At 45.7% G+C, this 144,179-nt stretch overlaps 1 long non-coding RNA gene and 2 pseudogenes across 1 annotated transcript; 2 read left to right on the plus strand and 1 right to left on the minus strand.

The window, feature by feature from the left end:
- Positions 1-28,498: 28,498 nt before the first annotated feature.
- LOC135050720 (uncharacterized) lies at positions 28,499-112,063 on the plus strand. The gene is made up of 7 exons (XR_010241764.1): positions 28,499-28,624; positions 32,621-32,762; positions 106,879-106,934; positions 110,801-110,986; positions 111,117-111,256; positions 111,516-111,651; positions 111,910-112,063. It is a non-coding gene; the product is annotated as an uncharacterized LOC135050720 (long non-coding RNA).
- LOC135051729 (5S ribosomal RNA) lies at positions 50,579-50,696 on the minus strand (annotated as a pseudogene).
- Positions 55,011-55,128, plus strand: LOC135051985 (5S ribosomal RNA; annotated as a pseudogene).
- Positions 112,064-144,179: the final 32,116 nt, after the last annotated feature.

The following is a 144,179-nucleotide window of genomic DNA, read 5'->3' on the forward strand; positions in this document are numbered from 1 at the left end:
GGCTTCTGCTCAGATATACCATAGGGTCTGGAATGCTTACTTTACTTGGTGTGCGTCTCACAATCATGACGTTTTCAAGTTTAGTATGGCCAAACTTTTGGCTTTTCTACAACAAGGCCTGGATTTAGGCCTGCGTCTGGCCTCCCTCAAGGTTCACATTTCGGCCTTGTCGGTTTGGTTTCAGAGAAAGATCGCTACCCTACCTGATGTTCATACATTCACTCAGGGTGTGCTGAGGTTTCAGCCTCCTTTTGTGCCACCTGTGGCTCCTTGGGATCTGTCGGTGGTTTTGGAGGCTCTGCAAGAGTCTCCGTTTGAGCCTCTTACCTCGGCTGACCTTAAGTGGCTTTGCCTTAAGGTGTTGTTTTTGCTGGCTATTGCTTCAGCCAGAAGGGTCTCGGACTTAGGTGCCTTATCCTATAAGTCCCCCTATTTGATTTTTCACCATGACCAGGCGGTTCTTCGGACACGCCCAGGTTATTTACCCAAGGTGGTGTCTTCTTTCCACCTTAACCAGCAGATTGTGGTTACGGCCTTTAATTCTCCTGAGTTGTCTTCCAAAGAGCGGTCTTTGGATGTGGTACGGGCTCTCCGTATCTATGTGAAGAGAACTTCTTCCGATAGGAAATCCGATTCTCTTTTTGTGTTGTTTGGTTTTCACAAACGTGGCTGGCCTGCTTCCAAGCAGCAATTGGCCAGATGGATTAGAATGGTGATTGCACATGCTTATGTACAGGCCGGTCGTCCGGTTCCTGCTACCATCAAATCCCATTCTACTTGGTTGGTTGGACCTTATTGGGCGGCCCACCGTGGTGCGACCCTTGAACAATTGTGCAAGGCGGCTACGAGGAGCTTGAGGAACACGTTTATTATGCTTTTGATACTGCCGCTTCCCAGGATGCTTTCTTTGGACGTCGGGTTCTTGTGCCCGCTGCAGTGCTTCCCCTCCCATAAGGAACTGCTTTAGGACATCCCTGATGTTATTTCCTTGTGGAGCCCAGTGTACCCCGCAGCAGAAAACGAGATTTATGGTAAGAACTTACCGTTGTTAAATCTCTTTCTGCGAGGTACACTGGGCTCCACAAGGCGCCCACCCTGACACACTTAGCTTTTTTGGATTGGTATTGGCATAGCCACTGACACCCTCTCCTGCGGTGAGTGTGTGGTGTAATTGGCTACGAGCGGTTGTCGTCTCTGGTACCTTCTACTGCTCTGGTACGTCTCTGGTACCTTCTAACTAAACTGAGCTCACTGGCATGGAGGCGGGGTTATAGAGGAGGAGGCGCTGTGCATCTTGGGAACAGTCTAAAGCAGGCATGTCCAAACTGCGGCCCTCCAGATGTTGAGAAACTACACATCCCAGCATGCCCTGACACAGCTTTAGCATTCACTGACAGCATAACTGTGTCAGGGCATGCTGGGATATGTAGTTTTACAACAGCTGGAGGGCCGCAGTTTGGACATGCCTGGTCTAAAGCTTTCAGCCTGTTGGTGCCTCGGATCAAGATCCTACTCTACACCCCGATGTTATTTCCTTGTGGAGCCCAGTGTACCTCGCAGAAAGAGATTTAACAACGGTAAGTTCTTACCATAAATCTCGTTTTTTACCAAGGGTCAGTCATTTGTATTGCAGTTGATTTATGATTTGGATACATAGGTGAAACCATATCATTATAGTGGCAACATACCACAGAGAATGTGGTTGAGATTTATATGCTGTTATTTGTGAAGTTCATATAAGATGCTTGTGGTTTGACATCTATTTGTGCTTAGAGACTTTCATATATACAATATCTTGAAGAGACATCAATCAATTTGTTTACACTAAGGCATAATAATTTTTGATGATTCTAATTATACTGTTCTGTTCACCAATTAATAGTGGAACAAGTGTTTTTGAGACCCACAAATGCAATAACATTAGTGTTATTTATTTTGTATTTAAAGGTTGTATAAATTCTAATGCCCTAATGTTTTAGGTAAAATTTCTTTTTTTGGTATTTTATATATGTTACATGTGTGTTTGTGTTCAAGTGAGTCCATATACAAAAGTTAAGTTTTAGCAATATTTAATAAGAGTGCCCTAAAAAGAGAGTTTTCTTTGTGTCTCAACTGTCCTAGCATTTGGATAGGGTAAGAGAGCTTAGGAAAAATCACACTTTTTATCAATGCTATGCGTCCAAACAGAGAAAGCGGCCGGAGTTTCCAGGTCGTCAATAAATGGGAAATCTGGGAGATGACCTGGGTAAAGTTTAATTTATATAACAGGGAAAGGGAAGAAGGAATTTGGATACCTAGATATTTAAACTGCTGAGAGGAAATACGGAACTGAATACACGGCATGTTGTAAAAGGGAGGAATCGGGAAAACCTAGAGGTATAAGTTCAAATTTGTGAACATTTATTTTGTACCCAGCAAAAGAGCCAAAATTAGCTAGTAATTGTAAGATTGTTGGGAGTGAAGTGCAAGGATCGGAGACAAACAGCAACATGTCGTCCGCAAACAATGAAAGTTTGAGTTCAACCGTCCGTACCAATATGAATCCCCCTGAAGTTCAGCAAATTTCTCAGGCCAGAGGTTCCAGAGCCAGCGCAAACAAAAGAGGTGACCTGGGGTAACCCTGTCTTGTACTGTGTTGTACTGTAAAGGGAGATGAGAGGTAACCATTACTGCATATTTGGGTCAGCGGAGAGGAATACAGAGCCTGCAAGGTAGACACAAACTGGAAGGGGAAGCCAAATTTATCCAAGGCATGGTAAAGGTGATCCCAAGTGACCAAGCCGAACGCCTTCTCGGCATCCAGTAAAACAATGGCTTTAGGACAGGAGCCAGAACGAGAGGCGGACGACTGGATCACTGAGACAACCTTGCGAAGATTAATCACAGAGTGACGACCCCATATAAAGCCATTCTGGTCAGGGTCTATAAGGGAAGACAGGATAACTTTTAATCTATCTGACATAATTTTCATAAAAAGTTTATAGTCAACATCTAATAGAGAGATTGGCCTATAAGAGACTGGATCCTCGGGGTCACGACCGGGTTTAATGCAGAACCTTAATAATAGCTGAGTTAAAATAACTAGGAACAGTATTATTTAATAAAAGAACATTGAAAACAGAGCAATGAGGGGCCAATTTCAGTCTCAAGGAGCCTTTAAAATTCACAGTAGAAGCCGTCGGGACAAGGGGATTTCAGGGTTTTCAATTTCTTAATAGCCTGACGGAGTTCCTCAGCAGAGATTGGAGATATAAGCTGGGCTTGCTGGTCAAGGGGATAGGGAAGGGAGGGCAGTGGTGGACCAAAATTCCTCTTTGAGGGAGGGGTCAATAGTTGGGTGAGAATAAAGCGCACCATAATAAGAGCCTAGCAGATCCACAATATCTTTACCCTTCTGAAGACAGACACCATCTTTGTTTTTCAAGAAAGGAATAGAAGAGGGAGAATCATAAGTGCGGAGTAGTTTAGACAAAAGTCTCCCTGATTTATTCCCATGCCTATAGAACAAAGACCTTTTCCTAAAGTCATGCCTGGACGCCAACTGGTCCAGAACCCCCTCAAAATGGCACTTAGCTTTTTGATAAATTCCTCTAGTGAGGACAGAAGGGTGGGATTTGAAAGTTTGAAAGGCCAGGGTGTGGTCAGACTGAGCCTGTTGATATAACTGTGCAGAATCTTTTCTATGTTTGGAAACATATGCTATGATATTCCCATGCATTACTGATTTAGCCGCCTGCCAAAAGAGCTGAGGCGAGTCAGCGTGTTCTACTGCTATCAACATATTACGAAAGGAGACAGAATTGGTCAGGTAGGACGGAAAACGGCATGGTCTATAAGAGCCACACTGAATCGGAGAGGCAATCGAGACCTAAATCAGGGCGTGGTCGAACAAGCCAATGGGTTCTATAGCCGAGTCAACTACCTTAGATAAAGCGTCACAAGATAATAAAAAATAGTCAATACGTGACAGGGTGGCGTGAGCCGCAGACAAACACGTGAATTCCTTATCAATAGGGTGGAAAGTTCTCCAAATGTCCACCAAACGGAGCGAGGAAGCCAACTGCAGAACCCCTAGGGGAGGAAGTGGGTATGGGGGGTGCTACCGGTCCATAGTTAGGGAAGCCACCAAATTGAAATTGCCACCAATTAAAATAGTAGAGTCACTAAAAGGGGTACGTTTAGCCACGATACATTGCAAAAAAACATTTAGAATAAGTATTCGAGGCGTAAAGGTTGCAAAGTACATATTTGGTATGGGCCAGCGTAACCTCAGATATCCTCATATATCACAGATATCACATATCGGCCTAAGGGGTCACTAATAGAGGAATGGAGGGTAGGAGATAGTTGCTTCCTAACTAAGGTAACCACTCCACGTTTTTTAGATGTAAAGGAGGCTGCCGTTAATACGGAATAACCCATAACATTCAATTTCAAAACTTCTGACGGCATCAAATGTGTTTCCTGAAACATAATTACATCAATACCTTGTTTACGGATATAAGCAAAAAGCTTGGTCCTCTTAGCAGGTGAGTGCATCCCACCCACATTCCACAAACCAAATATTAAGGGGGCCATCCTACAACATTAAAAAGGGTAAAAAATAAAAAAATACAAAGGGAAGAGATTCTGCACAAACAAACGCACCAGCATGACCCAGGAGGGTGGGGAAGGGAGCAGGTATCAATCATAAAATATGAACAGGAATCCTCGCAGATGAGGAAGAAGAGAAGAAAAGAGTAAGAAAGAACCGCAGAGAAATCAGAAAGAAATAGGAAAGAAGAATAGAGAGAAACCATTGGATAGGAGGGATGAGAGGCCTCCCAAAAGGTCTCAGAAACAAGAGACCAGACTTCCTAGGCATAACAATAACTTGAGTACAATAACAAGAAAACATATAACAGAACTAAGGGGGTAATTCCAAGTTGATCGCAGCAGGAATATTTTTAGCAGTTGGGCAAAACCATGTGCACTGCAGGGGAGGCAGATATAACATTTGCAGAGAGAGTTAGATGTAGGTGGGTTATTTTGTTTCTGTGCAGAGTAAATAATGGCTGCTTTATTTTTACACTGCAATTTAGATTGCAGATTGAACTCACCACACCCAAATCTAACTCTCTCTGCAAATGTTATATCTGCCTCCCCTGCAGTGCACATGGTTTTGCCCAACTGATAAAAATATTCCTGCTGCGATCAACTTGGAATTACCCCCTAAAGCCCCATAGGGCCGCAGCTAATAATGAAGCAGCATCTTCTAATCAGTGATGTAGAATATACCAAAATAAGAAATAAGTGATGAAGACGTCTGGTGGTAAACTGAAATCAGCGAACTGCCACACACCGCCGGCGAGGGGAGAGAGGTTAACGTGAGAAAACGTAATTCAGTAATATACCCAGAATTACATTGTAATAACCAGCGAGAAAATTAGAGAAGACCAGAACAACATTAATAAGGCATCAGCATTTATAAGCAAGGGAAGAATTCCCTGCATCACCGCAAGAATATCAAAATATATATTGCAATAAACATCTAAAGGTCACCAAAATATATGGATCAATCACAAGAGTCCGGCCGGAACTGGGCAGGAGAAACAGAATGATCACACGTGGAAGCCTCCTCCCGTAGGAACTGCACGGCATCATCAGGAGTAGAGAAATCCACAGTAGAATCTCCAACGAAGAGCCGCAACTGGGCAAAAAAACAGAAGGGCAAAGCAACGGCCAGATTTTACCAGATCCGCACAGACCGTAGAGAACGCCTTGTGAGCCCTCGTGACCTCAGCCGAGTAGTCCTGGAATATCAGGAGCTTGTGACTGTCCCACATCAAAGTACGTTGCTTCCTGGAGGCCTGCCAGTTGGCCTTGCGGTGCAGTAAATTGAGGCAGCGAAAAATTGTGATCCGTGGCCGGGAGTCCGCATTGTAACGGGCCAGGCTTATACGGTGCGCCCGTTCCACAACCAGGTCTGAGCAGGAGTCATTCACATCAAGCAGGTCCAGCAGAGTGGTCTTTAAGAACTGAGTGAGCGCTTCCCCTTTAAGAGATTCAGGCAGTACCACAATACGGAGATTATTTCTCATAGACCTGTTTTCCAAACTATCCAGTTTATCCACGACTTGGAGATGCAGTTTATGCAGGGCCTCATATTGTTGCTTAAGGCTGAAAACATCCTGAAAAGTCTCTCCCAGTGTGACCTCAGTAGTATGCACTCTGTGAGTGACCTGCTGGATATTAGCATTAGTTTCCTGTAAGGTTTGCTTGAATGATGCAGCCTGTTCCTGCATAAGGGGGGCCATAGTGGACTTAATAGCCCGCACAATGTCCATATAGCTGGCCAGAGCGGAGCAAGGAAAGTCAGGAGGAGCCCCAGCATCAGCAGCCAGGGGAGAGGGAGGATTGGAGGCAGCGCTGGAAGCTGAGGGAGAAGCCGCAACCGCCATTTTGGACCCGCAGCTCTGCTGATCTCGGCGGCGGCGCTGTTGGTTACGGGGCATGGAGAATGGAAGAAACCTCTCCATGCACTGCAGGAGGCTTCCCCTCATCAGCGGCGGCTCAGCTGGCGGCACACAATGCCTGGCAGTAGCAGGAGGAGAAGCTGCGGGCACAGAGGAGCAGCACTAGCTAGCTGCCATCCCCGCCAGAGCCGGAACCGGAAGTCACTTAATTAGAATTTTAATAAACCTCCACTAAATGGATGAAAGGGGGGTTGACATAATTACTGATGCGTGGCTTGCGTTGCGTTTACGATAACACCCAGATGGACAATCGGATCAAAACTTGGATTGCACCTCCAGTGTGTAGAATTTAATAAACTACAAAAAAGGTCCTGTCACTTTTTACTGTATCTGCTACAGGTGCTCCTCAGGTAATGCCAAGAACCATGGATTAATATTTATTTACATTAAGACGTCTCAAGTTTACATCTCTATAGATTGACCAAATTTTTAACACTCAATTATATTTACAGTCGTGAAAATCAGAAACTCCCGTGTGAAGAATGGGTAGAACAGCTAGTACTGTATATATCAGATCTGAAAATAGACAATTACAAAGGACAGATGGGAGGAAATAATAAATGAGTATAGAAAATAATCTGTGCCCCAAAATTGGTAATTGTATTTTATGAACCATTATATCTTATATATAGTCTTATATCTGCATATTTTTAGTTTAATATTTCCTTCTATACCAAAAAAATTACAGTCTAGCCTTTTGTTAGCATTTGTGAATTGTTGGGCGGACTTATTGTGCTGTTGTCTGTTCCTCTCTGGCATATTTTTCCTCTTGTCTTATACTTAACAATTGAAAACACTTCAAATATAAAGCATTGTATAAAAGAATAGCATTATGGGCACATCTTTAATTCATGCAATCTACACTAAACTAATACACTGTCAGACAGAAACATACCTGTGGATTACTATGACAGCTGTAATCCATCCAGATTCAAGAGTGTATTAACAGTGCTCTGGAGAGAGAGGGACACAGAATGTATAATAGCAGTGACTGACAGAGGAATCATTGTGAACAACCCCTTCTGCTCATGCTTTTCACAGCTGTTATGCCCCTCGCTCCTGGCACAGTGGGAATCAGTAGAAATGCCAGGAACCTTTACACCATACCCACCGCACGTCACTGATAGGCAGTGTCTGTACAGTTTGTAAAGCAATTTGACCACAGAGCAACAAAGTTGTTATACTGCAGACACCATTTAAATAAAGAGAGGACAAATGTATTCATATTTCTTAAGGTAGTTGGAATAATACAGCAACCAGCCATCTTTGTAAGGATGTAGAGAAGATGTGTACTCAATAACTAGGTCCCTTAACTAAACTGGCACCTGGGGCTCAACCAACCTAGTTTCCATAATACTTATGTGGTAAACATATGTGGTATAGGTCACAGATTTCTATTATTACAACTTAATATATTTTAATATTGCCATTGTAGTGTACTGCATTTGGTGTATTTGTCATGTTTACACTTGTACAAATAACCGTAGCATCTTCAGATAATAATATGATTAATAATCATAATGTTGCCCCCATTCATCCTATACATGCAATGCTAGTGTAAGATAGTTTTTAATTAAGCATTGTAAAAGCTGTTAAAGTAATTTTTTAATTATCATAAGAGTAAAACTAGCTAAATCTGATGAACAGTAAGATTGTGTTGAAAAGGGTTTGCAGTTACACAGTTGATTTTCAGAATGTCAACACTGTAAGGTCAAATGGTTGCAAATGTCGGGATTGACAAAATGCAAACGTGCAAAATTTCAACATTATGTATGTCTACTTTATGAACATACACCTGTTCACCATGACATTAAAAACACTGACAGGAGAAGTGAGTAACATTGATTATCACGTTACAGTGTCACTTGTCAAGAGGTGAACAGTCAGTTCTTAAAGTTGATGTGTTAGAAGCAGAAACAAAATGTGCAAGTGTAAGGATTTGGGTGACTTTGACAAGGGCCAAATAGTGATGGGTAGACGACTGTTCAGAGCATCTCCAAAATGGCACGTCTTGTGGGGTACAGTGTAGTACCTGCAATACAGAAAGAGGACTACTCCTGATTGGCGCTTGTCAGATAACACCCACATAAAACATTATGATTGAGCCATGATTGGTAGGAAATAAAGCATGTGTCTAGTGTTATGTAAAAACAATCTCTGTTTTAATTTAAACAAACACTTAAAATCAAAACACATATAAAATGGAAGTAGATAACACAGAGAATCCTACCAAGATGGTGGCCGGAGCCGCAGGTGTTATATGCAAGGTATACCCGGGAAAGTTCCCTGCATAAGGCTCCGGAAGGCGAGATTTTCCCTGTGGTATAAACTGAGTCCAAAAACGTCCTTGGAAGTCCAGAGCACTGGTAGGCAGACACCAACGCGTTTCGGGACATCAAAGTCCCTTTTTCAAGGCAGTATGACCTTGAAAAAGGGACTTTGATGTCCCGAAACGCGTTGGTGTCTGCCTACCAGTGCTCTGGACTTCCAAGGACGTTTTTGGACTCAGTTTATACCACAGGGAAAATCTCGCCTTCCGGAGCCTTATGCAGGGTATCTTTCCCGGGTATACCTTGCATATAACACCTGCGGCTCCGGCCACCATCTTGGTAGGATTCTCTGTGTTATCTACTTCCATTTTATATGTGTTTTGATTTTAAGTGTTTGTTTAAATTAAAACAGAGATTGTTTTTACATAACACTAGACACATGCTTTATTTCCTACCAATCATGGCTCAATCATAATGTTTTATGTGGGTGTTATCTGACAAGCGCCAATCAGGAGTAGTCCTCTTTCTGTATTGCATATATCCATTTCTATTTTTGGGCTCAACAGGGGAGCCCTGTGACCACCCCTAGGTCAGCTAAAGTCTATACAGCGCAGTTTTTCTACCTCAACCCCATTTTGACAATTTACAGTGTAGTACCTACCCATAGTGGTCCAAGGAAGGACAGCTGTAGACCCGGTGACAGGTTTATGGGCATCTAAGGCTCAGTGATGCATGTGGGGAGTGAAGGCTAGCCCACCTGGTCAGATACCGCAAAAATGTTACTGTAGCACAAATTGCTGAAAAAGTTAATGCTGACTCTGATAGACAGGTGTCAGAACACATAGTGAATCTCTGCTTGCTGCATATGGGGCTGCGTAGCTGCAGCCTAGTCAGAGTGCCCATGCTGACCCCTGTCCATCACCAAAAGTGCCTACAATGGGCACATGAGCATCAGATCTGGACCATAAAGCAATGGAAGAAGGTGGCTTGATCTGATGAATCATGTTTTCTTTTACATCATGTGGACAGCAAGGTGTAGTTGCATTATTTGTCTAGGGAAGAGATGGCACAAGGATACACTATGGGAAAAAGGCAAGCCGGCACAGTCAGAGTAATGCCCTGGGCAATGTACTGCTCTAAAACCTTGGGTCCTGGCATTCATTTGAATGTTTCATTGACACATACAACCTACCTAAACATTGTTGCACACCAAGTACACCCCTTCATGGCAACGGTATTCCATACCTCCCAACTTTAAATAAGTAGCAGGCGGGACTCCTGTTGCTTCCATACCAAAAGGGGTGTGGCCTTGCAAAAGGGGGAATAGCTAAGCAGCACTGCCACAAATGCGAGCCATGCCCCGAATTTTTGTCACTGTGAGGGCATAGCCAGTGTTCTGTTAGCTGCTGGCATGCCCCCAGTCCCTCTTGCCTCTGTGAATAGATGCTATCAGCACAGCGTCTATTCACCACTGCTCCAGGCAGAGCAGTGACTGACAGGAGCCTTAACAACTTGAACATGTGGACATTGGTATCCGTTCACATGGTCGACCATGTTATGGTCGACAGTCATTAGGTCGACCACTATTGGTCGACATTGACATGGTCGACACATGAAAATGGTCGACACATAAAAGGTCGACATATGAAAAGGTCGACATGAGTTTAACTTTTTTTCTTTTGGGGAACTTTTCCATACTTTACGATCCACATGGACTATTCGCTCGCCATGCGAGGGGACGCAGTGCACTAATTGGGGTTCCCAGTCACCTTACGCAAAAAACGGCACCAAAAAAAGTAAAAAAACTCATGTCGACCTTTTCATATGTCGACATTTCATGTGTCGACCATTTTCATGTGTCGACCATGTGTCCATGTCGACCATGTCAATGTCGACCAATAGTGGTCGACCTAATGACTGTCGACCATAACATGGTCGACCATTCATACCGGAACAGTGGACATTATGTCAATGTTCACACTAAATGTCGACATGTCAACAATGAAACCATGTCCGCATTCACAATATTGACATTCTTGTGTCAACATTCAGAATGTCAGCATAGTGAATGTTGAACTTTTATAACGCATCTGAAAAGAGATCACTTAATTATGATAAATCAGTCTAAACTCTGATGCATGGCATTTATTAACATCTACAGTAAGCAGTAGCGGATTTACCGCTAGGCAACATAGGCTACTGCTTAGGGCCCGACAGATGTCAGGGGGCCCGGCCGACAGGGCTGTATTATAGAGTTTATACACATAGATTGTGCTGGCCAGGCTGCCTGAGTACTTCCAAGCTCGGACTGCCATATGGAGAGGATACTGCAGGTATCTGAGCATGTGGTGCTTCCACTGGTAGGCTGCTGCAGTGATCGGATATCTGGCTATGGACACTGGGCACACAGCCCGAAGAAAAGGTGGAGAATAATGGCACTATTTACAAAATTTGGATTAGAAATGTACTTAAAATTCCTTGCACTGTGACAGCCGCCACTGCGATCGGGTGGTCGGGAGCCGGCACTGTGACAGTGATGGCAGGGGGGGAGAGAGACAGCCCCAGCACTCTGGTAGCTGGGGGTGGGGAGAGAGAAACAGCTGACACATTGATGGGGGTGGGGGTACCGACAGCCGGAACCGTAATCCGGGTGGCAAGGGGGGAGAGAGCCAGCACGTCAAAGGGGAGTGGAGGAGAGAGAGACAGCCGGCACTGTGATCTGGGTGGGGAAGGGGGAGGAAAAACAGCCGCCACTGTGATTGCGAGAGGTGGGGGGGGGGGGGGGGGGGGAGGGTTTGAGAAATAGGCTAGCTGCCACTGTAATCGGGTACTGCCACTGAAATTGGGGATGGGGGGAGGGTAAAGGGGGGTTAGATGCTGCTGTACTGTGGGGAAATATTTTTATGTACTGGGCTGCTGCTGTGTGAGATGCTGGGAGGGGGTAACAGCCTCCCAAACATGTGTATGAGTGATTTTATATACAGTATATATACACTGCTCAAAAAAATAAAGGGAACACTAAAATAACACATCCTAGATCTGAATGAATGAAATATTCTTATTAAATACTTTGTTCTTTACATAGTTGAATGTGCTGACAACAAAATCACACAAAAATTATCAATGGAAATCACATTTATTAACCCATGGAGGTCTGGATTTGGAGTCACCCTCAAAGTTAAAGTGGAAAAACACACTACAGGCTGATCCAACTTTGATGTAATGTCTTTAAAAAAAGTCAAAATGAGGCTCAGTAGTGTGTGTTGCCTGCACGTGCCTGTATGACCTCCCTACAATGCCTGGGCATGCTCCTGATGAGGTGGCGGATGGATCTCCTCCCAGGCTTGGACTAAAGCATCCGCCAACTCCTGGACAGTCTGTGGTGCAACGTGGCATTGGTGGATGGAGCGAGACATGATGTCCCAGATGTGCTCAATTGGATTCAGGTCTGGGGAACGGGCGGGCCAGTCCACAGCATCAATGCCTTCGTCTTGCAGGAACTGCTGACACACTCCAGCCACATGAGGTCTAGCATTGTCTTGCATTCGCAGGAATCCAGGGCCAACCGCACCAGCATATGGTCTCACAAGGGGTCTGAGGATCTCATCTCGGTATCTAATGGCAGCCAGGCTACCTCTGGCGAGCACATGGAGGGCTGTACGGCCCCCCAAAGAAATGCCACCCCACACCATTACTGACCCACAGCCAAACCGGTCATGCTGAAGGATGTTGCAGGCAGCAGAACATTCTCCTTGGTGTCTCCAGACTCTGTCACGTCTGTCACATGTGCTCAGTGAGAACCTGCTTTCATCTGTGAAGAGCACAGGGCGCCAGTGGCGAATTTGCCAATCTTGGTGTTCTCTGGCAAATGCCAAACGTCCTGCACGGTGTTGGGCTGTAAGCACAACCCCCACCTGTGGACATCGGGCCCTCATACCACCCTCATGGAGTCTGTTTCTGATCGTTTGAGTAGACACATGCACATTTGTGGCTTGCTGGAGGTCATTTTGCAGGGCTCTGGCAGTGCTCCTCCTGTTCCTCTTTGCACAAAGGCGGAGGTAGCGGTCCTGCTGCTGGGTTGTTGCCCTCCTACGGCCTCCTCCACATCTCCTGATGTACTGGCCTGTCTCCTGGTAGGGCCTCCATGCTCTGGACACTACGCTGACCGACACAGCAAACCTTCTTGCCACAGCTCGCATTGATGTGCCATCCTGGATGAGCTGCACTACCTGAGCCACTTGTGTAGGTTGTAGGGAGGTCATACAGGCACGTGGAGGCCACACACACTACTGAGCCTCATTATGACTTGTTTCTCCTTCATCCACTAGGGGCCACTGGAGCGTAGTTACAATGGGAAATAGTAGGCAGTAATTGGGAGCTGGCACTTTAAAATTCTCACACTGTGGCTAGCTCCTCCCCTACTATCTCCCCTCCAAGCCAGTCTTAGTTTAGTGCCCGAGGTAGCTGGTTCACTTGGGTTTAGCTGAAGAATTTTTTCTTTATTATTTTATTTTTCTTTCACACACTCACAGACTGGCAGCTCTGCCACTGCCAGTCTGCACCGCGGGAGCTGCCGGCGGGGTCCCATCGCAGCTGCGTGCGACTCGGGATGGGCCCCGGCTGAGGGAGACACTGAGCTCTCCTGAGTTGGCCGGACACCGCTGCGTGCGGCGCGTGTCGGGGCCACTCCATCCAGCAGAAGATTCCGGCAGCGTGGCAGCGGTGAGTATCAAAAATGGCCGGACACCGCTGCGTGCGGCGCGTGTCGGGGCCGCTGGGTCGAAACGCCTGACGGAAGGAAGCGGTGAGTACAATCTCCCCCCCTCCCCCTCCAGACTGATGTATGTTTTTACATTTTTCAGTTTCAGTGTTTTAATACATGGATGGACAGGCTCCCCTATACTCTCCAGTCAGACAGGCTGGAGTGCATAAAAGGCTTACTAATTTGAAATTGGCGCCATTATGTGGGGGGCGGAGCTTCAGCCCGCTCTGTAAGCGGGCTCAGCGCTCTTCACTCCCCGGCTGCAGCATACAGGCAGCCGGGTGATACATTTACATATATCATATATCTGTGTAATAATTAGCATAGCTCTCATGGCAGAGTGGTAACACCTATGGTTACGATGCCCACGAGCTAGGGTTCGATTCCAGCAAAGGACACACTCTCCCCGGCCGCAGCATACACACTTACAGGCCGCCGGATGATAGTGCGGTTTTAATTTGAAAGTGACCGGAGCAGGGGGGCGGAGCTAACTCCCGCTCCGTTCGGCGGGCTCAGGCTTTCCGCTCCCCGGCCGCAGCATACAGGCGGCCGGGGGATGCATGGGCGCTTTCCGCTTACTATACAGCGGATTTGAATTTGGCGCCGAAGCGGAGGGGGCGGAGCTAACTCCCGCTCTGTACGGCGGGCTTTCTCCGCTCCCCAGCCGCTGCAGCATGACGAGACGCCGCTCCACAGTCCCCCGCTCCCCGGGCCACTGAAAGCTCCTTTCCTCTCCTGGCTGTGCAGGGAGGATTCTTTACATGTATAAGGTATGAGGGGGGAAGGGGGGTGAAGCTTATTCCCCCCGGTGGAGGCTCCCAGCTCTCATTGTCTCTAGGCAACACACCTGTCTCTGGAGTTTGTAGCTTTTCTGTGCAGTGTGCTGCAGAAATATTGTTACATCTTGCTTTGGCTACATTCCTCCTGCAGGGGAGTCCTCTGCCCCATTTCAGACATTTAGATCAGGGAATCTGCTCTATTACAGGAGCTGGGACTCAGCTCATTGATAATTAAAAATCTACTGTGCAGTATTTCTTTACCCTACAAATACACAGTATTTATCTACCCTATTAGGTGCACAGTAATTATCTACCCTATTAGGTGCACAGTATTTATCTGCCCTATTAGGTGCATGGGTTCACTGTGGTGTGTGTATATAGATATATATAGATATGTTTGTATATATATATTTAAGTGTGTGGGTATGTATATAGATATATCCATACAATACCATATATAGGGGATAAAACAAACACTTCCGCAATGTTTTCTAGAAACAGAATACCCCACCTTGCCACATAACATTTTCACCCATCTTTTCTCACAGGCTGGTCACCATTTTGAAAAGCCAGCGGAACCTCCGAGAAACATCGGGTGCACCTTAATTAGCGGTACACTACATACAGGGCGGGGTGTTGCCTTCCCTTTATTATTCCTTGGTGTCACTAGTTACTAATGCTATTTGTAATTGGGGAATGTGTGTAAGGCATCAGACAAATAGCGCTGTGGCTCAGTACGCTAGTAGCGGGTATCTGAACAGGGGTTTGAATCCAAACAAAACTTTAAGGAGAGCTCCTATAGCCTAGGGCTATGACTCCTGTCCCACAGCGCAGCGTTACTGGTTCAGGTCTCCGCTGCTCCAGAAAGTTTATTTGAATCGTGTCGGTCACTACACATTATAGTGCAGACCTTACATAGGGCTGTGTTTATTTAACCCACCTTTTCTCCTTTCGTTTGTCTCACCTGGGATAGTCAAAGAATTCCCTCTTAGGTGTGAAGTATGCGGTGGAGCCATCTGCAGAGCCCTCCATGCACCTGCAGGACACTCCTGTTTGAACAGCTCAGATTATACAGGTAATGTCACTGGTAACCAGAGACCTTGTACGTCATTTCACCTCTCCAGGTTTCTAAAGGAACCTTGCTAACCTTCCATGTTACAATACTGATGGTGTCTGTTTTCTGTGGAGTCTGAACCTGTGTCTCAGAATATCCAGGTGCATTATACAGCAGTTCGTCTGAGACTGCAGGTAAAGGAGGCGGACACGTCAAGTCCATCAGGGTTCGACGCCGATGACGAAATGACAGCGACTGGTCCAGTTTCGGATGAGCTGGGCAGGCTCCGGTAGACGGCCGGCAGACACCCGAATACACAATTTCAGGTATCAAACAATGTTTGTTTTCCTATCCTTTCCCCGCAGACGGCAGGAAAGGGTATCAGAACCTCTCCAGGGTATACCCCTCGATGTATCGCCGGTCCAACAAGCTGCCGTTTTCCTGAGGCAACCTTGCTCAGGGATCCATCAAAGACATATACGGCAGCAGGGTTCTACCTTGTCCGGAGCAGGTAGGTTGTGGAACAATTGTCCTCTAGGTTACAGGATGTTTCGCATCCGGATCAATTGATACTTTGGTACGGGTCAGAATCACGATTCTGCTTTATGTTCTTTGGAGGTCTCCACGTCTGCAGTCTCGGAACCTGCATTTTCGCTTTGGGCTGTCTTAACCCGACGACCTCTGGGGCTGCGACAGTGACAGGTGAACATGAAATCCTACGGGGCAGATGGTTCAGGGGAAGGAACTTTCTGCAGGATTTCTTGAACCATTGGAGGTAAGTCCACTTTGCTTTCTCCTACTTCTGCCCCAGCTCCAAGACAGACCTTTACCGGTCTTTCCTTTAGATTTTTACCGTGCCCTTTCAGGCTTCCGATTCCACACGGGCGATATCTCTGTCGCCAGGGGATCTCAGAAGAAAAAAAAAAAAAAAGCTGAAGCAGAGGTTCAGCATCCTCGGTCCAGTCTGATTTTACATCATCCTATACACACACTAAAGGTCAGACTTTCCTACCACCTGGAGGGTCCCAGGGTAGGCGCAGGTCGGTGGAAGAAGGCTTGGGCGGTTACAGACTAGATTTGGGAGTACAACCGTCTCGGGAGTCCCTCGGCAGGGGTCGACCGATTTACGATGACAAGAGAGTCATAATGCAGGCGGCGCTCCATATGCTTCTAACCGCAAAGGGTGTTGATCCCTGTTTTTTACATATCATTTGAATCGGGACAGTTCTCAGGCCTTTGTTTTCTTTTCACGTTCCGAAGCCAGTTGGCTCGGCCAGGCCTATTCTGGCCTTAGAATCCTTTCAGTCTGTGATTGCTAGTTGAACAAGAAAGGGAGTTTTACGCGTCCCTTGTCTTCAGGGATGCCTGTTTACTGATTTCCGTTGGGTTTCCTCATCGGGCTTTACTCAGTCGCATTACAGGATTCTCATTTTCACTGTAAGTCCTTTTCTTTCGGTCTCTCTTCCGCTCCCACAGGGTTCAGGAAGATCACAGAATAACTCTTTTTCAAGGGGTTGACGTTGGTTCCCTAATGGGACAATCTACTGCTACTATCCCACTCTGTACATTACGTGGCTTCTGAAGATCCGATTTATGCTCCTCATAAACGTTTTCTCAACAGGGTCCGTCGGAGGATTTTTCCTTCCTCGGTACCAGGTACTCTATTTCTTCAGTCAAGCTGCGACGCAATGAGTGGTCGCCTACATTCCCCTCTGAGCGGGGGACAACAATCTTCTTTCCAGATCAGGCCACCAGGTCAGACTCCTGGGTGAGGGAACATTCCCCGGAGTTTTGTCAGCTGGTCTGCTGTGGGCGGAGATTTCGAATCGACCTCAGGGCGTTCTGACTGACTCTTTAACCCTTTACTACTCACCGACGTGAGCTCTGGTGGCAGTAGCCGAGGATGCCCTCAGGGCTCCTGGGAGTTTCTGGTTATTCTATCCTGCCTCCTTTTCTATTTCTACCTCACTTTCGGTAACACAGGAGGAGAATATGCGTGCTAGTCCTCTCGGTGGCTCTGGTTGGGCCACCCATGACTTGAAGATACGGCTACAACTGTTGTCGGTAGAGGAGCCTTGGCTCCTACCTCGACTGGACTGTCTACTTCAACAGGGTCCTTTTCTTTGTTCAATCTTACACTGGTTTCATTTAACCGTGTGACTGTTCACGAGCCCTCAGAAGGGAGGGGTTCCCTAGTTCGGTTAGGCCTACTAGGCCCCGATTTCAGAAGTCTGTTACCTCTTCTCGCTTTTGCCACTTTTGGAAAGCTGTATGGGACATAATAAGGATAAAAGGGGGTTTTCCCCTTCTTTCAGTTACCATTCAGCCGTAATCTTTGGTTTCTCTGGGAGGTTTTGCTCCGCTGCGCTTCAAACCACATTGACCTGAATTTTCGGTCCCTACCTTTTTCGGTTTTCTTCCAAAAGAAATTAGCCTGGCGCCCGTAAGTTCGGGCTCTCTTTCAGGGAGTACTCTATTAGCAACTCCCCCGGCTGAGCTTCGGCCTCAGCGGTCGTTTCTCCCAAAGGGCATGTCCGTTTTTCATATAAATCTGACACTAGTGTTTTTCAGTCCTCTTTGACTGTTGTCAGGGCTCGTTGACTTTCTCTACAGAGGTCTTAGGCTATTCGACGAAGGGTTTTTTCTTCTTTATTCTGTACGATGCTCCCGTACTAAATAGCCAGGGTCCCAGCATATGCTGGGCTGTTGGATACAGTCTTCTTGGCGGTTGCTCGGGAGCCTCCGTTTTCCATTTCAGCGCACTTTACGTGCGTGGTGGGACCTTCGTGGGCAGCTGCCCGTGGGGTCTCCATGAATACTTTATGTCGCGCGGCTACTTGGTCAGACCGACATTCGTTTTGTCAAATTCTACAAGTTTGACACTTTTGCGGCCTCTGCATCTCACTTTGGCCGAGCGGTTTTACAGGACTCTCAGCGCTCTCCCACCCGTTTTGGGAGCTCTGGGACGTCCCCATTGTAACTACGCTCCAGTGGCCCCTAGTGGATGAAGGAGAAATCAGGATTTTGGTACTTACCGATAAATCCCTTTCTCCGATTCCATAGGGGCCACTGGACGCCCGCCCAGCGCTGTTCCTCCTTGTTTTTTGCTTAACGGTTTGCAGATCACCATATGACTGCTTGTTGAGTTCGGGCTAGCCGGTTGTTTGTTAGGTTCTGTTCCAGGTTGGGTTTGTGTTATCCTGGGTTACAGGGCGTCATTAACCTCCTCTACAATACGGTTTGTTTATTACAGCTCTCCTCGGGCACAGTTTTACGTAGACTGGCTTGGAGGGGAGATAGTAGGGGAGGAGCTAGCCACAGTGTGAGAATTTTAAAGTGCCAGCTCCCAATTACTGCCTACTATTTCCCATTGTAACTACGCTCCAGTGGCCCCTATGGAATCGGAGAAAGGGATTTATCGGTAAGTACCAAAATCCTGATTTTAAGGACATTACATCAAAGTTGGATCAGCCTGTAGTATGTTTTTCCACTTTAATTTTGAGGGCGATTCCAATCCAGACCTCCATGGGTTAATAAATTTGATTTCCATTGATAATTTTTGTGTGATTTTGTGGTCAGCACATTCAACTATGTAAAGAACAAAGTATTTAATAAGAATATTTCATTCATTCAGATCTAGGATGTGTTATTTTAGTGTTCCCTTTATTTTTTTGAGCAGGTGTATGTATATATATATATATATATATATATATATATATATATATATATATATACACACATACATACACACATATACACTGTGCCCTCCCATGTATTTTATATATATATATATATATATATATACACTGTATGTGTGTGTGGGCCATATATATATAATATATTTTTGTGTGTGTGTATAGAGAGAGATTGTATTCATATATTATATTAAAATATGGTTGACAACCAACTATGCGTGTATTTTGCGTAATATAATTATTCCTTTTTCATATCTTTGGAGTGCTGCCTGTTCCTAGCACTAATGGGTTCTCTATACTCCTAACTTCTGGAAACACATTACTCTCTGTGTCTACCTAGCTAAATATATTGGGCCTGATACAGAGGTGAGCGCAGATGTAGCCACCACTATCTTTTGCAGCAACATTATAAAAATAAACCCAGTCATCTGGTCAGACCACCACGCCCTTTGGTTCTCAGTTGCAACCCCTCAAATAAAATCTCTGCCCGTGGAGTTGACCAGGTATCGTCCAAGGAGGGGTATGACTCCCCAGGCTCTAACAGTAAATCTGGATCTCTCTGCTATACTGGGTGCCTGTGAAGATCCCTGTTCCCTAGTCCGTTATTATAATAGGGATGTTATGGCTGCAATTGATATTATCGCCCCTGTGCGTATAAGACCTCGTAAACCACAACATCAAGCTCCCTGGTTCGACAACAGTGTTAGTGAGCTCAAGAAAAGGGGGCATAGACTGGAAAGATGATGGCGGAAGACTTACCTAGTGGATGACAAAATAAAGCTAATAAAGCATAATGAAGAATATCAATCGACAATCACCCGCAAGAAATCACAGTTTCTGTCAAATGAGATCACGGCAGCAAACAATAGGCCAGCTCAACTTTTCCGCACAGTGGAGATGCTTTGCAAGCCAGCATGCCTGCAGACTGATTAAACCCTCTCCCAGACAAGATGTAACGAGTTTGCAAACTTCTTTGCAGATAAAATATCCACCATTCGGGCTGGAATCTCCACAGTGCCATCAAAGGAGTGTCAAACTACAAAACCTGCCAATATAAGCCACCTGCCTTCATGGACCAGCTTTCACCCAGTGGATGTAAAGGACATTGCTAAAATTGCTCGGATTTTGCGTCCCACCACCTGTGATCTGGATCCTGCCTCAACCAAGCTTCTAATAGGTTGTATGGATATAATTGGTCCTGTCTTTGCAAAAATTGTTCAATGCTCTTTGCAGACAGGCATATTTCCTGGACCCCTAAAGGTAGCAATTGTTAGACCTCTTCTTAAAAAACCTAATTTAGATCCCGACTGCATTACCAACTATAGACCGGTATCAAACCTTCCTTTTCTAGGAAAGGTTATTGAGAAAGTGGTTGCAAATCAACTGGAAACCCGCCTGACAACCCATGATATCTATGATACATTCCAATCAGGATTCAGGAGAAGACATAGCACTGAAACAGCCCTGGTGTGTCTGTGTTAAATGATCTTCTGACGGCAAGAGACAGAGGTGACTGTTCAATATTAATCCTTCTGGATTTCTCTGCAGCATTTGATACCGTAGACCATGGGCTTCTGATTGAGCGACTGATACATTTTTGTGGACTGGATGGCACAGTCCTAAATTGGTTCAAATCATTTCTCACAGGCAGGTCACAGAGAGTATCGTCTGGATTATACTCATCACCACCAGTGCCATTGCCATATGGTGTCCCACAAGGTTCTATACTATCTCCCATGCTTTTTGCAATATACATGCTCCCGCTGGGTGAAATAATCAGGCGCCATGGGCTAGTCTACCACTGCTATGCAGATGATACACAACTGTACTTGTCCTATTCGCTTCGGGCACTGATAACCCAATAGCAACCCTAAATGGCTGTCTAGCTGAACTCCAGGAGTGAATGAGTGCTAGTTGGCTGCGACTGAACCCGGATAAAACAGAGGTCCTTATGATAGGACTGCAACATCAAAGGACAAGACTGCAGCATAGCCAACCAACTGGACTTACACTCGGGGATTCAGAATTACAAACCACTGATCGTGTGCGGAATCTTTGCGTTGTCCTGGATGGTGGCTTGACACTTAAACATCAGATATCAGCCACAATCAAATCCTCATTCTTTCACCTGAGGAACATAGCCAGAATCAAGCACTTAATTCCCTCAGATGATCTGCCAAAAGTCATCCACGCATTTGTATCATCTCGATTAGACTACTGTAATGCCCTCTACCTTGGTCTCCCAGCAAAAGAATTGCACCGCTTACAGCTGGTGCAAAACACAGCTGACAGGCTGTTAACCGACCAGCCCCGTTCTAGTCACATAACACCCATACTCTACTCCCTTCACTGGCTGCCTGTAAGATGGCGAATAATCTTCAAGATTGGCTTACTAAGTTTCGAAGCACTACATGACCAGGGCCCAAGTTACCTGAAGCAGCTACTGACCTCATACTGCCCCACTCGATTACTGCGATCTGTAGATGAAGGACTTTTAGCAGTACCTAGAATCTACCGTAATTCATCTGGGGGTCGAGCTTTTAGTCATGCGGCTCCGACTCTATGGAACTCACTTCCCCGCACAGTGCGAGAAGCCCCAACTATAGAATCCTTCAAAAGTAGACTCAAGACTTTCCTTTTTACTCAAGCATTCCCATAATTGTCCCTTTAGTATCTCCATGCTTCTGTATTTTATGAAAATCTGTTCTGTACTTCATTATTTTCTGTACTATATTATGCTATGTATCTGTTAAGCGCCTTGAGTCCTATTGGAGAAAGAGCGCTATATAAATAAAATTATTATTATTATTATTATGCTAATACCACATCTGATGAGCTTCCTACTGAGACACCCACAGCTGTATCGCAAATTCCCGCACTGACATACCATTGGACACTAGAGCAGCCTTATGGAGGTGGAATGTCCTTGGGAACATGAGTGTGCAACTGTGTCTTTGGACGCAGTCGCTGGCTGACTAACTACCTGCCTGTTACCTACCACAAACACCCCCAAAATTGCCTCTCTCTGTGTCCAAATTCATTTTACCTTGGCGGTAACAATTGGGATGCATGCAAAGTACAACTCAGACTATGATTCATTGGTGGACGAAAAATATCAGCTGCGACTTTATGCTATGGTTGATGGGCATACTACAATCAGTTTGAGGAAGGGGGGCCCCAATGGTGTCTTGCTTAGGGTCCCATGAGGTTTAAATTCGCCTCTATCAGTAAGCCACAGTATAAATGTATATTGATATTTTAGTATTCGGCATATTATTATCTAATCTCTATTATAATACAATGCATATACCTACATGTCTTTTAGGGCCTCATTTATAGTTCACAGTTTTTCTGGCCGGCCATACATGTACAGCAAAGTATGACATTGCCCAGGGGTGTATCTAGGGGTCCAAACACCCCTGGCAAAGTAAGGGACCGGCGACCCCCCATATCTGAAATAAGGAAGGTTCGTGTAAGTGTAAGTGTGTATATATATATATATATACATCAATCCAGTATTCTGTCAATCTGTATTAGTACTATATATACAGGGGTAACGGTCACACACGGGTAGAGCAGAAGTACAGCATGGCACATGTACACACAGGTAGGATGGGGGTACAAGACTTCTCACACACACGGGTAGGGTGGTACAGGGTGTCATACTCTGGGGAAGGGGAAGTGTGGGGGGGTACAAGTTGAAACGCATGCACATAGGGGTAAGGGGTGTACACTGTGTCATACATGGTGGAAGGAGGAACAGGGTGTCACACACACACGGGGCAGAGATTGTACAGTGTATCATACACGGGATGGTATAGGGGGGTACAGAGTGTCATACAAACGGGTAGGGGGGTTCAGGGTGTCATATACACAGAGGTAGGGAAGTACAGGGTGTCAAACATGGTGTCACATACACAGAGGAAGGGGGTAGAGGGGTTCACACAGACAGTGGAATGGGGTACTGTGGGTCACACACAGCGGGGTGTGGGATAGGTGGGTACAGGGCTCATCTGGTACTCACCGCTCTCTGCTCTGATCCACCTTGGTGTGAGCTGCAGGGTGTCATTGAGGAAGGCATGTGGGACCCAGGTACAGCTCAAAAGGTAGGCCAGCGGTAGGGGATCTAGGCTGGACACAAAGCTCTGCAAGTGCTATGCAGCCCCATGAAGCCACCCGGCTGGTAATGTCTGCTGTGAGGCCAGCGGATTCATACCTGTGGAGGCCGAGCTCTGCCAACCCATTTGTGCTACTGCTGGGGGTGCAATGCCGGGGCTGTTGTGGGAAAGGGTGACCCCCAGGCCAAATGTGTGTTGGATTAATGTGACCCCTGGCTTGTTGCTGCAGGGGCCCTTCACTATATGTAGTGCAGTGTGACTGGGTACAACGGGAGCTGCGGGCCCTGGAGGTGCCACCAGACCGGGCCTCATAGTAGCTGCATCCCCTGCACCCACTTTATATATATATATATATATATAGCGAAACAGACGGGCGGCACTCAGAGCATGTAATCAGGTGAAAGCGTGCAGTGAATTTATTATCATAAAGACATCAACGTTTCGGGGTCGCAGCCCCGTCGTCAGGATTAGTGTACATAAGCAAATAAAGTGTTTAAATACCTTAACTTCAGGAGGCACTCCTCCCACTCGTGGAGTCCACGCCGCCCGGATCCCGGTCGAGACGTCCCTCACTTCCGGAAGTGACGTAATGCCGGTCCGTCCAGCTGACGTGTTGCCAGTGAGGGGGAGATCGCCATGGTTACTGAGCACACAAATGAGAAAACAGCGTGAACTGAATTTACAAAAGTCAAAAAAAGTAAAAAAAGTGATTACTTATACATTGCTTTTGGTAGTACTAATAATCGTGTAGTGTGTAGGTAAAAAATCATAAGAATACAAACAGCGTGTTACAAAACAGTGATCACAAACAAATATATACACATAGCAATGTATCGTGTGTAAATATGAATAAATAAAGCATATCAGTAGATCTGTGACATTACTATGAGAACATGTTGAAAAGTTAATCTATAAAAATTCGTTAAAAAATAAGAGAGCACATATAAACTCTCTTCGTAATTAACCATGGTGCTATAATCATGCAAACTTGCTGTCTGGAACTTATGAATCAATCTGATCCATAGAGATGCTTATCAACAGTAAAAAATGTGAACAATGCGACTAAACAGAAACCTACTGTCTAGTGGAAATACATAAATAGAACAGAGTGTAAAAAACTCTGTATTAATTAATCTACAGGAAACATCTCAAGTTCATATATTCATTTAAACCTTTCGGATAGATGGTGTTTAATCTGTGTATCCATCTGGATTCTAGTTGCAGTAGTTTCTTAGAACGATCACCTCCTCGTAGTGATTGGGGTACATGATCTATTATTTTGTACCTCAGCGTAGCCATGCCATGTTTGGCTTGGGCAAAGTGCCTGGCTACAGGTTGTTCACTGTCGCCTGTTTTAATGGCCTCCCGGATTGCATACCTATGTTGCGCCATACGTGTTTTAAACGTGCAATCCGTTTTGCCCACGTATGCTAGTCCACATGGGCAAATAATGAGGTATATGACAAATTTAGACTCGCAGGTAAGTGGATATTGTATGGTGAATGTCTTACCTGTATGTGGATGTCTAAATTTGTCACCCGGAGTAAGATAGCTGCAGGTTGTGCAGCCACTACAACGGAAACAACCCGATTTCCTACTGAGAAAGTGTCGTTTGTGCGTTTCAAAGTTAGATATGTCGGTTTTGACCACATAATCCCTAATACTTTTGTTTCTGGTATGACTGACAAGGAGTTTAGAGTCAAAGACTTCACCAAGCTCCTTGTCCGATGCCACTATAGGCCACAGTTGTTTCATTTTTTTAGTGAGATGTGTACTACTGGTGTTATACTGTGTGACCCATGGAAATCTCCCAGACAGCGTTTTTTTCTCTTTAGGGGCTAACAGTTGTTCCCGTGTGTATTCAAGAGCTTGTGTCCTGGCCCGTTGCAGCTCATTGAGTGGATAACCTCGCTCTTGAAATTTTTTTAACATCATATCAAGATCAAGATCTCTTTTTTCTGGTGTGTTATCAATGCGACACACCCTAAGAAACTGGGAAAAAGGTAAGCTACCTGTGGTTGATCTAGGGTGAAAACTATCGTGTTTGAGAAGGTTGTTTCTGTCTGTGGGTTTAACATAGAGTGACGTATTGATTCTGCCATTCTGTAGGGTAATCTGTACATCCAAAAAAGTAATTGTGTTTGGATGGGAGACAATGGTAAATTTAACCGGACTTGATGTCAAATTGTGTGTCCGTATCAATGTGTGTAATTGTTCCAATGGCCCTGTCCAGAAAATTAACACGTCATCAATGTACCTAGTGTATAGCTTAAGATGACAATTGATGTATTGGTCTTGTAGAAATAAATCTTTTTCTACTTCCCACATGTAAATGTTTGCAAAGGCTGGGGCTACCGCTGACCCCATCGCACAACCTGTGCGCTGGATGTAATATTTTTTATCATGTAAGAAGTAGTTATGTGTCAGAGTGTACCTGAGAAGTTGTAAGAAAAACTCAGTCTCTGGGCCTTTATACAGAGGATTATTGGTAATTAGGCGTCGTACCGCTAGTAATCCTGCTTCATGCGGTATGCATGTATATAGACTCGTGACGTCAATTGATGCTAGTATCGTATCTGGGGGAAGTGTATCAATCGTCTGTAACATCCTTAGTAACGAGGATGTATCTTTTAAGTGAGTACTGGTTTGTTGGATGCAGGGTTGTAGAAAGGTATCACAGTAAACAGCCAACGGTTCACACAATGATCCCCTTGCCGAGATAATCGGCCGGCCGGGGGGCTTAATGGGGTCCTTGTGTATCTTTGGAATGCAATAGAAAATAGGTACAATGGGATTTTCTCTACTTAAGGCTTTAGATGTAGATGTAGAGATAATCCCCACAGAAACAGCTTCAGATAAAATGGTGTCTAATTCACGTTTAAAAATCTTAGTAGGATCATTCTGTAGACTTCCATATGTGTTAAGATCAGACAATAAACGTGTGCATTCAGTTTTATATACATCAGTATCAAGAACCACAATACCACCCCCTTTATCCGCACCCCTGATTATAATGTCCTGCCTTTTACTTAGTCCCTTCAGGGCAGTAAACTCGTCCTTGGACATATTAGGGTGTGGACAGAAATGGGGTTCTTCATCCAAATGTTCCATCATCCTGCTAAAAGTCCTGATGGAAGGATTAAGTGAGGTAGGTTCAAATGTAGATTTATTGAGTTTACTCACCTGAGAGGGGATTTCACAGGAAGCCGTGTTGTTATATCCCGGTGGTTGTTTGTGAAAAAATTCCTTTAGTTTGAGGGATCTGGATAGTTTATAAGTCTCTATTTTCCATTGAAAAGGATCAATGGACTTGGTGGGGACAAATCCAAGTCCTTTGCTTAACACCTTAGTTTCCACAGGAGTTAGCAATTTTGTGGATAAATTGAATATCAATTGCGTCCCCTCCTCGGTGGCTTTGAGTTGTTCTTGGGTCCTCTTCTTCCTCCTCGTTTGTCCCCCTCTCCTCGTGAACGTGCTCCTCTGCCTGCGATGATGGCCCTGGTACGAACCCCTAAAGGGGCCTCTCCTGTCTGTTGTGTATTTGTGGGGGTCTCATCAATTTCGCTGGCTGATGTACTGGAATATGGTTGGCGTAGTTCACGGCGTCTGGCATATTGCTGTCTTGCTGGAGTAAATCTGGTGTTGCTGTTATAGAGCCATGAGTATACTCTATGTTGAGCATAATCTTGTTGCACTTTGATCAGTTTCTGTTTTTTAAACTTGATCAGATTGATCTTATATTGCTCAACTTCTCCTTCCAGTTTTGTCATCCAGTCTGGCGGTGGGGAGAGTGGTATGGCATGCTCTGTGTTGAATGCTCCAATTTTTTGTTTGGTGATATTCATCTCCCGTGTAGCTTCTTCAATCACAAGGAGTAGTAGATCCATGGAGCATTTATTCAACACAGAGATCCATTTTCTGCAAAATGTCACATCATATCTCCCAATTGTGGGCATATTATGGATGCGAAATCCTCGTGGGATTTGCTTAGCCCTGAAGTAGTCTGACAGCGTCATGCCATGATAGAGATAATCGATTTCTCGTTTGCGTAATTTAAGTAAATCTCTATATAGATCATCACTTGAGGTTCCTGCCTCCGTTTCAAAAGCCGAGGTTTTAAAAAGAATATTCTCTGCTTCAGCCTCAGAGAAACTGAGTGTATCAGAGTTGTCACATTGCAAAAAGTGTGTAGCGCCATCAGCTACTTGCTCATCCAGTGCAGCCATGTTACACTAATAGAATGTCCAGATAAAGTGCTGAGTGCTGTGCAAAATAGAATAAAGTGCAAATCCGCAACCTGTGCGTGTGTTGCGGGTGAAAAGAGTCCTCCTGAGCAAATGAAATATAGGATGTACGTGGTGCCCTGGTCGACAAATGGTTAACCCCTGCCAGGAACCAATTTGTAATGTAAACAGACAATGTGACCCGGCACTCACAGCTCCTTGATAAGGCTTCCTTGGCTCACGGTGCCCTCCCTCGGGTGACGACCCGACAATACAGCGAAACAGACGGGCGGCACTCAGAGCATGTAATCAGGTGAAAGCGTGCAGTGAATTTATTATCATAAAGACATCAACGTTTCGGGGTCGCAGCCCCGTCGTCAGGATTAGTGTACATAAGCAAATAAAGTGTTTAAATACCTTAACTTCAGGAGGCACTCCTCCCACTCGTGGAGTCCACGCCGCCCGGATCCCGGTCGAGACGTCCCTCACTTCCGGAAGTGACGTAATGCCGGTCCGTCCAGCTGACGTGTTGCCAGTGAGGGGGAGATCGCCATGGTTACTGAGCACACAAATGAGAAAACAGCGTGAACTGAATTTACAAAAGTCAAAAAAAGTAAAAAAAAGTGATTACTTATACATTGCTTTTGGTAGTACTAATAATCGTGTAGTGTGTAGGTAAAAAATCATAAGAATACAAACAGCGTGTTACAAAACAGTGATCACAAACAAATATATACACATAGCAATGTATCGTGTGTAAATATGAATAAATAAAGCATATCAGTAGATCTGTGACATTACTATGAGTAGTAGTAATAGTACATAGTAATGTCACAGATCTACTGATATGCTTTATTTATTCATATTTACACACGATACATTGCTATGTGTATATATTTGTTTGTGATCACTGTTTTGTAACACGCTGTTTGTATTCTTATGATTTTTTACCTACACACTACACGATTATTAGTACTACCAAAAGCAATGTATAAGTAATCACTTTTTTTACTTTTTTTGACTTTTGTAAATTCAGTTCACGCTGTTTTCTCATTTGTGTGCTCAGTAACCATGGCGATCTCCCCCTCACTGGCAACACGTCAGCTGGACGGACCGGCATTACGTCACTTCCGGAAGTGAGGGACGTCTCGACCGGGATCCGGGCGGCGTGGACTCCACGAGTGGGAGGAGTGCCTCCTGAAGTTAAGGTATTTAAACACTTTATTTGCTTATGTACACTAATCCTGACGACGGGGCTGCGACCCCGAAACGTTGATGTCTTTATGATAATAAATTCACTGCACGCTTTCACCTGATTACATGCTCTGAGTGCCGCCCGTCTGTTTCGCTGTATTGTCGGGTCGTCACCCGAGGGAGGGCACCGTGAGCCAAGGAAGCCTTATCAAGGAGCTGTGAGTGCCGGGTCACATTGTCTGTTTACATTACAAATTGGTTCCTGGCAGGGGTTAACCATTTGTCGACCAGGGCACCACGTACATCCTATATTTCATTTGCTCAGGAGGACTCTTTTCACCCGCAACACACGCACAGGTTGCGGATTTGCACTTTATTCTATTTTGCACAGCACTCAGCACTTTATCTGGACATTCTATTAGTGTAACATGGCTGCACTGGATGAGCAAGTAGCTGATGGCGCTACACACTTTTTGCAATGTGACAACTCTGATACACTCAGTTTCTCTGAGGCTGAAGCAGAGAATATTCTTTTTAAAACCTCAGCTTTTGAAACGGAGGCAGGAACCTCAAGTGATGATCTATATAGAGATTTACTTAAATTACGCAAACGAGAAATCGATTATCTCTATCATGGCATGACGCTGTCAGACTACTTCAGGGCTAAGCAAATCCCACGAGGATTTCGCATCCATAATATGCCCACAATTGGGAGATATGATGTGACATTTTGCAGAAAATGGATCTCTGTGTTGAATAAATGCTCCATGGATCTACTACTCCTTGTGATTGAAGAAGCTACACGGGAGATGAATATCACCAAACAAAAAATTGGAGCATTCAACACAGAGCATGCCATACCACTCTCCCCACCGCCAGACTGGATGACAAAACTGGAAGGAGAAGTTGAGCAATATAAGATCAATCTGATCAAGTTTAAAAAACAGAAACTGATCAAAGTGCAACAAGATTATGCTCAACATAGAGTATACTTATGGCTCTATAACAGCAACACCAGATTTACTCCAGCAAGACAGCAATATGCCAGACGCCGTGAACTACGCCAACCATATTCCAGTACATCAGCCAGCGAAATTGATGAGACCCCCACAAATACACAACAGACAGGAGAGGCCCCTTTAGGGGTTCGTACCAGGGCCATCATCGCAGGCAGAGGAGCACGTTCACGAGGAGAGGGGGACAAACGAGGAGGAAGAAGAGGACCCAAGAACAACTCAAAGCCACCGAGGAGGGGACGCAATTGATATTCAATTTATTCACAAAATTGCTAACTCCTGTGGAAACTAAGGTGTTAAGCAAAGGACTTGGATTTGTCCCCACCAAGTCCATTGATCCTTTTCAATGGAAAATAGAGACTTATAAACTATCCAGATCCCTCAAACTAAAGGAATTTTTTCACAAACAACCACCGGGATATAACAACACGGCTTCCTGTGAAATCCCCTCTCAGGTGAGTAAACTCAATAAATCTACATTTGAACCTACCTCACTTAATCCTTCCATCAGGACTTTTAGCAGGATGATGGAACATTTGGATGAAGAACCCCATTTCTGTCCACACCCTAATATGTCCAAGGACGAGTTTACTGCCCTGAAGGGACTAAGTAAAAGGCAGGACATTATAATCAGGGGTGCGGATAAAGGGGGTGGTATTGTGGTTCTTGATACTGATGTATATAAAACTGAATGCACACGTTTATTGTCTGATCTTAACACATATGGAAGTCTACAGAATGATCCTACTAAGATTTTTAAACGTGAATTAGACACCATTTTATCTGAAGCTGTTTCTGTGGGGATTATCTCTACATCTACATCTAAAGCCTTAAGTAGAGAAAATCCCATTGTACCTATTTTCTATTGCATTCCAAAGATACACAAGGACCCCATTAAGCCCCCCGGCCGGCCGATTATCTCGGCAAGGGGATCATTGTGTGAACCGTTGGCTGTTTACTGTGATACCTTTCTACAACCCTGCATCCAACAAACCAGTACTCACTTAAAAGATACATCCTCGTTACTAAGGATGTTACAGACGATTGATACACTTCCCCCAGATACGATACTAGCATCAATTGACGTCACGAGTCTATATACATGCATACCGCATGAAGCAGGATTACTAGCGGTACGACGCCTAATTACCAATAATCCTCTGTATAAAGGCCCAGAGACTGAGTTTTTCTTACAACTTCTCAGGTACACTCTGACACATAACTACTTCTTACATGATAAAAAATATTACATCCAGCGCACAGGTTGTGCGATGGGGTCAGCGGTAGCCCCAGCCTTTGCAAACATTTACATGTGGGAAGTAGAAAAAGATTTATTTCTACAAGACCAATACATCAATTGTCATCTTAAGCTATACACTAGGTACATTGATGACGTGTTAATTTTCTGGACAGGGCCATTGGAACAATTACACACATTGATACGGACACACAATTTGACATCAAGTCCGGTTAAATTTACCATTGTCTCCCATCCAAACACAATTACTTTTTTGGATGTACAGATTACCCTCAGAATGGCAGAATCAATACGTCACTCTATGTTAAACCCACAGACAGAAACAACCTTCTCAAACACGATAGTTTTCACCCTAGATCAACCACAGGTAGCTTACCTTTTTCCCAGTTTCTTAGGGTGTGTCGCATTGATAACACACCAGAAAAAAGAGATCTTGATCTTGATATGATGTTAAAAAAATTTCAAGAGCGAGGTTATCCACTCAATGAGCTGCAACGGGCCAGGACACAAGCTCTTGAATACACACGGGAACAACTGTTAGCCCCTAAAGAGAAAAAAACGCTGTCTGGGAGATTTCCATGGGTCACACAGTATAACACCAGTAGTACACATCTCACTAAAAAAATGAAACAACTGTGGCCTATAGTGGCATCGGACAAGGAGCTTGGTGAAGTCTTTGACTCTAAACTCCTTGTCAGTCATACCAGAAACAAAAGTATTAGGGATTATGTGGTCAAAACCGACATATCTAACTTTGAAACGCACAAACGACACTTTCTCAGTAGGAAATCGGGTTGTTTCCGTTGTAGTGGCTGCACAACCTGCAGCTATCTTACTCCGGGTGACAAATTTAGACATCCACATACAGGTAAGACATTCACCATACAATATCCACTTACCTGCGAGTCTAAATTTGTCATATACCTCATTATTTGCCCATGTGGACTAGCATACGTGGGCAAAACGGATTGCACGTTTAAAACACGTATGGCGCAACATAGGTATGCAATCCGGGAGGCCATTAAAACAGGCGACAGTGAACAACCTGTAGCCAGGCACTTTGCCCAAGCCAAACATGGCATGGCTACGCTGAGGTACAAAATAATAGATCATGTACCCCAATCACTACGAGGAGGTGATCGTTCTAAGAAACTACTGCAACTAGAATCCAGATGGATACACAGATTAAACACCATCTATCCGAAAGGTTTAAATGAATATATGAACTTGAGATGTTTCCTGTAGATTAATTAATACAGAGTTTTTTACACTCTGTTCTATTTATGTATTTCCACTAGACAGTAGGTTTCTGTTTAGTCGCATTGTTCACATTTTTTACTGTTGATAAGCATCTCTATGGATCAGATTGATTCATAAGTTCCAGACAGCAAGTTTGCATGATTATAGCACCATGGTTAATTACGAAGAGAGTTTATATGTGCTCTCTTATTTTTTAACGAATTTTTATAGATTAACTTTTCAACATGTTCTCATAGTAATGTCACAGATCTACTGATATGCTTTATTTATTCATATTTACACACGATACATTGCTATGTGTATATATTTGTTTGTGATCACTGTTTTGTAACACGCTGTTTGTATTCTTATGATTTTTTACCTACACACTACACGATTATTAGTACTACCAAAAGCAATGTATAAGTAATCACTTTTTTTACTTTTTTTGACTTTTGTAAATTCAGTTCACGCTGTTTTCTCATTTGTGTGCTCAGTAACCATGGCGATCTCCCCCTCACTGGCAACACGTCAGCTGGACGGACCGGCATTACGTCACTTCCGGAAGTGAGGGACGTCTCGACCGGGATCCGGGCGGCGTGGACTCCACGAGTGGGAGGAGTGCCTCCTGAAGTTAAGGTATTTAAACACTTTATTTGCTTATGTACACTAATCCTGACGACGGGGCTGCGACCCCGAAACGTTGATGTCTTTATGATAATAAATTCACTGCACGCTTTCACCTGATTACATGCTCTGAGTGCCGCCCGTCTGTTTCGCTGTATTGTCGGGTCGTCACCCGAGGGAGGGCACCGTGAGCCAAGGAAGCCTTATCAAGGAGCTGTGAGTGCCGGGTCACATTGTCTGTTTATATATATATATATATATATATATATATATATATATATATATATATATGTATGTATGTATATATATATATATATAGACAAATGGCTGGCACTCCTGTGGAAATAATAGACAGCAGAACACGTACCTACCCTGGAAAGGGAGGGTGAGGCACCTGGACCTGTTGCCATAGCTGTATTTGTGATTGCCAGAGACCAGCTATTATTATACTATTATATATATATATACATATATAAATGCCGGGCATTGGAGAGACATGTGTATATCAATTTGAAGAAGCAACACCTGTGTAAACACACATAACCCCCCCCCCCCCCTCTTCCCCTCCTGGCAGGTTCCTCAAACCGCCCTCACCCAGAACAACCATGGCAGGCAGCAGCGGAAGCCACTGTAGTTGGCACCGCCTTACAATTACATTAAAGACAACTCTGCATAAACTACAGCTCTCAGAAGCCATTACTTCTGTGAGCTCTGCCAGCAAGGGCTGCTGGGAGCTGTAGTTTATGCAGTTTTCTTTATTGTAATGAGGTGCGGTGACGGACCCCAGCACCAGTTACCAGCTGCCTGCCATCGTTGTTCCCGGGAGGGTGAGGAACTGCCAGGGGAAGGGGGACAAAGAAGGTGCCTCTACAAAGGGGTATATTCAATTGCAGTCGAATTCCGGCGTGAATTCGACAGTTTTTGGATTCGACACAATTTGACAGGCGAAACCCTCCACCCGGGACCAGAATTTGTCATATTCAATAAATAACGTATTCGACAGTCCCGCTGACGAAAATGGACCAATTGACGAATAGTGGGCGGCCTGGATTCGACTTCATGGACAGCACAAAAGTGTTACATAAATCCTGAAAAAAATTGCGCGGGGTCCCCCCTCCTAAGCATAACCAGCCTCGGGCTCTTTGAGCCGGTCCTGGTTGTAAAAATACGGGGAAAAAATTGACAGGGGTTCCCCCATATTTTAACAACCAGCACCGGGCTCAAAGAGAACCACAAGTACCAGCATGCGGGGGGGAAACGGGCCCGCTGGTACCTGTTGTTCTACTACAAAAAAAATACCCAAATAAAAACAATACACAGACACCTTGATAGTACAACTTTATTACATACATGCACACCAACATACATACATACTTACCTATGTTGACACGAAGCAGTCGGTCCTCTTCTCCAGTAGAATCCAGGGGTACCTGTAAATAAAATTATACTCACAACAATCCTGTGTAGATCGGTCCTCTTCTGTTTGTAATCCACGTACTTGGCAAAATAAAAAAATGAAAAACATGAACCACGCACTGAAAGGGGTCCCATGTTTACACATGGGACCCCTTTCCCCGACTGGCAGGACCCCCCGTGACTTCAGCCCTTCCAACTGAAAAACATGCACTGATCTCTCCATATTATTGTAGTCAGTAAAAAAAAAATATTCTTTTAAAGAATCTATTAAATAATACTTGTGACTCATAAATAGACAAACCAAGTAGATAATCCCTTCAAATATAAATAGATATGCTATTAGCAATCAAAAAAGCACCAAAAAATACATGTTTTAAAAGAATTTTATTAGCTCACGACAGAAAAATGAGGCGGAATGAAATTGACGAAATGACTGTCGAAAAGCACTGTTGTCGAATCGACATTCTTCAATTGAATATACTTTTGTTGAAAAGCCGCATTTTTGACATTGCAGACATGTCGAACTGAAAAAAGTCGAAAATAAAACGGGAGTTTTTTTGTCGAAAAGTACTGTATTGAATTGTCGAATCCAATTCGACAGGGTTTTTGTGTCAAAAATGCCCTGTTTTTCGACAATTTCGGCAATTCGACCGCAATTGAATATACCCCAAAGTGTATCTACCCCCTAGTCGTGGGTGGCACCGTCGGGTGGTGCCCCTGGTGAGTGCCATCCTGGCCAATGGGTAGATACACCTCTGACATTGCCTATAGATTGTAAGCTTGTAAGCAGGACCCTCCTACCTCTATTACTGTCTTTTATTACACAATTTTGTTTTACCACTTATCCCATTTGTAAAGCGCAACTGAATTTGCTGTGATATATAAGAAACTGTTAAGCAAATCATAAATAATACACATTTGCAAGATCTTAAGATTCATTTAACTTGAAATACTGTGCAAGTAAGCATACTAGCCATATCATCATTATCTACAAATAGATGATGATTGACAAGCAAAATAAATATAAAAATAAAATAAAGGTTAAAAAAGGATGATGTTGTCCCCCATCCCAACCCCCCCTCTCTCTCCCCCCCAATAAAAAGAAAAAAGAAAAAAAATAAGACATTAGCAGCAGCTTCGCTCATTGGGGGTCATTCCGAGTTGTTATATTTTTCTCGCAACGGAGCGATTAGTCGCTAATGCGCATGCGCAATGTCCGCAGTGCGACTGCGTCAAGTAAATTTGCTATGCAGTTAGGTATTTTACTCACGGCATTACGAGGTTTTTTCTTCGTTCTGGTGATCGTAATGTGATTGACAGGAAGTGGGTGTTTCTGGGCGGAAACTGTCCGTTTTATGGGTGTGTGCGAAAAAACGCTACAGTTTCTGGGAAAAACGCAGGAGTGGCTGGAGAAACGGAGGAGTGTCTGGCCGAACGCTGGGAGTGTTTGTGACGTCAAACCAGGAACGAAACTGACTGAACTGATCGCAGTTGCCGAGTAAGTGTGGAGCTACTCAGAAACTGCTAAGAAGTGTCTATTCGCAATTTTGCTAATCTTTCGTTCGCAATTTTGATAAGCTAAGATTCACTCCCAGTAGGCGGCGGCTTAGTGTGTGCAAAGCTGCTAAAAGCAGCTTGCGAGCGAACAACTCGGAATGAGGGCCATTGGGGGTAATTCTGAGTTGATCGCAGCAGCAAGTTTGTTAGCAATTGGGCAAAACCATGTGCACTGCAGGGGGGGCAGATATAACATTTGCAGAGAGAGTTAAATTTGGGTGGGTTATTTTGTTTCTGTGCAGGGTAAATACTGGCTGCTTTATTTTTACACTGAATTTAGATTTCAGTTTGAAAACACCCCACCCAGATCTAACTCTCTCTGCACATGTTATATCTGCCCCCCCCCCCCTGCAGTGCAGATGGTTTTGCCCAACTGCTAAAAAATTTCCTGCTGCGATCGACTTGGAATTACCCCCATAGCCTGCTCAGCAGGAAAAGGTAGAATATGACTGGCTATCTGTTGTTTCCTCACCATTACATGCCATCTGCTCCTGAGACCTCATGCTCCCTCTCCCTTAAATTTAACACACAGAACACTATATTTTATGTTTTGGGAGTGTGTTGAAATACATTAATGTTAAAAGAAGTGAAGGGCTTTGAGTTTGGTGCAGAGGAAGAGAGCTTTGAGTAGCTGTCAGTTAAACTTTTGTGTGAGAGTTCAGAGAAATGTTGAAAGATGAAGAGAAGTGGAATAAAACAGTCTAATGCTTGGCATAGAGTCAGCAAATATCATCCCATCTTGCCAAATAAACAGTGAGTTGGAATGATAATTGCTCAGTGTATGGTAACAAATGATAATCAGCTGTTTAAGTTGAATAAATAATAAAAAAAATAATCTTAGTGAAAAATCAATATGGAGTCCTCCTAATTTCAGGGTAACCAGCACTGGGCTTTTCTGGCTGTTCTAAAGTAGTCCAATAGAACAATCGCAATCTCACTGTTTCCAGTACATAAAATAATGAAAAGTCTGGTCGAGAGCATCTGGAACTACTTCCATATACTTAACGTTAGCCCTATCCTATATGGGCAGTTCTTACAGTTTGACTTCAGGCAACCTCCCACGTTAAAGTATTAGCTGAATTGCAAGAATAGGGCTTTAAAGGCAAGTTCAGTTGACTGGTTGGATAAAAAAAGTTGGTCAGAGTATAGCCAGCTTAAGCCAGAGATACAGAAAGGTTAGGTGATTATGGCAGGGTCTTAGTTGCCTACCTGCCTGCATCCTGCGGGAGACTCCTGTTTCAATGTGGAGTCTCCTGCCACCCTAGATTGTAAATTAAAAACACTGGATTCTTTACTATAGCTCAACTCAGCTTGCCGAGGAGGTCACCAAGGAGTTTTTGGGCAAGGACAGTGATTTGCAGCAGTGACTGACTGCTGTTGATGCTCCGCAGTCCCTGCTGATGACTCTCATCCCCTTGTTGGTCCTCTAGCAGGAGAGAACACAGCTTGATGACCCATGTGTGACAGCAGTAAGTCTGTAATTTCTTATCATATGTGGTAAGCCAATGGTATTTAAGCAAAATATAAAAGTTAAAAAAGCTGAACAATATATACCAAAAACATATTTCACAATGCATTCTCAGTCCACCCAGCAAGAAATATATGCTTGGGGATGAATTCACATTAGGGCAAATTGCATTAAGAATTTAATGCATAGACCACACATTTATCATGTATACTAGCTAAAGTGCCCCACATTGCCCAGGTTTAAATTTTCCAGTTAAGTTATCAATGAGTTGGATGTAACTGTCAACATATTAAATATAATTAGTCGCTGAATAGCTCTTCCAACACACTCATCAGGTGGCTGGCTGCCCAATGTCAATTTGTTTTTGAGGTGTCGCCAGTAGCCCTAATCCCCAGCTTTCTTTCTGCTCTGTTTTATAATCACTTCTCCGACAGGGACTCCAACCCCCTAGTATGTCTTGTGGAATCCAATGTTACCTCTCTGTGAAGTTTTCTTCCAATCCATCCAGTGGAACGCCAGAACAGGCTCCCTGTGTCAAAGTTCTGCCCGACGCATTCTGACTCTAACCCCCTTAAAACCTGGCCAGGATCCAACTGGACCACCTAGCGTTGGTTTTATCTCAATTGGTGTAGGAGTGTCCAAATGCATAACCGGACAGACAAACAAACAGAGCAATGAATTTTATATATAAAATGTAGATATATAATCCTGGCCCCGAAAAAGGTGGATTTATTTAGTTGAAACCCTGCCAGTATTTTAAGTTGGGTAATGAAAATAGAGATGAGCGGGTTCGGTTCCTCGGAATCCGAACCCGCCCGAACTTCAGCTTTTTTTACACGGATCCGAGCGACTCGGATCTTCCCGCCTTGCTCGGTTAACCCGAGCGCGCCCGAACGTCATCATGACGCTGTCGGATTCTCGCGAGGCTCGGATTCTATCGCGAGACTCGGATTCTATATAAGGAGCCGCGCGTCGCCGCCATTTTACACGTGCATTGAGATTGATAGTGAGAGGACATGGCTGGCGTCCTCTCCGTTTAGAGAAGAAATAGATAGGAGAGTGAGAGTGAGACAGTGACACTTCATTTACTGGAGCTTAGGAGGAGTACTCAGACAGAGAGTGCAGAATTTTGCTGATAGTATTAGTTAGTTATACTAGTGACAGAGTGAGACAGTGACACTTCATTTACTGGAGCTTAGGAGGAGTACTCAGACAGAGAGTGCAGAATTTTGCTGATAGTATTAGTTAGTTATACTAGTGACTGACCAGTGACCACCAGTGCAGTTTTATATTATTTAATATAATCCGTTCTCTGCCTGAAAAAACGATACACAGTGACTCAGTCACATACCATATCTGTGCTCAGCCCAGTGTGCTGCTGCATCATCTATGTATAATATCTGACTGTGCTCACACAGCTTAATTGTGGGGGAGACTGGGGAGCAGTTAGGTTATAGCAGGAGCCAGGAGTACATATTAAAAAATTAAACAGTGCACACTTTTTTTCTGCAGGAGTGCCACTGCCAGTGTGACTGACCAGTGACCTGACCACCAGTATATAGTATACTATATTGTATTGTGAATGTCTGCCTGTAAAAGTTAAACACACGTCGTGTGACTTGTGTGGTGTTTTTTTATTCTATAAAATAAAAAACTCATTCTGCTGATAGACAGTGTCCAGCAGGTCCGTCATTATATAATATATACCTGTCCGGCTGCAGTAGTGATATATATATATTTTTTATATCATTATTTATCATCCAGTCGCAGCAGACACAGTACGGTAGTTCACGGCTGTAGCTACCTCTGTGTCGGCACTCGGCAGTCCATCCATAATTGTATACCACCTACCCGTGGTTTTTTTTTCTTTCTTCTTTATACATACTACATCTCATTATCATCCAGTCTATATTAGCAGCAGACACAGTACAGTACGGTAGTCCACGGCTGTAGCTACCTCTGTGTCGGCACTCGGCAGTCCATCCATAATTGTATACCACCTACCCGTGGTTTTTTTTTTCTTTCTTCTTTATACATACTACATCTCATTATCAACCAGTCTATATTAGCAGCAGACACAGTACGGTAGTCCACGGCTGTAGCTACCTCTGTGTCGGCACTCGGCAGTCCATCCATAATTGTATACCACCTACCCGTGGTTTTTTTTTCTTTCTTCTTTATACATACTACATCTCATTATCATCCAGTCTATATTAGCAGCAGACACAGTACAGTACGGTAGTCCACGGCTGTAGCTACCTCTGTGTCGGCACTCGGCAGTCCATCCATAATTGTATACCACCTACCCGTGGTTTTTTTTTCTTTCTTCTTTATACATACTACATCTCATTATCATCCAGTCTATATTAGCAGCAGACACAGTACAGTACGGTAGTCCACGGCTGTAGCTACCTCTGTGTCGGCACTCGGCAGTCCATCCATAATTGTATACCACCTACCCGTGGTTTTTTTTTCTTTCTTCTTTATACATACATACTACATCTCATTATCAACCAGTCTATATTAGCAGCAGACACAGTACGGTAGTCCACGGCTGTAGCTACCTCTGTGTCGGCACTCGGCAGTCCGTCCATAATTGTATACCACCTACCCATGGTTTTTTTTTCTTTCTTCTTTATACATACATACTACATCTCATTATCATCCAGTCTATATTAGCAGCAGACACAGTACAGTACAATAGTCCACGGCTGTAGCTACCTCTGTGTCGGCACTCGGCAGTCCATTCATAATTGTATACTAGTATCCATCCATCTCCATTGTTTACCTGAGGTGCCTTTTAGTTGTGCCTATTAAAATATGGAGAACAAAAATGTTGAGGTTCCAAAATTAGGGAAAGATCAAGATCCACTTCCACCTCGTGCTGAAGCTGCTGCCACTAGTCATGGCCGAGACGATGAAATGCCAGCAACGTCGTCTGCCAAGGCCGATGCCCAATGTCATAGTACAGAGCATGTCAAATCCAAAACACCAAATATCAGTAAAAAAAGGACTCCAAAACCTAAAATAAAATTGTCGGAGGAGAAGCGTAAACTTGCCAATATGCCATTTACCACACGGAGTGGTAAGGAACGGCTGAGGCCCTGGCCTATGTTCATGGCTAGTGGTTCAGCTTCACATGAGGATGGAGGCACTCAGCCTCTCGCTAGAAAAATGAAAAGACTCAAGCTGGCAAAAGCAGTAGCACCGCAAAGAACTGTGCGTTCTTCGAAATCCCAAATCCACAAGGAGAGTCCAATTGTGTCGGTTGCGATGCCTGACCTTCCCAACACTGGACGTGAAGAGCATGCGCCTTCCACCATTTGCACGCCCCCTGCAAGTGCTGGAAGGAGCACCCGCAGTCCAGTTCCTGATAGTCAGATTGAAGATGTCAGTGTTGAAGTACACCAGGATGAGGAGGATATGGGTGTTGCTGGCGCTGGGGAGGAAATTGACCAGGAGGATTCTGATGGTGAGGTGGTTTGTTTAAGTCAGGCACCCGGGGAGACACCTGTTGTCCGTGGGAGGAATATGGCCGTTGACATGCCTGGTGAAAATACCAAAAAAATCAGCTCTTCGGTGTGGAACTATTTCAACAGAAATGCGGACAACAGGTGTCAAGCCGTGTGTTCCCTTTGTCAAGCTGTAATAAGTAGGGGTAAGGACGTTAACCACCTCGGAACATCCTCCCTTATACGTCACCTGCAGCGCATTCATAATAAGTCAGTGACAAGTTCAAAAACTTTGGGTGACAGCGGAAGCAGTCCACTGACCAGTAAATCCCTTCCTCTTGTAACCAAGCTCACGCAAACCACCCCACCAACTCCCTCAGTGTCAATTTCCTCCTTCCCCAGGAATGCCAATAGTCCTGCAGGCCATGTCACTGGCAATTCTGACGAGTCCTCTCCTGCCTGGGATTCCTCCAATGCATCCTTGCGTGTAACGCCTACTGCTGCTGGCGCTGCTGTTGTTGCTGCTGGGAGTCGATGGTCATCCCAGAGGGGAAGTCGTAAGACCACTTTTACTACTTCCACCAAGCAATTGACTGTCCAACAGTCCTTTGCGAGGAAGATTAAATATCACAGCAGTCATCCTACAGCAAAGCGGATAACTGAGGCCTTGGCATCCTGGGTGGTGAGAAACGTGGTTCCGGTATCCATCATTACTGCAGAGCCAACTAGAGACTTGTTGGAGGTACTGTGTCCCCGGTACCAAATACCATCTAGGTTCCATTTCTCTAGGCAGGCGATACCGAAAATGTACACAGACCTCAGAAAAAGAGTCACCAGTGTCCTAAAAAATGCAGCTGTACCCAATGTCCACTTAACCACGGACATGTGGACAAGTGGAGCAGGGCAGGGTCAGGACTATATGACTGTGACAGCCCACTGGGTAGATGTATGGACTCCCGCCGCAAGAACAGCAGCGGCGGCACCAGTAACAGCATCTCGCAAACGCCAACTCTTTCCTAGGCAGGCTACGCTTTGTATCACCGGTTTCCAGAATACGCACACAGCTGAAAACCTCTTACGGCAACTGAGGAAGATCATCGCGGAATGGCTTACCCCAATTGGACTCTCCTGTGGATTTGTGGCATCGGACAACGCCAGCAATATTGTGTGTGCATTAAATATGGGCAAATTCCAGCACGTCCCATGTTTTGCACATATCTTGAATTTGGTGGTGCAGAATTTTTTAAAAAACGACAGGGGCGTGCAAGAGATGCTGTCGGTGGCCAGAAGAATTGCGGGACACTTTCGGCGTACAGGCACCACGTACAGAAGACTGGAGCACCACCAAAAACTACTGAACCTGCCCTGCCATCATCTGAAGCAAGAAGTGGTAACGAGGTGGAATTCAACCCTCTATATGCTTCAGAGGTTGGAGGAGCAGCAAAAGGCCATTCAAGCCTATACAATTGAGCACGATATAGGAGGTGGAATGCACCTGTCTCAAGCGCAGTGGAGAATGATTTCAACGTTGTGCAAGGTTCTGATGCCCTTTGAACTTGCCACACGTGAAGTCAGTTCAGACACTGCCAGCCTGAGTCAGGTCATTCCCCTCATCAGGCTTTTGCAGAAGAAGCTGGAGACATTGAAGGAGGAGCTAACACGGAGCGATTCCGCTAGGCATGTGGGACTTGTGGATGGAGCCCTTAATTCGCTTAACAAGGATTCACGGGTGGTCAATCTGTTGAAATCAGAGCACTACATTTTGGCCACCGTGCTCGATCCTAGATTTAAAGCCTACCTTGGATCTCTCTTTCCGGCAGACACAAGTCTGCTGGGGTTGAAAGACCTGCTGGTGAGAAAATTGTCAAGTCAAGCGGAACGCGACCTGTCAACATCTCCTCCTTCACATTCTCCCGCAACTGGGGGTGCGAGGAAAAGGCTCAGAATTCCGAGCCCACCCGCTGGCGGTGATGCAGGGCAGTCTGGAGCGACTGCTGATGCTGACATCTGGTCCGGACTGAAGGACCTGACAACGATTACGGACATGTCGTCTACTGTCACTGCATATGATTCTCTCAACATTGAAAGAATGGTGGAGGATTATATGAGTGACCGCATCCAAGTAGGCACGTCACACAGTCCGTACTTATACTGGCAGGAAAAAGAGGCAATTTGGAGGCCCTTGCACAAACTGGCTTTATTCTACCTAAGTTGCCCTCCCACAAGTGTGTACTCCGAAAGAGTGTTTAGTGCCGCCGCTCACCTTGTCAGCAATCGGCGTACGAGGTTACATCCAGAAAATGTGGAGAAGATGATGTTCATTAAAATGAATTATAATCAATTCCTCCGCGGAGACATTGACCAGCAGCAATTGCCTCCACAAAGTACACAGGGAGCTGAGATGGTGGATTCCAGTGGGGACGAATTGATAATCTGTGAGGAGGGGGATGTACACGGTGATATATCGGAGGATGATGATGAGGTGGACATCTTGCCTCTGTAGAGCCAGTTTGTGCAAGGAGAGATTAATTGCTTCTTTTTTGGGGGGGGTCCAAACCAACCCGTCATATCAGTCACAGTCGTGTGGCAGACCCTGTCACTGAAATGATGGGTTGGTTAAAGTGTGCATGTCCTGTTTTGTTTATACAACATAAGGGTGGGTGGGAGGGCCCAAGGACAATTCAAACTTGCACCTCTTTTTTCTTTTATTTTTCTTTGCGTCATGTGCTGTTTGGGGAGGGTTTTTTGGAAGGGCCATCCTGCGTGACACTGCAGTGCCACTCCTAGATGGGCCCGGTGTTTGTGTCGGCCACTAGGGTCGCTTATCTTACTCACACAGTCAGCTACCTCATTGCGCCTCTTTTTTTCTTTGCGTCATGTGCTGTTTGGGGAGGGTTTTTTGGAAGGGCCATCCTGCGTGACACTGCAGTGCCACTCCTAGATGGGCCCGGTGTTTGTGTCGGCCACTAGGGTCGCTTATCTTACTCACACAGTCAGCTACCTCATTGCGCCTCTTTTTTTCTTTGCGTCATGTGCTGTTTGGGGAGGGTTTTTTGGAAGGGCCATCCTGCGTGACACTGCAGTGCCACTCCTAGATGGGCCAGGTGTTTGTGTCGGCCACTAGGGTCGCTTATCTTACTCACACAGTCAGCTACCTCATTGCGCCTCTTTTTTTCTTTGCGTCATGTGCTGTTTGGGGAGGGTTTTTTGGAAGGGACATCCTGCGTGACACTGCAGTGCCACTCCTAGATGGGCCCGGTGTTTGTGTCGGCCACTAGGGTCGCTAATCTTACTCACACAGCTACCTCATTGCGCCTCTTTTTTTCTTTGCGTCATGTGCTGTTTGGGGAGGGTTTTTTGGAAGGGACATCCTGCGTGACACTGCAGTGCCACTCCTAGATGGGCCCGGTGTTTGTGTCGGCCACTAGGGTCGCTTATCTTACTCACACAGCGACCTCGGTGCAAATTTTAGGACTAAAAATAATATTGTGAGGTGTGAGGTATTCAGAATAGACTGAAAATGAGTGGAAATTATGGTTTTTGAGGTTAATAATACTTTGGGATCAAAATGACCCCCAAATTCTATGATTTAAGCTGTTTTTTAGGGTTTTTTGAAAAAAACACCCGAATCCAAAACACACCCGAATCCGACAAAAAAAATTCGGTGAGGTTTTGCCAAAACGCGGTCGAACCCAAAACACGGCCGCGGAACCGAACCCAAAACCAAAACACAAAACCCGAAAAATTTCAGGCGCTCATTATGAAAAGTACAGATGTTTCCATGTTCAGCTTTGCTGAAATGCAACAAACATGAACATGGCAACATCTTTAAGTGTACAAAGTTTGGTTTAGATCCATAAAGCCACGTAGGAGCCTATACATACAGATGTAGCCATGCTTATCGTGGCTACATCTGTGCTAAACAAGCATTCTCGGCACGGCTCCTATGTCCCGGTGGTCAGGCCTCCTCATTGTCATGATGTCACATGTGTAAGGCCAGGGCCAGAGAGGGGTGCAATTTCGTCATGTTACAGCACTGCCAAGTATCATTCCCCACAGAATTGCTGATTCAAGCTAAGGGGCATTACTATTGAGTGGACATGACAATGATAAATGAATTATCCAACTACTGCAGAGCAGGAGGAGGGAGGGAAACCAAAGTGTCCTTGGCAAAAACAGGTGATTGTTGTTAAACATGATTATAACCAGTCACTGTAATTCAGCAGAAACAATGTATTCTAGAGATGGCATAGGTCTAATGTAAATGCATTCCAAAACATGTAGTCACAATTAGGATAACATGACACCCATTATGTCCATTTATTTTTGTGCACCACTTCACCTGTGCCATCCGTGCTACACATGTTTCGCCTTTATCACACCATCATGTGCTGGGACACCTGTTTTCTCTATATTGACTCTTATACCATAACATGGGAGACACTGCGATGTAAGCTGGGCGTTTCATTTAAGGGCAATTATAGGTAAATGTCATGAAAGATACAGTGCAACACCATAAACATATGAGCTACACCAAACCAGGTCTAGACTGGGACTAAAAATTGTCCCTAGCATTAAAAGCACACAGGACCACTTGGTCTGAGCTCCATGCACAGTACTGTTGCATGCTGACGGGGCTTTGCTGGTGCAGTGCAACGTGAGGCATTATCACAAAGAATGTCAGTGACATTCACAGTGACCGCAATACAATACAAAGCATCCCAGTGACTGTCATATAATACAAATAACATGTTTGTGGTGAGCGTACAATATCATCCTCCTCAAAATTATTAACTGTTTCAACTGCATAATAACGGCCCTTTCAAATAAATGACTGATTTGTAATCATCACATGACTAATTAACATAATTAACTAAGGGTCTAATTCAGACCCCATCGCTGATGTGCAAAAATCGCTAGGTAGCACATCTGCACATGCGCGTATGCTGGTATGTGCATGTGCGAGGTCCTAAACTGTGTTTAAGAACTGGAGGGGGCGTGAATGGGGCGTCGACACTGTGCTTTGTGGCCATTGACGCTCCATTTAAGGTGCCCGGTCTGGACAACGCAGGCATGTTCGGACCGTTGCTGGGGCAGGTCACGGCGGCTGCGTGATGTCACACACAGCGCTGCGACCAAAAACATGGTGGGTAGCCGTCTGTTCACAAGTCACTGTTAGTAGTACTTGATACACTGGGTTTCATGTTAGGATTTGGTTATTGCTCCCTTAATAAACATTATTTTGAATTCACTACTGCAGTCTGTGACTTGTGGTTCTACTGCACTCCAGGGTTGATAAGTTAACAAGGAAACCAGGGATATACAATGTGCACCAGTAAAACCCCATAGGTACCTCTTACCTCCCACTTTTCTAATGTCCTAGGGGTACACTGCAAATGCTGACATTGTATAACTATTCAATTTATCCATCTAGGCACACATTTGTAGGCACATATACATTGGGCACATATTTACAATCTTTTGATGAGGCTAAAGGAGGTTAACAAATATGAAAGGACTTAGGGGGTAATTCAGACCTGATCGTAGATGTGTGAAAAAACGCACATCTACGATCATTTTCTCTGATATGCGGGGGGGCACCCAGTATGCACAGGGCAAGTCTGCCTAGCATACCGGGTCCTGCCACCCCACCCCCTTCCCCCTGCAGACATGCAAAAGCATTGCACGGCGGTGATGCTTTCTCATGTGTCGAGTTGCCATCTGCCTATGGAGCTGGAGAGGTGCTGCAAAGAGGAATGGGCGAAACTGCCCAAAAATAGGTGTGCCAAGCTTGTGGCATCATATTCAAAAAGACTTGAGGCTGTAATAGCTGCCAAAGGTGCATCAACAAGGTATTGAGGAAAGGCTGTGAATACTTATGTACATGTGATTTCTTAGTTTTTATGTTTAATAAATTTGCAAAAATCTAGGAATTTTTTTTTCACGTTGTCATTATGGCGTATTGTGTGTAGAATTTTGAGGTAAAAAATGAATTAATTCAATTTTGGAATAAGGCTGTAACACAACAAAATGTGAAAAAGTGAAGCGCTGTGAATACTTTCCGGATGCACTGTAGATTAGGGGTACTGTGTGGTCCTTCTGAAGGTTAGCTTTCCACACATTTGTCCTGTAAAATGTATTAAACGCTCCATCACTGCACAAGTAGAATTATTTGGAGATCAAGAGATGTTGGGGGTATATGTACTAAGCATCAGTTTTGTAATTTCAATGCGATTGCAGTGTGTCCATTTGTGATTTACTAACCTAAAAGCCACAACAAAAACCCAGAGCAAACACACTTTAAAGCAGAAATTGCCAACCACATATTCCCACATTAAAAGGATGCAAACCACCAACCAAAAAATGACTTGCCTCTTTAACTGTAAAAATCCCTATAATCCATGCTGTCTTTATTTTTTTTGTATGTTGAAAATGGATTGGGGATGCATGAGGTCTCCCCGCAAATTGATAACCACCACTAAATTTTTCAAGTGCCTACATTCTCTGACATCCCTTTAAGTTTGGCATTACAGGACTAGCTGGCACCTGTAGTGCAACAGCTGATAAAAAAAAATATTACTTTTATTATCTACTTCTCATTATCAATCCCACAGATTAGGGTTTTGTTAAATAGTCCTTGTGCTATCAGCAAGTGACTGGTTTTACCGGGTGTGGTATGGAAGGTAGACAGTAACTAGGTCGACAAGGTCTAGGTCAACCACTATTGATCGACAGTAACTAGGTCGACAGGGTGTCTAGGTCGACAGGGGCTTTAGGTCGACATGTTCTAGGTCGACAGGTCAAAAGGTTGACATGAGGTTTTTTTTGTTTTTTTTGGTGTTGTTGTTTTCTTCGTAGAGTGAATGGGAACCCCACTTAGTGCACCGTGTCCCCTCACATGGCGAGCGAAGGATTACCGTTCCAATCATAGTCCACGTGGATCGTTAAGTATGAAAAGGTTAAAAAAAATTGTGAAAAACTCATGTCGACCTTTTGACCTGTCGACCTAGAACATGTCGACCTAAAGACCCTTTTGACCTAGACACCCTGTCGACCTAGTTACTGTCGAACAATTCTGTTCCTATTCCTTCTAAATCCCCTAGCATATATCCAAAGAAACGTGCACTTGCATAGATTATGCAAGACGACACAGATACCGACTCTGACATGGCAGACGGTGATGGGGATGTGCTGAGTGGGGCGGAACATGATTGAGGCCATTAGGGATGTGTTAAACATTACTGACACACCACCTGAGCAGGTTGTGGAGGCTTACTTCACAGACAATAAGAAAGCCTTGCTAACCTTCCCTGCGTCTAAAGAACCCAGAGAAAAAATTTCAGATCCCAAAAAGGATTCTGGTTGCTTTTCCATTCCCTGAGGAGGATAGAAAAAAATGGGAAAACCCACCCATAGTTGATGCATCTGTCTCCAGACTGTCAAAAAAGATGGTTTTACCTATACCTGGATCTACCGCGTTAAAAGAACCGGCTGATCGTAAAACTGACACTACGCACAAATCCATATACACTGCTTCAGGAGTGGCGTTAAAGCCCACTATTGCCTGTGCATGGATTTCTAAAGCTATAGTAAAGTGGTCAGGCACGTTACTAGAAGACTTAGATACAATGGATAGAAGTGACATTGAACTGTTTTTACGTAACATACAGGATTCTGCGGGTTTCATGGTGGAGTCCATGAAGGACCTGGGTACGCTGAATGTAAGGATATCTTCCATGGCTGTCTCAGCTTGCAGGGGACTCTGGCTACACCAATGGTCTGCAGATGCGGAATCCAGGAGAAGTGTGGAGAACCTACCCTTCACAGGTCAGGCTCTATTTGGGGAAGTGTTGGATGCGTGGATTTCCATGGCAACCACGGGTAAGTCACCCTTTCTTCCCTCAGCTACTCCTATGAAGAAACCCTTTTCTTCATCTACATCGCAGTCCTTTCGGACCGCTAGGACGAAAAATTCCAAGCCTCCTACCACCTTCTTTAGAGGTGGTCGGAAAAAATCCAAGAAGCATGCACCTGCAGGTTCCCAGGATTAGAAGCCTGCTTCTGGTTCCTCTAAATCCTCAACATGACGGTGGTCCGCACAGCCTGGAGAATGGGCTGGTGGGGGTGAGGCTCAGTCGTTTCAGCAACGTCTGGGTGTCGTCCAGCCTGGATCCCTGGATACAGGCTATTGTGTCCCAGGGATACAGACTGGAGTTTCAAAAACTCCCGCCTCACCGATTCTTCCAATCAGGTTTGCCAGCTTCACTGACAGAAAGGGCTGTCCTACAGGAAGCCATCCTAAAATTGGAAAAGTCTGTGGTCATTGTTCCAGTTCCACCTCATATGCAACACAAGGGTTACTATTCAAACCTTTTCGTGCTACCGAAACTGGATGGCTCGGTCAGACCGATTATGAACTAGAAATCGTTAAAGCCTTATCTGAGGGAGTTCAAATTCAAAATAAAGTCTCTGAGAGTGGTGATCTAAGGTCTGGAGGAGGGAGAGTTTCTGGTATCCCTAGATATCAAGGATGCGTACCTCCACATTCCGATTTGGCTGCCGTATCAGGCTTATCTCAGATTTGCACTGTTAGACAATCACTATCAGTTCCAGGCACAACCATTCGGTCTCTCCACGGCACCAAGGGTGTTCACCAAGGTGATGGCAGAGATGATTGTTCTCCTCCGCAGACAGGGAGTGAACATAATTCCATATCTGGATGATTTGCTGATAAAGGCATCGTCCAGGGAGAAGTTGTTGCAGTCCATTGCTCTCACGACTCATCTGCTCAGGGAACATGGTTGGATCCTGAACCTTCCAAAGTCACATTTGGAGCCGACAAAGAGATTGTCTTTCCTGGGGATGATCCTCGACATGGAAGTACAGACAGTGTTTCTACCGGTGGAAAAAGCATTGGTGATACAATCAATGGTCCGGGATGTCTTGAAGCCTACCCTGGTATCGGTTCATCAGTGCATTCGCCTTCTGGGGAAGATGGTTGCCTCCTACGAGACTCTACAGTATAGAAGATTTCATGCTCGATCTTTCCAACTGGATCTCCTAGACAAGTGGTCGGGATCTCACCTATACATGCACAAGTGGATACGTCTGTCGCCGGAAGCAAGGATTTCACTCCTCTGGTGGCTGCAAATGCCTCACCTTCTGGAGGACTGCAGGTTCAGGGTTCAGCACTGGATCATTCTAACCACGGGCGCAAGTCTCAGGGGTTGGGGTGCAGTCACTCAAGGGGAAACCTTCCAAGGAAGGTGGTCAAGTCTGGAATCCATTCTTCCAATAAACATTCTGGAACTGAGAGCCATATACAACGGTCTTCTCCAAGCGGCACATCCTCTGCAAAATCAGGCCATTCAAGTACAGTCGGACAATGTGACGATGGTGGCTTACATAAACCTGATGAACAGAAAAAGGGAATGGTTCCTGTATAGTACTGGAGCCAAGAAGAAAAAGAAAGACTATATGTCTTTTCTGGGGCACACTTTTATTGTAAATGGAATGATGAATTCTGATTAAAATATAACTTTTATTATTAACCTTCCTAAAATATTGAAAAAGAGGCAAGGAAAGGGAGGGGAAAAGGGGGAATTGCTATTAATCAAAAATTATTATTGATTGTTATAATATTATCCAAAATAATTCACTTGATGTAATAACGATATAATTGGACTTAATAGCTCTATAAGCGAAAATATGTGGGTGTCTCCAGTAATAAAAATTGTGTATTTGTGTGAGGTTTTCTTTCTGAAATTAAAACAATATATATTGGTGAAGATATGATCGGAAAAGGAAAAACCTCAAATTACTGTAATGTGTGCCAGGCTCATTTTGAATTCCTGATTAAATCAGGAATCTACAAAGGAAGGGAAAAAGGTAGAGGATGGTATTTCCAGATCCTGTGTCCTGGATTTGGATAAAAATACCTGCAGTACCCGGTATTCCCTGGTGGTCTCCCAACCAGGTACTGACCTGGCCCACAGTGCTTGGCTTCCAAGATCAGATGAGGTTGGGCATACTCAGTATGGTTTGACCGCAGGTAGATATATCCCACACCGAATGACACCAGGAATTCTGTATCCTATATCCTGAGAGGATTGTCTCTGGTATTCTCCTGTACTTGAAAATTAGTATAGGGTCTACTGGGTCTTGGCTTCAAGATATGAACCGTTGAGGTGCCACCTCTGTCGCATGGTAGGTCTTGAATCCCATAAGATGATGGCTATTGGTCCTATGGAAACCAGAGCGGTCACAGGTTCTGATATCAAAAGATGTCAAAAAATGTCAAGTGGGGCTTCCCAGGTTGGTGGAAGTCCTGATGACGGTGTGGCCCTGCTGGGAATTGGAAGGGTAAGGTGATAGAGAGAGAATGAAAGAATGAAGAGAAAAGAGAAAAGAGAAAAGAAAAAAGGAGGGATCAGTTTGGAGTGACACACCACTTCTGCTTTTTGATCATCTGCCTGGGCATCGAATGAAAAAATGAGAGAGTGGGGTGAGACGAAACTGAAACCGAAGAAAGCAAAGGGGGGCACTTCTACTGTCCTGTTTTTTAACAATGCGGTGCTCTGTTGTCAGATTGCATTGCAGAGCCCCCACAGTTGTTTAAACAGAATGAGAGGGTGTCCCAGAAATCTGTTATGATTAGAAAATTTCTTTTAATTCAGACACTCAGTGAACAAGCTCCACCGAGCGAAACGTACGTCACTTCCGGTCCGGTGCTCCGAACTTCCGGTCGGCGGACCGCGCACACCGGCGTCTCCTTGCCAGGCTCACCTTTCTCCACGGACACTTAGAGGCTGCGTCCAGCCACCTGAGGATGTACTTCACCCCTCCATGTAACAGTAGGTCTCTGGGTTTTTCTTTGAAGCAACACTATTTTCGAGTTTCCTGGACTCTTTGTTGTTTTTTGTTTGTTGTTTTTTTTTTTTTTCATTGTCATGACAGCCTCATGTATGAACTAACAAGGGTCATATATATATACCAACATCTATCAGAGGCATATTTTTCTGTCAATTACATCAACAACTGAGGAGACCTTTATATCTTCAATATCTGAAGCAGCTCCAGGGTCCGTTTTTCATCATATTATGTCAGTATTTACCTATTATTGTTTTTCATGATTTTATATAGGGGATTCTTTTTTGGATACATCATTTATTCAAAATAAGCTGTATATCGCTTTTGTCACCATTGTTGTTTTTTTCAAACAGTGTTTACTACACATGACTCATCAGAGAGTATTATTTTAGTACAATATACAACACATGTGATTTATCATAGATTAATATCAACAGCCCCTCAAGCAATAATAATCAATACGAATTAAAAGAAATTTTCTAATCATAACAGATTTCTGGGACACCCTCTCATTCTGTTTAAACAACTGTGGGGGCTCTGCAATGCAATCTGACAACAGAGCACCGCATTGTTAAAAAACAGGACAGTAGAAGTGCCCCCCTTTGCTTTCTTCGGTTTCAGTTTCGTCTCACCCCACTCTCTCATTTTTTCATTCGATGCCCAGGCAGATGATCAGAAAGCAGAAGTGGTGTGTCACTCCAAACTGATCCCTCCTATTTCCTTTTTCTTTTCTCTTTTCTCTTCATTCTTTCATTCTCTCTCTATCACCTTACCCTTCCAATTCTCAGCAGGGCCACACCGTCATCAGGACTTCCACCAACCTGGGAAGCCCCACTTGACATTTTTTTACATCTTTTGATATCAGAACCTGTGACCGCTCTGGTTTCCATAGGACCAATAGCCATCATCTTATGGGATTCAAGACCTAGCAAAACAGAATGCAAGTTGCTCATATCAATTGGACAATATACTTCAGGTGCTTGAAAGGGAGGGGTAATTCTAAGTAAGAGACAGGATGGGGATTAACCCCTGGTGTCCCCCAGCACACCAAACTATATGGGTAACATGACTTGAAAACCTACATATAATAGAAATCCAGAGGTCTTCGTTACATATATCTGCAGAAATATGGCAAAGCCACCAGGCCTCGACAAGGCTCCTCTGATGCTGGTGGTCCTAAACCTAATACTATATCTGGGCCCGGGGTGCAGAACCCCACAAACCGGCACAGGCCAGCCACCCCAGGGCAGCACACATGTGAGAAGGTAAAGTGTTAGTATGTGTTAATTAAAGGGAACGCAAAATCTGTATACAAAAAGTGATACACTAGTGACGGTGTAATTAAAAGACCTAAAGGATTAATAACAGTGTTAAGGGGGGTGCTAAATAAATATAATAGTGTGCTACCCCACAGCAGCCCAGCCACTCCAATCAGGGGGAACTGCACCCCAGACCCATCTCCAGTACTAATAATAATAATAATAATAATAATAATAATAATAACCCTTCTGGGTCATACTAAATATAGTGCCACATGATAATGGCACCTAACAGATATACCCAAATTGAGAGCTAACTTACCTGGAGCCACCCCTGGGATCTCCATATGGCACTGTAGGAACCAGCATGCCCTCCAAACACTAGTCCCATCTATGCCTCTCATACTAGCAAAACAGAATGCAAGTTGCTCATATCAATTGGACAATATACTTCAGGTGCTTGAAAGGGAGGGGTAATTCTAAGCAAGAGACAGGATGGGGATTAACCCCTGGTGTCCCCCAGCACACCAAACTATATGGGTAACATGACTTGAAAACCTACATATAATAGAAATCCAGAGGTCTTCGTTACATATATCTGCAGAAATATGGCAAAGCCACCAGGCCTCGACAAGGCTCCTCTGATGCTGGTGGTCCTAAACCTAATACTATATCTGGGCCCGGGGTGCAGAACCCCACAAACCGGCACAGGCCAGCCACCCCAGGGCAGCACACATGTGAGAAGGTAAAGTGTTAGTATGTGTTAATTAAAGGGAACGCAAAATCTGTATACAAAAAGTGATACACTAGTGACGGTGTAATTAAAAGACCTAAAGGATTAATAACAGTGTTAAGGGGGGTGCTAAATAAATATAATAGTGTGCTACCCCACAGCAGCCCAGCCACTCCAATCAGGGGGAACTGCACCCCAGACCCATCTCCAGTACTAATAATAATAATAATAATAATAATAACCCTTCTGGGTCATACTAAATATAGTGCCACATGATAATGGCACCTAACAGATATACCCAAATTGAGAGCTAACTTACCTGGAGCCACCCCTGGGATCTCCATATGGCACTGTAGGAACCAGCATGCCCTCCAAACACTGGTCCCATCTATGCCTCTCATACTAGCAAAACAGAATGCAAGTTGCTCATATCAATTGGACAATATACTTCAGGTGCTTGAAAGGGAGGGGTAATTCTAAGCAAGAGACAGGATGGGGATTAACCCGTGGTGTCCCCCAGCACACCAAACTATATGGGTAACATGACTTGAAAACCTACATATAATAGAAATCCAGAGGTCTTCGTTACATATATCTGCAGAAATATGGCAAAGCCACCAGGCCTCGACAAGGCTCCTCTGATGCTGGTGGTCCTAAACCTAATACTATATCTGGGCCCGGGGTGCAGAACCCCACAAACCGGCACAGGCCAGCCACCCCAGGGCAGCACACATGTGAGAAGGTAAAGTGTTAGTATGTGTTAATTAAAGGGAACGCAAAATCTGTATACAAAAAGTGATACACTAGTGACGGTGTAATTAAAAGACCTAAAGGATTAATAACAGTGTTAAGGGGGGTGCTAAATAAATATAATAGTGTGCTACCCCACAGCAGCCCAGCCACTCCAATCAGGGGGAACTGCACCCCAGACCCATCTCCAGTACTAATAATAATAATAATAATAATAATAATAATAATAACCCTTCTGGGTCATACTAAATATAGTGCCACATGATAATGGCACCTAACAGATATACCCAAATTGAGAGCTAACTTACCTGGAGCCACCCCTGGGATCTCCATATGGCACTGTAGGAACCAGCATGCCCTCCAAACACTGGTCCCATCTATGCCTCTCATACTAGCAAAACAGAATGCAAGTTGCTCATATCAATTGGACAATATACTTCAGGTGCTTGAAAGGGAGGGGTAATTCTAAGCAAGAGACAGGATGGGGATTAACCCCTGGTGTCCCCCAGCACACCAAACTATATGGGTAACATGACTTGAAAACCTACATATAATAGAAATCCAGAGGTCTTCGTTACATATATCTGCAGAAATATGTCAAACCATGTGACAGAGGTGGCACCTCAACGGTTCATATCTTGAAGCCAAGACCCAGTAGACCCTATACTAATTTTCAAGTACAGGAGAATACCAGAGACAATCCTCTCAGGATATAGGATACAGAATTCCTGGTGTCATTCGGTGTGGGATATATCTACCTGCGGTCAAACCATACTGAGTATGCCCAACCTCGTCTGATCTTGGAAGCCAAGCACTGTGGGCCAGATCAGTACCTGGTTGGGAGACCACCAGGGAATACCGGGTACTGCAGGTATTTTTATCCAAATCCAGGACACAGGATCTGGAAATACCATCCTCTACCTTTTTCCCTTCCTTTGTAGATTCCTGATTTAATCAGGAATTCAAAATGAGCCTGGCACACATTACAGTAATTTGAGGTTTTTTCTTTTCCAAACATATCTTCACCAATATATATTGTTTTAATTTCAGAAAGAAAACCTCACACAAATACACATAATTTTTATTACTGGAGACACCCACATATTTTCGCTTATAGAGCTATTAAGTCCAATTATATCGTTATTACATCAAGTGAATTATTTTGGATAATATTATAACAATCAATAATAATTTTTGATTAATAGCAATTCCCCCTTTTCCCCTCCCTTTCCTTGCCTCTTTTTCAATATTTTAGGAAGGTTAATAATAAAAGTTATATTTTAATCAGAATTCATCATTCCATTTACAATAAAAGTGTGCCCCAGAAAAGACATATAGGGGTATATTTACTAACATTCGTAATTCTCCCGATTTGGTGGGAGAATAATCACGAATGACATTGAAAGTGTAAAACTGCAACTTTTTGAATTTGTTACGACGGATTTACTAAGCTGTCGTATTCGGGTTTTTCTTTTGTTCCGATGTCGATGTCTTCGTGTTTTTTTTTTAATTTTTACGGCAGTGATTAGCAAAACACTGCCGACTTTTTTACAATGAATCTCGGCCGGATCTGTGTGATCCGTGCTGGGGTTCATATTTTTTTTTTTTTTAAATTAAACACTGTAAAATCCAAAAAAAAAATTGCGTGTGGTACCCCCTCCTAAGCATAACCAGCCTCGGGCTCTTTGAGCCGATCCTGGTTGCAGAAATATGGGAAAAAAATTGACAGGGGTTCCCCCATATTTAAGCAACCAGCATCGGGCTCTGCGCCTGGTCCTGGTTCCAAAAATATGGGGGACAAAAAGAGTAGGGGTCCCCCGTATTTTTAAAACCAGCACCGGGCTCCACTAGCTGGACAGATAATGCCACAGCCGGGGGTCACTTTGATATAGTGCCCTGCGGCCGTGGCATCAAAAATCCAACTAGTCACCCCTGGCCGGGGTACCCTGGGGGAGTGGGGACCCCTTCAATCAAGGGGTCCCCCCCCCCCCCAGCCACCCAAGGGCCAGGGGTGAAGCCCGAGGCTGTCCCCCCCCATCCAATGGGCTGCGGATGGGGGGGCTGATAGCCTTTTGTGATAATGAAAAGATATTGTTTTTAGTAGCAGTACTACAAGGCCCAGCAAGCCTCCCCCGCATGCTGGTACTTGGAGAACCACAAGTACCAGCATGCGGCGGAAGAACGGGCCCGCTGGTACCTGTAGTACTATTACTAAAAAAATACCCAAAAAAAGACAAGACACACACACCGTGAAAGTAAAGATTTATTACATACATGCACACAAACATACATACATACTTACCTTATGTTCACACGAGGGTCTGTCCTCTTCTCCAGTAGAATCCAAGGGGTACCTGTTGAATAAATTCTACTCACCAGATCCCGGGTCCCAGGGTCCTCGGGGCAACCATTTGTAATCCAGGTACTTGCATAAAATAACAAAACGGAAAGCCGAGCCACGAACTGAAAGGGGCCCCATGTTTTCACATGGGACTCCTTTCCCCGAATGCCAGAAACCCACTCTGACTGATGTCTAAGTGGGTTTCTTCAGCCAATCAGGGAGCGCTACGTTGTAGCACCCTCCTGATCGGCTGTGTGCTCCTGTACTGAGTGACAGGCGGCACACGGCAGTGTTACAATGTAGCGCCTATGCGCTCCATTGTAACCAATGGTGGGAACTTTCTGCTCAGCGGTGACGTCACTTTAGGTCAACCGCAGGGCAGAAAGTTCCCACCATTGGTTACAATGGAGCGCATAGGCGCTACATTGTAACACTGCCGCGTGCTGCCTGTCACTCAGTACAGGAGCACACAGCCGATCAGGAGGGTGCTACAACGTAGCGCTCCCTGATTGGCTGAAGAAACCCACTTAGACATCAGTCAGAGTGGGTTTCTGGCATTCGGGGAAAGGAGTCCCATGTGAAAACATGGGGCCCCTTTCAGTTCGTGGCTCGGCTTTCCGTTTTGTTATTTTATGCAAGTACCTGGATTACAAATGGTTGCCCCGAGGACCCTGGGACCCGGAATCTGGTGAGTAGAATTTATTCAACAGGTACCCCTTGGATTCTACTGGAGAAGAGGACAGACCCTCGTGTGAACATAAGGTAAGTATGTATGTATGTTTGTGTGCATGTATGTAATAAATCTTTACTTTCACGGTGTGTGTGTCTTGTCTTTTTTTGGGTATTTTTTTAGTAATAGTACTACAGGTACCAGCGGGTCCGTTTTTCCGCCGCATGCTGGTACTTGTGGTTCTCCAAGTACCAGCATGCGGGGGAGGCTTGCTGGGCCTTGTAGTACTGCTACTAAAAACAATATCTTTTCATTATCACAAAAGGCTATCAGCCCCCCCATCCGCAGCCCATTGGATGGGGGGGGGGGCAGCCTCGGGCTTCACCCCTGGCCCTTGGGTGGCTGGGGGGGGGACCCCTTGATTGAAGGGGTCCCCACTCCCCCAGGGTACCCCGGCCAGGGGTGACTAGTTGGATTTTTGATGCCACGGCCGCAGGGCACTATATCAAAGTGACCCCCGGCTGTGGCATTATCTGTCCAGCTAGTGGAGCCCGGTGCTGGTTTTAAAAATACGGGGGACCCCTACTCTTTTTGTCCCCCGTATTTTTGGAACCAGGACCAGGCGCAGAGCCCGATGCTGGTTGCTTAAATATGGGGGAACCCCTGTCAATTTTTTTCCCATATTTCTGCAACCAGGATCGGCTCAAAGAGCCCGAGGCTGGTTATGCTTAGGAGGGGGGACCCCACGCAATTTTTTTTGAGAAAATAATCACTTTCCCACCCCTTCCCACTGATATACATGCACGGATCTCATGGATCCGTGCATGCCTATACAATCACGGATTAAAAAAGCAGGTCTGTTTTTTTTTAGCACTTTTTTACGAGTTGTAATTTTTCACGGCAGTGTTTTTTTTTTTTTTGCTTTGCACTTCTTAGTAAATTACCGAGATTCATACTTAAACAGCCGCGTTTTGACCGATGGTGTATTCATTTGTATTTTTTTTGTTGGACTTCCAAAAAATTACGAATGCCCTCATCACTGCCGTGATTATTGCTTAGTAAATTACCGAGATGACACTTTGATGAAAAAACGGCATCTCGGTCAAAATCGGGACCTTAGTAAATTTACCCCATAGTCTTTCTTTTTCTTCTTGGCTCCAGTACTATACAGGAACCATTCCCTTTTTCTGTTCATCAAGTTTACTGAACTATCTCTGGGAGCACCACCAACCCAGCGCCCAATACTAATTATTTGTTTTGCATATTGGCCAGATGTTGGTTTATATTAGAGCTATTGCTTTAATGATATTATCTTATAGTATCAAATACTCAAAGTGAGTGATCCTGTGCAGACTCTACCAATCCCTTTTTTCGTGGCTTACATTAACCGACAGGGAGGAACAAAGAGCAGAGCTGCTATGTCAGAAGTAACAAGAATCCTTCTCTGGGCAGAAAAGCACGCAGTGGCGCTGTCAGCAATCTTCCTTCCAGGAGTGGACAACTGGGAAGCAGATTTCCTCAGCAGGCACGATCTCCATCCAGGAAAATGGGGTCTCCATCCGGAGGTGTTCACGGAGGTGACCAGTCTTTGGGGTATGCCTCAAATAGACATGATGGCCTCACGTCTCAACAAGAAACTTTGGAGGTACTGTTCCAGGTCGAGAGACTCACAAGCAGTGTTGGTGGATGCCCTTGGAACACCGTGGGTGTTCAAGTCAGTGTATGTGTTCCCTGCACTTCCTCTCATCCCAAGAGTTCGGTTCAGGCAATTCTCATTGCTCTGGACTGGCCAAGGAGAGCTTGGTACGCGGCTCTTCTGGACTTACTGCTGGAAGATCCGAGGCCTCTTCCTCTTTGCGAGCATCTTCTGCAACAGGGGCCATTCGCTTATCAAGACCTACCTCAGCTTCGTTTGACTGCATGGAGGTTGAATGCCAGATCTTAGCCCGGAAGGGTATTCTGAGCAAGGTTATTCCTACCCTGATACAGGCTAGTAAAGGAATAACGTCTAAACATTACCATCACATTTGGAAAAAATATGTGTCTTGGTGTGAATCCAAGAGGTTTCCTAAGGTGGAGTTTCAACTTGGATAGTTTCTCCTCTTCCTGCAAGCAGGTGTGGATATGGTCCTGCATTTGGGATCCATAAAGGTGCAAATTTCGGCTTTACCCATTTTCTTCCAGAAACAATTGGCTGCACTCCCTGAGGTTCAGACTTTCTTGAAAGGGGTTCTGCACATCCAGCCTCCCTTTGTGGCACTGACGGCACCCTGGGATCTTAACGTGGTGTTGCATTTCCTGCAATCGGATTGGTTTGAGCCTTTACAGGAGCCTGAGGTCAAGTTTCTCACATGGAAGGCTGTCACTTTGTTGGCCTTAGCTTCTGCTCGACGTGTGTCAGAATTGGGGGCTTTGTCCTGTAAAAGCCTCTACTTAATCTTCCATGAAGATAGAGCTGAGCTCAGGATGCGTCAGCAGTTCCTTCCAAAGGTTGTGTCGGCTTTTCATATCAACCAACCTATTGTGGTGCCAGTAGCTACTGACTCCTCAATTACATCAAAGTCCTTGGATGTTGTGAGGGCTTTGAAGATCTATGTGAATAGGACTGCTCGTCACAGAAAATTGGACTCTGTTTGTCCTGTATGATCCCAAGAAACTTGGGTGTCCTGCTTCTAAGCAGTTGATTTCTCGCTGGATCAGGTTCACTATTCAGCACGCATATTCTACGGCAGGATTGCCATTCCCAAAATCTGTTAAGGCCCACTCTACTTGTAAGGTGGGGTCTTCCTGGGCGGCTGCCCGGGGGGTCTCGGCTTTACAACTTTGCCGAGCGGCTATTTGGTCAGGGTCGAACATGTTTGCTAAGTTCTACAAGTTCGATACTTCAGCATCCTCTAGGATGTAAGAGAAAATAACATTACTGAACCAAGTAACAATGCAGATCAAAGCATTACTGGCCAAGTAACCACTGCAGGATAACGAAGCGCTGGGCGGGCGCCCAGCATCCTCTATGGACTACGATAAAAGGATTTACCGGTAGGTAATTAAAATCCTATTTTCAGCAGGCCCAACTTTCCTAGGGACTCAATCACTTGCTGACCAGCCTAGGGCTGGTTGGCACTATGGCAGGAGGGTCTCCACTGCTATAGTGACACCAGCTCATATAATGTGACTTTTGAGGGATGATGTGGTATACAGATGAGTCCTTCCTCATCTCACCAGCTAGCGGCGGCAACCACTAGTGGATTCCTGCTACTAGTGTGCCCGCAACCGTACGGTTGCACAATGTATGCACCTGCAATCCATAGGATCATATGGTGCACACGCTCCCGCAAATGAGTTGCATGTGGTCATGAATAATCTCACGCAGCAGCCAGGCTGAGGGTTTAGGGGAGACCTGGGCAAAGTACGGCCCGCGGGACACATACGGCCCTTTGGCAATCCCTGTCCGGCCCCTCTCCGCCCACAGGCTCCCTGCACCATGGATGCTTGGGTCCAGCAGGACGCGCTGTGAATCACAGTCCTGTGTGTGCCTCAGCCAATACTGAAATGCTATTGGCTGAGGCGCACACAGGACGAGTGACTCACAGCGCATCCTGCAGGACACAATCGTTCCCCATTGCCCGCCTGTCCCTGTCAGTCACCATCAGCATGTTCCCAAGGCGCCTCCTGATACGACCGTCGTCCTTCTTTCCCTGACAGCGCGCCGCTCAGTCAGCACCATGCTATGTGACAACTGTACACAGCAAGATCACTGTCCAGGGCCGGCACGTACTGTATGTAACAGGTTCGATTGTCTCTTAATTTTCTCCTATAAATATTTAGCGCTGGATCTGGTGCACTTAAGACCTTCTTAATTAGGTTGGCGTCTTCCCCTTATTCCCGTATCCACCGTCAGGAAATGTGTGCAACTCAATTAAAAAGAAGGGGTGTGCACCACAGTGTATAAAACCACAAATTTATTAGGACAACCACATACAATTAAGTATAGAATCACGTACTAACAGTGGCGGTATAAACCACCGCAAGTTACATCAGCATCATTGGTTCGGCCCTCCAACACAGTTCAGATTTTTCATGTGGCCCCCTATAGAAATTAATTGTCCACCCCTGGCTTAGGGCATATCTGTGTTATGTTGATAAACAGAATGTTGATACTGGAATGTTACCATAGTCAGAATGTCGACATGCAGGGCCGTAACTAGAACTTTGTGGGCCCCATAGCAAAATCTTGAAAGGGCCCGCCCCTGACCCCCATTCTTTGTCACCAAAATGTCCCTTAGGGGTAGGAGAGAGAGGGGAGTAAGAGAGAAAGAGGGTGTCAGGGGGAGAGAGAGAGAAAGAGAGAGAGAGAGCGAGAGAGAGGAGCGAGTCAGAGAGGGAGAGAGAAAGAGAGAGAGGGTTTTCATGGAAAAAGATGAAATGAGAGCAAGAGAAAGACGGTGTTAGGGAGAGAGAGTGGGAATAGAGAGGGAGAAGGAGCGAGTCGCAGAGACACTACTTGACTACAGCACACTAGCACAGGATGGGGGTGAAGGCATAGACAGACAGACGGGGAAGGGGGGGGGCATGGATATGGGCCCGGGCTTACAGACGGACAGAGCACCATATGGGGTTATAGACATACGGGCAGGAGGTGTTATAGAAGGACAGACAGATGGATAGAGCACCGTGTGGGGGTATAGTCGGATGGAAGGGAGGGGGCATAGACAGACAAACAGATGGATAGAGCACCATATGGGGGTATATATGGAAGGACGGACAGGGGCATGGGTAGACAGACGGCCAGAGAGAGCACCATATGGGGGCATAGACGGCCAGGCGGACGGACAGAAAGGCAGACGGATTGACGGAAGGGGGTTAAGATGGACAGGTGACGTGAGGGGACACAGACGTACGGATGGGAGCGGGCATAGACAGATGCACGGGGGTCATAGACGGATGGATGAAAGGGGGCATAGACAGATGCATGGGAGGGGGCATAGACGGATGGATGAAAGGGGGCATAGACGGACAGACATGGCCAGTCCCACTAACTGTACAGGGTGCCGGAATGCAGCTGTTATAGGACTTGGTGGCTTTTGGGGGCACCAAAGCAATCCCACTGCACCCTCTATAATCTTAATTTTTTTAATTGTAATCACTGCTGCTGCTCTGGGTTAGGAGTCTGGCAGTGTTCTTACAGGGAGTTAGGAGAGAGGCGAGAGGCAAAGCTGCTTTTTCTATAGTATCCTGAAGCGTGGCTGCACCTGCAGAAGCTGATGGATGTGCACTAATTGTGCATCGTCGGTGCCGCTTCTGCTGGTGCATGTCACCAGTGCCGGCCCTAACCAATATGATGCCCTAGGCAAGATTTTGGCTGGTGCCCCCTTGCACCACCGCTGGTTCCGCCTCTGGCCTTGCACCTCTTTTCCAGCACCATCACCCCTCACCCGTAGCAGTCCTTATATTGGTGTTTGTACCCCCTATATTTTAAATAGGAACAGTTCGCACATTTGGCACACAGCCCAAAAAGGAGTGTGTTTTTGCTGGCAAGGGGCATGACCACACAATAGTAACCCCAAATCCAATTACGCCACACAGTACTGCAACTTTTTTCACATTTGATCATGTGATAGTGTCCATAATTCATATTACGTCCCACAGTAGTATCACTGCGCCTTACACATTATGACAACCTTTATTAATGCCCTTTTACACATAATATCCCTTACACATATGCCACACATTATTAATGCCCTTATACACATAATGACACACATAGTGCCCCCTACACATTTGCTGCACATTATTAGTGCCCCTATACACATAATGACACACATAGAGCCCCTTACACATATGTTGCACATTATTAATGGATTTTTACATGACACACATAATGCTTCTTACACATATTCCAAACACTACTGCACAACCAACCCATTCACATGCACACAGCACTCACACTGCCAATAACACTGTGACCTCTGCTTGGATGCAGATGTGTCCTCATAAATGTTGCCTCAATGCTAACGTCGGGCACACCTTTTTTTTAATGAAAATGATTTGCATTGCTATGTGGCTAGGATGCACAAGCAGCTTCTGCTGATTAAAATGATATGCGGCATGCCTATATACTGTGTGAGACTGTGGCTGTATCTGTATATGAAATGATACACACCGAATATAGGCATGCCACATATCATTTTAATCAGCAGGAGCTGCTGATGCCCCTAGGCATATCAAATGCCCTAGGCAATTGCCTAGTTTGCCTATGCCTATGGCCGGCTCTGCATGTCACAGTTGTGGATGCTGCAGAACAAGTGGCTCCACCGTCCTCCCTGTAAGTACACTGCCGGGCCCAGAACCCAGTGCAGCAGCAGTGATTACATATAAAAAAAAATGAAGATACATTTTCTTTAGTTACGCCACGCCAGATGTCAATATTGCCAGAATGTTGACAGTCGGCATGTCAACAATGCATTTTAGCTTTCATTCTGCATCTAGCCCTCACTGTTACACTAAGCCTAACCCAATCCACAACCTAACTCCAAATCTACCCTAGCTATAAAATTGTCTGTTGACACACTGGGGTATATTTACTAAGCTCCCGATTTTGACCGAGATGCCGTTTTTTCTTCAAAGTGTCATCTCGGTTAATCTCGGTCATTTACTAAACACTAATCACGGCAGTGATGAGGGCATTCGTAATTTTTTGCTAGTTCAGGTAAAAAATTACGAATGAATACACCATCGGTCAAATTACGCCTGTTTAGATATGAATCTCGGTCATTTACTAAGAAGTGCAAAGCAAAAAAAAACAAAACACTGCCGTGAAAAATTACAACTCGTAAAAAAGTCCTAAAAAAAAACAGACCTGCTTTTTTTTCCCGTGATTTGAGATGCATGCAGGGATCCATGAGATCCGTGCATGTATATCAGTGGGAAGGGGTGGGAAAGTGCTTATTTTTGCCAAAAAAATTGCGTGGGGTCCCCCCTCCTAAGCATAACCAGCCTCGGGCTCTTTGAGCCGATCCTGGTTGCAGAAATATGGGGAAAAAAATGACAGGGGTTCCCCCATATTTAAGCAACCAGCATCGGGCTCTGCGCCTGGTCCTGGTCCCAAAAATACGGGGGACAAAAAGAGTAGGGGTCCCCCGTATTTTTAAAACCAGCACCGGGCTCCACTAGCTGGACAGATAATGCCACAGCCGGGGGTCACTTTTATACAGCGCCCTGCGGCCGTGGCATCAAAAATCCAACTAGTCACCCCTGGCCGGGGTACCCTGGGGGAGTGGGAACCCCTTCAATCAAGGGGTCCCCCCCCCCCAGCCACCCAAGGGCCAGGGGTGAAGCCCGAGGCTGTCCCCCCCCATCCAATGGGCTGCGGATGGGAGGGCTGATAGCCTTTGTTGTAAAATAAAAGATATTGTTTTTAGTAGCAGTACTACAAGTCCCAGCAAGCCTCCCCCGCATGCTGGTACTTGGAGAACCACAAGTACCAGCATGCGGCGGAAAAACGGGCCCGCTGGTACCTGTAGTACTACCACTAAAAAAATACCCAAAAAAACACAAGACACACACACCGTGAAAGTATAATTTTATTACATACATACACACATACATACATACTTACCTTATGTTCTCACGCAGGTCGGTCCTCTTCTCCAGTAGAATCCAAGGGCTACCTGTTGAAGAAATTCTACTCACCAGATCCATGGGTCCAGGCTCCTCGGCAAATCCAGGGTTAATCCACGTACTTGAATAAATAAAAAAAAACGGTGTCCCGACCACGAACTGAAAGGGGACCCATGTTTGCACATGGGTCACCTTCCCACGAATGCCAGAAACCCACTTTGACTTCTGTCTAAGTGGGTTTCTTCAGCCAATCAGGGAGTGCCACGTTGTAGCACTCTCCTGATCAGCTGTGTGCTGCTGTCCTCACTGACAGGCGGCACACGGCAGTGTTACAATGTAGCGCCTATGCGCTCCATTGTAACCAATGCTGGGAACTTTCTGCTCAGCGGTGACGTCACTTTAGGTCAACCGCAGGGCAGAAAGTTCCCATCATTGGTTACAATGTAGCGCATAGGCGCTACATTGTAACACTGCCGCGTGCTGCCTGTCAGTGAGGACAGCAGCACACAGCTGATCAGGAGAGTGCTACAACGTGGCACTCCCTGATTGGCTGAAGAAACCCACTTAGACAGAAGTCAAAGTGGGTTTCTGGCATTCGTGGGAAGGTGACCCATGTGCAAACATGGGTCCCCTTTCAGTTCGTGGTCGGGACACCGTTTTTTTTTATTTATTCAAGTACGTGGATTAACCCTGGATTTGCCGAGGAGCCTGGACCCATGGATCTGGTGAGTAGAATTTCTTCAACAGGTAGCCCTTGGATTCTACTGGAGAAGAGGACCGACCTGCGTGAGAACATAAGGTAAGTATGTATGTATGTGTGTATGTATGTAATAAAATTATACTTTCACGGTGTGTGTGTCTTGTGTTTTTTTGGGTATTTTTTTAGTGGTAGTACTACAGGTACCAGCGGGCCCGTTTTTCCGCCGCATGCTGGTACTTGTGGTTCTCCAAGTACCAGCATGCGGGGGAGGCTTGCTGGGACTTGTAGTACTGCTACTAAAAACAATATCTTTTCATTATCACAAATGGCTATCAGCCTCCCCATCCGCAGCCCATTGGATGGGGGGGGACAGCCTCGGGCTTCACCCCTGCCCTTGGGTGGCTGGGGGGGACCCCTTGATTGAAGGGGTCCCCACTCCCCCAGGGTACCCCGGCCAGGGGTGACTAGTTGGATTTTTGATGCCACGGCCGCAGGGCACTGTATAAAAGTGACCCCCGGCTGTGGCATTATCTGTCCAGCTAGTGGAGCCCGGTGCTGGTTTTAAAAATACGGGGGACCCCTACTCTTTTTGTCCCCCGTATTTTTGGAACCAGGACCAGGCGCAGAGCCCGATGCTGGTTGCTTAAATATGGGGGAACCCCTGTCAATTTTTTCCCCATATTTCTGCAACCAGGATCGGCTCAAAGAGCCCGAGGCTGGTTATGCTTAGGAGGGGGGACCCCACGCATTTTTTTTTGGGATTTTACATTGTTTAATTAAAAAACAAAAAAATAAGAACCCCAGCACGGATCACACAGATCCGGCCGAGATTGATTGTAAAAAAAAACGGCAGTGTTTTGCTAATCACTGCCGTAAAAATAGGTAAAAAAAAACGAATGACATCGACATCGGAAGCAAAGAAAAATACGAATACGACAGCTTAGTAAATCCATCGTAATCAATTCAAAAAGTTGCAGTTTTACACTGTCGATGTCATTCGTGATTGAACTTTGACCTATTTTCGGAAATTACGAATCTTAGTAAATATACCCCACTGTTTGTCAACATTAACAATGTATACCGCTCTTTGTACACTATTCAGTAAGGATTGCAGATTCTGCTTTTTAGCAGCACTGGGCAAGGCCGACCAGCATGCTGCCCACCCACTGCGATCGCGCTGTAATTGCAATTGCGCCGCAATTACAGCGTGGTCTCAGAAACTGCGGATACCTCCTGCCAGTGCAGGACGGAACCTGCGCATGCACACAGCGAGGCCCTCTAAAAAAAAAATGCAGTTGTGGGGCGTGGCCTGACTGCCTAAGCGTGTGGAAGCACATTTCCAGAGCTCTCCTTCTCACCCGCTTTCCAGGCCTTTATTCTTTTCCCCTCAGCTGCCAACACCCCACTCCCTTAGTCCCCTCAGCTTCCTGCACCTCCTACCACCAACGGGTAAGGTCCGCGAAATCGGGGAGCACACCCATCGCTCCTGCGGATTGCGGCCTACCCGCTCCCCCCAGACCGCGGCCTCGATTTGTGCCACCCGCCAGAGACGCCCGCACGAGCCGTCCGGTCATCGGATTTCGAATCCGGCTCGCCACGGCCCCCCTCCTGTACCTGCTGTGAGCACCCCCGCTGGGCAGCCTGCGGGATGTCGGCTGCCCTCAGCTGATCTCCCTGGCACTACCGAGACAGCGGCCTCCGGATCCCTCTGGCGGCGGCCATCTTGACCTCCCTGCAACCTCTGTGGAGCCGGACTGCTCCTGGCTGTGTGAGCACCGAAGATGGAGATCTCTACAGAGAAGGAAGCTGTCCGTGGCTGTAGAGACTTGAGGTGAGACCTGACTGTGCTGCAGCCCCTGTATATACCACTAGACCTGTGCCCTCTTCCTCTACTCTTTTAAAGCCCCTCTATGGCCTGGCCCTGCAATTAAAGGGACCACAGCTGTGACCTTGCGGTCCCCTATTGTTGTGAGCTAAGTGCACGGCTGCAGTACACAGAGGCGAATAGGGAGCCACACAGCGACCTCTGCTCCCTCCCTGGAACTCCTCCCCCTCACTTCATGTGGATGGCATCCCAAAACCCGCCACATGGGTCTTTGAATATCGCCTGATTCTCCGTGCAGGGAGGACCGTTTCTCCTGTCTGCTCTGATATTACCTTGACCACAGCCGCATAACAATGCGTACAAGTTTGTGACTCACGACACCCCTTCTACACTACTGCTGATGGGCCCCATGCTTCACTGAACGCACCCCACCCCAGCCCTCTAGTGGTTCACTCCCAGGCCAACCCGCTTGCACATCAAAGCGTGCTGCTCTGGCACTTTATCTGACCCATCCCGCCTTGACCAGTCTTTTGTGGCGCTACTATGTCTAAATCCACCGCTGCCACCAGAAAGTGAGCGGGGACGGACATAACCCAACATTTCCCCAGTTCCGACAAGGCTGACAAACCATCCTCATTCCCGGGTCCCCCTGCCCCTAGCCCATCGATGTCTGATAAAGAGGACTCCTCCTCATCTCCCGCACTGTCAACCAAAGAGGACATCCTAGCCCTAAAGTCGCTCATTATGGACTTCAAAGAATCATTGGAGTCCAAGTTGGACAATGTGGTTGCTTCCATTAAGTCAGATATAACATCTCTGTCCCCTAGAACCTCCAAATTGGAAGCCCGACAGGACACTCTTCACAAAGAACAGAGCGAGACCATCAGAGACATAGACCATCTTATTCGGGATATAGCGGAATTACGTGACAAGAACGAGGATATGGAGAATCGCGAAAGGCGAAATAACCTTCGCATACGTAATATCCCAGAATCCATTCTTCCCGCGTCTCTCGAGGCGTATCTGCACAAGCTGTTCTCCACCATTGTGCCGACCCTAGGGCCTCGTGAACTACCCTTGGAGAGAGCTCATAGAGCTCTCTGACCCAGACCGCGTGATGGTGACCTCCCCAGGGATGTCATTTTGCATTTTCTTATTTTTAAGGACAAGGAATTGGTTCTTAATCCAACCCGGAGCAAGCAATACATACTATTCGAAAATGCTAAACTGCAATTTTTTCAGGACTTGGCTCCCTCTACATTACTCAAAAGGAGAGAGTTAAAGATCTGACTTCTGCGCTTCGTGTACGCGGAATTCGATACCGCTGTGGGTTCCCTTTTAAGCTACTGATAGACCTCAATGGAAAAACGATAATCGTCAGAGACCCGAGAGAGGGAAGGGACTTCCTGTCGCATTTGGAGGACTCCGACTCACCACCAACAACAGCCTCCGACCATCAGACAACCTAACCACCCCCGCATCTACGAATATCTGAATTTTCTTTTTTCTTTTTGTAGGCATGCCACAGCCTATGCATAGCACAGTTTTGTACGCTCTGGCTCACTCTACCGGTTACCATTTTATGCATGTCGTGTACTAACTGTTCTATGTTACCCTTCTATATGTTTTTCGTGTCTTAAGCATTGCATTCTCCTGCTGATATTCGCTTTTTAAACATCGTCTCGTTTCTCCACTGTACTCAGCGTATCCCTGTTTTCACATGTTAGTTGCAGAATCCGCCCCGTCTCGCCTTGATTTCTGTTTTCTTTTCTTTTTTCTTCCTGAAGGCATCCTGGTCATACTGGTTATGTTTTGGCATATGACCTAGTGTGCCTCACTGGGGAGTATAGCAATTTCCTTGATAATATATTTGAGAAATAATCGTTAAGGTTGCAGTTAACTGGTCTGTCTCGTTGGACCTGCTCATATTTCACCATTGTTATTGTTTGCCTTTTACTGTTTCTACATTCATTCTAGGTCACTCCTCTCCCATGACCTTCACCTTCCGGCCATTATCAATTATCTTGCTGTTTATCCCACCACTGGAGGGACATGACCCCTCACTCACTCTATATAATTTATGAGTTCGCACCACTGAACTCCTACCTGTAAACACATTTTTCCTCCACCTACTCTCCTTGGAGGAAGAATGGTTATCACCTGGTACTTCCCCACACTGGACCATCTGGTCCTAATTTCTGTGCCTGTTCCTCTTCACTGGACGTGAGGAACTTTTGCACGGACCCCTCCCCTCTCTATCGCCCTCTCCCGGTTGACTATCTTCTACTCTCCTCTTTCCTCTGACGAGCCGGGACCCCTCACCTGTTCCCCCCCCCCTTTTTTTTTCTTTTTCTCTTCTTCTTTCTTTCTCTCTTTTCTTCCTTCTCCCATTAATTGGAACTCACGATGCCCCTGTTGGTGGCATCTCTGAACGTCAAGGGCCTCAACACCCCTCAGAAACGTTCTTCCTTATTTCGTTCCCTTCAAACTCTTAAAGCGGGAATAGTATTCATTCAGGAAACTCATTTTAAAGCCCAGTCACATCCAACCCTTACTACCAAACATTACCCGACGGTTTATTACTCTTCGAGTCCATCAAAACATTCTGATCAACTCTAAAACTTCATTTACTCTATGCTCCTCACACATGGACAAGGATGGGCGTTTTATTATATTAATGGGTAAACTTGGACACTTAGAATGTACATTCGCCACTGTTTACGCACCTAATTCTGGGCAACCGTCCTTCTTTCACTCCTTCTTCTCCACACTGTCTAAAGTTAGAAAGGGCTATTTAATACTAGGCGGAGATTTTAACACCGTCCCGGATACCCAACTAGATAAATCTTCCCGTCAGTCACATTTACAGCGTGATGCTTCATCCCGGTCTCTAAACAAACATGTACGGGAGTCCGGTCTCTTCGACGCTTGGCGAGCCCTCAATCCCACAACCAGGGACTACACTTTCTTCTCGATTCCACATCACTCTTATTCCTGAATTGATCTCTTCTTCTGCGGCACCTTGGTCTCCAAACATATATCCGGCTCTTCCATCATCACCAATCCATGGTCAGATGATTCTATCATTACCGCCACGTTCGATTTTCTCGACACTCCGGCGACCCGACCTACCTGGTGATTAAATGAAACATTACTGAAAATCCCCCAGTTCCAGGAAAACATTAAATTAGCTGTTGCAGACTATTTCTCATTGAACATCACTGACTCCTCTTGTACCCCACTGATATGGGAAGCACACAAGGCCGTTATAAGAGGTCATATCATTAGTTACGCCTCATATAGGAACAGGGAACACAAGTAAAGGTTGACTTCGCTCACAGATCAGGTCCATAAACTGGAAACCCAACACAAACAGTGACTCTCTCGCTCTCTCTACGCACAACTTGCCACCGCCAGAGCAGCCTTGAACGCTTTGTTGGCCGAAAAAACTGAGCATTCTCTTCGCTGGTTAAAACAAAGATTCTATGAAAAAGGTAATAAAGCTGACACATTACTGGCCAATAGACTGAAAGCTCGGAAAGCGCAAACCGCTATACCGGCTATCAAAGATGATAACGGCTCACTCCAATATAACCCTTCCGCTATTAATTCACTCTTTAAAGCCTACTATGAGCGGCTTTACAATATCTCAGATCAACCTCTCACCTCTGACCCGAACTACCCACCTACTTCTGATTTCCTAACGTCATGTGACTTACCCCATCTAGACCCAGAGATCTCTTCGGGCTTGGACAAACCTGTTACTGAAGAGGAAATAGCTCTTGCTATCAAATTTCAGAAACCGTCCAAAGCTCCGGGCCCGGATGGCTTTCCAATATAATTTTACAAAACTTTTCAATCCTCACTACTCCCCCACCTCGCAACAGTATTTAATTTAATACTGGAAGGGTCCTCTTTTTACTCTCAAATGACCAAGGCCACTATTACTGTAATTCCTAAGCCAAACAAAGACCCCCACCTCATCACAAATTACCGACCTATATCGCTCCTGAATACCGATCTCAAAATCTTTGCCAAAATACTGGCCAATAGGCTTAATTCTATTCTCCCTTCCCTCATACACCCTGATCATGTGGGCTTTGTCCCATCCAGGCAAGCGCTTGACAACACCAGACGCACGATCGACATCATTCATTATATTAACTCCCATAAGATCCCATCTCTGGCGCTTGCTCTGGATGCGGAGAAAGCCTTCGACAGGGTCTCCTGGCCTTTCATGCTGCAAACCTTGCAGCACTTTGGCTTCCGAGGTAAATTTCTTCAGGCTATACAGGCCCTATACCAAAACCCCTCAGCTTCAGTACTTTCAAACGGCTTACTGTCGGATCCCTTCACGATCTCCAATGGAACCAGACAAGGGTGCCCGCTATCCCCTCTCATCTTTGCACTGATAATTGAACCCCTCGCAAGTCGCATCAGGGCCAACCCAGATATCTCCGGGATTACCATTAACCACACTCAATACACTGTTTCCCTATTCACTGACGACATACTCCTCACATTGACGAACCCAACTATCTCTCTTCCTAATCTCTTCCGAGAATTACCTATTTACGGCAACCTCCTGGGATATAAAATCAACCAGTCAAAATCCGAGGCCCTCTCCTTACATATCCCCAGACGAATCAAGGACCAGTGTGCAGGCAAACTTTGAATTCTCATGGCGCAAACACTCACTTAAATACTTAGGAGTCTTCCTAACTAAATCCTACAGCTCTTTGTACCAGGCCAACTACCCCCCCCCCCCCCCCGATCATAAACCCGATTCTCAAGGATATCCATCAATGGGAGTCATACTTTCTCTTGTGGGTTGTGCGCATTAATGCAATAAAAATGATTGCGCTCCCCAAACTCCTATATTTATTCCAGACACTCCCAATTCAGATTCCCCCACAAACCCTTCACACCCTCCAATCCTCGATATGTACATTTATTTGGAACCGCAAAAAACCCCGACTTCTTTGGGAAATCCTAGCCAAACACTCTCGGAATGGAGGCCTTGGCCTTCCCATCCTCCAACGTTATTTCACTGCAACTAAAGTTGAGTCAGTTGGTTGCTTGGCATGCCCCAAAGCACACTAAACGGTGGGTTGACTTAGAGAGCGACCTAGTAGGCGTCCCCTCGATCTCCTATCTACCTTGGGTTCCTCGTAAACATTACCCTCAATTTAGCTACCCTTCACCCACTGTAGAGCTGACACTTGGAAATTGGGAACACCTGAACAAAAAACTGAAACTGTCCATCTACCCCTCCCCCCCTAACTCCTATTTGGAACAACTCGCCATTTCCTCCAGGCCTATCTTCAGCAATGGCCCGCCCCTGGATCTCAGCAGGTATCACTAGGATTTCTCATTTTACAGGAACCCATGCCATCAGATCATTCCCTGATCTACAAGCTACGTATGGTTTGCCCAACTCCTTACACTACCAATATTTACAAATACGTCACTACATTTCCTCTTTACACTTATCATTCCCGCTTCAAATCCCCTCCTCTTTTGAAAGGCTCTGTATGTATAACCCCACTGACAGGGGCGTCATCTCACTCCTTTACAAATCCATTTTAACCCCCGAACCCCCCCCCCTTGAGCCACATGAACACAGGCCTGGGAGGTGGACCTGGGAATGCATCTTGAGAGCGAGGACTGGGAAACAAGATGGTATTTGGTTCCAGAACGCCTACACAGAATATTTCCAAGCACCTCAAACCTTTGCTGGAGAAACTGCGGCCTGGTGGGCACATTCTATCACACATGGTGGTCTTGCCCAGTAATTGCCCAGTACTGGGCCATGGTCCGCGCCCTTCTTGCCCAAATCCTGGACTTACCACTGCCTCTCTCACCTGTTAACTTACTTCTCTGTGCTCCTCTGGACCATACCCCTAGAGACTCGAACAAACTGATCCTCCATATTTCTTGTGCGGCCAAGTACCAAATAGCACGTAACTGGAAAATCCCTGATGCACCCAACCGCCAAGCACTAATAAATAGGATTTGGTTCATTGCACAAATGGAATACATCACTAGTCTTCAACACAATACAGTTAAAAAATTCCACTCCACCTGGCTCCCCTGGTATAGGCACCAAAACTCCCCCCTCCCGGGTCTTAGCTAGTTCTCAAATTCGATAAAGACTCACACGATTCCCCCCCCCCTTCCTTTTTTTTTTCTTCCTCTTTCATTCTTCTCTCTCTCTTACTATCTTCTTCCTCTTCTTCTCTTTGCCCTCATTTCTTTCCCCCACTTTTCTGTTAAATGAACTCCTGGCTTGTCGGCAGAGGCGTAACAAGCACAGGGCGAGCAGGGCACGTGCCCTGGGCGCCGTGGCAGCCCCAGCAGAGGGGGGCGCCACCAGCACCTGCACGGCCTGCTCGCCCCATGCGCCCACAGCCGCGTCAGTGTGCAGGCATCAGCCAGCGATTGTAGCCCGCCCCCTCGCGGCTTTATGCCGCGATTCGCGGGTCGGTGAGTGGTGGAGCCAACATGACGTTTCTCATTGAAGGGTGTCATATTGGCTCCGCCCCTTCTCCCACTGACCCGCAAATCGCGGCAAACGGCCGTGATGGGGCGGAGCCTAGCGATGAGCATTCCCCTGGTCCTGCCCGAGCCACCAGTCAGCACAGCACTGCCAGTGGTCTCCTGCAGCATACCTCAGCCTCGTTCAGGTGTCAGTGTCAGTGTAAGTGTGTGTTTGTCTACATGTTTGTGTGTATGTCTTCTACGTGTGTGTATATTTATGTGTGTATATGTTCAGTTGTGTCTGTGTATAATTGTATGTGTGTGGGTGTGTGTGTTTTCCATGTATGTATTATGTGTGTGTGTGTGTGTGTGTGTGTGTGTGTATATATGTACGTATATATATATATATATATATATATATAAAATATGTACACAGTGGTCGAAGTGGGCCGGTATACCGCGCTATGGCATACCGGCACTTCTCCACAGACCCGGAAGTGTGTATATATATATATTTTTTTTTTTAAATTAGCAGTGTGCAGACAGCAGCATGTAGGAAGGAGGCCGGAGGTCCTGGAGGACTCACCCTGGAAGAGGGAGTTGGCTGCGCACCCCAGGAACGGAGACCTGCGCACCGGCTGAAGAGACGCGAGGGAGCGTGCCGCAGGACCAGGAGAGGACCAACGCCAGGGAGGAGCTGCCCACGCCTGCGCCTGTCACCGGAGCGACCAGAGCCGTCTGCGCTGAGTGGAGAAGATGCCGCAGAAGAGAAATCCAGCCAGCCGCAGGACCGGGGAAGGACATCCAACCTTCAGCGGACCCTGCAGCAAGGGAGGAGACTGACCAACGACGGGAGCACCAGCATCGCGGAGGACACCCGCTTACCAGAGCAAGGACCCATAAAAGAACCCGGCTGGCTTAAAAAAGATGGCGCGGAACAGCGGGGAGGATGGCGCAGATCGGGATCCTGCAGCTGGAGAGAAGACTTCCCTTCGGAGCGCAGCAGACCACACTGAAAAGGGTGCATTCCCGGTGCGGTGCTCTGCATCCCGGGTGGCGCCGAAGACGTGGAGTGTCGGAGGTGGCAGAAGCGCTGCAGCTTGGGGTGAGAAATCGCTGTAACACTTCCGCTGCAAAACTCTGCAATTAGTCAATTGAGGGGGTAGGCTCCCCTCACCACAGTGCCCCGCAGTATTAGTTAATTAAGGGGGTAGACTCCCCTCACCACAGTGCCCCGCGGGCCTTGTTAATTAAGGGGGTAGGATCCCCTCACTCTATAATGTGTATTTCGGCTCATTCTATGTGCTATAATGTGAATTTTGGCTCATACCATGTGGTATAATGTGAATTTCGGCTCATACCGTGTGCTAGTATGTGAATTTTGGCTTATACCATGTGGTATAATGTGAATTTCGGCTCATACCGTGTGCTAGTATGTGAATTTCGGCTCATACCATGTTGTGTAATGTGAATTTCGGCTCATACTATGTGCTAGTATGTGAATTTCGGCTCATACCGTGTGGTATAATATGAATTTCAGCTCATACCGTGTGCTAGAATGTGAATTTTGGCTCATACCGTGTGGTGTAATGTGAATTTCGGCTCATACCGTGTGCTAGTATGTGAATTTCAGCTCATACCGTGTGGTGTAATGCGAATTTCGGCTCATACCGTGTGCTTGAATGTGAATTTCGGCTCATACCGTGTGGTGTAATGCGAATTTCGGCTCATACCGTGTGCTAGTATGTGAATTTCGGCTCATACCGTGTGGTATAATGCGAATTTCAGCTCATACCGTGTGCTAGTATGTGAATTTCGGCTCATACCGTGTGGTATAATGTGAATTTCGGCTCATACCGTGTGGTATAATGTGAATTTCGGCTCATACCGTGTGGTATAATGTGAATTTCGGCTCATACCGTGTGCTAGTATGTGAATTTTCGGCTCATACCGTGTGGTATAATGTGAATTTCAGCTCATACCGTGTGCTAGTATGTGAATTTCGGCTCATACCGTGTGGTATAATGTAAATTTCGGCTCATACCGTGTGCTAGTATGTGAATTTCGGCTCATACCATGAGGTATAATGTGAATTTCAGCTCATACCGTGTACAGGTATGGGAATTTCGGCTCATACCGTGTGGTGTAATGCGAATTTCGGCTCATACCGTGTGCTAGTATGTGAATTTCGGCTCATCCCGTGTGGTGTAATGCGAATTTCGGCTCATACCGTGTGCTGGTATGTGAATTTCGGCTCATACCGTGTGGTTTAATGCGAATTTCAGCTCATACCGTGTGCTAGTATGTGAATTTCGGCTCATACCGTGTGGTGTAATGTGAATTTCGGCTTATACCGTGTGCTAGTATGTGAATTTCGGCTCATACCGTGTGGTATAATGTGAATTTCGGCTCATACCGTGTGGTATAATGTGAATTTCGGCTCATACCGTGTGGTATAATGTGAATTTCGGCTCATACCGTGTGGTATAATGTGAATTTCGGCTCATACCGTGTGGTATAATGTGAATTTCGGCTCATACAGTGTGCTAGTATGTGAATTTTCGGCTCATACCGTGTGGTATAATGTGAATTTCAGCTCATACCGTGTGCTAGTATGTGAATTTCGGCTCATACCGTGTGGTATAATGTAAATTTCGGCTCATACCGTGTGCTAGTATGTGAATTTCGGCTCATACCATGAGGTATAATGTGAATTTCAGCTCATACCGTGTACTAGTATGGGAATTTCGGCTCATACCGTGTGGTAGAATGTGAATTTCGGCTTATACCGTGGGGTATAATGGGAATTTCAGCTCATATCGTGTGCTAGTATGTGAATTTCGGCTCATACCGTGTGGTATAATGTGAATTTCGGCTCATACCGTGTGCTATAATGTTAAAGGGGCACCAGTACTAAATAGTATAAGGGGTCCTACTACACTGAAGGACACGTCTCCTTTAGAGTGGCCATGCCCCCTTTTCCGGAGCACGCGCGCCGAAGGCGCGCGCATAATTGCATCCTTCACCTTTCCATACCCCCACTTAAAAATTTACACTTCAACCACTGCACCTCCATATATACATACACATCCTGACATCTTTATACACAGTGGCCATTTTTTTCAGTGCGTGCCAGAGGTGTGCACACATAGTTTCCTTTGTAGTCTTTTTTTTTTTTGGGGGGGGGCGCCATTATTGCTCTTGCCCTGGGCTCCAAAAACCCTAGTTACGCCTCTGCTTGTCGGAGGTTACTCTCCCCTCCTTCTGTCTTTACTTCCTTTTCTTCACCTTCCCACCCATGACCCTAATTTATCCTGATTAGTTCTTCTATTACAACTCATCATGGGTTCTCACATTTTAGATGTCTTTTCTCTTTGTCAATTGTGAATTTTGTTATTACATTATTCTATGTATCGAGTCGTGATAGTATTGACTCACAACATCTCTTCCTTCCTGGAAGTTATGTATATTTTGGATTTTTTGCTCTATACGGTCTCCCTGACGACACTTATTGAATTTATGTTTCTGGTGTTTCCTATGCTGTTAACTATGTTCAATTTGCCTAATAAAAACTTCATGATTAAAAAAAAAAATGCAGTCGCATTGCATTTGTAATGCAACCTGAATCAGCCCCTTTGTCCCTCTTTATTTTCCCCCACCAGGTGTATGAGATTATTGCTGCTTATCAATTTTGCAGGGGGACCCCACACATTGTCTTTCCCATTTAAAAAAAAAAAAAGGAAGACTGCAGAAACATTGTTTCTTTTTCGCAAAGGGATTGCAGCCAGATCAGAGTTTAGAAGCTGGACACATCATTAAAACAATGCTTAGTACATATGGGGATACAGTTACTAAGCAACGGCTCTTGCAAGTAACTGAGAGAGTGTCTTGAACAATGAAACTGAAAACACTTTCAATCAGGGCTAACTGGTGGGACTCCAGACAGAGAGGAGGGCCCGCCCCTGGCTGGGTCGATGTGGTGTAGGGTGACTGGGGTATGAGGCCAGGCAGCCACTGGTGCTTGCTGGTGGCCTCCTTGTACAGTACAGTACAATAGTTTATTATTTTGAGACAAGACACACGTGCTTTCTGATGTCATGCGCGCTGCACCGCAGTTAGACAGCAGAGCTGACCCCAGTGCGAGGAAAACAGCTGCAGCCAGAAGACAGGAAAAGGGTATGCGTCTGTGAGCTGTGGGTGCTGGCTGGAGACACAGAAGGCGATAGGCGGCTGGAGACAGAACGGGTTCTGGCTGGAGACAGAGAAGGTGAGGGCTCACTGGAGACACAGAAGGACCCAGTCTTATGCCCTTATTTATCAATGAATGATACATTTCACTGTGAGTGATAAGTTGCAGCAGGCAATCAGCACCTAACTTCCATGTCACAGGCTGGGTTTGAAAAATGTCACAGGCTGGGTTTGAAAAATGACAAGAGCGGATTGGCTGGTGAAATTTATCACTCAGTGAAGTTTATCACTCACAGATAAATACTGTAATTAGAGACAGATAAAGAGCTGGTTGCAGGCACAGGAGGGAGGCTGACTGGAGAGACAGGGGACTGCTGACTGGATAAACAGAAAGGGGGCTTCCAGCTTGTGAAACAGAAAGCGGGCTGGCTGGAAGGACAGAAAGGGAGCTGACTGGAGAGACAGAATGAGGGGCTGGCTGGAGCTGGAGAGACAGAAGGGGCTGGAGCGGCAGAAACACGGGGGGGGGGGGGGGGACATATGCAAATGCAGGGGGTGGATCCGATTGCACGGAAACCCCCCTCTCTCTTGGCAAGTGCCTCAAATTATGACAAAAATAGCAATGGTGTGGTTACAAGAGCTACAACCACATTATACAGTTTAAGGGACAGAGCGGAGCTGCTGCACATGCCCAGTAGTAGCAGCTTCTTCTACCAAGTTTGCTGTGTGTGTGGATCTGAGTCCTCATTCAGTACACTGGACCAGGGAGTGGCTGCTAAGAAGAATAAGAGACAGGAGCCTTACCATGAGGTGGGAGAATGTGTGCTTAGCTAGAAAGTGCAGTGCTGGTTCTATTATGTTTTTATATTTATTTATTTATTTATTTATTATGGTATGTTTAACCTTTTCCTGACCATTTCTTTTTATTATTTAAATGTTTGATACAGCCTATACTAGAGATCATCTATGGTTAGAAACCCATCTATAGTGTTAAATATTAATACTGTATTCCATACAGTATCCAGTGTATAAAAAGACCAATGTTTACATTAATATCCAGGGTCATTACTAAGTTCTGCCGCTCCTCCAGACTCCCGCACTTACTCTAATGTTCTGTAGAGTGGAAGATTGTAGACTTCATTTGAAAACCCCCCCTCCAGAAATTCTGCGTTTGCCACTGGGGAAGGGGGTGAGGCTGGAGAGAACTGGGGGACGTGGCTGAAGATTTTTCTCAACTGGCAGAATTACTGGCACAATACTAACTAATTTGCCCCCTAACTGTGCTACTGCGCATGCTCAGTTTGTGGGTTGGGGACAGCGCAGTCTATTTAATCTCTTAGGGGAGAGGGAGGGGGGGGGGGGGGGGCACTGCTGCTTATTATTTCAGTCCCGGGCCCCACAATTCCTGATGGCAGCTCTGCATTCAGTATCAAAGTTAAATACGCAGATAAGTGGCGACATGCAAATAGCGCTGTTTCATAAATTTACTCCCTGGTGTTTTGGCCCCCCAAACCGCCAGCGATGTCTATCAGTTTCTAAATGTCACCTGCTGCTTTAATAAATGTGCTTCTTCCTAGGTCTTGGTCCCAGTGATGGCTGCACTGCCCCCCTAGCCTGCCCTCTCACCGGTTCTCCCGTTAATCTGGCTCTCCAGATGGGGATGGCCATCGACCATCAATGGTTTGAAATCATCGATGGTCTATGACCGATGGTAACTACTTTTACCATCGAAGGGGGAGAAGAAGATGGTTTCCTGCCATCGATGATAAAGAGCTATCAAATTTTTTAATTTTTTTTCTCTAGGGTGTCAGGAACATGGAGCAGAGCTCCACCCCTGGGCTCTGATTGGCCTGCGTCTAACTTAATACTGAAGTAATGGGAACCATCAATGGGCAAAACCATTGATGGTTCCATTACAGATGGTTGCCCACCATTGAGGTTATCCACCAATGGTAACCATCGATGGATAATCCACCGATGGCCATCCCTATCACCAGCTGCATCACATGTGACAGCACCAGTCAATAAGAATCAGCCTGATTCCCATTGGCTATTGTTGTGACAGTGTCAGGAATCTGCATTTTGCATTATGTCACTTACCAGTGCTCTGATGTGCTGGTTTCCGGAGGTCACATCCTCAGCCGGGCAGGTAGCATGTTCCATGATTGCCCTCCAGTATGTACCTCACTTGCCATACAGCGTGTACCCCGATGTATTCCCACCATCTCCAGAGTATGGGGGCCACCTTACACCTGTAGTCAGCTGACTTGGTGCTATCCACTCCTGAGCACTGGAATGCTCACATGACTTGATTCTCCAATCCCTGCTGACCAGGAGGTATATAGTCACAGTTCCTGCTCAGTATCATTGCCTTGAACAACGCGTCACATCCTGTGAACAAGCATTTCCTGTCTTCAGAGATTCCCGTGTCTTAGCTCCGTGGAACAACAGGCACCAGCCATCCAGTTTGGTGTAGCTTCATCTGCATTCAGCTCCAGTATTCACTAGCAGTCTCCTGAGACTTTCCTGTGTCAGCACTCTGTGGAACTACAAGCATCAGCCATCCAGTTTGGGTGCAGCTCCATCTGCATTCTGCTCCAGCATTCACTAGCAGTCAGAGACTCTCTTCAGGTGCTGCATTATCACTCACACCTGTCTGTTTGCTGCCTGTAGCAGTATTGGTGCCATTCTATCTGCATTGGGAATCCTGCTTTATTCCACAGCTGTCTTCTGCTTAGCCAAACCTGGTTCCATTGCTGTCTAGTGTACCAACTGCCTGTGTAGTTCCAGCACCTGCTCACCATCGGTTCCCAGGCCGATCATCGATTGTTCCTGTTACCCAACGGTTCCCAGGCAGATCATCATCTGCTCCTGTTTACCATCGGTTTCCAGGCCAATCATCGATTGATACAGTTCAACATCGGTTTCATAGGCGTGCGCAGCACATTTTATTAGGGGGTGCACCGTCGGAGGGATGTGTCTAGCACCGCCTTTTGGGCGTGTCTAGCACCATCTATTGACGGTCAACGCAATATAAAATATCCACCCTTGTACCAGTCCTAATAAAGCAGATACATTGTCAGATGTTGTGGTGTGCACCAAACAAACACCCCTGATAGCACTCACTGCAATTACACTGCTCCTCTTCAGCCTGGTCTGGCTCCCCCTCTCTTTCCTCTGCAAGCTGCAGCAGTTTACTTACAAGTCAGTCACTCACTGACAGTCGCAGACTAATACTGCTGCTGCTGGAAAAATGAGTGACGTGTCAATGTTGCTGCCGACCGCCTTCTAGTATTGAATTTGTCTTCCTAAGAGGAACGCTGGCTGCATGCTGATCCTCATCAGTGGCTGGCGTTGGCATAGCATAGAAGGAGAGAGGTGGGGGTGTGGCGGGTGGGCATGCGAGCAGCATGACGTAATCACATCACGCTGTTTTTATACATGGAGGTGGAGCCAGGAGTTTGAAAGCCAGTGGCAGTGGCACCCTTGATTAACTCAGGCGCCCAGTCAGAAATGCAGTCCTGACAGGGTGCAGCGCAGAGGGGACAGTAATCAGCTTGCTTGGCGATCGCTGCATCAGGCATGTGAGATCGGGGTGCCAGACAATAGGGGGTGCCTGTGCGCACCAGCCACCCCCCCTGCGCACACCTATGATCGGTTTCCAGGGCGATCAATTGCTCCAGGTTACATTGGTTTCCAGACCAATAGTTATTAAACCTCTGTTCATCATCGGTTTCCAGACCAAATATTTCCACAGAGACTTTTCTATAACCAGAGACTCTATCAGCTTCCACACTGATTCTTATGCACATACAGTACCACCATTATTCCAGTTGCCTTTGTTTCTTGAGTGTATACTCAATAAATATAATTTGCGCCCATGCGCAGGAACTTACTCCAGTCTCCTCGTGTCCTCCATCGCGCCATAACTGACTTACTAGTGCCCCCTTCGGGAACAGACACAAACACAGACCTGACAGCCTACAGAGACAGCAGCAGCTTATGCTGCTGCAGCCTGATTCTTATTGGCAACTGCTGGGCTAGCTGCTGCAGACTGCCTCCACTGCTATCGTCTGGTCACATGTCCGCGATCAACTTTTTTTGCCACCTCTGCTTTTACAGATATTACCATAATCTTAGCCAAAATGCAGAGTCATTAGGTGTCAATTTTATTTGAGCTCATTATAGATTATTACAATTATGCAAATCTGTTGCTTCAGTGTACTGTAGGTCTTAAACTCTGTCAAATTATTGACACATTTATCTTAAAAAGAGATTGTGTGTTTCCCTGGAATACAACATTACATTTTGTCACTGGCCTAGACTGAGGGTGTTGTGAACTCGGGGATTCTTCCGATGGTTGGGAAGAGGAACCACAACTGAGCCGGAAAAGGGGAGGCCTAATATAGGATTTCCTCATACAGGACACTGACAGTGGAGTTTGATGAAATATTGAGGAGCTTTATTGCAGGGAAAAACAACTTAAAGTCAAATGTCAAAAGAATAAATGAGGGAAATGTCCAGACCCACTGAAGGGTTTTGTAAGCAGTATTAGAGATGCTGGTAACTGAAGAAACTGTGGGTGATGTTTAAAAGTCACTGATAACTTGAGGAACTTATAAATGATGATTGAAGGCACAGATGGATAAAGAACTTGTGAGCGGTGGCAGAGACGCTGATGATGTGAAGAACTGAAGTGCAGGGGTTTAAGACGCTGTTTAATTTGTAGAACTTGTGAATGGTGACTGAGACGCTGATGATGTGAAGAACTGAAGTGCAGGGGTTTTAGACGCTGTTAATTTGTAGAACTTGAGAACGGTGACTGAGACGCTGATGATGTGAGGAACTGAAGTGCAGGGGTTTAAGACGCTGTTGATTTGCAGAACTTGAGAACGGTGATTTAGGCCCACAGCCACGCTGATTCCTAGGAGCACTGGTGACTGGACCGCAGAGAGATATACCGGCGGCTGAATACACTGGAACCGGTGCCGCGAACTGGCAGCTGGAAATGCCGGAGACACTGGAGTACAACTGCAGAGATCCTTGCCGGGAACAAGAGCGCTGGCATCTACGTCAGGGAAAGACGATACTCGGGCACTGAGGCTCCGTCCGGCGTCTGACTTTGAATTCCCCGCCACCGCTGGATTGGCGGAGCAGTCTGATGACGTCACCCGCCCGCCGTCCACGCGAAGCCGGGTGTCATGGCGGCGCCCATGCCCCGGAGAACCGCCGGGAGCCGCGCCAGCCAGACGCCGGAGCCCGTGGCCCACCGAAGGCAAAGGCCGCAACACCGACCAGCAGACACGCAGGGGTAAGCGCGGCGAACGCCGCCTCTGGTGTGTGACACATTTTGGGCTTCCAATACATCTATATATTTGTTTTCTATATATTATTTTCTCCCAGTTAAGTGACCTTGCTGTCTGTCAGAAAATGCTATTTTAAATTATAAAACAAACAAATTACAATTATAAATTAAAAAAACAATTATAAAGCAAACAGGGCACACAGAATCATCTGGTTCAGGAAGTATAATGGATACAATTTGTTAACAAAAATGATGCTCATAGCTGACCTGTCAACCTAATCAATAAGCAAGATGCAGTATGAATACAAAACCTTCCAGTGAGTGTTTAGATAACCATTGATATATAATAATTGCTTTTTGATTTACATTTTTGAAAGGTAAAAATACATTGGTATAGAGGACATGGAGGTAACTGCAGCCGCCCTGAGGCTGCTGCTGGATTTGGGAGCACCTCTCTGACAGGCCAGTCTGGCTTGGGCAATTCAATATAGGTTTTATTTTTATTTTTTTATAGGTGAATTTTATTTTTTGTTTGTTTATTCCTGTGTGGTGCAATGTGTTTGAGTTTTTTTCCTGTATGGGGCAATGTATTTATTACTGTAGGGGCCAGGTGTAGAGAGTCCCTACACCCTGTGCAGTGAGGTCACGCCCCCTCTTTGTTACACCACACCACCTTCATAGGGCGCTCTAAAGTCCCAAAAAAGGTAGATCAGAAGACTTTTTAGCTATAAAAGTAGATTGCCGACTGCAAAAGTCTGGCCACGCTGGTGTTAATGTATCTGTCGTGTATTGGAAGAAGTTTTACAGTGGGTTTATTAGTCTGTTTTTGTTGTAATGTCTGTTAGATACTTTGTACAGTGTTTTATATCCTACTTCAATAGAACTTGTACCTATATTAAAAGATGGAAGTGGTGGAAATAAATGTTTATGAGGTAAATCAGGAACAGAATAAAGGGTCTGATTAAGAGGTGGACTTTTGCAATGTGATGTTTGTGCAATTGAGCGTCTTTTGTGCTGCACATGTGTCTGAGATGCATGGTCTTGTGATGGCAGTCACAGCATGAATTGGAATGCAGTTTAAAGGGCAGTTAGTGAACATGTGTGACAGGTAATGGGGTGGTAGTGTGTCAAATGCAGGTGTGTCACAGGGATGGGTCTCGCCCTGTGATTGTACCTGTGCACACAGTTGTAAAGGCTCTGGCGGCTTAGTTGCGACATTCTCTGCAGCTAAAAGGTTGTTCAGAGGTCTGATGTGTGACCAGGGCCGGATTAATAATGGGGCTGATGGAGCTGCAGCTCCAGGCCCACACTCCAAAATAGGCTCACCGCATATGGACCAAGTTTCTGTGCTGTAAATAGGTTAAAAAAAATTAGAGATGAGCGGATTCGGTTTTACTCGGTTTTACTCGGTTCTCAAAACCGAATCTTATTGGCTCACGGATGTCACGTGTTTTGGATAGCCAATAAGATTCGGTTTTGAGAACCGAGTAAAACCGAGTAAAACCGAATCCGCTCATCTCTAAAAAAAATAAGAAGTTACTCACCGGTAATTCTATTTCTCGTAGTCTGTAGTGGATGCTGGGAACTCCGTAAGGACCATGGGGAATAGCGGGCTCCGAAGGAGGCTGGGCACTCTAGAAAGATTTATGACTACCTGGTGTGCACTGGCTCCTCCCACTATGACCCTCCTCCAAGCCTCAGTTAGGACAATGTGCCCGGACGAGCTGACATAATAAGGAAGGATTTAGAATCCCGGGTAAGACTCTTACCAGCCACACCAATCACACCGTACAACTCGTGATACTATATCCAGTTTGACAGTATGAAAAACAACTGAGCCTCTCAACAGATGGCTCAACAATAACCCTTTAGTTAACAATAACTATTTACAAGTATTGCAGACAATCCGCACTTGGGATGGGCGCCCAGCATCCACTACGGACTACGAGAAATAGAATTACCGGTGAGTAAATTCTTATTTTCTCTGACGTCCTAGTGGATGCTGGGAACTCCGTAAGGACCATGGGGATTATACCAAAGCTCCCAAACGGGCGGGAGAGTGTGGATGACTCTGTAGCACCGAATGAGAGAACTCCAGGTCCTCCTCAGCCAGGGTATCAAATTTGTAGAATTTTGCAAAGTGTTTGCCCCTGACCAAGTAGCTGCTCGGCAAAGTTGTAAAGCCGAGACCCCTCGGGCAGCCGCCCAAGATGAGCCCACCTTCCTTGTGGAATGGGCATTTACAGATTTTGGCTGTGGTATGCCTGCCACAGAATGTGCAAGCTGAATTGTACTACAAATCCAGCGAGCAATAGACTGCTTAGAAGCAGGAGCACCCAGCTTGTTGGGTGCATACAGGATAATCAGCGAGTCAGATTTTCTGACTCCAGCCGTCCTGGAAACATATATTTTCAGGGCCCTGACAACGTCTAGCAACTTGGAGTCCTCCAATTCACTAGTAGCCGCCGGCACCACAATAGGCTGGTTCAGGTGAAACGCTGACACCACCTTAGGGAGAAATTGGGGACGAGTCCTCAACTCTGCCCTATCCATATGGAAAATCAGATAAGGGCTTTTACATGATAAAGCCGCCAATTCTGACACTCGCCTGGCTGAAGCCAAGGCTAATAACATGACCACTTTCCACGTGAGATATTTCAGATCCACGGTTTTTAGTGGCTCAAACCAATGTGATTTTAAGAAACTCAACATCACGTTGAGATCCCAAGGTGCCACAGGAGGCACAAACGGGGGCTGAATATGCAGCACTCCTTTCACAAATGTCTGAACTTCAGGTACTGAAGCTAGTTCTTTTTGAAAGAAAATCGACAGAGCCGAGATCTGTACCTTAATGGAGCCTAGTTTTAGGCCCATATCCACTCCTGCTTGCAGGAAATGCAGAAATCGACCTAGTTGAAATTCCTCTGTTGGGGCCTTATTGGCCTCGCACCACGCAACATATTTCCGCCATATGCGGTGATAATGCGTTGCCGTAACATCTTTCCTGGCTTTAATAAGCGTAGGAATGACTTCTTCCGGAATACCCTTTTCCTTTAGGATCCGGTGTTCAACCGCCATGCCGTCAAACGCAGCCGCGGTAAGTCTTGGAACAGACAGGGCCCCTGCTGTATCAGGTCCTGTCTGAGCGGTAGAGGCCACGGGTCCTCTGAGAGCATCTCTTGAAGTTCCGGGTACCACGCTCGTCTTGGCCAATCCGGAACCACGAGAATTGTGTTTACTCCTCGCTTTCTTATTATTCTCAATACCTTTGGAATGAGAGGCAGAGGAGGGAACACATAAACCGACTGGTACACCCACGGTGTCACTAGAGCGTCCACAGCTATCGCCTGAGGGTCCCTTGACCTGGCGCAATATCTTTTTAACTTTTTGTTGAGGCGGGACGCCATCATGTCCACCTGTGGTTTTTCCCAACGGTTTACCAGCATCTGGAAGACTTCTGGATGAAGTCCCCACTCTCCCGGGTGGAGGTCGTGTCTGCTGAGGAAGTCTGCTTCCCAGTTGTCCACTCCCGGAATGAACACTGCTGACAGTGCTAGTACATGATTTTCTGCCCATCGGAGAATTCTTGTGGCAGTCTTCTACTTTCTTTCTAAGGGCTCAGGAGAGCCCCTAGTGTGCATCCAACCTCGGCCGGGCACAAAATCTAACTGAGGCTTGGAGGAGGGTCATAGTGGGAGGAGCCAGTGCACACCAGGTAGTCATAAATCTTTCTAGAGTGCCCAGCCTCCTTCGAAGCCCGCTATTCCCCATGGTCCTTACGGAGTTCCCAGCATCCACTAGGACGTCAGAGAAAATATCCTTTTACAGCAGCGTCCTAGGCCCTGCTGCCAGTCCACCTGCCCTCTCCGGCATCAACAACTCCTACTCCCCGGCCGCAGTGCCAGTGGAACAACTGCTGCGACCGCTGGCACACTGTAGATGTTTATGATGGTGGTGCAGCAGAAGGCTTTCACAGCCTTCCCTGCACCGCATACTCACCGGGACCCCACGCCTCCTCCGCTCCGTGCACGTCACGCTACATAGGTGCCTCCCCACAACAGCCGTGCCCAGATCCCCAGAGGCCCACCCTCAGACTCCACAACACAGCACCTAGGATGTCGGCCCAGAAGCCCTGAGGTGTGGAATGGAACAGGCACAGTGGGTGACTCCACAGCGTGTAATATCTGGACGCTGCACAGATTTTAAAGGTGAGTTGGCAGCTGTGCATTGTCAGGTGTGAACTGGGGGCCAGGAAAAAGCGCTGCTGGGGTAACACATACTAACACCCCCCAACACTGGTGATATGCGTGGGGTCAGGTTGTCACCACTTCCACCGCTGGTCACAAACACCAGGGCCACCATAGTTTAAGGGTTCTTGCGGGACCAGGAGCAGGCGCAGCACATCTATCTATCTAGGCAGTGCAGTATCAATCACTCTTCTCTGTTCACTAGGTCTCTGCCCCCAGAGTCTACCCCCTCCACTACTTTCTCTTCTCTCCTCCCTCAGCTTCCTCACTGGGGACTTTTGTCAGGCACACAGCCCAAGAAAAATACTGCATCTCTAAATCTCTATATTTCCTCCCTACCATCCTGCGTCTCTTTGTGCCCTCCCTACCTCCCTGCGTCTTTCTGTGCTTTCCCTACCGCCCTGCATCTCTCTGTGCTCGCCCTACTGCCCTGCGTCTCTCTGTGCTTTCCCTACCGCCCTGCATCTCTCTGTGCTTTCCCTACCGCCCTGCATCTCTCTGTGCCCTCCCTACCGCCCTGCGTCTCTCTGTGCCCTCCCTACCGCCCTGCGTCTCTCTGTGCCTTCCCTACCGCCCTGCATCTCTCTGTGCTCTCCCTACTGCCCTGCATCTCTCTGTGCTCTCCCTACTGCCCTGCATCTCTCTGTACCCTCCCTACAGCCCTGCATCTGTCTGTGCTCTCCCTACTGCCCTGCATCTGTCTGTGCCCTCCCTACTGCCCTGCATCTGTCTGTGCCCTCCCTACTGCCCTGCATCTCTCTGTGCTCTCCCTACTGCCCTGCATCTCTCTGTGCTCTCCCTACTGCCCTGTGTCTCTCTGTGCCCGCCCTGCATCTCTCTGTACCCTCCCTACTGCCCTGCATCTGTCTGTGCTTTCCCTACTGCCCTGCATCTCTCTGTGCCCTCCCTACTGCCCTGCATCTGTCTGTGCCCTCCTTACTGCCCTGCATCTCTCTATCCCCTCATTACCGCCCTGCATCTCTCTATCCCCTCCCTACCGCCCTGCATCTCTCTGTGCCCTCTCTACTGCCCTGCATCTGTCTGTGCCCTCCCTACTGCCCGGCATCTCTCTATCCCCTCATTACCGCCCTGCGTCTCTCTATCCCCTCCCTACCGCCCTGCATCTCTCTATCCCCTCCCTACCGCCCTGTATCTCTCTATCCCCTCCCTACTGCCCTGCATCTCTCTATCCCCTCCATACCGCCCGCGTCTCTCTATCCCCTCCCTACCGCCCTGCATCTCTCTGTGCCTTCCCTACCGCCCTGCATCTCTCTGTGCTCTCCCTACTGCCCTGCCTCTCTCTGTGCCCTCCCTACAGCCCTGCATCTGTCTGTGCTCTCCCTACTGCCCTGCATCTGTCTGTGCCATCCCTACTGCCCTGCATCTGTCTGTGCCCTCCCTACTGCCCTGCATCTCTCTGTGCCTTCCCTACCGCCCTGCATCTCTCTGTGCTCTCCCTACTGCCCTGCCTCTCTCTGTGCCCTCCCTACAGCCCTGCATCTGTCTGTGCTCTCCCTACTGCCCTGCATCTCTCTGTGCCCTCCCTACTGCCCTGCATCTGTCTGTGCCCTCCCTACTGCCCTGCATCTCTCTATCCCCTCATTACCGCCCTGCATCTCTCTATCCCCTCCCTACCGCCCTGCATCTCTCTATCCCCTCCCTACCGCCCTGCGTCTCTCTATCCCCTCCCTACCGCCCTGTATCTCTCTATCCCCTCCCTACCACCCTGCGTCTCTCTATCCCCTCCATACCGCCCTGCATCTCTCTGTGCCCTCTCTACTGCCCTGCATCTCTCTATCCCCTCATTACTGCCCTGCGTCTCTCTATCCCCTCCCTACCGCACTGCATCTCTCTATCTCTTCCCTACCGTCCTGCGTCTCTCTATCCCCTCCCTACCGCTCTGCATCTCTATATGCCCTCCTTACCGCACTGTGGGGGTATTTCTGAGTTGATCGCAGCTTCAAGTTTGTTAGCAATTGGGCAAAACCATGTGCACTGCAGGGGAGGCAGATATAACATGTGCAGAGAGAGATAGATTTGGGTGTGGTGTGTTCAATCTGCAATCTAAATTGCAGTGTAAAAATAAAGCAGCCAGTATTTACCCGGCATAGAAACAAAATAACCCACCCAAATCTAACTCTCTCTGCAAATGTTATATCTAACCCCCCCCCTGCAGTGCACATGGTTTTGCCCACCTGCTAAAGAATTTCCTGCTGCGATCAACTTGGAATTACCCCCTGTGTCTTTCTATGCCTTCGCATCTGCCCTTCATCTCTCTATCTCTTCCCTAACGTTCGGCGTTTCTCTATCCCCTCCCTACCACACTGCATCTCTATATGCCCTCCTTACCGCACGTGTCTTTCTATGCCCTCGCATTTGCCCTGCGTCTCTATCTTCTGGTCCTACCTCCCTGCACCTCTTTATTCCCTGTCTACCTCCCTGCATCTCTATGTGCCCTCCCTACCACCCTGCAGTCTGCCCCTGTCTCCCGCTGTCTTTATCTCTATACTATGTAGTTCAGTATATGTGCCTCTGCCTCTCACTCCAAACCCCATGCGTGTCTCATGTGTGTCTCTGTCCTTTCTCCACTTCCCACATGTGTCTCTGCCCCTCCACTCCACAGCAGCCTGTCACCTTCTAACTCTGTGTCACATTATACCCTATGTCTCCCCATCCCATCTGTTCCCCAACCTTCTTCTCCTACTGTATCACTTTGCTCTTTTGCCACACCTCCCCCCCCCCCCCCACCTCCCGTTGGCTTCCATTTCTCCCCTTGTCCCCTCTCTAAGGGTGGGATGTACAAACCAGTTGCAGTACATGCCGCCACACACCGTGCCGAAACTAATCGCATATGTAGTAACATATGCGATTAATGTTGTGGAGGACTGATCTTGCTAATAGAGCTCTCCTTTGCGATGCGCTGCTGGACTTCTGTGTCTATGACCCAGAAGTCCAACTGCGCATGCGCAGACAGCGGCGGCTGCTGGGGATGCTGGGAGGGTTCCGTCACAAAAACCCTCTCAACATCGCATTGCGGAAGAAGCCCCATAGGCTTCTACAGGTTAACACTAGCAAAAGCTGGCATTACCCTGCGCAACGGAGACCCTGTGGATGGAGGTAAGTACATACGAAAATGCAGTAAAACCCCCGAAACTTGGTCTTTACTGCATTTTCACTTTAGTACATCCCACCCTGTGTTTTTCCATACTCACCTTCTGGATGTTGTGCATAGAATCATGGACAAAAGGGACACGCTGGGCCAATGTGTTTTTTTTTTCATGGGGGGGGGGGGGGGGCTTTCAAGTGTTTGCTATGGGGCCCACAAAGTTCTAGTTACGCCTCTGTGTATGTAATATTATAATGGCATGTTGCTGTGGCAACCCAGGCTCTCACAGTCTTCTCAAATGCAGGTGTAATTATGAACCTTTGCTGCAGGAGATTATTGCTTAGTTCGAAACATGGGCGGAATTCAATTGTTATTAGCGCCGGCAGCCAGCAGATGGCGCCCAACGGAGCCCCAGCATTTCAACTCACATTCCCCAGGGGGTGGAGAGTTTAAATTAGAGATGTGCACTTGAAATTTTTCGGGTTTTGTGTTTTGGTTTTGGGTTCGGTTCCGCGGCCGTGTTTTGGGTTCGACCGCGTTTTGGCAAAACCTCACCGAATTTTTTTTGTCGGATTCGGGTGTTTTTTTCAAAAAACCCTAAAAAACAGCTTAAATCATAGAATTTGGGGGTCATTTTGATCCCAAAGTATTATTAACCTCAAAAACCATAATTTCCACTCATTTTCAGTCTATTCTGAACACCTCACACCTCACAATATTATTTTTAGTCCTAAAATTTGCACCGAGGTCGCTGGATGACTAAGCTAAGCGACCCTAGTGGCCGACACAAACACCTGGCCCATCTAGGAGTGGCACTGCAGTGTCACGCAGGATGGCCCTTAAAAAAAACACTCCCCAAACAGCACATGACGCAAAGAACAAAAGAGGCGCAATGAGGTAGCTGTGTGAGTAAGCTAAGCGACCCTAGTGGCCGACACAAACACCTGGCCCATCTAGGAGTGGCACTGCAGTGTCACGCAGGATGGCCCTTCCAAAAAACACTCCCCAAACAGCACATGACGCAAAGAAAAATGAAAGAAAAAAGAGGTGCAAGATGGAATTGTCCTTGGGCCCTCCCACCCACCCTTATGTTGTATAAACAGGACATGCACACTTTAACCAACCCATCATTTCAGTGACAGGGTCTGCCACACGACTGTGACTGAAATGACGGGTTGGTTTGGACCCCCACCGAAAAAGAAGCAATTAATCTCTCCTTGCACAAACTGGCTCTACAGAGGCAAGATGTCCACCTCATCATCATCCTCCGATATATCACCGTGTACATCCCGCTCCTCACAGATTATCAATTCGTCCCCACTGGAATCCACCATCTCAGCTCCCTGTGTACTTTGTGGAGGCAATTGCTGCTGGTCAATGTCTCCACGGAGGAATTGATTATAATTCATTTTAATGAACATCATCTTCTCCACATTTTCTGGAAGTAATCTCGTACGCCGATTGCTGACAAGGTGAGCGGCGGCACTAAACACTCTTTCGGAGTACACACTTGTGGGAGGGCAACTTAGGTAGAATAAAGCCAGTTTGTGCAAGGGCCTCCAAATTGCCTCTTTTTCCTGTCAGTATAAGTACGGACTGTCTGACGTGCCTACTTGGATGCGGTCACTCATATAATCCTCCACCATTCTTTCAATGGGGAGAGAATCATATGCAGTGCCAGTAGACGACATGTCCGTATCCGTAATCGTTGGCAGGTCCTTCAGTCCGGACCAGATGTCAGCATCAGCAGTCTCTCCAGACTGCCCTGCATCACCGCCAGCGGGTGAGCTCGGAATTCTGAGCCTTTTCCTTGCACCCCCAGTTGCGGGAGAATGTGAAGGAGGAGATGTTGATAGGTCGCGTTCCGCTTGACTTGACAATTTTCTCACCAGCAGGTCTTTGAACCCCAGCAGACTTGTGTCTGCCGGAAAGAGAGATCCAAGGTAGGTTTTAAATCTAGGATCGAGCACGGTGGCCAAAATGTAGTGCTCTGATTTCAACAGATTGACCACCCGTGAATCCTTGTTAAGCGAATTAAGGGCTCCATCCACAAGTCCCACATGCCTAGCGGAATCGCTCTGTGTTAGCTCCTCCTTCAATGTCTCCAGCTTCTTCTGCAAAAGCCTGATGAGGGGAATGACCTGACTCAGGCTGGCAGTGTCTGAACTGACTTCACGTGTGGCAAGTTCAAAGGGCAGCAGAACCTTGCACAACGTTGAAATCATTCTCCACTGCGCTTGAGACAGGTGCATTCCACCTCCTATATCGTGCTCAATTGTATAGGCTTGAATGGCCTTTTGCTGCTCCTCCAACCTCTGAAGCATATATAGGGTTGAATTCCACCTCGTTACCACTTCTTGCTTCAGATGATGGCAGGGCAGGTTCAGGCGTTTTTGGTGGTGCTCCAGTCTTCTGTACGTGGTGCCTGTACGCCGAAAGTGTCCCACAATTCTTCTGGCCACCGACAGCATCTCTTGCACGCCCCTCTCGTTTTTTAAATAATTCTGCACCACCAAATTCAAGGTATGTGCAAAACATGGGACGTGCTGGAATTTGCCCATATTTAATGCACACACAATATTGCTGGCGTTGTCCGATGCCACAAATCCACAGGAGAGTCCAATTGGGGTAAGCCATTCCGCGATGATCTTCCTCAGTTGCCGTAAGAGGTTTTCAGCTGTGTGCGTATTCTGGAAACCGGTGATACAAAGCGTAGCCTGCCTAGGAAAGAGTTGGCGTTTGCGAGATGCTGCTACCGGTGCCGCCGCTGCTGTTCTTGCGGCGGGAGTCCATACATCTACCCAGTGGGCTGTCACAGTCATATAGTCCTGACCCTGCCCTGCTCCACTTGTCCACATGTCCGTGGTTAGGTGGACATTGGGTACAACTGCATTTTTTAGGACACTGGTGAGTCTTTTTCTGACGTCCGTGTACATTCTCGGTATCGCCTGCCTAGAGAAGTGGAACCTAGATGGTATTTGGTAACGGGGGCACACTACCTCAAGAAATTGTCTAGTTCCCTGTGAACTAACGGCGGATACCGGATGCACGTCTAACACCAACATAGTTGTCAAGGCCTCAGTTATCCGCTTTGCAACAGGATGACTGCTGTGATATTTCATCTTCCTCGCAAAGGACTGTTGGACAGTCAATTGCTTACTGGAAGTAGTACAAGTGGTCTTCCGACTTCCCCTCTGGGATGACCATCGACTCCCAGCAGCAACAACAGCAGCGCCAGCAGCAGTAGGCGTTACACGCAAGGATGCATCGGAGGAATCCCAGGCAGGAGAGGACTCGTCATAATTGCCAGTGACATGGCCTGCAGGACTATTGGCATTCCTGGGGAAGGAGGAAATTGACACTGAGGGAGTTGGTGGGGTGGTTTGCGTGAGCTTGGTTACAAGAGGAAGGGATTTACTGGTCAGTGGACTGCTTCCGCTGTCGCCCAAAGTTTTTGAACTTGTCACTGACTTATTATGAATGCGCTGCAGGTGACGTATAAGGGAGGATGTTCCGAGGTGGTTAACGTCCTTACCCCTACTTATTACAGCTTGACAAAGGCAACACACGGCTTGACAAATGTTGTCCGCATTTCTGTTGAAATACTTCCACACCGAAGAGCTGATTTTTTTGGTATTTTCACCAGGCATGTCAATGGCCATATTCCTCCCACGGACAACAGGTGTCTCCCCGGGTGCCTGACTTAAACAAACCACCTCACCATCAGAATCCTCCTTGTCAATTTCCTCCCCAGCGCCAGCAACACCCATATCCTCCTCATCCTGGTGTACTTCAACACTGACATCTTCAATCTGACTATCAGGAACTGGACTGCGGGTGCTCCTTCCAGCACTTGCAGGGGGCGTGCAAATGGTGGAAGGCGCATGCTCTTCACGTCCAGTGTTGGGAAGGTCAGGCATCGCAACCGACACAATTGGACTCTCCTTGTGGATTTGGGATTTCGAAGAACGCACAGTTCTTTGCTGTGCTTTTGCCAGCTTGAGTCTTTTCATTTTTCTAGCGAGAGGCTGAGTGCTTCCATCCTCATGTGAAGCTGAACCACTAGCCATGAACATAGGCCAGGGCCTCAGCCATTCCTTGCCACTCCGTGTGGTAAATGGCATATTGGCAAGTTTACGCTTCTCCTCCGACGATTTTATTTTAGATTTTTGAGTCCTTTTTTTACTGATATTTGGTGTTTTGGATTTTACATGCACTGTACTATGACATTGGGCATCGGCCTTGGCAGACGACGTTGCTGGCATTTCATCGTCTCGGCCATGACTAGTGGCAGCAGCTTCAGCACGAGGTGGAAGTCGATCTTGATCTTTCCCTATTTTTGGAACCTCAACATTTTTGTTCTCCATATTTTAATAGGCACAACTAAAAGGCACCTCAGGTAAACAATGGAGATGGATGGATACTAGTATACTTATGGATGACGAGCGACTGTCGACACAGAGGTAGCTACAGCCGTGGACTACCGTACTGTGTCTGCTGCTAATATAGACTGGATGATAATGAGATAAAATTAAAATATATATATATATATCACACTAGTACTGTAGCCGGACAGGTATATATTATGTAATGACGGACCTGCTGGACACTGTCTGTCAGCACTGCAGACTCCTAAAGTAAGCTACTAGTATCAAGAAGATAGAAAAAAAAAAAAAACCACGGGTAGGTGGTATACAATTATGGATGGACGAGCGACTGCCAACACAGAGGTAGCTACAGCCGTGGACTACCGTACTGTGTCTGCTGCTAATATAGACTGGATGATAATGAGATAAAATTAAAATATATATATATATCACACTAGTACTGCAGCCGGACAGGTATATATTATGTAATGACGGACCTGCTGGACACTGTCTGTCAGACTCAGCACTGCAGACTCCTAAAGTAAGCTACTAGTATCAAGAAGATAGAAAAAAAAAAAAAACCACGGGTAGGTGGTATACAATTATGGATGGACGAGCGACTGCCGACACAGAGGTAGCTACAGCCGTGGACTACCGTACTGTGTCTGCTGCTAATATAGACTGGATGATAATGAGATAAAATTAAAATATATATATATATCACACTAGTACTGCAGCCGGACAGGTATATATTATGTAATGACGGACCTGCTGGACACTGTCTGTCAGCACTGCAGACTCCTAAAGTAAGCTACTAGTATCAAGAAGATAGAAAAAAAAAAAACCACGGGTAGGTGGTATACAATTATGGATGGACGAGCGACTGCCGACACAGAGGTAGCTACAGCCGTGGACTACCGTACTGTGTCTGCTGCTAATATAGACTGGATGATAATGAGATAAAATTAAAATATATATATATATCACACTAGTACTGCAGCCGGACAGGTATATATTATGTAATGACGGACCTGCTGGACACTGTCTGTCAGACTCAGCACTGCAGACTCCTAAAGTAAGATACTAGTATCAAGAAGATAGAAAAAAAAAAACCACGGGTAGGTGGTATACAATTATGGATGGACGAGCGACTGCCGACACAGAGGTAGCTACAGCCGTGGACTACCGTACTGTGTCTGCTGCTAATATAGACTGGATGATAATGAGATAAAATTTAAATATATATATATATCACACTAGTACTGCAGCCGGACAGGTATATATTATGTAATGACGGACCTACTGGACACTGTCTGCAGAATGCGTTTATAAAAACACCACACGACGAGTGTTTAACTTTTTCAGGCAGACAATCACAATATACCAGTGCCGTAACTAGGCATTTTAGCGCTGTGTGCAAGAAACGACATTGGCGCTCCCCCCCCATGCAAGATAGGGGCAGTGCGCGCCGTAGGCGCGTGAAAAATATATAGGGGCGTGGCTTCATGGGGAAGGGGCTTGGCCACAAAATAATAGCAATTCATACTACGGTGCACAGTAGTCTCCATTATTCAAATTACGCTGCACAGTAGCGCCACTACACCAGGTAGAGCCCCTTTTATACATTACAGCAGACAGCGTCCCCCTTTTTACACATTACAGCAGACAGTCCCCCTTTTTACACATTGCGGTAGCCAGTCCACCTGTTTTACACATTGCAGCAGCCAGGACCCCTTTTTACACATTGCAGCAGCCAGTCCCCCTTTTTACACATTGCAGCAGCCTGGCCCCCTTTTTACACATTGCGGCAGCCAGTCACCCTTTTTACACATTGCGGCAGCCAGTCACCCTTTTTACACATTGCGGCAGCCAGTCCCCCTTTTTACACATTGCGGCAGCCAGTCCCCCTTTTTACACATTGCGGCAGCCAGGCCCCCTTTTTACACATTGCAGCAGCCAGGCCCCCTTTTTACACATTGCGGCAGCCAGGCCCCCTTTTTACACATTGCAGCAGCCAGTCCCCCTTTTTACACATTGCGGCAGCCAGGCCCCCTTTTTACACATTGCAGCAGCCAGGACCCCCTTTTACACATTATGGCAGATGGTGTCCCCCAGAGAGAGAGAGAGAGAGAGAGAGAGAGAAAGAGAGAGAGAGAAAGAGGGATATACTTACCTTCTCCCCGCTGACAGGCTCCTCGTGCTGGCATCTCCCTCTGTGCAGGCATCGGACAAGGAGGAGGAGGGAAGGGGACTGGAGCCGCAGCAGCGCTATGTCATTGGTAGTAAGCGCCGCTGCAGCATCCCCCTCTCCTTCCGTATAGGCTGCCCGGCGCTGCTGTGGATGTGGATGCTGGGATGGAGGAACCGCATCCCAGCATCCACAGCAGCGCCGGGCAGCCTATACGGAAGGAGAGGGGGATGCTGCAGCGGCGCTTACTACCAAATAGCGCTGCTGCGGCTCCAGTCCCCCTCCCTCCTCCTCCTCCTCACCTGCCCGGCACTGCTCTCTCCTTTACATCGCGGCTGCGGCGCACGGCGCAGACTTCAGAGGCGGCATGTAATGAGTCAATTTGACTCATTACATGCCGCTGGCCGTGCGTCCTCAGGGCAACTGCGCTGTGTGCCAAGCCCACTTGGCACACACGTAGTTACGGCCCTGCAATATACTGGTGGTCAGCAGACAATCACAATACTGGTGGTCAGTGGTCACTGGTCAGTCACACTGGCAGTGGCACTCTGGCAGCAAAAGTGTGCACTGTACTTAAAATATGTACTCCTGCTATAACTGCTCCCCAGTCTCCCCCACAATTAAGCTGTGTGAGCAGTGAGCACTCAGCACAGTCAGATAATGATATACAGTATTACATATGATGCAGCACACTGGGCTGAGCACAGATATGGTATGTGACTGTGTCACACTGTGTATCGTTTTTTATCAGGCAGAGAACGGATTAATTAAACTGGTGGTGGTCACTGGTCACACTGTCAGCAGCAAGTAGTACTCCTCCTAATAATATGCTCCCCAAAATTTGTGTCTCTCTCTAGTACTCTAGTCTAAACGGAGAGGACGCCAGCCACGTCCTCTCCCTATCAATCTCAATGCACGTGTGAAAATGGCGGCGACGCGCGGCTCCTTATATAGAATCCGAGTCTCGCGATAGAATCCGAGCCTCGCGAGAATCCGACAGCGGGATGATGACGTTCGGGCGCGCTCGGGTTAACCGAGCAAGGCGGGAGGATCCGAGCCTGCTCGGCCCCGTGTAAAAAAAGCTGAAGTTCGGGCGGGTTCGGATTCCGAGGAACCGAACCCGCTCATCTCTAGTTTAAATGCGTGAAAAGTGACCAGTTTCAGCACCGAAATAGGACTTTTTCGCATTGCGCCCATTTGTTTGGTCAGGTTTTAGCTGCTTTATGCTTTTGACATTTGAGTGCCCTCTCTTCCATCTAATGGAATAATCATTAAAAACTGGTACAGTGCATGTGTTACACTATGGGGGTCATTCCGAGTTGTTCGCTCGTTGCCGATTTTCGCTATACTGCGATTAGTCGCTTACTGCGCATGCGCTAGGTTCGCAGAGCGCATGCGCTTAGTTATTTTACACAAAAGTTAGGTATTTTACTCACGGCCTAACAAGGATTTTTCATCGTTCTGGTGATCGTAGTGTGATTGACAGGAAGTGGGTGTTTCTGGGCGGAAACTGTCCGTTTTCTGGGAGTGTACGAAAAAACGCTGGCGTTTCTGGGAAAAACGCGGGAGTGTCTGAAGAAACGGGGGAGTGTCTGGGCGAACGCTGGGTGTGTTTGTGACGTCAAACCAGGAACGAAACTGACTGAACTGATCGCAATGTAGGAGTAAGTCTCGAGCTACTCAGAAACTGCTAAGAAATTTTTATTCGCAATTCTGCTAATCTTTCGTTCGCAATTCTGCTAAGCTAAGATACACTCCCAGAGGGCGGTGGTTTAGCGTGTGCAATGCTGCTAAAAGCAGCTAGCGAGCGAACAACTCGGAATGAGGGCCTATATACGCACAAAGGCTCTGTAGTGTTTGAGATGCATGGTATCAGAAACGTCTTGGAAAAGTGCTGAGCATTTCTTAGTAGTGATTGGAAGGATGCTATTAATGTGCACAAAAAATGGTCTGACGTGCTTGTCATGGGAGTGTCACTGGCGTGACGCTAAACCATGTTTTCCTACACAGACGCTTTATCATTCACATAGGAGGCAATACTCAGATGGGAAATCTGCAACTGCCATAGGGCTGGTGCAAGTTTCCTTGGTGTGACCGACAGATAATTGTAGCATGTATGCGACTGACTGATCCAAAAATATCGATCAGTCAGGTATGCCAGTCAGGTCGTCCAGCATGTCTGCCTATCGCAATATTTTACAAGTGTCTGGTCAGCTGCATCAGCTGCATCGGGCAGTGTATACCCTGCCGCGGGCCACTGACTGATATTTCCTCAGTTACTTCACAGTTTCTCACTGGGGGTGGAGCACCGATATCATGTGACATACACTGTGAGAAATCTCACAGTGCATGTCCCTGATATCTGCAGTGTCAGTGACTGCCAGTCTGATAGGCATTTTGTCTGTATGTGTATGCCCAGCATAAGGAATGCGTGTATATAGATGCTGAAAGTTGGCCTCTCAGTCAGGGGCGTAAGTTAATATAGGACGCCCGGAGGCGAAAAACTTTATATTGCCCCCCGCCCCTTCACCCCCTTCCCTCTGCCCAGGTCTGGTATATACACACAGCCACATATACACCCCCTCACATATATACAAATACACACCCACCCACATATACACTCAGCCACACACACACACACACACACACACACACACACACACACACACACACACACACACTATACCACTTATACACACATAGCCACGTATACACACACACACACACACACACACATTGACACACACACACTGTCCCCATCCTGACACTCTCTTCCGTCAGTTATCTCTACTCACCATTGGCAGGCAGCCGGAGTGTCAGCATGCAGGAGAAGGGCAGCGTCGCTGTGGGGCAGGAGCCGAAGCTGGGCAGCTGCACTGTGGGGCGGGCGCCGGCCAGCCGTGGGGTCATCATACTGAAGCCGGAGCTGGGCAGCGGCGCCGTCAGAGGGGCGGGAGCTGGCCAGACGCGGTATCATCATGCGGGAGCCGCCGGAGCCAGTCTGCCGCACTTGTCAGGGGGCGGGAGCCGGGCTGTCATGCCGGAGGCTGTAGCCGCAGCCGAACAGTTGCACATGTCAGAGGCAATGGAGAAGGTGCCCCCTTCACTGCTGGAGCCCGGCGGCAACCGACTCCATTGCCTCCCTGACTTCCGCCACTGCTCTCAGTCCTTGCACATCTGGACGCATACTTGGACACAAGGAAAGGGCTTTGTAGCAGAATTTGCATAAAGGAGCAGATGCGGAACTGCTAAATGTGCAACTGCCAAAAGACGCAGCCATGACTGCTGCTGAATCCACATCTATGTGTGCTTTCCTGTTCTGTTTGTTGTACCATGGAGCTATATTTTCTGTGTATGTTTTAATTTGTTTCAATAATTGATTTGTTGGTGGGGCATTTATGTGCTGAGTTTTTTAAACACATGCATACATAGACGCAAATATGCGCACACATAAAATACTTACACAGCACTTATCACACTCCCATATCAGTATCCACACACCCGCCATGCTGGTCACACCTCATGCAATGGCATATAATAGGCCCTGTGGAAATTTCAGCTCCAGGCCCATGAGGACCTTAATCTGGTACTGTGTGTGACCCATGGTGCACCCTTGTACTCAAGCAGTGTTTTAACACCTTCAGTGGTGACTTTATTTTTACTGTGTCATACCTGGTTTTTAAATGAACTACCTGCTCATTTCCAGGGTTTCATGCACGTTGCCAGGGGTTTCACGCGCTGGGTGTCATGCTCATTGTCAAAGGTAAAGCTCGTTGCCAAAAAGAATGCTTGTTGCCAAGGGGAATGCTAATTGCCAAGGGGGTGTATTCTTGCTGGCGGGCACTAGCTACCAGCACTTAAATCATCCCTCCCTCATACTCTGCTTGGGGGGGCAGAGTTTTGCGGAATGATATCATTATGTCATGACTCATCTACGTCATTCCGCAAAACTCCCCCCCCCCCAAAATGGAGTACAAGGGAGGAGGAGCAGCCGTGGCATGCCCTGGAAATCTTCTGGGATAGCCAGTCTCCCCAGTGCAGCTGGCCACCGGAGATATTCCGGGCATGCCATTTAAGGGGTTAAGAGCAGTGACGTGTGGTGAGGTGAGGCAGAGCCTTTCCGGTCATACTAACATATACACCAGAGTTTTAACTATATAAACTATATGAAAAATACAAAGAATATATTAGAAATATCTTCTTTGTATTACTCTATATTATTGTTATAGTTAAAATTCTGGAGTAAAGTCTATGGCAGGTGAGGCAGCCTCCCTTTTCCATACATCTCTGTTCAAAACTCCGCAAATTTCCAGCAGTGTATACTGCTGCACGTGTTTAATGCAGAGTTCCTACTTTCTGGCTGCCCCCTCCGGGAGAGGGCAGCCAGCTCGGCACAGCAGGGGGCAGGGAGGGTAGGCATGACTCAGAGTGGGGGAGGGCCACGTAGTGGAGGTGGCACAGGGGGGTGTCACCATGGCCACGCCCCCGCTGTGTAAGTGGGCAGCTGAGGGGGAGTTCGGTGGATCTGCAGCGTTGCGGGACACTTACCTACCTTTCCTACCAGCCCTGTACTGTCACCCGATTTTCGTGAGCCTCCCAGCCATTCCGGGAGAGTAGGCAAGTACCCATGGGCTCATATATTGGGGGTAATTCAGAGTTGATCGCAGCAGCAAATTTGTTAGCAGTTGGGCAAAACCATGTGCACTGCAGGTGGGGCAGGTATAACATGTGCAGAGAGAGTTAGATTTAGGTGGGGTGTGTTCAAACTGAAATTTAAATTGCAGTGTAAAAATAAAGCAGCCAGTATTTACCCTGCACAGAAACAAAATAACCCACCCAAATCTAACTCTCTGCAAATGTTATGTCTGCCCCACCTGCAGTGCACATGGTTTTGCCCAACTGCTAACAAATTTGCTGCTGTGATCAACTCTAAATTACCCAAATAGTTCTTGCTGGTGTATTAGAGATCGGTACTATTAGCTGCCTCTAGCGATGCAGGGAGAGTGGGAGGGCGTTTTCGTAGTACTCTGACTGACTTTACCTTTGGTACCCAGTGGTGACAATTCGGGTGTAAAGGATGGACTCTGACCCTACCCACCCATCAATGACTCCATAAACTAGGTTATAGGCAGGTGAAGGTGAGTGCACAAACCAATAGCTTCCTATTGGTTTACACAGACACATCTCTCCAAGGCTGCACATACAGCTATGAGCACAGACTATAGGGGTCTGTACATGTGCAACTAAAGGGAGAGATCAAGTTGTGTCTCAGATTTCTTGAACAATCACTCTTAATACTCAAAACTTATATGGTCACACAACAGCAAGGGACATATTAGGTAAGGTTCTTTTGAAAATAAATACATTTTATAGGGCAAATAGCTAATTGCTAATCTGATAACATCTTGCAAACAAAACAAAAAAAAGTATAAAATTGGTATTTATCCAAAACTTCATTAAAAGAATTGTGACTTTTTGTTATGTTAATTTACATCCATTATCAGTCAAGCTGGATCATTAATTCAGGGGCCTAAATTAATGAATTCGGCACCAATAAAATTGCTGCTGTTCTAAGTGGAATGAGTGGGGCAATCCCTCTGGAATGCTTAATTTATGAATAAAGGAATTTTTTTCACCTAGGGATTTTACTAAAACAGATGCATTACAGCTCCAGATAGTCATTAATAATTCATTTTGTTAGCTTATTATGTGATATTTACTAATTAATATTTTGTGACTGTAGAGCTATAGAAAGAGTAATTAACTAACCTTGCTCATGGGGTACAGTTATAGTAACTAACCTCAACCAATGAGCACTTAGCTTTTATCTGTCAGATAATGTCAGAAAATGACAACTAGAGATGTTTCAAAATGTTTAACTGTTTCGAAATTTCATTGAATCGCACAGGTTCAAGGCTTTTTTTTTTTACATTAAATACATGGGGAGAATAGAAATTAACCTTTTCTTAATTCCAGCATTGGCGTTAATCAAAAACATAACTTAATCCATTGACTGTACTCCATTATAGTGTTATTTTATTACATTGTTATATTCTAGTTTACATACTTCATTACCAGACTGTAAGTTATATACTAAGCAGTGAAAAGAGTAGAGAAGTAAGCCAATGGAGAAGTTGCCCATGGCACCCAATCAGGTGCTTTGTATAATTTTATAGAATGCAAATTATAAATGTTACTCCAATGCTGATTGGTTGCCATGGGCAACTACTCTGCTGGCTCACTTCACTCTCTTCACTGCTTAGTACATATCCCCCCTGTGACCTCATGTGAGCATTTACTGTAGGAGAGATTCCTGAACATGGGTAAAAGTTATACAGGTTGAGTATCCCATATCCAAATATTCCGAAATACGGACTTTTTTGAGTGAGATAGTGAAACCTTTGTTTTTTGATGGCTCAATGTACACAAACTTTGTTTAATACACAAAGTTATTAAAAATATTGTATTAAATGACATTCAGGCTCTGTGTATAAGGTGTATATGAAACATAAATGAATTGTGTGAATGTACACACACTTTGTTTAATGCACAAATTTATAAAAAATATTGGCTAAAATTACCTTCAGGCTGTGTGTTTAAGGTGTATATGAAACATAAATGCATTCTGTGCTCAGACTTAGGTCCCATCACCATGATATCTCATTATGTTATGCAATTATTCCAAAATACGGAAAAATCCGATATCCAAAATACCTCTGGTCCCAAGCATTTTGGATAAGGGATACTCAACCTGTATTCTGATACATATACATGTGTCACATATCATAGGATGAGCATATTTATCAAAAGATGAAAAGCCTTATCCCTTACAAAAATTAGATTTAACAGTGGTGAAAGGGTTTTTCTTTTTGCTTAGGATGGCACATAGAGGAGGTACAGGGGAATGGCTAGGGGTAGCTGTACTATGGTCATCCCTCTTGTATCAAAAGTCTTTGCCGCAGCATTGAATTCATCTTTTAATATGAAAAGATGAGAAAAAGAAGGAATATACATATAATTAAAATGTCTCTTAGACCACTTAACTGGCAAATATGTAATTAAGATACGAACATACCTTTCTTCAATAGTTTACTGGGGGAAAAAAATGCAATCAATCCCAAAGCATGCTATGCATTCATTGGGGGGGGGGGGGGGGATTCAACTGTTTTTCCCCATGGCTACTACTGGGGGCACAAAATGGAGCAATGCAATTGTTGCTCTTTTTAGATGCCCGGCAGATGTGGGATGACATTTCTTCTTGCAGCCTCCTGAGCTGCGAGAAGAAATGTGCACTTATACCCCTTTCAGACATAGGACCCGGGAATTTCCTTGCTTCAGACCCGGGATTTTCACCTCTGAAAAATCCTGGGTTTTTGCTGGGACCCCCATTGACACTAAACCTGAGACCTGGGAAATTCCCGGGTCGAACCCTTTCAGACATTAGCCTGGTCAGCCCTGGCAGCCAGATCAGACCAGGCTACTCTAATGTCGCATGTCTTATATACACACACACAGACATCACACTCATACATTTACACACACGTACATTTACACACTCGTCTTACACATACACATGTCACACTCAAACACACACATACATGTAATATACACACACATGCCCAATTCATATATATATACACTCACACACACACTCTCTCCCTCTCACTCCAACAGGCCTGTTTTTTGGCTGTGCCGGCAGCTTCAACTACTCATAGCAGCCGGCGCACGCCCCCTCTTCACTCCGGCCTCCTCCAGGCAGCCCCGCCAATCAGGTGCGACCGGGGAGCAAATTCCCGGGTTGCACCTTTCAGCTGGGTTGTGGTCAATTGTAGGGTTGGCGACCCGGATCACGTTCCTGGGTCGGTGCCTTTCAGACATACCAAATTCCCGGGTTGATGTGCGTTCATGTGCAAAATCCCGGGAATTTGGAGCATGGCTGATAGGGGTATAAGTTGGCTTTTCGGGGATCTGAAACTGGAGTTTGGATGCTCAAAGTAGGACTTTAGATGGGTTTAGTAATTTTACGCAGCTAAACCCTGTCTGTTTGCGCGACATGCAGAATGTGCAGCACCCAAACAACAATTGATTGTGACATTGTTTGACCGTCTAAACAGCCCCGTTTAGACAGGATTTTTAGACACCCAAACCAATTAAATTCCCCCCATTATGTTGACATTCACAATGTCAACATAGACATATGGGCCAGATGTACTAAGCCTTGAATAGTGATAAATTGTACGGTGATAAAGCACCAACCAATCAGCTCCTGTCATTTTCCAAACCCAGCCTATAACATGGCAGTTAAAAGCTGATTGGTACTTTATCACTGTGAAATTTACCACTTTTCAAGGCTTAGTTCATCTCCCCCTATTATAATGTTGACATTGTCATAATTAACATTGTGAATGTTCACAGTCTATTTTAGTGTTAGCATTAGGCTGCGGCTAGGGTTAGGGCTAAAATCAGCTAAAATTGTGTGGCAATATGTCGAATGTATGCATTTACATTGTTGACATTATGTCAGTGTTGATATTGTGAATGACATTTGGCCATACATGCCGACTTTCTGGCTGCTCCCTCTGCGAGCAAGCAACCAGGTTGGCTCAACAGGGGGCGGTGCTCCTGAAAAGTCGGCGGTCCGGGGGCGTGAGGATAAGATTGTGTCATAACGACTCTGCCCCCCGCAATATAATACCAACACTACCAGCATTGTACATTGCATCCCATGCAACTTAACAAGTAAACTGGTTTAAATACAGCCAGTGGCATAAGTTCACCCCAGTTGCCCAGAGGCAAATATATATATAGGAATAAAACATAATGGAAAAGGTGCTCATAGTGTAGACTGTTTATTCAATTTAAAAACAGTAACAGGTCCACGCACAAATTGTATAGGACTCGTACCATATAGCACACGCTGTGGGCTGGTTACCACATGGTTCAAAGAAACTCTCTGGATCAGACAGTGGGAGCAGCTGCACAGGTGGACACACTGCGTCAGACAGGCCACGCCCCTGTGCACCTGTGCAGCTGCTCCCACTGTCTGATCCAGAGAGGTTTCCCGACAAGTCACGGCTATACCATAGCCGGCGGCGCGGTGTGTGGTCCCGGGTGGCGGCCAGCGGGTATGCAGTTTGTGCCAGTGGATTTTCTTTGAACCGTGTGGTAACCAGCCCACAGCGTGTGCTATATGGTACGAGTCCTATACAATTTGTCCGTGGACCTGTTACTGTTTTTAAATTGAATAAACAGTCTGCACTATGAGCACCTTTTCCATTATGTTTTATTCCTAGAAATCAATCCTGCTCCAGGAGTCCGGAGCCTTCATTGGGAAAGTGCTGCGGTATTTATCCTATACCTGTGCTACAACTCAGAGGTTTCTGGTGCTTGTAATTTTCTCTACTGTTGAGAGAAAAAGGACTGCCAGCGCACCTGCACACCTTCTAATCGAACAGAAGTGAAAAAAGACAATAGGCAGGTCTCCTGGTCAATGTTTCAATGTTCACACATTTTCGTCAGGACAAAGAACAAATAATAACTCACCACCTTTAAAGTGTTCCCACTCACCATTTTCGCTCTGTTTCCCGCAGGTCCCGCCTGCGGGGGTGCCTCCCGATGACATCACCACAGCGCACCCATCACCAAGGTAACATTTTGCAGCTTGAATAAGGAACAATAAAGTTGTTACAAAAAAACGCTGTCTATATGGAATGAATTCCTAATACCAGCAGTATATGTTGAACAAGTATTAAAATGCTAAAAGATTGCAAAATTTCATCATTAATATTGAAAAAATAGCTTCTGAAAGCATCATTATTGAACATATGAGACGAACATTGCACAGTGATGTGTAGTGGTGAGTTATCATTTGTTCTTTGTCCTGACGAAAATGTGTGAACATTGAAACGTTGACCAGGAGACCTGCCTATTGTCTTTTTTTTTTACTTCTGAGTGCCGCAGCAGTGTATTTGTGTAAAAAAAATACAAAATAAATAAATTATATAATATATATAAACAAATATAAAACCACAGCACCCGCCACCCCAGAAGCGGGGTGTATGTCTGCACTCACCACTCATAGGGTGGGGTGCATGTAGCCCATGGCTACCTACTTAAATATATACAAACAGAAAATTCAGCACTCACCATAGCTAGCTCACTTATCCTCACAACATCAATAAATAAATGATGGGGGTTTAGTTAGTGAATTGGCCAATGCACGGAAGCCTGAAAACCGCTCGCCATGGTACCCCTCCTTCTTGCAGGTCCTACACCATCACAGAGTCTTAAAAATTAAAACCTGGCAACTGCAGAATGCTGGCAGGGGAACGAGCACAATGAAGCCCCTTCTGGGCTTGTTGCACTCTCCACTCTCCGTGCTGTGGGCTTGGTGGCTCGCTGCACTGGCCACAGGTACTATTCCCACTCCATGGGTGTCGTGGACACCCAGAAGTGGGACTAGCTTTGGCGGTGCTGCCGGCATTCTGGCGGTCAGGATCCCGGCGTTGCTATTCTGACCACCGGTATCCTGACTACATCCCATATATATATATATATATATATATATATATATATATATATATACTGTATATAATGTGTATATGGAGTGTTCTAAAAAATATGTATATATATTTAAATGTCATTGTCATTTATTTTAAATCACACATTTCTTAGCAGTCATGCACAGGATTAGATCTCATGACCTGTTACACGGAAGGCAGACACCTTACTGATCAAGCTTGCTACACAAACTCCTGCATAGCAAGGCGGCAGATTCTAATTATATGAAGCTACTTAGAATTGTCAATACAAAACCATTACAACTAGGCAGATCTATGTAGTGTGCAGCAACACACTACATAGATCTGCTCAGTCACTCACAATGCTGATTGTTTATCTGACAATTATTTTTACAAGTGTCATACCCAGGATTTGAACCCATGACTTATTACGCTGAAAACAGGCACCTTACTGATGGAGCGATTTGCTCCTGTATTGTATTCGTCAGAGAAGTAACTTCATATAATTAGAATTCTCATGCTTCCTATACAGGAACAAGTAGCTCCATCAGTAAGGCGTCTGCTTCCAATGCAGTAGGTATGACACTTTTAAAATGTGCATCTATAATAAAGAGGGTGTGACTTGTAAGGTGCAGGGACTAGTGGGGGAGGGGAGTCGGCCGCGGAAGAGATAGCTGTGGCTTTCAATTAACTTAATTGAATGGTTTTGCTGAACACGGAATTGGAGGAGAGGTGCCCCCCTACTGAGCAGAAGCCTGGCGGCAGCTGACTCCATTGCCTCCCACAGTTATGCCTCTGATACAGCTCCTGATGCTGGAATTAAATGCTGATATATTTGTTAACACTAGGAAAATACTATATTTAAAGCATTGTAAATGTACTAATTACTGCATTTATTGTGCTTAGAATTGTATGACTTAAGGTATGCCTGTATAACTAGATGTTATTTTCATTTAATTCCAAGTATTCGAGAATTAGCTTCTACATAAGATGACACCATTTGTAAAGGAATTTTCATTCAAATAATGAATATTTATTAAATAATTTGTAGCTGTAACCTAGAATAAATCCCCTTTCAGTGCTTTTGGCTCTTAGTTAATTTGGAATTCAGAAATGAACAAAGAACACACTACTTTGTGTCTGCCAGCAATCAGTGTCTTTTGACAAGGACCAATTTGAAGCACATTTGATGCTGCTCTAAATTCTGTAACTTTGTCATCATTTTAACAGTTGAGAGCTGGAGCATATGTATTGTGAAACACATTGGTAGAACATCAGAAGCTTTTATAATTATGGGTCTTTTAAAGCAATGAAAAGGAACTTCTCTGCTGCTTGTTATCAATGCGCTCAAATAATGATTTGCATTTATATGAAGCCCCTTAGCCAAGACAACCAGAACTAAATTTGCATTTTTTTTCCACTAAAAGCATAGGATCAAACACAATTTGGCTACAAGACACAATTTTTAAGTGGAAATAAGGATAAAATATTTATGATTGGGCTGATCATGCATCAGTATGGCTATGTTAGATTTTATGTACTTGCTATCTCTGCCCATTTTATCTCCAAGGTTTAGTACATAGAGGGACATGTACTAAGCAGTAATAAAAGTGGAAAAGTGAGCCAGTGGAGAAGTTGCCCCATAGCAACCAATCAGCATTGACATAACATTTATAATTTGCATACTATAAAAATATACAGAGCAGCAGATTGGTTGCCACGGACACCTTCCCCACTGGCTCACTTCTCCACTTTTACCATTACTTAGTATATGTTCCCCATAGACTTCTAAGAATGTTCTCATTGGTAGATTAAGTAACTATGGGCTAGATTTTCTAATCACTCGCTTGTGCCAGCTGCCAATTTTCTGAGGGTTTAACGCAAACGTTTAATATGGCAATAATATTAAATGCAAATCCAGATGTTTTATATGTTATTGTATATTGCCGTTTTACATTTTGATGTCAAAACCGGCAGTAAATCTAGCTCTATCTGGTTTTTGCTACAGTAACTTAACCTCTTTGATGCAGAATAATTATTATACCGTGTTTGTTCTGAAAAATTTGACATTTTTGGAAGATATCATTTGTCAAAGACATTTTTTTCAAAATGGGCAAATAAAAATATTTTTAAATTGAAATTTTAAAAAAGTCAATCAAAAGCATCCCAGCGCGGCACCACTGCTTGCACACCTTTAGTTATTGCACTGGCATAATGCACCTAGCATTACACTATACTACAGTAGGTGCACAAATGTAAAGGGAAGTTAGGAGATTACAGAACCTTTAAAAGTATTGTATCACTGACTGGAACCATTGTAATGTAATTAATTATATGAAGTAGGCTCATCTTATAGCAGCGTGGTAACAGGCTGAATGTTACTAAGGAATGATGTCATACAACAGAGTCTATAGGTGGTTAGTGAACATGAAGGGCCAGGTAGCAAACTTATCTGATGGTTACACTGGGAAGCAGGTATCTTGATTACTTGAAAAAGGTTTTTGCTTTCTGTCCCAAAATCTTACATCCTTGCAAATTAAAGTGCAGAAATGTTATTTTGTTTTAATCACATAGGGGTATATGCAATTGCGGTCGAATTCAGGAAAAAGTAAAAAAACGGGGCATTTTCGACAAAAAAAACTGTCGAATTGGATTCGACAATGCAATACAGTACTTTTCGTCAAAATACCTGCCATTTCAGATTCGACTTTTTGCAAATCGACATTTTCAAAATTCGACATGTCTGCAATGGTCAAAATGCGGCTTTTCGACAAAAGTATATTCAATTAAAGAATGTCGATTCAACAACAGTGCTTTTTGACAGTAATTTCGTCAATTTCATTCCGCCTCACTTTGCTGGCGAGAGCTGATTGAAAATTTTTAAAGCATATATTTTTTTAGCTTTTTGGATTGATAATAGCATATCTATTTATATTTGAAGGGATTATCTACTTGGTTTGTCAATTTTTGACCCACAAGTATTTTTTAATAGATTTTTAAAAAGAATATTTTTCTTCTTCACTCTGCTGAGGGGAATGTACCCATGATTCAACAGTTTTACCCAGGATACACTTCTGCAAAGCCACTCCAGTATTGGACCATTTTAACCCACTCTACCATGGACATCCTACTTGTGATGTGGACCTGAACCACCGCCATGTTAGAGTCACTCTTTCAGGTGAGATGTATTGGCCAAAACTCCATCTTGTCTGAGTAACCTGTGTATATGCGCAGTGTTGCTGGGACCTTTTGTTCTTTCCCAGGGTGGAGGAAACACTCTCAAATTACCTCCTTATTCTCTTCCACAGGTCTTCTGGAGTATCCTTCCCGATTTCCAGGAACCAGCCTGGATTTGAAGGGACCGGACAGTTCCCCTGCTGTACCATGGGCGACCTACTTGTGATGTGGACCTGAACCTCCGCCTTGTTTCAGACACCTCCCCCCTCAGGTGAGATGTATTGCCCAAAACTCCCTCTTGTCTCAGTAAGCCAGGCATGTCCCAACTGCGGCCCTCCGGCATTTGCAAAACTGCATATCCAATCATGCCCTGACACAGCAATGCTTACGCTGTGTCAGAGCATGCTTGGATGTGTAGTTTCTCAAGTGCCAGAGGGTTGCATTTGGGACAAAGGCCGATGTAACCTGCTTGTTTCCAAGTGTTGCTTGTACCTTGTCTTTGGATGACACCATACTATTCTCTTCCACAGGTCTTGCGGAGTATCCTTCCCAAGGTGCAGGAACCAGCATGGATGAAGGGACCGGACAGTTCCCCTGCTGTACCATGGGCGACCTACTTGTGATGTGGACCTGAACCTCCGCCATGTAGCAGACAACCCCCCTCAGGTGAGATGTATTGCCCAAAACTCCCTCTTGACCAAGTAACCCCGGCATGCCTAAAGTGCAGCCCTTCCGGCATTTGTAAAACTGCACATCCAATCATGCCCTGACACAGCAATGCTTATGCTGTTTCAGGGAATCTTTGGATGTCTAGTTTCTCAAGTGCCGGAGGGTTGCATTTGGGACAAAGGCCGATGTAACCTGCTTGTACCTTGTCTTTGGATGACACAAATACCTGGAACCTCATACTATTCTCTTCCACAGGTCTTGCGGAGTATCCTTCCCAAAGTACAGGAACCAGCGTGGATGTCAAAGGACAAGACAGTACCCCTGCTGTACCATGGGTGACCTACCACAATACCACTGCATCTCTGAAATGCCATATTTTACATTTTATCAACTAATAATTTAAAGAAAAACCACACAAAACGTCTCATTTTAAAAATTTATTGAAGAATTAAAATTGTATTTTTTTTTGGATTAAAAAATAAATTGAAATAAAAACAAAAAAAGTAGTGTTTGTTCTTCTTTACATTCTTTTCTTGTGTAGCGATCTGTGGAAAAAAAAATCCATATTAAGTAAAGACACTAATGATGTCATGTTCATTCCTTTCCCAAGAACATTTGTGGAACCACACAGTCAAGCATGACCCATTGCTGGACTGTGTTGTTCCCCAAGGGCAGGCAGTCCAAAGTGGCAGAGTGGTGTCAGTGGTCAGCACTTTGACACACGCCTGCACTTGTGGAACCACACAGCCCAGCATGACCCATTGCTGGACTGTGTTGTTCCCCAAGGTCAGGCGGTCCAAAGTGGCAGAGTGGTGTCAGTGGTCAGCACTTTGACACGCCTGCACTTGTGGAACCACACAGCCCAGCATGACCCATTACTGGACTGTGTTGTTCCCCAAAGTCAGGCAGTCCAAAGTGGCAGAGTGGTGTCAGTGGTTAGCACTTTGACACTGCTGCACTTGTGGAACCACACAGCCCAGCATGACCCATTGCTGGACTGTGTTGTTCCCCAAGGGCAGGCGGTCCAAAGTGGCAGAGTGGTGTCAGTGGTCAGCACTTTGACACGCCTGCACTTGTGGAACCACACAGCCCAGCATGACCCTTTGCTGGACTATGTTGTTCCCCAAGGGCAGGCGGTCCAAAGTGGCAGAGTGGTGTCAGTGGTCAGCACTTTGACACGCCTGCACTTGTGGAACCACACAGCCCAGCATGACCCATTGCTGGACTGTGTTGTTCCCCAAGGTCAGGCGGTCCAAAGTGGCAGAGTGGTGTCAGTGGTCAGCACTTTGACACTGCTGCACTTGTGGAACCACACAGCTCAGCATGACCCATTGCTGGACTGTGTTGTTCCCCAAGGGCAGGAGGTCGAAAGTTTCTTGAATATATACATTGAAACATGGCTTTACTCACCTTGGTACGCACAACACGAACTACGCCGTCCACTTCAATTTTCCACCCAATCCTATGAAGAAGCCAAAAACAAACACTAGTGAATAGTAAATTCACACAACAGTGAAAGCCTATTTTACACCAATACAAAAAGGAGTTTGTTTGTTTTTTTAAAAAAAAGTGGTATCAGAATAGCTCTATGGCCCATCATACATGTAACCACAAGGAGCTTTCATCAGTTACCACACGCGCCCGCATACATGCCCGCACATGTATGCCTAGACATAAAGCTCCTTGGTAGTATCCGGTAGGGGGTGGGGGAGCCAACACAAATATAAAACAATAGTAAGAAAAAAAAAAACTAATGGGAGGGGGAGAAAGGGAAACATGAAAAACATAAGAGTAAATAATAAAACAATACAACCGGGCTTATGGTGGTTGTCCGTCCGGATCCTCTTCTTCCTCCTGATGGGGTATCGATGCCCTGGGCGGCTGTGGAGTGCGTTGACTTGGCCTCGGTGGCTGTGCTGGTGTAGATGATGCGGCCGGTGTTGGTGGTGGAGGCATCTGGTAGGTGGGGTACATCCCTGTATATCCTTGGTACAGCTGTGACCGTCCATACCAGGATGGTGGTGGAGGAAGGGCAGGAGGCGTCCGTGTGGCTTGTGATGGTGGATGTGGTGGTTCACCAGCGTGTTGATGAGCTGGCTCTGGGAGCTTATCGTACATCTGCAGTGTGGTTGCAATGATCTGGTGGCTGGCTGCCGAATGTCGTTGGCTCGCCGATATGTTGTCAAAGCTGTGTGCCAGGCATGATGTGTTATCCACCAGCCGGTTGATGGATGTGGCCAGAACTTGAAGGATGTCCGTAGTCTCCCTGTGATCTTCTCATCTGGTCTTTTGCGTTTCTGCCGTGCTGTCGGCAAGAGCCTTTTGCATTTCAACCAGACCATTTGCCATCTTCTCCATTTTCTTCTCAATGGCGTCCAGTCTGGTTTCAACGACATTCGTGTAGGTATCCTGGCGAACAGTCATCTCTGCTGCCAGGGTGTGTACCCTCTGAACATTTGAGGGATCCTGCCCTTCCTGTACGTCTGCCACCAATTGCATTTGTGCTGCTGAGAAGAAAATTAGAAATTAGTATACACATTCATACATTTGTTTGAAGGCTCACAATGTGATAAACTCTCACACAGGGATGTAGAAACAGCGGGCTGCTGCACTTCCACCTCGTCGTCCGACGAATCCTGTAGGAGATCCGGCCTGAAGAAGGGACCAATCACCGACGCAAGTCCGCTGCTGGTCCGTGGCACCTCTGTTTGCAAAAGAAGAAAAAAATAAAATAAAGTTAATAAACTATACAAAAATGGCGACCCCCCCTCCCGCCCCGCCCCCCCCCCCAAAAAACCCAAAATAAAAACCTTCTCCACCCTGTGGTGCCGCTGTTCCAGGAGCTTCACTTGTCCTCAGTTCTGGAGACTTTTCAAGGGTATGGCTGGATACGTCTGCACGGCTGTTCTCAAACCCAAGAAAAATCTTGTCCGTTAACCCTGTAGACTCAAACAGTTCGGGTGATGGGTCCACAAGGGTAGTGTCTTGTTGAGGCTCTTCGGTCACAGTCCCAGAGCTCCTGGAGAGATGACGAGCTGGTGATGGCCTGCGCGCAGGAGATGTAGTTTGGTGCCCAGCTGGTGGTGTGGTCGCCGAAGGTGTCTGGCGCGCAGGTGACGTTCTGCGCACTGAAGTCTGGCGCGCAGGTGATGGTCTGCGCGCTGACGATGTCTGGCGCGCAGGTGACTTTCTGCACGCTGCCAATGTGTGGCGCGCAGGTGATGATCTGCGCACTGCTGATGCTTGCTGCGCAGGTGATGGTCCGCGCGCTGCTGCCGATGCCTGCTGCGCAGGTGATGGTCCGCACGCTGCCGATGTCCTGCGCGCAGGTGATGTACTCTGGGCCGGCGTGTCTGGGGAAAAGGAACAAACACATTAGCAAATAAAAAAATAAAAAAAAAGATTTAGTACAGCTCATCTGAATGTATTCTTACCATCAGGCCTCCTTTTGGACTGCTTGTCTCCCGCCGTCTTCCGTCTTCTGGGCGGTTCTTCCTCCTCGGGAAAGCCAGCAGGACGGCTGGAGTCCACACCTCCGCGAACTCCTTGGACCATAACAGGGTTCATGCGCCTTTTGATAACGTTCTCCCAGGGTAGCCACTTCAGATTGAGAGCCGGACCACCTCCCATAGCTGTCTCATGTCGGCGCTGAATCCCCATCTTCTTCTTGGTCTGTCTGCGGCAATCACTGTACCGCTTCATGCAGTTTCTGGTGCTCCGGCGGTTTCCAGATACTGCAGTGACTTGTCTCGCGATGGCATCCCAGATGTTTCGCTTGGTCTTAGCTGCTGTGGTCTGTGCCCTTGGTCCATACAGAATGTCATAGGACCTGTCGACGCCATTCACTAGGGCACAGTTTTTCGCCTCAGTGTATCTGGGTCCACACGGCTTCTTCTGTCCTGCGTCTTCACCAGAGGCTTCCTCCTCCGACTGATCCTCTGGCTGGCTTCTTGCCTTTAGGGATAAAAAAACATGCATTTAATAAGATCGGTATGTACCTGTGAGTGTCAGTATCCCTGGCAGTGCGCAAAGATACCTGTAGGTGTGCATGGCAGTACGCAAACTAGGGTGTGTCAAGTTGGATGCTATTGTGTCTGCAGGTGTCGACAGTATTTACCTTTCTAGGCCTTTTCTTTTTCTTTTGCTTCTCCCTATGGTCCCTTGACGACCGCGGCTGGTCACTGCATGCCTGGTCGGTCGTATCCTCCTCCTGGGTCGGCTCCCACTCCTCATTGCTGTGCAGGGAAAATTCTTCTGAGGGGTGGGGGGAAGGGGGGATCGGGACCGCTTGTCTCTGGACATCTCTGTTGTAAAAAGAAAAAATATTTTTACAAATTTAACACACATTACATAATTACATGCAACCACACGTCATGCTGTTGGGACCCCAGTGCTCAAGCAGGACCAAACACAATAAAAAAAAATAATGAAAAAAACCTCAGCCAAACAAGCCAAAACCCCCATACAAGCATCCCTGCACATGCTGGAGGTCAACCAGTGCTAAAGTAGGAGCAAAAAAACATGTTTTAGAAACAAACGACAACACATGTCGGCCACATGGCAGATACCGACACGCTCAAAGTCAGCCCAAACAAGCCAAAAAGTACCTCCAGCATGTGCAGGGATGCACCAGTGCTAAAATAGGAGCAAAAAAACATGTTTGGAAACAAACGACAACACATGTCGGCCACATGGCAGATACCGACATGCTCAAAGTCAGCCCAAACAAGCCAAAAAGTACCTCCAGCATGTGCAGGGATGCACCAGTGCTAAAATAGGAGCAAAAAACATGTTTTGGAAACAAACGACAACACATGTCGGCCACATGGCAGATACCGACACACTCTGATAAAGCCTAATATTTATCTTACGTAATACCCTCTAAAAGGTGAAAGAACACAGTACGCTATTGGCGTATGGTATACCGTAAGGGTACGCACGTTGCGTAACAATCGCTTAGCCGTAGTCGAGACGCTCGAGCGTCACGTTCGCTCACGGCCAAGAGATCACAGGCAGGCACGCTATAGGCTGCAGACTAACGTAGTGATATGCTACTAGCGTAGCGGACGCTTGGGACCACGAGGAGATCACAAGCGGCGCTGATGTTCACAATGTTAAACCTTTATAACTATACCATAAACAATGTACATATACTGTAAACCCTTGTGCCGTGATAAGATGTAAATGCAACACAGTGTAACCTTGTTAGTTTAAAAGCTGTATGAGCGTATGTGACGCTCAGAGAACCCCTTAGTAATATAATAAACAGTCAACTACTGGTCTAAGGGTCTAACGCCTTTTAAGGAAATGAATGAACGTTTCAAAAAGAATAATACAATACAAGTTATACACTACCAAAATAACATAGAATATCTAACCAAGTAACTACACATAAAATACAATAGCAGTACAATAACACTTTGAGAGGAAAAGAGAGAGAAAGAGGAGAGGAGAGAGAGAGAGATATGGCTCACAATAACAAGAAAGACAATATGATTGCGGAGAAACTTACGCTCAAGGGAAACAATCGCATGCGCCTTCTGGATATCCAGCTCCCGATTATCAGCAATGAGAACCGTTGAAGAGAAATAGAGAGCTGGCCCAGATCGGCTTGTCCTTTTATACCCTACACATAATACAGTACAATGGTCCCTATATTCTTATTGTTCATTGGACACAGGAATTCGTCTTCGCATTATAACAAAAGGTCATAGGTTGATTCATACAGGTGGGCTGTGACTATTTCCAACTGCTCAGGTGGGTGGGAAACTAGGTTTCCCGCCGCATGGATAATAAAGTGCAAATAATAGCAAATGTCCATAAACTTCTTATGTCCATAACTATTCGCACGAGCGATTAATCCGCTCCAAACCAACACCGGAATATTGCTAATTAAATACTCTTCCGATGGATACTAAACACCACTGTATAACCCCTGTCTGACCCTTCGTATCAAACAAAGAGGGATCTCCTTGTCTATGAACATGCTTCATTAACTAAACTTTCAGATTCTATCAAAGGGACCATAATCTACAAAATACATTATATGGTTAAAATATGTAACGATTGAGTCGCCCGCTAGGCGCATACAAACTCTACCGTAAATGCGCATACCGTGCGCCTGCGGGTGCACGCAACAGCGAGTATGCGCACGCACGGGAGAGCTCATGCACACGCAGCGGGGACACGCATGAGGTGCAAATATGGCAGTGTGTAGCGTGATATTTTTCTGACTTTGACAGTCCACCCTTTGGCAGTCACCAATTACTGCCACTTTCTAAAACATTTCAAAAAGAGAAAAATATATGTCATGTGTAAATACATTTCTATGATTGGGTAGGGGAGGAGAGGAGAAGGTAGGAAAAGGGTATGACCTAGTGAGATAGCAGAAGCATGTGTGTATGAATCCATGTTTGGGGGGGTCATGTATCATCGTGCCGTACGTGTTTTAAATCAAGCTTCGAGGTATTGCGAAGTATACATTTGAATTCCTTCTTATCCCGTGGTACGGGTCTGTGGATGGGCTGTCAAACTTTACCGAGCTCTCTTCGGCTTTTGGTTGCAACAAAATGGGGGAGCACATTTTAGTTGATGATACATGAATGGGGGAAATATGTGAGTGCTGATATCTGTGCCTATATTCCCTATCGACTATGTGTGTTATTACCTGAAGGTTGTAGAGATGAAGATAAAGAACACTTATGGTAAATGCATTGATAAACTATGTGAGTTTAATATACATTTGCCGATTGAGGTCTTGTCTTGTCTTGTCTTGTCTTGATGTACATGTTGACTGTAGTCTCTTTGTGCTTTTGCTAATAAACGTAAGCAAAGCTTTATCAATGTCCATAGACTTACAAAAAGTGTTGGGCTAGCGTAAAATTAAAAGTACTAGGGATATGGGGGTCTATGGCATAGTCCATCAGTTGTCTGTGTAAAAGGTTGTCAGACTTCTTCTTTAGTCCATCTGTTGTCTGTATACAAGGCTGTCAAAATCTTCTTCCAAGCGGGTCTTTTTACCTTGGGGAAAAACAAAGGAGAAACAGGTGAAAGAAACGGACCGTAGAATCACATTTTCATCACAACAGTGTCTCTATCGTTGGGTCGTAAATCACATCAGTCGTTGTTATTACAGTATCTTCACTCCATAAACTCATCACTCGGGCGCTACGTTTACACTTTGTTAAAACCCGAACGCATCTAAATATCAGACCGACTAATATGATGACACCCAGAACACACAAAAGGAATTTCCCTACATCCATGATAATACCTTTGGTCCATTCTCCTAAACCAGAGAACCAATTTCGCGGGTTCAACCATGACACCCAACTGGTCAGCTCATTACCCACAGCGGCAAGGGTGAGATTGTGTTTCCTTCGGAACTCCCATTTTAATTGGAGAATGTCGTCCATCTTTTGGTCTATGACCTCGACCGGGTCCTCGGTGCTGTTTGTGATATACGTGCAGCACTTTATTCCATACTGAGTTGCTAGGGTGACACAATACCCACCCGTCACAGCTGTGAGATAATTGAGAATCATCCTATGCTGAACCAGTTCTGTTTTATAAGCTTGGAGCTCCCTTCCAGTATACCTGAATGTGTCATCATACATTTCAGTGATGTTGTCTAATAAATTTGCAAGCGCAGATATATATTTATAATTTATCACTCCTCTGGCGGTACGAGTGATATCTAAGGCGATTAGGAATTGAATCCCGGTGGATTCACTGATCAGGTCAGAGGCCGGATGCTCTGTTCTCTCTATCAGGTGCCGTTTAACGATGTGCTCGTAATGAGTGTGAGTATAAGGAGCTTGGGCACTGCGGTGAATATCTTTCATTTTTGTATGTGATACAGTCATTACTTCAGGCAGTACTTTTCCAATATAACATAACCCTTCTGAATTTGGGGCAAGCCACTTATACGCCTTCCTCCCGCATATGAAATATGCATCATCGGGGAGAACATATGGGACGGAGTAGGACATAACCATATTACACATTTTCCATATGAAATTTCCTAACCCTAATTCTCCCATCTGTTTAATACACGTATCAGTTTGTATGATATGTGCACAGTATCCTGGTGATACCTCTCCAACTCTCATGGTCCTACTTCCTAGGGTATACCTATATCGGAAATATTTTCCACTACCGGCTATGTGGCGTATAAGTTCTGTATCTGTTGGCATTCTATCGGCTCTGTATGAAAAGGTCATGGTTTGGTTATTCCATGACACTTCCCAATTTCCCGGCTTTCGGGGATTGGAAATGTTAAAACATACTAGGGATCTATCCACATGATATTGGTGGAGCTTCAAACTAGGAGGACTGGAGATATTAAATCTCCTGTCCACCGGCCTCCCACCACTTAGCTCAAGTACCTCCCCTATAGTTAAAGGGAAGGGAACTAATCCTGATTTGCTATGGCCTTGAGGTACTTGAGAGCATACCCAACAATCTGTCTGATTTAACACTTTACCCACTAAGGAGTGATAGTCACTCAATGGATGCCGGTCCATGTGGATATTAAAACTAGATTGGCATTTCTTGATACACCCATCCTCAACTACACTGTCACAGAGCCTACAGATACAGTTCTCTTCAGCTAACAATCCTTCACAATTTCTTCTGTTGTCAATGCTACCAGATCGTTTTCTGATACTCGCCTTTACTCGGTGGTTATGTTGTTCTTGGAAATCTACGCCTCCATCTCTGTCATCTGAACCCATTCCAGAACCTCTCTCGACCTCCATGGTACTCTCGCCGGAACAGACTGCTCTGGTCAACATCATGGTCAACAGGAAAATCCGGATCACAGTCTCTTGGGGCATGTCCATCTTATTGGAGGAAATGGAGAAGGATGAGAAGGGGGGAAGAAACAATTGAGGGAGATGGGATGGGAAGTGGAGAAAAACAATAAAAGGGAACAGGGGATCGACAACTGCCTCCGATCTTATTATTTTCAATGCTCAGGTGCCGTCTCAGTCCTCCTGAAACAGATACTCCAGTGATACAACTTCCTCCACCGTCTGTTCTTTATCACGGGACCTCTCTGGATCAGCAACCTTCTTACAATGGGACGAATGAACCCAAGTCTCTCTCTCGGCAACCTTCAATGCTGTCGTGCTAATCAATAAGACTTGGTATGGTCCTTCCCATCTGTCAATAAGGCAACCTGAGCGTAGAAAATTCCGTATCATTACATAATCCCCAGGTTCAATGTCATGACAATTACTATCTGGCAAATCAGGAATCACTAACTTCAGATTGTCATTTTGATTCCTTAGCTGTTTACTCATGTTAACCAGGTATTTTACAGTCACTTCATTGTTACACTTCAAATCATCCTGAGGGTTAATCATAACATGCGGTTGTCGACCAAACAAGATTTCAAAGGGGGACAGATTAAGAGGGGACCTGGGAGTGGTTCTGATGCTGTATAGTACAATGGGTAAAGCTTCTGGCCATGTCAATCCTGTTTCTGCCATAACTTTGCTCAGTTTATTTTTAATAGTGCTGTTCACTCTTTCCACCTTCGCACTCGCCTGGGGGCGATATGGAGTGTGCAGCTTACTATCAATTCCCATCAACTTACACATTCCTTGAAAGACATCACCTGTAAAATGGGTACCCCTATCACTTTCAATTATTCTAGGGATACCATATCTACACACAAATTCCTGCACAATTTTCTTAGCAGTAAACATAGCGGTATTTGTGGCCGCCGGAAATGCTTCGACCCAATTTGAAAACACATCTATACAAACAAGTACATATTTCAAATTTCGACAAGGGGGTAATTGTATAAAATCAATCTGTATTACCTGAAAAGGGCCGCTTGTAGGTGGGATATGAGATGGTTCTGTTGGTATTGCCTTTCCGATATTCTTCCTCAAGCAGGTAAGGCATGACATTGCTCTCTTACCTGCATGGGATGAGAATCCTGGGGCGCACCAATATGCTCTTACCAACTTGCACATTCCCTCCTTGCCCAGATGAGTCAGCCCATGTGCTGCTTCAGCTAAACATGGAAGGTATGCTCTGGGTGCCACTGGTTTACCCTGTCCATCTGTCCAGAGTCCTGAGGACTCCTGGCCATATCCTTTTGACCTCCAAACTGCCTTTTCCTGTGTGGAACACAAATTTTGCATTTCACACAACTTTTGTGTGTTGATGGTATTGAATACCATCAATTGTGTGGTGTCTGTCTGTCTGGGGGTACCAGCTGCTAACTTAGCAGCTTCGTCTGCTCGGCTGTTACCAAGTGATACTGGGTCTTGGCTATATGTATGTGCTTTACACTTGATAACAGCCACTCTGTCAGGTTCCTGTATCGCTGTTAGAAGCCTTTTGATGTGAGCTGCATGCGCTACCGGTGTACCAGCTGCCGTCATGAAATTTCTGAGGCGCCATAGGGCTCCGAAATCATGAACTACCCCGAAGGCGTATCTAGAATCGGTGTAGATATTGGCTGACTTTCCCTTAGCCAATTCACATGCTCTGGTTAGGGCAACCAGTTCAGCAACCTGGGCTGAGTGAGGTGGGCCTAGCGGTTCTGCTTCTATAGTGCCTTGGTCATCTACGACTGCGTATCCAGTACACAAGTCTCCCGAGTCCGTCTGTCTGTGACAACTACCGTCAGTGTAGAAAGTAAAATCTACATCTTCCAGTGGGTTGTCACTGATGTCAGGCCTTGCCGTGAAATTTTGGGTCAAATATTCCATACAATCATGTGTGTCATCCCTTGTATTAAATCCTCCTTCCCCATCACTCTCGTCCTCCACCCTTTGTGCCTGTCCAGGCACACCTGGGAGATATGTTGCAGGATTTAATGCACTGCATCTCCTTATGGTGATGTTTACGGGGGCCATTAATGCCAATTCCCATCTTGTAAACCGCGCTGATGAGACGTGCCTGGTTTGGGCAGAATTCAGCAAGGCTGACACTGCATGTGGTGTATGAATTGTGAGGTTGTGTCCTAGCACTACATCTTCGCTTTTTGTGACTAGCAATGCTATCGCAGCGACACTTCGCAAGCATGTGGGGAGGGATCGCGCTACCGTGTCTAGCTGAGCGCTGTAGTATGCTACCGGCCTGCTGGTATCACCGTGCTTTTGAGTTAGGACGCCTGCCGCACAACCAGCACTTTCTGTTCCGTACAGCTCAAAGGGTTTCCCATAGTCTGGCATACCTAATGCTGGCGCCTGCGTTAGGCACTGTTTGAGTCTCTCAAATGCCCTCTCGGATTCGTCTGTATGCGAAATCCGATCAGGTTTGTTTGATGAAACCATCTCCTGCAAAGGTAATGCTAGAATGGAAAACCCTGGGATCCAGTTACGGCAATACCCACACATTCCTAAAAACGTTCTGATCTGTTGCTGGGTTTGTGGCAGAGTCATGTCTCTAATTGCTTGAATTCAATCAGCGGTCAGGTGTCTCAGTCCTTGTGTTAGACAGTGTCCCAGATATTTTACTTTAGGCTGGCATAATTGTAGTTTGTCTTTGGAAACCTTGTGTCCTGTGTCTGAAAGATGAAACAGGAGCTGTTTCGTATCTTTCAGGGACGCTTCCAGTGAATCTGAACACAGGAGTAAATCATCCACATACTGTATCAATATTGATCCACTCTCTGGTTGGAAAGACTGTAAACAATCATGCAAAGCCTGTGAAAATATACTTGGACTGTCTATGAAACCTTGTGGTAATCGAGTCCATGTGTATTGGACTCCTCTGTATGTAAATGCAAACAAATATTGGCTGTCAGGATGCAGGGGTACCGAAAAGAAGGCGGAGCAGAGGTCAATAACAGTGAAAAATTTCGCAGTGGGAGGGATCTGCATAAGGATGACAGCTGGATTTGGCACTACGGGGAACTGACTCTCAACTATTTTGTTAATCCCCCTTAGATCCTGTACTAGCCTGTAACCCCTCCCCCACTCTTTTTCACAGGGAAGATGGGACTATTGGCAGTGCTGGATGTTCTTACCAGAATGCCCTGTTGTAGCAAGCGCTCTATTACGGGGTATACTCCTAATTCCACCTCTGGCTTCAGAGGGTATTGTGGGATTTTTGGAGCTATCCTACCATCTTTTACTTGCACAACTACTGGAGCTACGTTTGCCATTAATCCAGTGTCTTGTCCATCTTTAGTCCACAGTGACTCTGGTATTTGGGATGTCATTTCTTCTACCTGGGATGGATTCCTATTTATCATAACAGTATGTGACATTAATTTTGATGGGGAGTCTAACATGTCTCGCACTTCCTGAGCGTGATTCTCAGGTATGTCTAAGAATACACCTTCAGGAGTGCAATAAATGACGCACCCCATTTTACACAATAAATCTCTTCCCAGGAGATTAGTCGGTGCCGATGCCGCCAGCAAAAAGGAATGCTTGGTATGCAAAGGCCCTATTGTAATCTCTGCTGGTTTGCTAACAGGGTAGTGCTGGACTACTCCCGTTACTCCCATGGCTGGAATTGTCTTACCAGTGGTTCTCATGCCCACTGTCGAATTTATCACTGATTTGGCCGCCCCTGTATCTACAAGGAAGTTTAATGATTTACCAGCTACATCAATTGTGACCTCGGGTTCACTTCCAAGGCTTGCAATCAATTTCACTGGGTGCAGATTACAGGTATGGCCACACCTCTATTGGGTATGGTGACCTCCCTGAATCGCACTGGCAGCAACTACTTGAGAAGGGGGTAACTGGGAACTACCCGAGACCTGCCAGTCTCTTTTTGGGGGATACCTTTTTGTTTCCCCTGCATGTGGCTCATGACTCCGTCTCTGCGGTCCCTGATCCCAATTTCGTGTGTCATATCGTTGTCTAGGGGGTTGATATGATTTTTGTATGTTTTTCACTTTACAGTCTCGTGCAAAATGTCCCTCTCTATGACAGGAATAACAAGTTACCACATTTGACTTACCCACAGGGTTTGGAGATTTATACAAAGGTTGCCTTGTGGTCAGGGCCTGTATACTTACGGCCATTAACTTATCACTTTGTGACTCCCTGTGTCTGGTGATATTGCGATCATGATCAACAGCGGCCTCTCTCAAAGTAGCCACCGACAGACCTCGCCAACATGGTTGCGTGGTCTGTACTCTTGTCTTTAATGCTTCTTTTAAACCATCCATTAACACAGATACTGCTACTTCTCTATGATTTACATTTGTTTTGATGTCTTCAATGCCTGTGTATTTTGCCATTTCTAGTGAAAATAGTCAGCAGCTGTTTCTGACTCCTTTTGTTTAATGGAGAAAATCTTGTTCCATTTGACAACAGCTGGGAAATACTCTTTTAACTGTAAATGTATTCTCTTTACAATGTCTTGGTTATACACATCCGTAAGGGGTACATCCTCATCTAATTTACAGTCAGCTAAGAATTGTGCTGAGTCGACATTGGAGGGTAAACATGCCCTCAGCAATATCTGCCAGTCTTTGTTATTGGGCTCTACCGTATTCCCTAGGTCTCTAATGTATTTCTGGCTGGCAACTAGATCTTTTCTAGGGTCAGGGAATTCAGACACTATTGCTCTTAATTCCATTCGGGAAAATGGGCAGTGCATGGCAATGTTTCTGACAGGAGTGATTCCTGAAGTGTCAGTTTTCCCATTTGGCACTGCTATTACCCTAACGGGATTAAGTTTAATAACATCATTCTGAGTAGATTCTACAGCCTGTGGTGATATGGTTTCAGCATAGTGTATGGTGCCGTACTTACCCGTTGATATGACCTCACCTGTCCCTCTGCTAGGGGCTTTTGATACTAATCTCGGGGGTTGGGACGTGCCTACTGCTGTTTCTGATATGGTGGCTGCTAGAGAGAGCGCCGATATTGTTGCCGATTCGTCCTCTTGATCACACTCCTGGGGAAAGTTTAAAACAGGGTACAACTTGCACGGGTTAATACTTGCATTACTCATCTTACTCATATTATCCTTAACATTTATACAGTTACTAAGTACCTGTTTATTACATATTAGTGCGTCATTCTCCGCAACCAACTTCTCTCCCGTTATGTAAGGTGGCGGTGGTGCCGTAGCTATCAGTTTCCTGATAGGGTTAGCTCCAGCCGCCTGAGCCAATCCTCTCTGTATTTCACCCTCCTGTTGCCATAACTGTAAATAATCATAATGTTTGATCCGTCTCTTTGCTGATTTAATGAGACATATCCTTCTCCTTAGATTTAGTAACACATCTGGGCTAAAGCTGCCTATTCTAGGGAACTTCTCCCCGTCATGTACAGTCATTCTTTCCCATTCATCACATAAAACTTCTGTGTGTGAACCGTATTTTTCACACATTACATACCTTGCCGACCCGATTGGTCGGTTTACTGAATCAACCCGAACCGAGGTTGATCGCCCCCTACCTGAACAACTGGCCCCCATAACTTGCAGGTGTTGCTTTCACTACCTCTGACCTTCAATCAGGGTCTTCAGCGAACCCTTACAAAAACCAAGATGCTCAAGATAGGCCGACGGTGGCGGTTTACCGAGTACCCCACTCACTCCTCGCCCACGTTGGCCAGTACTGCAATCACTGTATCCAGAGCTGTTGTACCCAACCTAGGGCCCCTATGAACCTTTACTTACTGGGGCGTGTTGGACCTACCAGTCCCCACCAAGTATCGGTTGTTGGATAGTTCCTGAGTGACCAGCGAACCTCCCTTAAAATAAAAAAAAATTCACAAATCACGTTAAAATGTACAAATAGCGTTTATGACCCCTCTAGCGTACGCAAATGGTACTGGGTCAAATTACTAACTAATGCACACAATTACGTGCGGTACAATCGTTCGGCACATAAGCAACTAATCTTATGTGCGGAGCGACCAGTGGAATCGAAAATTGCGGCTGCGAATTCCTTCAGCCAGAGCTTTAATGGCCTATATGGGTTCTGCACCAACCCCCTGGGTTGTGCTCTTTTCTCTATAGCGGACTTCTTAGTCTGCTGTACCTGTACCTCCTGGTCTGTACCTCCTGGTCTGTGCTACAGTAGACCTCCTGGTCTGCTATACTCTAATGCTCAAATTTATTATTTAACAAGAGATGCCTCCCCAGCCACCATGCACGTCACTTACATGTATGTACCTCACGAGAACTCGACTTCTTGTGGTTCAATCCAAAAATTGTAAAGACATATATATGCAAACACTCACTCACCACATGTACACTTTACTTTTGTTTCTATTTCTGCGCAGAAATTTCTTTCCTTTAGACCAGATGAGTCGTAAATTTAGAGAAGGATCTATTAGTTTAAATTTCGGACACTAAAATTGACTTGCGCTATTTATCGCGTTGCCACCTTTTCGCCTGTTAAAATAATACTATAGTGTGATTTGAATTATGTGGGCGTACCCGGACGCTCCGTTGCGTAATATACGCTGCGTGCGTCGGCCTTTACGTTGCGTACACTAGTCTAACCCTTTTGTTAGAAACACGTGTATGCCAGCCAGATATGTCCACAGAAATACAATTAACACATTTATCAATGTAGATGGTCTTCAATCATCTACCGAGCACCACCCAGGTCTTTCCTTGTATCTTAGGCAAAGCTGTGTGCGTGCTTTACAAATTACCCCTTAATGTATTACTTTTACTCTTTAACTACTAATAGCAACAAATCTTTCTTAGCACGTTATCAATTGTAAAATGGCAAACAGGAGAGTGATATGTGAAAATACACGAATGAAAAGAAATGCAGATATATGCGTGCGTGCGTACGCAAGACAGAAATAAACAGTTTTAAAAGACCCTAGCGTGTTGTTCTTACCTCCGGTTCCGGATTCCTTCAGCACCCTTTACTAAGCGAAGCAGACGCTTATCCAGTCAGCACTACGAGGAATATGACCTCCCGCCCTTTGCTGATGGATAATGTCTGCTGAAATTACCTAGTGCAGATATGTGAAGGACGGACGAGCCGCCAATTGATAAAGCCTAATATTTATCTTACTTAATACCCTCTAAAAGGTGAAAGAACACAGTACGCTATTGGCGTATGGTATACCGTAAGGGTACGCACGTTGCGTAACAATCGCTTAGCCGTAGTCGAGACGCTCGAGCGTCACGTTCGCTCACGGCCAAGAGATCACAGGCAGGCACGCTATAGGCTGCCGACTAACGTAATGATATGCTACTAGCGTAGCGGACGCTTGGGACCACGAGGAGATCACAAGCGGCGCTGATGTTCACAATGTTAAACCTTTATTACTATACCATAAACAATGTACATATACTGTAAACCCTTGTGCCGTGATAAGATGTAAATGCAACACAGTGTAACCTTGTTAGTTTAAAAGCTGTATGAGCGTATGTGACGCTCAGAGAACCCCTTAGTAATATAATAAACAGTCAACTACTGGTCTAAGGGTCTAACGCCTTTTAAGGAAATGAATGAACGTTTCAAAAAGAATAATACAATACAAGTTATACACTACCAAAATAACATAGAATATCTAACCAAGTAACTACACATAAAATACAATAGCAGTACAATAACACTTTGAGAGGAAAAGAGAGAGAAAGAGGAGAGGAGAGAGAGAGAGAGAGATATGGCTCACAATAACAAGAAAGACAATATGATTGCGGAGAAACTTACGCTCAAGGGAAACAATCGCATGCGCCTTCTGGATATCCAGCTCCCGATTATCAGCAATGAGAACCGTTGAAGAGAAATAGAGAGCTGGCCCAGATCGGCTTATCCTTTTATACCCTACACATAATACAGTACAATGGTCCCTATATTCTTATTGTTCATTGGACACAGGAATTCGTCTTCGCATTATAACAAAAGGTCATAGGTTGATTCACACAGGTGGCCTGTGACTATTTCCAACTGCTCAGGTGGGTGGGAAACTAGGTTTCCCGCCGCATGGATAATAAAGTGCAAATAATAGCAAATGTCCATAAACTTCTTATGTCCATAACTATTCGCACGAGCGATTAATCCGCTCCAAACCAACACCGGAATATTGCTAATTAAATACTCTTCCGATGGATACTAAACACCACTGTATAACCCCTGTCTGACCCTTCGTATCAAACAAAGAGGGATCTCCTTGTCTATGAACATGCTACATTAACTAAACTTTCAGATTCTATCAAAGGGACCATAATCTACAAAATACATTATATGGTTAAAATATGTAACGATTGAGTCGCCCGCTAGGCGCATACAAACTCTACCGTAAATGCGCATACCGTGCGCCTGCGGGTGCACGCAACAGCGAGTATGCGCACGCACGGGAGAGCTCATGCACACGCAGCGGGGACACGCATGAGGTGCAAATATGGCAGTGTGTAGCGTGATATTTTTCTGACTTTGACAACTCAAAAGTCACCCCAAACAAGCCAAAAAGCATCCCTGCAAATGCTGGAGGTACAACAAGGCAAAAGCATGACCCAAAAAAAAAATGAAAAACAAAAGTGAAAAACTACCCCCAAACACAAAACTCCAAAAAAAAAAAAAACATGCAGCGATACAAGCAGGACCTGCAGCAAACCAAACGAGACCTATATACACATACCTGCACACATATACATACCCCAAACACCCCAAAGCAACGCCACATGTACACCTCATGGCACCCCCCCCCCACTGCACAAACACATACATGCAACGCCAGACCACATGTGGTACTTACCTACAAATGTAGAAATCGCTCCAAAAATGACTCTCCTCTGGGGTAACAGGTATCCTGTCTGTCCTGGATTAAAGCCTGCTGGGTGTACAAACGATACCACAGTAAACAACAACCAATTTGCTAGCTCTGCACCTCCACACACCTCTCTGCAGGTTCACAAAATGGCTGCTGAGCACGCAGCAAACAAGCCCTATAAAGGGCTCCAAACGGCGGGAAGTCGAATCCAGGACGCCCACTACTCGACGATTGGTCCGTTATTCGACAAGGGGAGTGTCGAATGAGTTATGTATTGAATATGTCGTATTCATGGTCCCGGGTGGAGGGTTTCGGCTAACGAGTAGTGTCAAATCTTAAAACGGTAGAAAAAAAGGCGCAATTCGTCCGGAATTGCATATACCCCATAGTATTTATCTCTGCATAAACTCACGTTTTCCCACTTCTCCAGATACTTGTTGAAAAGGTTTTGAAAAAAAATAAGACTGTTTGTTACCAGCCCTAAAACACACCAAAAGCTGCTTTATAATTGTAATTTGCAAAATTGCTGTTTCCTAAGTATTATGTTATGATAATTATTAATGCTTTGTTGTTTTGAAACATATGTAGCACTTATGCTATCCTGCTATAGTAACATCTCTCTCTCTCTCTCAACCAAAACATAAAAAACATCACTGCATGTATTCTTAGTAATTACTAACTCCTGAGGAAATCAAATCAGACAAAACTTTTTGTAACATTAGTAGTACAAACTATTGCCACAATTTAGCTGTGTGGTTGAATTGTGAATTAGTGCGTGTTAAATAAATTACTTTCACTGAAAACAACTCTTTCTTAATTTCATAACAACCGACAATTGTTTTCACAAATCCCTTATACCACATTCTTCAAAGTATTGTGTATCTATGTGCCTAATACTATTGGTTTACAAAATCTTTGCTGATCAAGCTTACAACCTAGATTCTGGTGTTTGGGAAAACTCAGAGGAAGTTGGCATTTTGATTTGCACTAGCAGCTTCAGTAAATGTGTCAGTAGCATTGCTATAAAGAAAACACCTTTAACCACTTGTCTTCTCCTGCAACCAGGGGCAGGTGCAAGGTTCCTCAACACCCTAGGCAAAACTTCAGCCTGCTGCCCCTTCCCCCCAAATCACACACCAGTACCCACTTTCCAGTCCTTAATGTGAAAGTGTGAAGGTAGTATCTTAGAAGTTCAATAGCTGCCATCTTCCATAAGCTTCACAAAGCTGCCTCTTTGAGAGTTAGCCTTCATTTTCTGATAACCAGACTCATGGACATAGGACATACTAGCCTACTCTCCCGGAATGACCGGGAGGCTCATGATAAATCAGGTGGCACTACAGCACCCGGAAGAGTGGGCACATCTCCAAGTGTCCCCAGTTCTATTATGCCATATTTCAATGACCAAGTCCAGGGGCATACCTAGATGTATTGCTGGGCCCAAGGCAAAAGTTTGTATGGGCCCTCATGTACCACCACATAATCAAAAATGTATATAACACATGTAACACAGGGAAGGTGGCCCCTCTCAGCGCTGGGCCCCATAGCAGCTGCTCTGCCTGCACCTATGGTAGCCACACCCGTGTATAGAACACATGTAACTGCGACAGGGAAGGTGGCCTCTCTCAGTTCTGGTCCCATAGCAGCTGCACTCCCTGCACTTATGGTAGTCACACCCTTGTATATAACGCATGTAACTGTCACAGGGAAGGTGGCCTCTCTCAGCTCTGGGCCCCATAGCAGCTGCACTCCCTGCACCTATGGTAGCCATGCTCTTGTATATAACACATGTAACTGTGACAGGGAAGGTGGCCTCTCTCAGCTCTGGGCCCATAGCAGCTGCACTCCCTGCACCTATGGTAGCCATGCCCTTGTATATAACACATGTAACTGTCACAGGGAAGGTGGCCTCTCTCAGCTCTGGGCCCCATAACAGCTGCGCTCCCTGCACCTATGGTAGTCACGCCCTTGTATATAACACATGTAACTGTGACAGGGAAGGTGGCCTCTCTCAGCTCTGGGCCCATAGCAGCTGCACTCCCTGCACCGATGGTAGCCATGCCCTTGTATATAACACATGTAACTGTCACAGGGAAGGTGGCCTCTTTCAGCTCTGGGCCCCATAGCAGCTGCGCTCCCTGCACCTATGGTAGTCACGCCCTTGTATATAACACATGTATCTGTGACAGGGAAGGTGGCCTCTTTCAGCTCTGGGCCCCATAGCAGCAGCGCTCCCTGCACCTATGGTAGTCACGCCCTTGTATATAACACATGTAACTGTGACAGGGAAGGTGGCCTCCCTGAGCTCTGGGCCCCATAGCAGCTGCACTCCCTGCTCTATGGTAGCTATGCCCTTGCTCCCTAGGCAGCTGCCTAATGTTAGAGCCGTCCCTTTCTGCAACCTCTAAGTGATCTTTTATTTCCAGTCATTTTAAATGTTATGATTGTTGTCCTTTAACTTATATATTACCATTATTGCATAATCTATTTAATAATTCAGCGGAGTTCTTTAAATAATCTATAAGTAGTACATATAATATGTTTTCATAAATGCAGTTAGTGGATAAGGAGGGCATATTTCACAGGTCAAAACTTTTATCAAAATAATGACAATGTTACACACCTTCTAGTGAGTTCTTGAGTATTAGATACACCATATAGTGTATATTTTGTCACCCAGCAATTCCACACAACCTCAGAATGTGCCCTACTGACATCCATAATAGAAAACCACTGGGAAAGAAATCATTTGATTTTCTCTCATTGAAGAAACCATGCTTCTAAATTACAACTCGGCTGGATTTAGAAGCATTTTTGTTGCTTTGCCAGTATTACGTCACAGAAGTGGATTTGTTCAGTCATTCAGTGCACAGCAGGAAGCTTACTGTTCATTGCATTATTATTACGCTTGCATTTCTGTAAAGTATAAGGCTATGTTTAAGACATTTCTAGTTTGTATTCATTTTACATCACTTTATTTCCGATTTGTATGTTAAAATAAAATACTATTGACTAAAAATATAGAGAGGACCCATATCTGAGGCTTCTGATATGGAGAACATTTAAAGGTTGGTTGCGTGTTAGGGCCGAGTATAAGGGAGGCACAGCAGTTAATTGCTTTTGACACTGGAAATTGATAAAACCCATCACAAAGCATAATTTTGGCCTGAAACCACCAATCGGTGTCAGGGCAGTGTTCTTAAACAGCCAATCACAAGCATTTTGGTAATACTGGTGAATATCATCAACATCTGTTATTTATCCTTTACTTCATGTGTGACTACCTGAAAATATGACTTACTCAGATTGAAATTAATCTTTTCCCAGCCTGCATGTGTTCTCACTTGTACATACTTGCCCTTGCTGTACTCGGTCTCTGTACTGCCTATCAAAGCACACGCAGCCTTCAGTGGTGAATTCACGCATAAATGCATTGGCCAATGTTCTGTGCATGCTCATATTGACTTTGTAGAAGATATACTACAGTCAATAGACCTAAGCCTCAAAAAAAGTATACTATAATGTTGTCTAGCCACTACATTGCATGTGATAATTAATAAGTCTAGGATTCCAACATTAAACATGTCGCAAGTAAAGCACACGTGTATCTACAGGACTACAGGAGAGGTGTAGGACTGTGCAGTGCAGATGCTGCAGCCAAGACACTGGACTTTCCATGAAATTTCCAGGAGGAGACACAAATGCAACTGAAGTTCTGGAAAGCCAGGAATCGAACACTGCACCCAAGATACAGAGAGTTGCTGGAGGGCACACAGGAACACTGGAGCAGAAAGATATTCAAGAACCAGGAGCCATTGATACGCTGACCATAAAACGTATTGCACTATTGGTCCTTTCTGCTTTCATCCTATATATGTGAGGTATAAACTAGAGATGAGCGCCGGAAATTTTTCGGGTTTTGTGTTTTGGTTTTGGGTTCGGTTCCGCGGCCGTGTTTTGGGTTCGACCGCGTTTTGGCAAAACCTCACCGAATTTTTTTTGTCGGATTCGGGTGTGTTTTGGATTCGGGTGTTTTTTTCAAAAAACACTAAAAAACAGCTTAAATCATAGAATTTGGGGGTCATTTTGATCCCAAAGTATTATTAACCTCAAAAACCATAATTTACACTCATTTTCAGTCTATTCTGAATACCTCACACCTCACAATATTATTTTTAGTCCTAAAATTTGCACCTAGGTCGCTGGATGACTAAGCTAAGCGACCCTAGTGGCCGACACAAACACCGGGCCCATCTAGGAGTGTCACTGCAGTGTCACGCAGGATGTCCCTTCCAAAAAACCCTCCCCAAACAGCACATGACGCAAAGAAAAAAAGAGGCGCAATGAGGTAGCTGTGTGAGTAAGATAAGCGACCCTAGTGGCCGACACAAACACCGGGCCCATCTAGGAGTGTCACTGCAGTGTCACGCAGGATGTCCCTTCCAAAAAACCCTCCCCAAACAGCACATGACGCAAAGAAAAAAAGAGGCGCAATGAGGTAGCTGTGTGAGTAAGATAAGCGACCCTAGTGGCCGACACAAACACCGGGCCCATCTAGGAGTGTCACTGCAGTGTCACGCAGGATGTCCCTTCCAAAAAACCCTCCCCAAACAGCACATGACGCAAAGAAAAAAAGAGGCGCAATGAGGTAGCTGTGTGAGTAAGATAAGCGACCCTAGTGGCCGACACAAACACCGGGCCCATCTAGGAGTGTCACTGCAGTGTCACGCAGGATGTCCCTTCCAAAAAACCCTCCCCAAACAGCACATGACGCAAAGAAAAATTAAAGAAAAAAGAGGTGCAAGATGGAATTGTCCTTGGGCCCTCCCACCCACCCTTATGTTGTATAAACAGGACATGCACACTTTAACCAACCCATCATTTCAGTGACAGGGTCTGCCACACGACTGTGACTGAAATGACGGGTTGGTTTGGATCCCCACCAAAAAAGAAGCAATTAATCTCTCCTTGCACAAACTGGCTCTACAGAGGCAAGATGTCCACCTCATCATCATCCTCCGATATATCACCGTGTACATCCCCCTCCTCACAGATTATCAATTCGTCCCCACTGGAATCCACCATCTCAGCTCCCTGTGTACTTTGTGGAGGCAATTGCTGCTGGTCAATGTCTCCACGGAGGAATTGATAATAATTCATTTTAATGAACATCATCTTCTCCACATTTTCTGGATGTAACCTCGTACGCCGATTGCTGACAAGGTGAGCGGCGGCACTAAACACTCTTTCGGAGTACACACTTGTGGGAGGGCAACTTAGGTAGAATAAAGCCAGTTTGTGCAAGGGCCTCCAAATTGCCTCTTTTTCCTGCCAGTATAAGTACGGACTGTGTGACGATTCCAACATTAAACATGTCGCAAGTAAAGCACACGTGTATCTACAGGACTACAGGAGAGGTGTAGGACTGTGCAGTGCAGATGCTGCAGCCAAGACACTGGACTTTCCATGAAATTTCCAGGAGGAGACACAAATGCAACTGAAGTTCTGGAAAGCCAGGAATCGAACACTGCACCCAAGATACAGAGAGTTGCTGGAGGGCACACAGGAACACTGGAGCAGAAAGATATTCAAGAACCAGGAGCCATTGATACGCTGACCATAAAACGTATTGCACTATTGGTCCTTTCTGCTTTCATCCTATATATGTGAGGTATAAACTAGAGATGAGCGCCGGAAATTTTTCGGGTTTTGTGTTTTGGTTTTAGGTTCGGTTCCGCGGCCGTGTTTTGGGTTCGACCGCGTTTTGGCAAAACCTCACCGAATTTTTTTTGTCGGATTCGGGTGTGTTTTGGATTCGGGTGTTTTTTTTAAAAAACACTAAAAAACAGCTTAAATCATAGAATTTGGGGGTCATTTTGATCCCAAAGTATTATTAACCTCAAAAACCATAATTTACACTCATTTTCAGTCTATTCTGAATACCTCACACCTCACAATATTATTTTTAGTCCTAAAATTTGCACCTAGGTCGCTGGATGACTAAGCTAAGCGACCCTAGTGGCCGACACAAACACCGGGCCCATCTAGGAGTGTCACTGCAGTGTCACGCAGGATGTCCCTTCCAAAAAACCCTCCCCAAACAGCACATGACGCAAAGAAAAAAAGAGGCGCAATGAGGTAGCTGTGTGAGTAAGATAAGCGACCCTAGTGGCCGACACAAACACCGGGCCCATCTAGGAGTGTCACTGCAGTGTCACGCAGGATGTCCCTTCCAAAAAACCCTCCCCAAACAGCACATGACGCAAAGAAAAAAAGAGGCGCAATGAGGTAGCTGTGTGAGTAAGATAAGCGACCCTAGTGGCCGACACAAACACCGGGCCCATCTAGGAGTGTCACTGCAGTGTCACGCAGGATGTCCCTTCCAAAAAACCTTCCCCAAACAGCACATGACACAAAGAAAAAAAGAGGCGCAATGAGGTAGCTGTGTGAGTAAGATAAGCGACCCTAGTGGCCGACACAAACACCGGGCCCATCTAGGAGTGTCACTGCAGTGTCACGCAGGATGTCCCTTCCAAAAAACCCTCCCCAAACAGCACATGACGCAAAGAAAAATTAAAGAAAAAAGAGGTGCAAGATGGAATTGTCCTTGGGCCCTCCCACCCACCCTTATGTTGTATAAACAGGACATGCACACTTTAACCAACCCATCATTTCAGTGACAGGGTCTGCCACACGACTGTGACTGAAATGACGGGTTGGTTTGGACCCCCACCAAAAAAGAAGCAATTAATCTCTCCTTGCACAAACTGGCTCTACAGAGGCAAGATGTCCACCTCATCATCATCCTCCGATATATCACCGTGTACATCCCCCTCCTCACAGATTATCAATTCGTCCCCACTGGAATCCACCATCTCAGCTCCCTGTGTACTTTGTGGAGGCAATTGCTGCTGGTCAATGTCTCCACGGAGGAATTGATTATAATTCATTTTAATGAACATCATCTTCTCCACATTTTCTGGATGTAACCTCGTACGCCGATTGCTGACAAGGTGAGCGGCGGCACTAAACACTCTTTCGGAGTACACACTTGTGGGAGGGCAACTTAGGTAGAATAAAGCCAGTTTGTGCAAGGGCCTCCAAATTGCCTCTTTTTCCTGCCAGTATAAGTACGGACTGTGTGACGTGCCTACTTGGATGCGGTCACTCATATAATCCTCCACCATTCTTTCAATGGTGAGAGAATCATATGCAGTGACAGTAGACGACATGTCCGTAATCGTTGTCAGGTCCTTCAGTCCGGACCAGATGTCAGCATCAGCAGTCGCTCCAGACTGCCCTGCATCACCGCCAGCGGGTGGGCTCGGAATTCTGAGCCTTTTCCTCGCACCCCCAGTTGCGGGAGAATGTGAAGGAGGAGATGTTGACAGGTCGCGTTCCGCTTGACTTGACAATTTTGTCACCAGCAGGTCTTTCAACCCCAGCAGACTTGTGTCTGCCGGAAAGAGAGATCCAAGGTAGGCTTTAAATCTAGGATCGAGTACGGTGGCCAAAATGTAGTGCTCTGATTTCAACAGATTGACCACCCGTGAATCCTTGTTAAGCGAATTAAGGGCTCCATCCACAAGTCCCACATGCCTAGCGGAATCGCTCCGTGTTAGCTCCTCCTTCAATGTCTCCAGCTTCTTCTGCAAAAGCCTGATGAGGGGAATGACCTGACTCAGGCTGGCAGTGTCTGAACTGACTTCACGTGTGGCAAGTTCAAAGGGCATCAGAACCTTGCACAACGTTGAAATCATTCTCCACTGCGCTTGAGACAGGTGCATTCCACCTCCTATATCGTGCTCAATTGTATAGGCTTGAATGGCCTTTTGCTGCTCCTCCAACCTCTGAAGCATATAGAGGGTTGAATTCCACCTCGTTACCACTTCTTGCTTCAGATGATGGCAGGGCAGGTTCAGTAGTTTTTGGTGGTGCTCCAGTCTTCTGTACGTGGTGCCTGTACGCCGAAAGTGTCCCGCAATTCTTCTGGCCACCGACAGCATCTCTTGCACGCCCCTGTCGTTTTTTAAAAAATTCTGCACCACCAAATTCAAGGTATGTGCAAAACATGGGACGTGCTGGAATTTGCCCATATTTAATGCACACACAATATTGCTGGCGTTGTCCGATGCCACAAATCCACAGGAGAGTCCAATTGGGGTAAGCCATTCCGCGATGATCTTCCTCAGTTGCCGTAAGAGGTTTTCAGCTGTGTGCATATTCTGGAAAGCGGTGATACAAAGCGTAGCCTGCCTAGGAAAGAGTTGGCGTTTGCGAGATGCTGCTACTGGTGCCGCCGCTGCTGTTCTTGCGGCGGGAGTCCATACATCTACCCAGTGGGCTGTCACAGTCATATAGTCCTGACCCTGCCCTGCTCCACTTGTCCACATGTCCGTGGTTAAGTGGACATTGGGTACAACTGCATTTTTTAGGACACTGGTGAGTCTTTTTCTGACGTCCGTGTACATTCTCGGTATCGCCTGCCTAGAGAAGTGGAACCTAGATGGTATTTGGTAACGGGGGCACACTGCCTCAATAAATTGTCTAGTTCCCTGTGAACTAACGGCGGATACCGGACGCACGTCTAACACCAACATAGTTGTCAAGGCCTCAGTTATCCGCTTTGCAGCAGGATGACTGCTGTGATATTTCATCTTCCTCGCAAAGGACTGTTGGACAGTCAATTGCTTACTGGAAGTAGTACAAGTGGTCTTCCGACTTCCCCTCTGGGATGACCATCGACTCCCAGCAGCAACAACAGCAGCGCCAGCAGCAGTAGGCATTACACTCAAGGATGCATCGGAGGAATCCCAGGCAGGAGAGTACTCGTCAGAATTGCCAGTGACATGGCCTGCAGGACTATTGGCATTCCTGGGTAAGGAGAAAATTGACACTGAGGGAGTTGGTGGGGTGGTTTGCGTGAGCTTGGTTACAAGAGGAAGGGATTTACTGGTCAGTGGACTGCTTCCGCTGTCACCCAAAGTTTTTGAACTTGTCACTGACTTATTATGAATGCGCTGCAGGTGACGTATAAGGGAGGATGTTCCGAGGTGGTTAACGCCCTTACCCCTACTTATTACAGCTTGACAAAGGCAACACACGGCTTGACAAATGTTGTCCGCATTTCTGGTGAAATACTTCCACACCGAAGAGCTGATTTTTTTTGTATTTTGACCAGGCATGTCAATGGCCCTATTCCTCCCACGGACAACAGGTGTCTCCCCGGGTGCCTGACTTAAACAAACCACCTCACCATCAGAATCCTCCTGGTCAATTTCCTCCCCAGCGCCAGCAACACCCATATCCTCCTCATCCTGGTGTACTTCAACACTGACATCTTCAATCTGACTATCAGGAACTGGACTGCGGGTGCTCCTTCCAGCACTTGCAGGGGGCGTGCAAATGGTGGAAGGCGCATGCTCTTCACGTCCAGTGTTGGGAAGGTCAGGCATCGCAACCGACACAATTGGACTCTCCTTGTGGATTTGGGATTTCGAAGAACGCACAGTTCTTTGCGGTGCTTTTGCCAGCTTGAGTCTTTTCAGTTTTCTAGCGAGAGGCTGAGTGCTTCCATCCTCATGTGAAGCTGAACCACTAGCCATGAACATAGGCCAGGGCCTCAGCCGTTCCTTGCCACTCCGTGTGGTAAATGGCATATTGGCAAGTTTACGCTTCTCCTCCGACAATTTTATTTTAGGTTTTGGAGTCCTTTTTTTACTGATATTTGGTGTTTTGGATTTGACATGCTCTGTACTATGACATTGGGCATCGGCCTTGGCAGACGACGTTGCTGGCATTTCATCGTCTCGGCCATGACTAGTGGCAGCAGCTTCAGCACGAGGTGGAAGTGGATCTTGATCTTTCCCTAATTTTGGAACCTCAACATTTTTGTTCTCCATATTTTAATAGGCACAACTAAAAGGCACCTCAGGTAAACAATGGAGATGGATGGATACTAGTATACTTATGGATGGACTGCCGAGTGCCGACACAGAGGTAGCTACAGCCGTGGACTAACGTACTGTGTCTGCTGCTAATATAGACTGGATGATTGATAATGAGATGAAATCAATATATATATGTATGTATATATAATATCACTAGTACTGCAGCCGGACAGGTAGATAATATATTTATTAGGTAATGATGACTGATGACGGACCTGCTGGACACTGTCAGCTCAGCAGCACCGCAGACTGCTACAGTAAGCTACTATACTATAGTAGTATGTACAAAGAAGAAAGAAAAGAAAAAAACCACGGGTAGGTGGTATACAATTATGGATGGACTGCCGAGTGCCGACACAGAGGTAGCTACAGCCGTGGACTAACGTACTGTGTCTGCTGCTAATATAGACTGGATGATTGATAATGAGATGAAATCAATATATATATATGTATGTATATATAATATCACTAGTACTGCAGCCGGACAGGTAGATAATATATTTATTAGGTAATGATGACTGATGACGGACCTGCTGGACACTGTCAGCTCAGCAGTACCGCAGACTGCTACAGTAAGCTACTATACTATAGTAGTATGTACAAAGAAGAAAGAAAAAAAAAAACCACGGGTAGGTGGTATACAATTATGGATGGACTGCTGAGTGCCGACATAGAGGTAGCTACAGCCGTGGACTAACGTACTGTGTCTGCTGCTAATATAGACTGGATGATTGATAATGAGATGAAATCAATATATATATGTATGTATATATAATATCACTAGTACTGCAGCCGGACAGGTAGATAATATATTTATTAGGTAATGATGACTGATGACGGACCTGCTGGACACTGTCAGTTCAGCAGCACCGCAGACTGCTACAGTAAGCTACTATACTATAGTAGTATGTACAAAGAAGAAAGAAAGAAAAAAAACCACGGGTAGGTGGTATACAATTATGGATGGACTGCTGAGTGCCGACATAGAGGTAGCTACAGCCGTGGACTAACGTACTGTGTCTGCTGCTAATATAGACTGGATGATTGATAATGAGATGAAATCAATATATATATGTATGTATATATAATATCACTAGTACTGCAGCCGGACAGGTAGATAATATATTTATTAGGTAATGATGACTGATGACGGACCTGCTGGACACTGTCAGCTCAGCAGCACCGCAGACTGCTACAGTAAGCTACTATACTATAGTAGTATGTACAAAGAAGAAAGAAAAAAAAACCCACGGGTAGGTGGTATACAATTATGGATGGACTGCTGAGTGCCGACACAGAGGTAGCTACAGCCGTGGATTAACGTACTGTGTCTGCTGCTAATATAGACTGGATGATTGATAATGAGATGAAATCAATATATATATGTATGTATATATAATATCACTAGTACTGCAGCCGGACAGGTAGATAATATATTTATTAGGTAATGATGACTGATGACGGACCTGCTGGACACTGTCAGCTCAGCAGCACCGCAGACTGCTACAGTAAGCTACTATACTATAGTAGTATGTACAAAGAAGAAAAAAAAAACCACGGGTAGGTGGTATACAATTATGGATGGACTGCCGAGTGCCGACACAGAGGTAGCTACAGCCGTGGACAAACGTACTGTGTCTGCTGCTAATATAGACTGGATGATTGATAATGAGATGAAATCAATATATATATGTATGTATATATAATATCACTAGTACTGCAGCCGGACAGGTAGATAATATATTTATTAGGTAATGATGACTGATGACGGACCTGCTGGACACTGTCAGCTCAGCAGCACCGCAGACTGCTACAGTAAGCTACTATACTATAGTAGTATGTACAAAGAAGAAAGAAAAAAAAAAACCACGGGTAGGTGGTATACAATTATGGATGGACTGCCGAGTGCCGACACAGAGGTAGCTACAGCCGTGGGCTAACGTACTGTGTCTGCTGCTAATATAGACTGGATGATTGATAATGAGATGAAATCAATATATATATGTATGTATATATAATATCACTAGTACTGCAGCCGGACAGGTAGATAATATATTTATTAGGTAATGATGACTGATGACGGACCTGCTGGACACTGTCAGCTCAGCAGCACCGCAGACTGCTACAGTAAGCTACTATACTATAGTAGTATGTACAAAGAAGAAAGAAAAAGAAAAAACCACGGGTAGGTGGTATACAATTATGGATGGACTGCTGAGTGCCGACACAGAGGTAGCTACAGCCGTGGACTAACGTACTGTGTCTGCTGCTAATATAGACTGGATGATTGATAATGAGATGAAATCAATATATATATGTATGTATATATAATATCACTAGTACTGCAGCCGGACAGGTAGATAATATATTTATTAGGTAATGATGACTGATGACGGACCTGCTGGACACTGTCAGCTCAGCAGCACCGCAGACTGCTACAGTAAGCTACTATACTATAGTAGTATGTACAAAGAAGAAAGAAAAAAAAAAACCACGGGTAGGTGGTATACAATTATGGATGGACTGCTGAGTGCCGACACAGAGGTAGCTACAGCCGTGGACTAACGTACTGTGTCTGCTGCTAATATAGACTGGATGATTGATAATGAGATGAAATCAATATATATATGTATGTATATATAATATCACTAGTACTGCAGCCGGACAGGTAGATAATATATTTATTAGGTAATGATGACTGATGACGGACCTGCTGGACACTGTCAGCTCAGCAGCACCGCAGACTGCTACAGTAAGCTACTATACTCTATAGTAGTATGTACAAAGAAGAAAGAAAAAGAAAAAACCACGGGTAGGTGGTATACAATTATGGATGGACTGCCGAGTGCCGACACAGAGGTAGCTACAGCCGTGGACTAACGTACTGTGTCTGCTGCTAATATAGAGTCTAGACTGGATGATAAATTATTGATAATGAGATGAAATCAATATAATATCACTAGTACTGCAGCCGGACAGGTACTATATATATTTATTATGTAATGACTGATGACGGACCTGCTGGACACTGTCAGGTCAGCACAGCACCGCAGACTGCTACAGTAAGCTACTATAGTAGTATGTATAAAGAAGAATGAAAAAAAAAAAACCACGGGTAGGTGGTATACAATATTATATATATATATATTATATACAATTATATATATATATATATATATATATATATATTAAACTGGTGGTGATTGATTATTAAACTGGTGGTCACTTCAGGACAGGTCACGTTGCAACTTGCAACTAGTACTCCGAGGCCTAAGCAGACAATCACAAAATATATTATTATACTGGTGGTCAGTGTGGTCACAACAATGGCAGTGTGGCACTGACTCTGGCAGCAAAAGTGTGCACTGTACGTTATATGTACTCCTGAGTCCTGCTCTCAGACTCTAACTGCTCCCCACTGTCAGTGTCTCCCCCACAAGTCAGACAATACACTTACAGTCACACTATCTAATCTATAAATATCACTTCAGCAAGTAGTATAGTAGTATACAGTAGTACTCCTCCTAATAATGCTCCCCGAAAATACTGTGTCTCTCTCTTCTCTAAACGGAGAGGACGCCAGCCACGTCCTCTCCCTATGACTCTCAATGCACGTGTGAAAATGGCGGCGACGCGCGGCTCCTTATATAGAATCCGAGTCTCGCGATAGAATCCGAGCCTCGCGAGAATCCGACAGCGTGATGATGACGTTCGGGCGCGCTCGGGTTAGCCGAGCAAGGCGGGAAGATCCGAGCCTGCTCGGACCCGTGTAAAAAACCTGAAGTTCGGGCGGGTTCGGATTCAGAGGAACCGAACCCGCTCATCTCTAGTATAAACCGGGGAGAATTACCACCAGGATCACTGTGATGAAAAGTATCCCTATTACACATTGAGATACGTGGTATAATACGATTCAATTAGGTGGTTGGAATTCCACCATCCAAGGTACACCTTGAATTCACTGGGGTGTTACTAAAGGTGGAGGTCACAATTTATGTGAGATAATGCACTAGGAGGCGCCTATTCTCACTTATTGTCTTTTAGATTTAAAACGGTTAGCCTGAACAGCAAGCCACGGGAGAAAAGGGCTGCCACCCCATTATAACGTGGGAGTGCATTTTTAAGAAGTCCGGTTACTATAGAGGAGGGAAAAGGACATTTATCAAGCTTTAAGGAAAGGAGTAGCGCCAATACCACCCATACAATTTCTTTATATATATATATATATATATATAAAGCAACAAAGCAGCCGGCACTCCCCTTGCTGGTGTAACATCTGCTCCGGTGCCCTCCATGAGATGAGGACATCCAAACATAATGAAGAAGGTCTGGCGGCACTCGGGAGACTTTTCAACCAATAGTGAATTTAATGGAGTAACATCCAACAATTGTTTCGGGCCTCCGCCCGTCGTCAGGGAGGCCCGAAACAATTGTTGGATGTTACTCCATTAAATTCACTATTGTTGAAAAGTCTCCTGAGTGCCGCCAGACCTTCTTCATTATATATATATATATAAAGCTATAATGACGGGGGGAAAAAAGAATCATCTGGCCCTCATCAGCCAGGTGTGCCGCCCCCCAGCAAGTGCCACCCCTAGGCATATACCTCACGTGCCTAGTGGGAAATCCGCTACTGTCTAGGAGGACTGCTCTAGCTTGTGGGGGTTGTACAGTATGGTTGCTCTTGAGAAGTACATTTAATAAAGTCTGTGCTGTGTTTCTCATTTGTAGAGATTTTCTGAGAGCTATACAGTCCTCGTGCGGCAACATGCTGTTGCCTCCTTTGGGCTGTGTGGTGTAAAGTGTTACTGGATAACTTCAGTGGGCAGCATCCTGCCTATTGCACAAATCCACTTAGTGGTAAGTCATTGTGTGGTAGCCAGGTGGAGCCGGGTCC

The sequence above is a fragment of the Pseudophryne corroboree genome, chromosome 2, assembly GCF_028390025.1.
Source record: "Pseudophryne corroboree isolate aPseCor3 chromosome 2, aPseCor3.hap2, whole genome shotgun sequence".
Lineage (NCBI taxonomy): Eukaryota > Metazoa > Chordata > Amphibia > Anura > Myobatrachidae > Pseudophryne > Pseudophryne corroboree.